The sequence below is a fragment of the Bos taurus genome, chromosome 7 (assembly GCF_002263795.3).
Source record: "Bos taurus isolate L1 Dominette 01449 registration number 42190680 breed Hereford chromosome 7, ARS-UCD2.0, whole genome shotgun sequence".
Taxonomy (NCBI): domain Eukaryota; kingdom Metazoa; phylum Chordata; class Mammalia; order Artiodactyla; family Bovidae; genus Bos; species Bos taurus.
This window is the reverse complement of record NC_037334.1, coordinates 43844418-43977306: the sequence shown is the minus strand read 5'-3', so window position 1 is coordinate 43977306 and position 132889 is coordinate 43844418. Positions and strand designations below refer to the sequence as shown.

General features: G+C 56.7%; 10 protein-coding genes, 2 long non-coding RNA genes and 2 other non-coding genes across 45 annotated transcripts in view; 9 read left to right on the top strand and 5 right to left on the bottom strand.

Moving 5' to 3' along the window:
- Positions 1 to 1049, top strand: part of UQCR11 (ubiquinol-cytochrome c reductase, complex III subunit XI) — a 2921-nt gene extending 1872 nt beyond the window's left edge. The window contains exons 2-3 of the mRNA NM_174215.2: positions 433 to 576; positions 903 to 1049. Coding sequence (NP_776640.1) covers positions 433 to 553 — 121 coding nt within the window. The 3' untranslated portion in view covers positions 554 to 576; positions 903 to 1049. The remainder of the gene's footprint in view (positions 1 to 432; positions 577 to 902) is intronic.
- Positions 1050 to 8370: 7321 nt separating this feature from the next.
- MBD3 (methyl-CpG binding domain protein 3) lies at positions 8371 to 17195 on the top strand. 3 transcript variants are annotated; one of them, XM_024994611.2, is made up of 7 exons: positions 8371 to 8730; positions 12852 to 13011; positions 13528 to 13665; positions 14504 to 14594; positions 14863 to 15040; positions 15673 to 15870; positions 15954 to 17169. In XM_024994611.2, the coding sequence occupies exons 1-6, from the start codon at positions 8621 to 8623 to the stop codon at positions 15863 to 15865; spliced, it is 870 nt and encodes a 289-aa protein (XP_024850379.1). In that variant the 5' UTR covers positions 8371 to 8620; the 3' UTR covers positions 15866 to 15870; positions 15954 to 17169. The 3 variants fall into 3 exon arrangements, with proteins under 3 accessions (XP_024850379.1, NP_001121977.1, XP_059744371.1); NM_001128505.2 differs by having other exon boundaries at positions 8570 to 8634; positions 15954 to 17195; XM_059888388.1 differs by lacking the exon at positions 8371 to 8730 and adding an exon at positions 9097 to 9631.
- On the bottom strand, positions 16275 to 21652 carry LOC112447412 (uncharacterized). The gene is made up of 2 exons (XR_003035604.2): positions 21576 to 21652; positions 16275 to 21177 (listed from the first exon to the last, which is right to left on the bottom strand). It is a non-coding gene; the product is annotated as an uncharacterized lncRNA (long non-coding RNA).
- A 371-nt stretch (positions 21653 to 22023) lies between these two features.
- Positions 22024 to 30475, top strand: MEX3D (mex-3 RNA binding family member D). The gene is made up of 2 exons (XM_059888741.1): positions 22024 to 22630; positions 28235 to 30475. The coding sequence occupies exons 1-2, from the start codon at positions 22024 to 22026 to the stop codon at positions 29602 to 29604; spliced, it is 1977 nt and encodes a 658-aa protein (XP_059744724.1). The 3' UTR covers positions 29605 to 30475.
- Positions 30476 to 37310: 6835 nt separating this feature from the next.
- On the top strand, positions 37311 to 42469 carry LOC132345743 (uncharacterized). The gene is made up of 2 exons (XR_009495251.1): positions 37311 to 37505; positions 42295 to 42469. It is a non-coding gene; the product is annotated as an uncharacterized lncRNA (long non-coding RNA).
- Positions 42458 to 46799, bottom strand: PLK5 (polo like kinase 5 (inactive)). Of its 3 annotated transcripts, XM_015472209.3 has the most exons (11): positions 46686 to 46799; positions 45968 to 46081; positions 45700 to 45816; positions 44933 to 45062; positions 44750 to 44837; positions 44556 to 44651; positions 43725 to 43923; positions 43468 to 43594; positions 43234 to 43310; positions 43011 to 43096; positions 42458 to 42773 (listed from the first exon to the last, which is right to left on the bottom strand). In XM_015472209.3, exons 1-11 carry the CDS (start codon positions 46797 to 46799, stop codon positions 42692 to 42694), a joined length of 1230 nt encoding a protein of 409 aa, XP_015327695.3. In that variant the 3' UTR covers positions 42458 to 42691. The 3 variants fall into 3 exon arrangements, with proteins under 3 accessions (XP_015327695.3, XP_024850924.2, XP_059744723.1); XM_024995156.2 differs by lacking the exon at positions 44556 to 44651; XM_059888740.1 differs by lacking the exons at positions 42458 to 42773; positions 43234 to 43310 and having other exon boundaries at positions 43010 to 43096.
- A 12120-nt stretch (positions 46800 to 58919) lies between these two features.
- ADAMTSL5 (ADAMTS like 5) lies at positions 58920 to 67296 on the top strand. 11 transcript variants are annotated; one of them, XM_024995150.2, is made up of 13 exons: positions 58920 to 58968; positions 59802 to 60122; positions 60390 to 60588; positions 60696 to 60787; positions 61020 to 61080; positions 61225 to 61333; positions 62666 to 62793; positions 63105 to 63216; positions 63547 to 63633; positions 63760 to 63923; positions 64132 to 64321; positions 64395 to 64466; positions 64814 to 67296. In XM_024995150.2, exons 2-13 carry the CDS (start codon positions 60067 to 60069, stop codon positions 65113 to 65115), a joined length of 1572 nt encoding a protein of 523 aa, XP_024850918.1. In that variant the 5' UTR covers positions 58920 to 58968; positions 59802 to 60066; the 3' UTR covers positions 65116 to 67296. The 11 variants fall into 11 exon arrangements, with proteins under 11 accessions (XP_024850918.1, XP_024850917.1, XP_024850915.1 ...); XM_024995149.2 differs by having other exon boundaries at positions 60516 to 60588; positions 63547 to 63923; XM_024995147.2 differs by having other exon boundaries at positions 60441 to 60588; positions 63547 to 63923.
- A 2489-nt stretch (positions 67297 to 69785) lies between these two features.
- On the top strand, positions 69786 to 69858 carry TRNAG-UCC (transfer RNA glycine (anticodon UCC)). Its single transcript has one exon. It is a non-coding gene; the product is annotated as a tRNA-Gly (tRNA).
- A 2782-nt stretch (positions 69859 to 72640) lies between these two features.
- TRNAG-UCC (transfer RNA glycine (anticodon UCC)) lies at positions 72641 to 72713 on the top strand. The gene has a single exon. It is a non-coding gene; the product is annotated as a tRNA-Gly (tRNA).
- Positions 72714 to 74425: 1712 nt separating this feature from the next.
- On the bottom strand, positions 74426 to 81336 carry REEP6 (receptor accessory protein 6). Of its 4 annotated transcripts, XM_059888198.1 has the most exons (7): positions 80936 to 81128; positions 79353 to 79462; positions 78513 to 78549; positions 77711 to 77804; positions 77482 to 77620; positions 77143 to 77311; positions 74426 to 76618 (listed from the first exon to the last, which is right to left on the bottom strand). In XM_059888198.1, exons 3-7 carry the CDS (start codon positions 78526 to 78528, stop codon positions 76578 to 76580), a joined length of 459 nt encoding a protein of 152 aa, XP_059744181.1. In that variant the 5' UTR covers positions 78529 to 78549; positions 79353 to 79462; positions 80936 to 81128; the 3' UTR covers positions 74426 to 76577. The 4 variants fall into 4 exon arrangements, with proteins under 4 accessions (XP_059744181.1, XP_059744182.1, XP_059744180.1 ...); XM_059888199.1 differs by lacking the exon at positions 79353 to 79462 and having other exon boundaries at positions 80936 to 80988; XM_059888197.1 differs by lacking the exons at positions 79353 to 79462; positions 80936 to 81128 and adding an exon at positions 79646 to 79737.
- A 200-nt stretch (positions 81337 to 81536) lies between these two features.
- PCSK4 (proprotein convertase subtilisin/kexin type 4) lies at positions 81537 to 88865 on the top strand. 12 transcript variants are annotated; one of them, XM_059888735.1, is made up of 16 exons: positions 82493 to 82830; positions 83047 to 83151; positions 84517 to 84609; positions 84684 to 84812; positions 84897 to 84973; positions 85070 to 85158; positions 85346 to 85518; positions 85612 to 85824; positions 86148 to 86248; positions 86327 to 86430; positions 86504 to 86621; positions 86912 to 87121; positions 87292 to 87416; positions 87491 to 87594; positions 87752 to 87825; positions 88020 to 88107. In XM_059888735.1, exons 1-15 carry the CDS (start codon positions 82597 to 82599, stop codon positions 87800 to 87802), a joined length of 1926 nt encoding a protein of 641 aa, XP_059744718.1. In that variant the 5' UTR covers positions 82493 to 82596; the 3' UTR covers positions 87803 to 87825; positions 88020 to 88107. The 12 variants fall into 12 exon arrangements, with proteins under 12 accessions (XP_059744716.1, XP_059744718.1, XP_059744719.1 ...); XM_059888736.1 differs by having other exon boundaries at positions 82494 to 82830; positions 87516 to 87594; XM_059888733.1 differs by lacking the exons at positions 82493 to 82830; positions 87491 to 87594 and adding an exon at positions 81537 to 81867 and having other exon boundaries at positions 87752 to 87874; positions 88020 to 88865.
- Positions 88866 to 94211: 5346 nt separating this feature from the next.
- C7H19orf25 (chromosome 7 C19orf25 homolog) lies at positions 94212 to 99222 on the top strand. 2 transcript variants are annotated; one of them, XM_024994054.2, is made up of 3 exons: positions 94212 to 94349; positions 94442 to 94580; positions 97793 to 99222. In XM_024994054.2, exons 2-3 carry the CDS (start codon positions 94451 to 94453, stop codon positions 98017 to 98019), a joined length of 357 nt encoding a protein of 118 aa, XP_024849822.1. In that variant the 5' UTR covers positions 94212 to 94349; positions 94442 to 94450; the 3' UTR covers positions 98020 to 99222. The 2 variants fall into 2 exon arrangements, with proteins under 2 accessions (XP_024849822.1, NP_001068848.1); NM_001075380.1 differs by having other exon boundaries at positions 94222 to 94580.
- Positions 99180 to 125457, bottom strand: APC2 (APC regulator of WNT signaling pathway 2). 3 transcript variants are annotated; one of them, XM_002689175.7, is made up of 15 exons: positions 125175 to 125457; positions 118390 to 118548; positions 118160 to 118250; positions 117886 to 118066; positions 116955 to 117063; positions 116715 to 116831; positions 116062 to 116139; positions 115808 to 115906; positions 114928 to 115318; positions 114041 to 114136; positions 111397 to 111536; positions 110977 to 111054; positions 110720 to 110836; positions 110214 to 110428; positions 99180 to 106261 (listed from the first exon to the last, which is right to left on the bottom strand). In XM_002689175.7, the coding sequence occupies exons 1-15, from the start codon at positions 125346 to 125348 to the stop codon at positions 101353 to 101355; spliced, it is 6954 nt and encodes a 2317-aa protein (XP_002689221.6). In that variant the 5' UTR covers positions 125349 to 125457; the 3' UTR covers positions 99180 to 101352. The 3 variants fall into 3 exon arrangements, with proteins under 3 accessions (XP_002689221.6, XP_005209384.4, XP_005209385.2); XM_005209327.5 differs by having other exon boundaries at positions 116715 to 116828; XM_005209328.5 differs by lacking the exon at positions 125175 to 125457 and adding an exon at positions 121463 to 121700.
- Positions 125458 to 129127: 3670 nt separating this feature from the next.
- RPS15 (ribosomal protein S15) lies at positions 129128 to 130813 on the bottom strand. The gene is made up of 4 exons (NM_001024541.2): positions 130791 to 130813; positions 130321 to 130406; positions 129354 to 129588; positions 129128 to 129272 (listed from the first exon to the last, which is right to left on the bottom strand). Exons 1-4 carry the CDS (start codon positions 130791 to 130793, stop codon positions 129159 to 129161), a joined length of 438 nt encoding a protein of 145 aa, NP_001019712.1. The 5' UTR covers positions 130794 to 130813; the 3' UTR covers positions 129128 to 129158.
- Between the last annotated feature and the right edge of the window lie 2076 nt (positions 130814 to 132889).

The window sequence follows — 132889 nt, the reverse complement described above, 5'->3', positions numbered from 1 at the left end:
GGTGTGGTAGTCTTGGAGCCCCTGCTGTGGCTCTGAACCCAGCGGAGTGCAGAGTGTGTGTGTCTCAGGGACGTGGCTTGCCATCTCTGTGCCATGGTCTCATCAGTAGGACAGGTCCCTGACAACTCTCACCTCAGTCCGTTGGCTGTCTCGGGGATGGACCTGCTGTAAACTGCATTCGTTAATGTGTCTACCTGCAAGCTTTTTCTATCCTTATGGTTATAAGCTTGGGCTTGGGCTTTTCTTAGCAGAATTCCTCAAATAAAACCTTAAGCAGATCTTGATATGAAAGCAGATGGGAATAGCCTTGCCTCGGGGTCATCAGCAGGATGTGTCCTGCCCACACTTGGGGCAGGGCCAGGTGCAAGGCAGACACCTGATGAACAGCTGTGTGGGAGGGGCGCTGAGGCCTGACCCCTGCTGTCCTTGTAGGGTCCCCACGGCGAGCCTGTGGGGCGCTGTGGGTGCCGTGGGGCTGGTATGGGCCACTGACTGGCGGCTGATTCTGGACTGGGTGCCCTACATCAACGGCAAGTTCAAGAAGGATGACTAGACTCACAACCTCAGGCCCCTCTGGTGAGTTTCAGCAGCAGTCAGTGGGGGTAGCCTGGGATCCCTGAGCGGCAGAACAGAACTGCCTGCAGGTCCAGGGCTGGGGCGGCAGGTGTGGGGGGGCTCACCTGAACAACCCTGCCTAAGGGCAGGGCCCTGCGCAAGCCTCCTGCCTGGTAGTACAGAGCTACAGATGGCAACCTGGGTCTATGGGGTGGGCGTGGCCCCTTGGGGCTCCATCCTGGAGCCTCAGCCTGCCTGGGTCTGGTCGGGGTGGAGGGATGACCATCTCACAGATGGGAAAGCGCCTGGCAGTGGCGTCTGCTCACCCTGCTCTGTCCCTCCTCCAGATGTCTGCTGTGCTGCCTCCTGCCATCTGCATCTGGAACTGCCCAGGCTCTCTGGATGGACTCTAGGAAGTCCCTGGCACGAGTTCATTTCCTCTTTTGGTGGAAATAACTTTTGTGTGTGGACACACAGCATTAAACCTCACTCTGAAACCTGCCCGCCTGCACGTGCTCATGCTGGGGTGTGGTGACCTGGGGATCCCTTCAGCGCCAGAACTGCACAGGTCTGGGGTTCCCAGGGGCTGGCAGACATGGTTTGATCATTTCAGATGTGTGGTGGGTGATACTTGCATGGTGTTTTTAATCTCTTGCTGCCTAAACATTACTCATGACTTGGTGCCTTAGGACAAATGTTACCTCACAGTGAGAGTTTGAGAGTGATCTGTCTGAGGGGTGCTGGCTGAGGGTCCCTCACGAAGTTGCAACAGAGGCATCGGCTTCATGGTGGGGGTGGGGGTGGGCAGGTGTTGGGGCTTCCGCAAGGCCCCCTCAGATGGCTACTCCCCATGTGGGCCTCTCAGGTGAGACTTGAGCCTCCTTACTATATGGTGGGCAAGGTTGGGGGAGTTGCCTTTTACAAGCCTCTCAGAAGTCTCAGGCCATCTCCTCCACATCTCATTCAGGGGGAGACTCTGTCTTGAAGGGAGGCACCTGAGAACCTATCTGTATAGGCACAGATACAAACATGAGCAGGTGCAGGAGGATGGACTGTTTAACACCTGCCAAGTCCCGGAGGAGGCTAGAAACATCCTCTCTGTGAAAACAGCCATCTCATGACTCTGCCTGCGCTGCCACCACAGAACAGAGGCCCAGCCGCCGAGGCTGCAGTGAACCTCTCCTGGTTCTGGAGGCTGCAGCCTGAGCTCACTTCTGGAGGCTTGGTTCCTGGTTCAGCCGCCTCCTCACCACGTCCTCATGTGGCCTTTCCTTGATCTGAGAGCGGGGAGCTCTCTGGGGACTCTGGACACACTGCCTCTAGGAGATCAGGGCTGCACCCTTTTGACTTCATTTAACCTTGACGGTGTTCTTGGGGGCCCGTCGGCAGATGCAGCCACACTGGGGGGTTGGGGTGTCAATACACACACACATTTCAGGGAGACATGCTGACACATACTTTGAGTCCAGAGCAGCTTCACACATTTTAACACAAGGAGTGGCGTGTGCTACATACTTTGTGCACCAGCCTTTTTCACCTACTGTTTATTTCCTGGAGGCCAGGGCGCTTCAGAAGGAACCCAGCTTCATCATGAAAAAGTCTACAGATAATAACTGCTGGAGAGGTGTAGAGAAAAGGCAACCCTCCCATACTGACAGTGGGAATGTGAACTGGTTCAGCCATGGTGGAGAGTGGTTACGGAGGTTCCTTAAGAAACCAAAAGTGGAACTACCATGGGATCCTGCAGTCCCACTCCTGGGCATATATCTGGAAAAGATGAAAACACTCATTTGAAAAGATGCATGGATCCCAATGTTCACAGCAGCACTATTCACAATAGCCAAGACATGGAAGCAACCTACATGTCCATCAACAGATGAATGGGTAATGTGGTGTATATACAATGGGATATTATTCAGCCATTAAAAGGATGAAGTATTGCAGCAACGTGGATGGGCCTAGAGATTTTCATAAGTAAAATAAAACATAAAAATACAAATCTATAGTATTGCTTATATGTGGAATCTTTAAAAAATGATACAAAAAAACTTATTATGAAATAGGCTCACAGACATAGGAAACAAACTTTATGGTTACCAAAAGAGAAGGGCGGGAGGGAGGAATAAATTAAGAGTTTGGGATTAACATACACACACTGCTGCTGCTGCTGCTGCTGCTAAGTCGCTTCAGTCATGTCCAACTCTGCGACCCCATAGACGGCAGCCCACCAGGCTCCCCCGTCCCTGGGATTCTCCAGGCAAGAATACTGGAGTGGGTTGCCATTTCCTTCTGCAATGCATGAAAGTGAAGCTACTCAGTTGTGTCCAACTCCTAGCGACCCCATGGAGTGCAGCCTACCAGGCTCCTCCATCCATGGGATTTTCCAGGCAAGAGTACTGGAGTGGGGTGCCATTGCCTTCTTCAATACACACACTGCTATATATGAAAGAAACAAGGACCTACTGTATAGCACAGGGAACTACATTCAACACTTTATAATAAACCATAATGAAAAAGAATATATACGTGCATGTGTATAACTGAATCACTTTGCTATACACCGGAAACTACCACAACATTATAAATCAACTATACTTCAATTAAAACCCACACTGCATCCACAGTTTTTAAACAGCTGCCTGGTACCAACGTTTATTAATGAGTCTACTGCATGCACCCTCAGTTGCTTTTGTGGTGTCCCACTCTTTGTGATCCCAGGGGCTGTAGCCCACCAGGCTCCTTGTCCATGAGGATTTTCCAGACAATACTGGAGTGGGTTGCCATGCACTCCTCCAGGAGATCTTCCCAACCCAGGGATCAAACCTGCATCTCTTATGTCTCCTGCATTGGCAGGTGCGTTCTTTACCACTAGCGCCACCTAGGAAGCTCAACCAGTCTGCTGCTGCTAAGTTGCTTCAGTCCTGTCCGACTCTTTGAGACCCCATGGACTATACAGTCCGTGGAATTCTCCAGAATACTGGAGTGGGTAGCCTTTCCCTTCTCCAGGGGATCTTCCCAACCCAGGGATCGAACCCAGGTCTCCCACATTGCAGGCAGATTCTTTACCAGCTGAGCCACAAGAGAAGCCCAAGAATACGGGAGTGGGTAGCCTATCCCTTCTCCAAAGGATCTTCCTGACCCAGGAATCAAACCGGGATCTCCTGATTGCAGATGGATTCTTTACCAACTGAGCTGTGAGGGAAGAGTGAGACATTCTGTTCCTGTCATCTACCATTATAACTATCTGTGGAGTGATGTGATTTCAGACATCACCTAAATCTCTGTATTTAATAGATATCACTTGAGTACCTATAAGTGATGGATTATGAGACAAGTTACACTTCATTTTTTTTTAACAATTTCTAACTCGCAGGTGTGGACAGTCCCATAGGCCCCATCAAAGCCTGAGACAAAAGGAAATGTGAATGTGCCATACATGAGTTTTTATGTATTTTCATGATGGTTAATAGTTTTAATGAAAATATCAGAGTTTCCTCCTGTGAAAGCCAAAAAAGTAAAATTCTAATAAATGCAGGTTTGGATTAAGTACAACATTTAGGCTAACTTTTTCAACCACTTTAATATTCCAGGAGAGGAAAATAAACCATCAAAAACTATATAAAAACATATAAAGGGCATATCTTCCTCATTTTGTCTCAGACTTTAAAATAGCACTGTTCAATCTGTATTTAAAATTTTGACATTTTGTATATAAACATTTCCTACAATTCAATAACAACAGAAACAATCCAATTGAAAAATAGGCAGAAGTCCTAAATAGGTATTTCTCCAAAGATGGCCAATAAGCACATGAAAAGATGTTCAACATCACTAATTATTAGAGAAATGAAAATCACAACAATAGTGAGGTACCACTTCACACCAGTCAGAATGGCCATCATTAGAAAACTCTACAGCTAATAAATGCTGGAGAGGGTGTGGAAACAGGAACCCTCCTATGCTGTTGGTGGGACTGTAAATGGGTGCAGCCACTATGGAAAACAGTATGGAGGTTCCTTATAAAACCAAAAATAGGGACTTCCCTGGTGGTCCAGTGGTTAGGACTCTTGTGTTTTCACTACCAAGTGCCCAGATCTGATCCTTGGTTGGGGATCTAAAATCCCCAAGCCCATGGTGTGGCCAAAAAAAAAAAAAGAGTTGTCATATGATCCAGTAATCCCACTCCTGGGCATATACCAAAAACTATAATTCGAAAAGATACATCCATCCTATGTTCAAAGCAGCACTATTTACAACAGCCAAGACATGGAAGCAACCTAGGTGTCCATCAGCAGAGGAATGGATAAAGAAGATGTGATACACACACACACATACACACATACACAAAGGAACATCAGCCATCAAAAAGAAATAATACCACTTGCAGCTACATGGATGCAACCAGAGATGAGCATAATAAGCAAAATAAGTCAGAAAGAGAAAGACAAATACCATATGATGTCACTTAATATGTGGAATCTAAAATATGACACAAAGGAACATATCTTTGAAACAGAAACAGACTCCAAGACATAGAGAACAGAACTGTGGTTGCCAGGGCGAGAGGGAGTGGGGAGGGAAGGACTGGGAGTTTTTGGGACAAGCAGACGCAAACTATTATATATAGGATGGATAAACAACAAGATCCTACTGTATAGCAGAGAGAACTCTATTCAACATCCCATGATAAACCATCATGGAAAAGAATATGAAAAAGAATATATCTACATATAACTGAGTGTGCAGTATAACTACATGTAACTGTGCTGTGCAGCATAAACACACTATAAATCAACTATACTTCAGTAAAAAATCTTGACATTTTGTTCATCAAGGATTTTTTCATTTTGAAATGTTAAAATAGTACATTAAGTGCCATTAATCTTGACGTTTTTGGTGCTCACTAAATTTTCTCCCTGAGGTGAGTGCCACGCATACCTTGTATCAGCTTGCAGGAACCCCTGGCTGGGGATGTCTGTAGTCATCATGACTGGGGGGTCCTCCTGGCATGAGTCAGGACAGTGGGGGCAGGGATGCTGCTCCATACCCCACAGTGCCTGGGACAGCCCCTCCATGGTAGCAGATGCAGGGGAGTGAGACCCTGCCTCTGAAAGGCTTTCCAAGGTCCTCATGTGGTTTAAGCCTCCTGGTTTGATTTCTACCTTTCACCTTGTGGAAATGGGCAGAAGAGGGTGTCTGCTCAGGGACTGGGCCAGTAGGCCAAGGCAAACAGAGTTTATTTCAGAGAGCCAGCGCCCACCCAACAGAAGAGTTGGCCAGCCCCTGTCCCTCTCATGCAGTGTTCCTGGCCTTTCCCCTCGGCATCTGCCACCAGCACCCTGGGTCAGCCACCCTCCTGATCAGGCCTCTGGGGCAGTCCCTCAAGGACAATCCCAGGGGCCTGGCTCAGGCCAAGTAGCACCCACAGGCCCACTATCTATGCTCTGGGGTCAGCTTCCCTGAGAGGCAAGAGACTGGCGGGGGCTGGTTCTTGATGTCAGATGCTGTGATCTGACACTACACACCTGTTGTGTGCGACTGGCAAAACCCACAGACTAACACTGGAAGGTGTGGAAAGATCAGAGCCTTTGTTCACTCCCGGTGGGAAACAGAAAGGGCACAGCCACAGTGAACAAGAGCCTGGCTGCTCCTCCAAAAATTAAACAAAGGGCCAGTAGGCACATGAAAAATGCTCAGCATGATCAATCATCAGAGAAACACCAATCAAAACCACAATGAGGTATCACCTCACCACTGTCCCAATGGCTATCATCAAAAAGTCTGCCAATAATAACATGCTGGTGAGGATGTGGAGAAAAGGGAACTCTACTGCCTTGTTGGTAGGGATGTAAATTGGTGCGGCCACTGTGGAGAACAGCAGGGAGGTTCCTCTGAAAACTAAAAATAGTACTACCATAAGATCCAGCAATTCCACTCCTGGGTATATATCAAAAAACAAAACAAAAATAAAAATAGTAATTCAAAAATATACAAGCACCCCAGTGTTCAGAGCAGCACTATTTACTGCTCTGGCTGTTTACAACAGCCAAGGCATGGAAACAACCTAAATGTCCATTGACAGATGAATGGATAATAAAGATGTGGTATATATGGATGTCTGTGTGTGTGTGTGTGTGTGTATCAATACAATGGAATACTACTCAGCCATAAAAAATAACAAAATTCAGTCAGATGAAGAAAGTAACTGTATGCTATCTCACATCGGAGGAATCTAAAAATACTAGCAAACTAGTGAATATAACTAAAAAGAAGAAAACTCACATATAGAGAGAGAGAACAAACTAGTGGTTGCCAGAGGGAGCAGGAGCAATATACAGGCAGGGGAGTGGGAGGTACAAACTGTTGGGTATAGATGTACCAACATCTATACCCAAAGATGTAAGGCTCAAAGATGTACTGCACAAAAGGGGAATACACCCGATATTTGGTAATAACTGCAAAAGCAAAGTAACCTTTGAAAACTGTATACAAATACAAAGTTTAAAACAATGTTTTGCCCTTCTCAAAAAATAAAAACAAAAAATTAAGAACACAGGATCACCAGATGACCTAGTAATTCCAGCTGATGTGCACCCAAGAGAAGTAAAAGCAGGGCTGGGGGCTCCTGCAGCAAGAAGGATGACAACTTTTTCCTTTAAGCATCTTCACCCGTGCTTTCACTGATTACAATGCACGTGTCTATCTTTGCAACTAAGATTTAAAAAAGAAAAACGAAGTCACACACGCTGGGAGAAAATACAACAGTGACCAGGACTGCCCTCCCTGCAAGGCCAGGGTCCTCGAGGCCTGGGTTTGGGCCTGAACTGCACACGAGCATCCAGTGCTGGAAACCAGCTTTGTAACGGGATGACCGCTCACCCATCAGGGTGCCTGCCCGGCCACTCTGCCCTTTGTTTGTAGGAGAACAGCCCAGTTACCCGCCTTGGGGAACCCAGAAGAGAAAGGTACGTAATGAATAAGTTGCACTTACCAGGGACTTTAAATAAACAAGTGGCACCTGTCCGCCGCGATCTTTGGGGTTCCGCCCAGGCACCGCCTCCAACCAGAGCAGGGACCGGGAGACCCAGGGCTGCACTTGCAGGGAGTTGAGGGCGTGCGGACCCAGCTGGTTGCCCTCGGGGGAGCCCAGACCCTTCCCACCCGCATCCTCCCATCCCCCAGGGGCCGGAAGCCCGGAAAAGCCTGACGGGAGGCCCAGCTCACCCCTGGCACTGACCATAGCTTCGGCCACTCACTCAGAAGTCTTTTCTGAAATACCTGCCCTGGACCGCCCCGGCTCAGCCCTGGGGGAGCAGCGGAGCCAGGGGAGCGCCCAGGGGAGTGTGAAGGGACATAAGAGGGACGGGAAATTTCCGAGGAAGGTCCTAGAGCCCACGGAAACAGAAGGCGGTGGACCAAGGAGGAGGCGGAAGAAGGGGCTGGCGCCTGGGTTCTGAGGTGTCATTAGAGCGTCGGGTGGGCCTTGGGGTGTGGAGGTGGGTGGTCACCTACAATGCGCCTAGACGTGCATGCCAATGACGAGACTAGGGGAGCAGCAGGATGGCAATCCGGCACTGGACTGGCATCCCGAAACCCCAGAGGGACCGCGGAGGAGGTTCGGGGAAAAGACCACTCAAGGAGGGCAGCGGAGACCCAGCGCTAAGAGGAACGCGTGGACCGCCCAAAGCGCACGCGCATAGCAGACAAGCCGCGCGCCGCCGCAGGCCCCGCCTCCAGGAAGCACGCTGATTGGCGCCGCCGTTAAGGGGGCGGGGCCGGAGGCCGCGGTCCGGGCGGGGCCTCCGCGGCGCCTGCGCAGCACGGGGCCCCGCGCGCGGGCGGGTGGGCGGAGCGGGCCCCCCGAGCGGGGGCTGGCGAGCGCGGGGAGGGGGCCGAGAGGGCGGCAAAGCCGGCGCGCGCCCGGCTGGGGGCGGAGGGTGGGGGCCTGCGGGCCGGAACAGCCGCGGCAAGTGGCGGCGGCAGCGGCGGAGGCAGCTAAGGCGGCGGCGAGCGGGGGTCCGGGCGGCAGCGGCGGCGCCGGCGGCGGGCCGAGGACCCGGGCGCGATGGAGCGGAAGAGGTGGGAGTGCCCGGCGCTCCCGCAGGGCTGGGAGAGGGAAGAAGTGCCCAGAAGGTCGGGGCTGTCGGCCGGCCACAGGGATGTCTTTTACTATAGGTGAATGAACGTGCCGGCCGGGCAGGGCCCCAACGGGCGCCTCCCAGCGGCCTCTGCGGCGGCCTGGGCTCCCGGACCGGGGCCGCGGCCTGGGCCCCGCGCGTGCGTTGTGCGTGCGTGCGTGCGTGCGTGCCGGCGTGCGGCGGGCGCTTTGCCCATTGCGCGTGCGTGCCCGGCTGGGCCGAGCCCGGTGCGCGTGCGTGCCCGGCGAGGCCCTGTCTCAGTGCGCTTGCGCTTCCCACGCGGCCGCATGGCCCTGGAACCGGTCCCGGGCGCGCGGAGGCTTTTGTTCGGCTGCCGCAGCGAAGCGGCCGGCTGGGCAAGGGGCACCCCGGCTCGAGCCAGATGCCGCTGGGAGGCGGGGGTGGGGGCTGGGGTGTCCCTTTGATCCGCGTGGGGCTCTCCCGGGCCAGGCGCAGCCTGGGCGGATGGGGAGCCAGGGTTTCCGGAAGCAGTATTGGTTCTGGGGAACTAGGGAAGGCTGCCTAGGGATGCAGGTTCCTGGCTCCTTACCAGGGCTACTGGGCTCCAGAGCTGCGTGTCTTTTAAGGTCCGCCCTTCTGTCCTTCGGACCGTGGGTAGTGGCCCTTGTAGTCCCCAGACCGGGGACGCGGTCTTTGTGAACCCCCCCATACCCAAACTGGAGGGAGACCTGCCCTTGGGCTGGGTGAGGTAGCACGGACCCACACCTCTGTGACACAATAAGAGGCTGGAACCCCAGCCTCAGACCGTCAACCACCTGCGGTTTGCTTTTCTGTTCCTTTTTTTTTTCTGATTGGTGAAGATGCTTTGTTTCTGAGCCGGCTTTGATGGCTCCCTCCCCTTTGCTTCAGGACCCTGGCGAAAGGGAGGCAGGCAGGCAGGACACCTGCCACGTGTTGAATGCCTGCCAGGTGGTGAGGTGTGTGCAGCAGGTCCAGGGCCTTTGCTAGCCGCCTTTTGGGAGGAGTGAGGGAAGTGAGCAGGAAAGGGATGGCAGTTCGCCCAGGACAAGCTCAGGTTCTCACGTCGGAAAAGCGCTGGTAGCCCTCCAGTGTACACTGTGATTGGCTGTAGTCTGGAAAGGTCAAGCAGGAGATAGTGGGGTTACAATCAGCATCTCTTAAGGGCATGTATGTATATTCCCCTTCATTGTATCTGACTGCATGGCTGGCTCTTTAGAAAACTTGAATCCTAGTTCTGTCCTCCTAGGTGCCTGAAGTGGCCTCTGGCTAAGAACCACGAGCCCTCATTTAATTCCAAGCACACTTGTGTACTTACTTCTTCCTTTTAGATCCAAAGACTGAGGCAGGTCTCTGTGCCTTTAATCCATTGTTAATTTAGTAGATGCCTCTGTAGCAACTGCTGACCATTCAGCTGGGAACAAGAACTGGGTCTCCTCTCCTGGGTGACAGCTGGTGCCCCAGTCATCAAGTGCCCCATTGCTTTCATAGTTACAGGTGGTGACATATGCAGAGATGCAGGGGTCTGTGAGGGGTGAATGACAGGGTGCCTAGCTGAGCTGGGGGTGGGTCAGCGAGGGTTTGTCTGAATAGGTGGTCTAGAGCTGAGCCGGGCCTTGGAGCCAGGAGGAGTGTCCAGGCGGTGGGAGGAGCCTGTGAGGAGGCTCAGGAGCTGAACCATGGCCAGAGTGGCTGAAAGGCCCCGTACTGCCATCATCTGAGGTCTCGTCCCCACCTGCTCCCTACCTGGGAGCCTCTCAGGGCCTCTGACAGTGGCACCCCACGCCAAGGCCCTGGTCCTGAGCACTGGGATCTGGTGGTAGGGAAAGCCTCCAGAGTGGGACTGGATAGCTCCCATGAGAGGTGAGGGCCTGAGACAGAATGGGGGTGTGGGGTCCAGTGCCTCTCCCAGGCCTCTGGTCTGGGTGATCTGCCTGGTCTCAGGAAGTGGGAGGTCCGGGGGCTGTGATAGGAAACCCTCAGTGTTCTCTGGGATATGGGTCCTTGGCCCTCTCAGCCCCCGATGTGGAGCCAGGTGCCGGGGCAGGAACATGTGGATTTCCCTGGTACTCTTCTTGCTGAGGGAAGGCAGCTGTCTGGACTGTTGAGTCGGACATAGCTGCCCTTGGATCCTAGCCTGGCCCCTGGGCACATGGAACCGTGGTGTCCTGGTCCACAGAGTGGTGGGGAGACAGTGTTCTTTGCAGGAGAAGTGGTGTCACCTCACATACTTGGGGAGGGATTATACACACACACCCGCCTCCAGCTTGGCAACTGGGCCCTGAGGACTGGGAGATGAGGATGAAGCAGCTGACTCCAGCTGTGGCTGTCATTTACAGTCCAGGCAGGAAGTTGAGGACTTGGCAGTTAGCGTCACTCTTTAGGGTGAGTGGAACACAGAGCACTTTTTGGAGCCCATTTTAAAGGTGGGAATACACTTAGGAAAGTAGGTGGTGCTCAGCAGGTCGGCCCCCTTCCCTGAACAGCAGGCTCGGCTTGGCTGGAACCAGCTGTGTCTTGCTCTTAAGACCTCACAAGACCTTACAAGCTCCCTTATAGGCCTGGGGTTGCTGCCCACTCCTTACCCCTCCCACAGCCCTGTGTCCATGCTGGGCACTGGCTCCCACCCCCACAATACCCCAGTGCTTCAGGGGGCCCTCCATCTGGCTTCTGGCTGTCCATCTGCTCCCCGGGGTGGCCCTTGTTCTGTAGAAAGGCCACTCTTGTTCTGTATGTCAGGTTTTACCAAATCTAGATTTTTGTTTCATTGGATAAAACACCTTGGACATCTTTATGTCCCAATACAAGTCTGCAAAAACTGTTTTTAAAAAGGATATATAGTTCATGTTTTGCACAATTCAGTTTTTAAAAGTGTCCAGCTCAGCAGTTTTTAGGACATTCACACACATGGTGCAGCCGTCACCACTATAGTTCTGGAATGTTCTTGTCACCCAGAAGAGACCCACATCCATTAGCTCTCCAGCTGCTGGCAGCCCCCACCTACTTGGCCTCACTTTCACTATTGTGAGAGCTTTACTGAGGTAGGAGCCATCTGTACTGTCACCTGTGTAAAGCATACAGGTCACACAGTGCACCTGTCACCATGGTCAGAGTTAGACCCTTCTGTTATTCCAAAAACAGCCCTAGACCTCAACTACCTCTGACCCATACCCCTGCTCCCCAGCCCTAGATCTGAAGCCTGGGTTTCTGTTTCCCTGGCCTTGTGTGAGCAGGACAGCAGTGGGTGGGGGCGAGGGCTTGTCGAGGTCCTGCCTCTGCCCATGAAGCTGGAGTCAGGACGTGAACTCTGTTCACGTCAGCCAGCACAGGGAGTAAGGGAAAAGTGGATCTTCCAGAAGAGTCCCCGGCAGCCTTGGAACTCTGGGGTGGGAGGTGTGGAGGGGAGAGCTGGCATTGCCCAGCTGATAGTCAGCATGGGTTCCATGCTGCCCGCTTTTGTTGCTGATCTGCAGTACTCAGGGACACCTGGAGGGGGCAGGTGTGCGCTGGCATGAGCTCAGACTAAAGGCCTTCAGGGGAGGTCTACAAAATGCAGCCCTCATCAGCCTCAGATGGAGAGTGACAGGGACAGAGAGCAACAAGATGTTCTGGATGGGTGCCAGGCCTGCTGGAGGCTTCATGTGTACAACTCACTAGTTCTTGGGATTTTCGTGGCTGAGTGAGGTTCCCTGGTCGAGGGACATCCAGGACATTTCCCTTGGCCAGTGTAAGTCAGCTTCCGTGAGTGACGAGGCATCTGTTTTTGTGGACGTGTGTCGTGGTTCCTCTTGGATACTTAGAGGTGGACTTGCTCTGTAACCATTAGAGGAACTGCTGGATTGTTTCTCAAAGTGGCCACACCGGTCTTTGTCCCCAGTGACCAGTCCTTACTGCTGGTGCAGGGTCCCATGCTGGTCATCTGCGGTGTGAGCTCTGAGAGGCCAGGCGAGGCGAGGCCTGGCCCCGTCCATGGGCTGTGCAGGTTGCAGAGCCTCATAGCCAGGGCTCAGGCTTCCTAACACATGGTCTGCTTCCGGAATGTTCCAAAAATGTCAGCCAGGCTCCCAGGGCTGGCCCCATCCTGCCATAGGCGGGGGCGTTTGTCCCTGCTCTTGGCCTTGGCATCTGCTGTGCTGGGGGAGTGGGTACCTGGCCTCCGCTGACCCTCTGTGTCCGCAGCCCAAGCGGGAAGAAGTTCCGAAGCAAGCCTCAGCTGGCACGCTACCTGGGCGGCTCCATGGACTTGAGCACCTTTGACTTCCGCACGGGCAAGATGCTAATGAGCAAGGTGAACAAGGGCCGGCAGCGGGTGCGCTACGACTCCCCAAGCCAGGTCAAGGTGAGCCCGTGGGAGCTGCTGCTGGGGGCGGGAGGGAGGGACTCACCCCCCCCACCATCCCCCACCCCCCATCCTGGAGTTAGATGCCTGGCTGCTCCTTGGGGGAGACTCGGCGGCTATGGAAAAGCAGAAGGAAGATCGGGACCTGCCCGTCACCTGCCCAGGAGAGGCCCAGCTGCGGTCTGTGCTTGGGCACCTGGCGCCTGTAGTGTCTACAAGTCTCCAATAAACAAGTGTTCAGGGACTTTGTCCCCTGCCCTGATTGCAGGACAGAGGTGGCTAAGGGCACCTGGCCCATGCTCTGCAGAGGACGGGGCCACGAGGCAGGAGGGGGCAGGTGTGTGTCCACAGCCCCTGGCCAAGCTCACCGAGGGCAGCACATCAGCCCAGGCCTGGGCATAGCACTGCCTCTGGTCCAGGGGTGCTGGGGTGTGCTGGGGACCCTGAAGCCCTGGAGCACAGCTTCCTCACTGACAGGGATGCACTCTGAGGACCTGCCCCATCCCGTCTCCACAGGGCAAGCCTGACCTGAACACGGCCCTCCCGGTCAGGCAAACAGCATCCATCTTTAAGCAGCCAGTGACCAAGATCACCAACCACCCCAGCAACAAGGTGAAGAGCGACCCCCAGAAGGCTGTGGAGCAGCCCCGGCAGGTGAGCCCACACACACACCTTGATTGCTTGCGGTGGCAGGCCTGGCTCTGGGTCAGGTGGGCTCTGGAGTTCAGTCCACTCTTCAGAGCCCAGTTGGTGGGCCCAGGGCCCCCAGCACTGTGATCAGGAGCCGTCATCCTGGAGTGCAGTCCCACGGGAAGCAGTCTCCCCACCCCCCCCACCCACACACACAAGGGGCCGCCTGGGCCGCCACTGTCACGAGCAGGTCAATGATGTTTCACATATGCAGTGTTGTGAACTGTTTTCCAAAAACCAAGACTTACCACGTTTTCACATGTGTTTACAAACACCCAGTAGATAGCTGGGTGTGGGGGTACTGGCCCGGGTCGGGAGGCCATGGCTGGCACAGGAGGGACACTTGGGAGACCCGCAGGGCAGGGATCCCACTATGGGCTGTGCCCTCGGTGCCATGTGGGCTGCAGCTGTCCGGTTAACAGGTCAGAAACCTCTGTGTTCCCACTCTCCCATTTAGGTCTTTACCCCTTAGACACCCTTCCCGGGTCTCAAGGTAAAGCCTGAGGGTGCAAGCTCACTGTATGCCCAGGGCCTCAGGCCCGGGCTCAGCTCAGGTGGAGACTGGGCCTCCTGACCCCCAACCCCGGGGTGAAGGGACCACAGACCATCCAGCAGCAAGTCAGATGTCTGGGGTGTTTATCCTGCTGGAAACGGGGTTGGGGTTTCTCTGCCCTGGGGTGCAAACAGCCCCATCAAGTGTGGGGTTAGAGGTCAGGCTGAGACCCCAGCCCAGCCCCCGTGTTGCCTGCTGTGGGGGCGAGTGGCCTGGGAATCCCCTCGCCTGATATGTGTCTGGTGGCAGCTTTTCTGGGAGAAGAAGCTGAGCGGCCTGAATGCCTTTGACATCGCAGAGGAGCTGGTGAAGACCATGGACCTCCCCAAGGGTCTGCAAGGTGACCTGCCACAGGGGGAGCAAGGGGACAGAGGAGGGACAAGGCTCTGGGTCCCCCAGCCTGGGGCCAGCCAGGGTGCACTTGACCCTCGGGACGGGACAGTCACTGGTCCTGAGAAGCCTTGGGGGTCTGGTTTCCCTGCTGTCGCTGCGAGGGCAGCTCGTGCTCCTGTGTCACCACGGGCTGCCCACCCGCAGAGAGAGGTTCAGGACGAACCTGTAGAAGGGCTGAGGGGACAAGGCTGGTGACCGTCCCCCATGCCCAGCAGGAGTGGGTCCTGGCTGCACAGACGAGACACTGCTGTCGGCCATCGCCAGCGCCCTGCACACCAGCACCACGCCCATCACCGGGCAGCTCTCAGCCGCTGTGGAGAAGAACCCTGGGGTGTGGCTCAACACGGCCCAGCCGCTCTGCAAGGCCTTTATGGTGACTGATGAGGACATCAGGTAGTTGCCCCTTGCTCCTCCCTCCCCACAGGCTATGTGCTCCAGAGAGGCCAGGTCTCTTGGCCATGCAGCAGCTTCTCTGTGCTGGGCTCTGAGCCCCTCAAGGGGCTCTGGATGGGGGGTGCACAGAAGACTGCAAGGCAGAGCAGCCACACCTGGCTGGAGTGCTGGGGGTTGGCGAGAGGGGAGCCCCATGAGAGGTGAGGACCCCTGCTTAGACCACACACACACAGGCCTCACATGGAGGGAATGGGCAGGAGGTGACAGAAGTGATAGGTCAAGACAACTGTGTAAGAGTCTGGGCGACGTTTAAAGCACCACTTGGAGAAATAGAGTCAGCAAGGTGGGGACCACGTGGGACTGTGGCCTTGGTCCTGCCTGCAGGGGGCACTCTTGGCCATCAGTGTGGGGGCACCAAGGATGGGTTGGTGATGGTAGGAAGTCTCGTCCACATAGAGGGGGCAGGCGTGGAGGAGGCAGGGAGGGCCCAGGGGTCGTGGGCCCAGGTTGACAGTGGCCCTCTTGGCAGAGCTGGTTTGGGGAGGGGCAGCAGCAAACGCAGGTGGGACAGCGTGGGGCTGGGGTCTGTCTGAGACTGGGAAACCCTGGCCACTGGGTCCCTGTGTCCCCAGGAAGCAGGAAGAGCTGGTGCAGCAAGTCCGCAAGCGGCTGGAGGAGGCGCTGATGGCCGACATGCTGGCTCACGTGGAGGAGCTGGCCCGGGACGGTGAGGCACCATTGGACAGGGTGGGCGCTGACGACGAGGAGGACGAGGACGAGGAGGAGGAGGAGCCCGACCAGGACCCAGAGATGGAGCACGTCTAGAGCAGGTGCCACCAGGCCTGGCCTTTTGTGCCTGCGGCAGCAGTTCTGGGCTGACCAGGCACTCACGCCACCCAATCTATTTCTGCAGGGGCCCCGCCTGCCAGCCCGCCCACATGGGGCCACCTCAGACTCGGCCCTCACCCTGCCCTGGTGTGCCCCCTCCCCTGGGCCGCAGGAGCTTGGCTGAAGGACAGCCCCTCGCCTGACGGACCCCCCACATCTGCTTCTCTGAAGGGCCCAGCCCGTCCACAGGAGGCCCCCTGCTCAGGTGGTTGCTCCATGCTGCACTCAGGCCAGCCTGGTCCCCACGGCCACTGCCCTGAGCTCCTCACACAGGACAACTGCCACCAGGCTGCCTGCGAGGCTCCCCAGGACTGGAGAAATGTGTGTGGAACAGTCTCGCCTCTGACTTGTGCCCTTGAGGGGTGATGTCCCAGGCTACATGTCAGCGCTCCCAGAAGCAGTACAGGATGGCTCCCCAGGCCCACCAGCCGGGCGCAGCGCACCCACAATAAACTCACGGTCCCCCAGGGGCCAAACGTCTCCGTTGCTGCGAACCTTGTGTTGGCCACACACGGACGGGAACTCGGGCCTCGGCACCTGAAGATCTCGCTGTCTCCGACTTGGCCTAGCCTGATGGTCAGCACCATGGACGGAGAACTAACTGCTCACAGCCAGACTCAGGCCAGGCTCCAGGGTAGCGCCACCCTTGGGCCTGGGTCTCACCAGGTGCATTTCCTGCTGGCCTGGGCAGCGGCCTCCACAGAACAAGGCGAGCAGAGTCGCATTGCCCCAGTCCCAGCAGCCCAAGGGCCTGGGCGAAGGGAGACCCTGCTGCCTGAGTGGATCCCGGCCAGCACCCTCGCTGCAGCCCATCCATCAGCCTGGAGGCTTGAGCCATGGCCAGTGTGGCCTGTGAATGCCAGACCTGTCCCATGCCTGCCGCACCTGCAGCCACGACTGTCAGGAGAGGCCCGGGTCACTGCCTCGTTTGTCCGGACTCCCTGGGCTGTGGTGGCCTGCTGGCGGGGTGGTAGTGGCCTTGGGACCCTCCAGGGGCCGGGTCACACTGCCGGCTCCCTCTTGAGGACACCAGCCCGGGAGGCTGGCTGACCCCGTCCTCCCAAGTTCAGTCAAAGCACAAAGCCTTGAGGACTGGGCACTGCCCCGTGCAGGCTGCAGTACCACTGCCCAGGTAGCCACAGGCCCCAGGAAAGCCCCTCCGCTGCAACCCTGAGGGGAGGAGCTAGGAGGCTGAGGGAGGCTTCTGTGGGTGGCATCGAATAAAGCGTGTCAGGCAAGTATGGCTAGGGCTTTGTGTCAGTCCAAATCCGGGGGTTTTGTGTCCGTGTGCTGGGAGCCTCCCTCAAATTCATCGTCTCCCGGGGCCAGAAAGTGAGAATGATGCTGGGTGGCTTCCCTGTGGCCCTTAGCGGGGTCTCCTGAGGATCAGGCCCCAGCAGTGTGAGCGAGAGCGCTGGTCCCACCCACCCCACTCCAGCAGCCCCTCCACCCCTGGTGGAGTGGTCATGGCTGGCTTTTCTCCTGATCCAAAGCCAGGCTCAGGAGCCGGGAGAACCCTGGCTCCTCCACTGCCCAGCCACCTAGCCTGGACCCTCAGAGCTTCTGTCTGAATCCACAACTGGTCAGGGCTTTGGTGGCCTGGGCCCTCCTCACTCCTACTCTGTGGCTCTTATAGGCATGGGCAGGGCCGGTCCCACCAGAGACTCCAGGGGACCACTGGCTCCTGCCTTTTTCAGCTCCTAGAGGTGCCGCATCCCCAGTTTGTGGCCCCTCCCTCCCTCCATCCTCACAGCAGGGCAGCATCTCCTGCCTCCTCTTATAAGGACCTTGTGTTGACACGGACCCCCCAGGGAATCCAGGGTCATCCCCATCTCAGGGGCGTTAGCTTAATTCCTCCTGCGAAGTTTTCTCTACCCTGTGAGGTGATGTGTCCACAGGCCCCAGGGTGACTCTGGGGGACGTTACCCTGAAGATAAGTTTTCTGTTCAGTGGAGGCAGCTCCTACCTGGCCATGTGGCCAGGCCCCTGCAACCTCAGCTTCCCCCAGCTCACTGTAGCCTCTTGGGCCTTGTCGCTGCTGTCCCTTCAGGGGATAAAGAGTTGTTACAGAAGCCCTGGAACCTATCATTTCAGGATCCCCCAGGTTCATGGGCCGGGGGTGACGGGACAGTGATGCCTGGCAACAGGGACTTTCTGGTCAGAGGAAGCAGCGGGACTCCCACCAGTCACATGTGGCCATGGATATAGAAATCAGTGACAACTTAGGCACTGCATTCCTCAGCTGCCCTGACCACATGGGGCTGGGGGCCATGACTGGACAGAGTAACAGAGAACATCACACTGTCCAGAACAAGGATGCTGATCCTCGGTGGGGTTGGAGGGATCAGGGGATGACACCCACTGTATAAGATCAGGTGAGGCTTCTCAAAAAGTGACTGCCAGGGCTTTCCTGATTGCTCGTGGTAAAGATTTCCTCTGCCAGTGCGTGAGACATGGGTTTGATCCCTGATCCAGGAAGATGCCACATGTCCCAGCAACTAAGCTCCTGTGTCAGAACTGATGCTGGCGTGTTCTGGAGCCCATGCTCCACTCTGCAACTAGAGAAAAGCCTTTGTAGCAATGAAAAGCCACCATGGCCATAAATAATTTTTTTTAAAAAATGATGGCCAAAGTGTCTATCCACTGGTGAATACAAAAATCCAGCTCCTCCAGACACAGGAGCATCACTTGGCCACAAAAAGCAGAGAAGCCCTGACACTTGCTACCATGGGTGTGTATGGGCCCTGAGAACATGCTGGTCAGTGAGAAGCCAGACTTAACCACGCCATGATGTTAATTTTAGGGGTCAACTTGACCAGGCTGAGGGGCACCCAGATAGCTGGTTCCCTAAATCTGTGAGCAGGACCTTGTGTGGAAATAGGATCTTTGCAGACGTCACTATTAAGATGAGGTCACATAGTAGAGTGACTCTGAACCCAATGCCTGGTGCCCTTATAAAAAATCAGGACATAGCTACACAGGGAGATGAACACCTTGCGATTCAGTGGTGGAGGCTGGACAGATGGTGCCACAGAAAACTACTCCAGGGAGTAGAGGAGAGGTGACTCCAGGCATAAAGTGGGTAGGGCCAGGAATGCCACTCCATACCCCACAGCAGCCCCCCATTCCCTGAGGATGTTGTTGGTTAGTTGTTCAGTCATGTTCAACTCTTTGCGACCCCATAGACTGTAGCCCCCCAGGATGCTCTGTCCATGCAATTTCCCAGGCAAAAATAATGGGGTGAAAAAAAAATAATGGGGTGGGTTGCTATCTCCTCCAGGAGATCTTCCCCACCCACAGATAGAACCCACATCTCCTGCATTGGCAGGTGGGATTCTTTAACTCTGAGCCATCAAGAAAGACCCAGCCACAAATGTCCACAGTGCCAAGGGGAGTACCCTGCCCAGGGGTCCAGGACTGCCATTTCATCTGTAGCTTCCCCCAACCCCCATCCACCTTTCTGTCCATCCCTCCCTTCGTCTTATTTCTGGTATATTTCAAAGGAGACACCACCCCCTGCCCCTAAATACTTCAGCATGAAAATCACTAAAGAGATTGGTGGTTTGCAGTTCTAAAAGGACTTTTATTTTTTATTAAAAGGACTTTTAAATCACATCACCACAGGGCCATCGTGAACAAATCCACATGTACATACAACAGGTCATTGTTCAGGTGTCTCCAACTGCATGTTGAAATCAAGGCCCCAGAGTCCCCGTTCCCCCTTCTCTCTCCATTCTTGTCCATTTCTTGCCTGACAGCCTTCTTTTAAAATCATAGTCTGCTTCTGATGATCGGTTCCCCTCACACCCTGATCAGTGGCCTCGATTAAACCCCTCAGATGATCATCCAGCCCCACATAACTCACCTTCCTAGCGCAGCACCTGTTTCTTCATTTACTTACTCCCTTTTTTTGCTGGAGTGCATCCTGCAGTATATTAAGCTAATCTGTGACGATCTGCCGGCCTGAAACATCTTGATTTCTCCTCGCTTTTGATATGGACCTTGGGGTCAGCCATCACTTCTCCTAGGAAGCTTGGCTTTCTTCCTGATCCTTTGGAATGTGACCTGAAAGCCCTTAGTGGTCCCAGGACACCTAAGTCCCTGAACAAGTTGTGGGGTCCTAGCTGTTTGGAGGCTCTGGCTCCACTATCCCATTATTTCCTGGACAACTTCCATCCATTTTCCTTTCCTTTATTTTCTCTTCCCCCACCTTTTGTCTCTTTGGTTGACTTTCTGGGAGAGTTCCTGCTGATGTTGAACTCCTGCTACTGTGCTGTTAACTCTCACCAGTCCGAGCTTGTCTGAAGAACACGTGTGTGCATGCATGACCACCCACAGGGGTGCACCCAGGACAAGACACTCTGGCCTGTTCCCCATCTGTTACCAGTAAGGGCTGGATACCACTCTTTGCCCCAGCTCAAACACTGTCTCCTCCATTCCTGGCCTCTCCTCTCCCCACCCAAGCCCCTTTCTCAGCATCCAACATGCCACCCTGGGTGGGGTTCCAGGAAGGGGAAAGGATGAGCAGGCACCATGGCCCCTCCCCACACCGTGCCCCCAGGGGGACTTGAGGCTGGCCAGGTGGGCCAGGGCAGGTCCCCCTGTGCTCTGAACACCAGCTACAGCCAGCAGAACTTTGGGTGAGGAGACAGGACAAAGCCTGTGGCTGGAACAGAGGGGGCATGGGAGGGAGTGCCGGGGTCACACACTGAATGCTTCCTGGGAGCCCAGCAGTTCTGTAGCTCCAGTGCCTGCCTCCAGGAGCCCAGTCCTAGTGGGGAGGGGACACACATAAGTCAGGATGAAGTAATCAATACTTGAGAGCATTCAAACACAGAAAAGGAAAAAAGTTCCTCTCAGATCCTGAGAGAGAAACTGGGTGGAATGCAGCCTGGGGTCGGGAAAGGCATGAGGAGGAGGCAAGGAGTTGAGGGCTTCAAGGGCAGGGGGCACCTGCCAGGAGAGACAAGAGTCCACGAAGAGAAGAGACTAGGTGAAGGACCATCTAGTCATGGGAGCAGCTATGGCTGAGGGACTCCACAGAATTCGGGGCAGGAACCCAAGCCCGGTGAGGATGGCAGCAGACCCAAGGGAAAGACCAGTGTTGGGCAAAGGGGCAGGCCGTCCCCTCTCGCACCCAAAGAGCACATGCAACTGTCCTGAGGTTCCGCGGCATCCAGCCAGGGACTGGGGCCAAGGTCCCCTTGGCGACTCGGCGGGCCAATCCTCCTTCCAGCCCATCTATTTACCTGTAAAGGGAAACCGGAAGGCTCTTTCGCCCCAAAGGCAAAAAGAAGGCCCCGAAGGGCCGCTGGAGGCCACTAGGACAGGATGGCTTTAGGCGTGGGCACACGGGGCCGCTCTCGGGAATTTTACCCAGCGACGCTCACGTCCGAGGGCTCTGGCCTGTGGAAACCAGCCCAAGCCCGGAAACACCACCACTTAGGGGATGTGGGTGCCCGTGACCTCCCGGGGGTGCCCAGAGGCCAGGTGTGCACGGGGACCGCGGAGAGGAAGGGGACTTGAGTACAGAGCCCGGCAGGGGCGCTAGGGGTCTCGGAGTGGGGAGCCCGGGACTCCGCGCAGAGGCGAGGTTGGGGCCGGACGCCCTCGCGCACCCTGCGCCCGGGCCGCCGCGGGCACCTACCTGCGGCCGCGGCCGCACGTGCCAGGGCGCCCGGCCCGCCCGAGCGCCCGCGGCAGCGGTGTCCACGCCACGTGACCGCCCCGCCCGCCCCGCGCGTGCGCCCTGCCCGGCGCCCCATTGTTGGCGGTGGCCGCGTCACGGGGGCGGGGCCGGGGCGGGGCGGCCGGCGGCCCGAGGGAGGCGGCGGGAGGGCGGAGGGAAGGAGCGTCCGCGCCGCCGCCGCCGCCGCCGCCGCCGACTAGCCGCCGCCGCCGAGAAGCAAGCAGAGCCGCGCCGCGCCGCCGCCGCCCGCGCCCGAGCAGCCCCGCCGCCGCCCCGCCCCGCTGCTGGATGCCGGCGGCCGGCGGCCGAGCTCCCAGAGGCGGAGGGCGGCGGCGCGGGCGGCGGCGGCGGCGGGGGCGGCCGGCGGCCGGGAGGCGGGAGCGCGGGCCCGAGCGCTAGCGCCGCCATGCCTAGCTCCACCGGACAGCCCGACGGCGGCGGGGGCGCGCGCGGCAGCGGACCCGGGGCGCCGGTCTGTGGGGACCCTAGCCCGGGTCCCCCGCCGCCGCCGCCGCCGCCGCCCCCGCCCGAGGGCGCCGATGAGGCCGCGCCCGCGCCCCGGCCGCCGCCCGAGCCCGACGACGCGGCCGCCGCGCTGCGCCTGGCCTTGGACCAGCTCTCGGGTCTGGGGCTGGGGGGCGCGGGCGACCAGGACGAGGAGGGGGCGACCGCGGGCGGCGGAGACGGAGCGGGTGCAGCGACTGGGGGCGCAGACGGCGGGGCCGCGGCGGAGCCGGCGCCCCCCGACGGGCCTGAGACGGGGGCGCCCGGGGTGGCCGTGGCCCCCGGCCCGCTGCCGCTGCTGGAGCCGGACGTGAGCCCCCCGCCGCCGCCTCGGCCGTCGCCGCCCGACGTGTTCGCAGGCTTCGCGCCCCACCCCGCGGCGCTGGGCCCCCCGACGCTGCTGGCCGAGCAGATGAGCGTGATCGGCAGCCGCAAGAAGAGCGTGAACATGACCGAGTGCGTGCCCGTGCCCAGCTCCGAGCACGTCGCCGAGATCGTGGGTCGCCAGGGTGAGTGGCCGCCGTCGGGGGCGCCGCCCCAGGGGTTCCTGCGCGACTCGCCCCCAGAGGGGCCGCCCAGCCCAGCCCACGGCTGGACACCAGACCCCGGCCACGCCCCGCGTGGGCTCGGGCCTCGGTGGCCGCCTGTGCGCCTTTGTCCTGCCGCTGGCCGCGGGAGAAAGTTGGGCGCGGCCCGCGCTCCTCCCCTCGGCGCTCCGGCCCCGCTGCCGCCTTTGTCTGGGCGCCTCCAGCCTGGAGAGCGCCCTGCGTGCAGCTCACTGCCTGGGCCCTGGGCTCCCGGAGGTTCCATCCCAGGGATAAGGAGGTTGGGCCGGGCAGTGCCCTCTCCACACCCAGAAATGGCCCGGGGCGGTTCGCTCGCGTGTGAGGGGGGCTAGGGGCCAGGGCATTCTGGCAGGGTCAGGAGAGAGATTTGGTGGCACAAAGAGGGTACACCTTAAGACTTGCCAGCCTGGGCACCCTGCTGGGGTGAGGGGGAGCAGGACAGGGTGAGCGAATATCCCTCCCGCTGTCAGCCCCGTCAGGGATCTAGGGTGTGCACAAGGACCCCCTGTGAAAGCCACTTGGGGGGATCCAGCCCGACAGCCCTTCTCTGGCCAGGGTGTGGGGGTCCCGAAGCGGCATTGTCGGAGGTCTTTGCAGCCGCCCCATTGTTCTCTTTGTTAGAGAGCCAGGCTGGGTGACATCAGGCCGGCGGCCGCTCATTGGCCCTGGAGCTGCGGGGCGGGCGGGCCGGAGGTGGTGGGCAGTGCCCGGCCCAGCACACACCCACCCACCCTGTTAGCTGCTTGCCCACCAGCCTCAACTTTCTCTTGCCCACACCTCTGGGCTCCGGCCTCTCTGTTGGTCAGCCAGGTTCTAGAACTTGGGGTGGGGCCTGGGCGGAGCTTGAGATGGGGCTGGGGGACCCTGCCTCTGGGACCTCGGTCACGGGAGCTAGAGAAAGGTGTGGGGGGCTTGAATTGCAAGATGACCTGTCACCCTAACTGCCATGGGCAGAGGACCACAGGGATACCTCAACACCACCCTCTACTAGTTCCAGGTGGGTGGGGCCTTGGGGCCAGCAAGCCTGCTGCCTCGGCCACAGGTACATTCAGTCATTCATTTGTCCATCCTTCATGTGGACACAAGGAGGGCCAGGTGTGGTGCTAGGTCGGGGGACTGCCATAAGGGGGTCCTTGGCTATGGGCAAGCACCAAGAGACCCCAATTGAACACTTCCCCTCCCTGCCTTGTCCCCTCCCAGCGCTGTCCCCTCCCTGCCCTGTCCCCGGTAACCGCACTGGGACCTGGAAGAAGACAGCTGCCCCACACCAAATGTTCAGAAGCCCGTTGGGGGCAGATGTGGAGACTGAGGCCGGGGATGCCACCCAAGGTCACTAGGCTGGTGGATGGTGGAGCATGAGGGCAAGCCCCCTGTGGATGCACGTGGCAGCACCTGGGGGTGTGGGCAGTAGGCAGAGGGCCCCAAGCCCTGGTCTCGTCTGAGCCATCTGGTGGCTGAGTCGTCAGGCTCCGCCCTGTCTCTTACTTGTGCCTCTGGTACCCGTTTACCAGGTGTCCGCCTGGGTTCCCACTGATGGCAGGCAGCAAGGCAGGGACCCCCAGAGCTCTCCCCACATCTAGGGTGGTTCCTCTCTGTGACGGGGGTTGGGGGAGAGCACCTCAATGGAGGTTTTTGTAAAAATTCTCAAGCAAGATGCTGGTTCTCCACCCAGTCCCAGCCGGCACACAGTTGCCGTCCCATAATTAGTCAGGTGCAGGGCCTCGGGGGTGGAGCACACGTGCCAGGACAGGTCAGCAGCTTCAGCAGCCCTTGCTCCCCACTCTTGAAGTATCTGTGGCTCCCATCTTCCCTCACCAGTCCTCAGGCACAGCCTGGAAGACACACTATGCCCTTCTTCCAGTCACAGTCCCCCACCCCTCCCCATCTACCCTGTGGGTCCCTGAACATGGAGCCTGTCCCTTTTTCCTGCTCTGCTGGCCCAAGTGCAGGGGTCGTGGCCTGCCCTGAACTTACTCTTCTGTCTGACCCCTGGTCTAAGGCCACCCCTTCCCTGGAGTTCATGGAGGGGGTGTGCATCTGTCCAGCCTCCTCTGGCAACCAGAGCCACAAACCTGGGCTCTCCCTTTCCTGGACAACCCCATGTTGCTCCGTGAGCCTCAGTCTCCTCCCCACTAGGTCTATGCAACTTCTGGGCAAGGGGTAGGGACCATGACCCCTGTGGTGCTCCCTGGTCCCTGAGGCTGAGAGGCCTGAGGGACTGAGAGGACCACTGAGTGGGGGCCTCAGCCTGCCCCACGGTATCCCCTAGAGAGGACCTGTCACCTCCAGGCCAGGAGGGTAAAGCGGCTGAGGTGGAAGTGCAGCCATAGCCAGCTGGTAGGGCTGGAATTTGCACTCTAGTCTCTCAGACTCTTTTTGCACTGCGGGGGAGAAAAGGTGAGCTGGGAGAGAACTGGCTCCAGGGTTGGGTGTGTCAGGAGCTGACCCCTTTCCACAAACAAGAAAGTGGAAACTCAGAAGGACCAGTTTGGGGGGTGTCACCCCAGCCCGTAAGTGGGCAGGGCTGGCACACATCTGCTACCATTGACCTTGGCCCTGTTCCTTCCGAGACCCGCCCCCGTCCACCCCAGTGCCCTCCTGCCTGGCTCCCCTTGCCAGAGTTTGCAGTGTGGCCATGACTGGGGTGTTGGGGTTGGGTCTTCAGCACCAAGCCTGGCCTGCAGCACACTAGGTCACGGTCAGGAACAAGTGACCTGCCAGCCACCTAGTGTCCCCTTCATTGTCCCTCAGTGAGAGGGACCTCTGCTTGGTATTCTCTGCCTGTGTGTGGCCCCATCCCTGTGGGATGATCCTAGGGTGATGGGGGGCCATGCCTTGAAATTCTTATCTACCCACCCAGAGTGGGGAGTATAGGAAGAGAGCCAGGCCCAGGTTGGGGGTCGCAGCCTTCCCTGCTTGCACAATGGCTCCCTATTTCACATGGGAGCCAGCTTTGTCCCCAGACATCCGACTGTGACTCAGCCTTGCTCTGGGACAGCACCCCACTGGGTTGTCCCAGCACCCGCCTGCTTGTGGAACGCTGTCCCCACTGTCCCCTTAGCCAGGAGCGCTCCCCCAGCACGCAGCCTTCTTCCCAGGGTGGTGCCCTTGGCTCCCCCACGTGACCTTGAGGTTCCCTGGATAAGTGTGGTCTATGGTCACCTGCATGAGCTCCCTTGGGGCCTGGTTCCTTGAATGCCTAGTGCACTCAGTGCAGGGGTGGCCTGGATCCTGGTCCAGGCTCATGTGAGCAGCAGGAAGCAGGACTGCCTGCAACTAGGCTGCCTGTGGGGACCCGAGGCCCTGCCTCTCTGAGGGCAGGTCCGGCAGCTATGGGGCCCGCTGGGGCCGGGGGAAGTCACCTGCCCTCCCCGGTTCTCTGAGTTGGAATCCTGGTAGGGGCAGGGCCCAGGAATCTGCATTTCTTCTGTACCCACCAATTGGCAGTAGCCCCCAGGGTCACTCCTGGAGCCCCAGTTTCCTGTCTTGTGCAGTTCCATGCCCCCAAGCTCTGCCACCTCTAGGGGTCTTAGTGGTGGGGGGGGCAGTGACTATCACAGCTGAAGTGGGGGTGGTGAGCAGGGTTCTGTTTGGCCACTGAGGGCTCCACCTGAGGCTGCTCTCAGGTCAGGGCAGGATGGGGTCCCGTGAACAGAAAGCTGCAGGGTTCCACCCGCTTTGAGGCTCCCCCATGAGGGCAGGTTCCAGTCCCTGGCCCATCAGATCCTGCCCCAAACCTGTGAGTCTGGGTCTGTTTCTGCTCTCTTTTGACAGATGAGGAAATTGAGGCATGGAACGGTCCCTCAGATGCCCAGAGTATCCCCAGTGCACCAGCCTTACATCACAGTCCCCCAGTCTCAGAGAGTTCAGAAAGTTAGACATAAGGTCTGAGAAGTGTGTACTGGGGCCTGGTCCAGTATAGTCAGGGTGGGCTTCCCTGGAGGAAGGCATGCCAGGCTCTGATGTCATGCAAAGAAGGAAGAGGATATGAAAGTAAAGTTGCAGATGGGAAAGGTTAGGTGCGAGGGGACTGCAGGAGAGGCCCTTCCCAGCAGCCAAGTAGGGAGGAGACCAGGGCAGGCATGGACGCAGCCACAGGTCGGGGGGGCCTTTGGAGTTGCCAGAAAGGCGGGGCAGCCACCAAGGGGAGGACCCCGGGTGGGCATGGAGGAAATGGCCAGGGACCAAGAGGTGAGGCTGAGAGATGGCAGACCCCTGCTCACCTGCCCTGCTTTTATTCAGCTATGGGTGAGGGGCACCTGCCTGGGACCCAGGCTCCATCACTCTGACTTCATCAGCACAGAAGGCTTGCTGGCTAACTTTGTATCTTTTCTTGTTGAGAACTTAGCCACACTGTTAACTCCACTCAGAGCCGCCTGCCTGCCACAGGGAAACAGTATTCCTGTGTCCTCCTGGCTTCCCAGTGCTTAGAGGGTGGGGGGACTCCCAGTCTCCTGGGCCCCAGTTCAAAATGTCTCAGAAGGCCCTGGGGTGGGGGTGGGGTGTCAGGGGCCTGGTGAAACCACACCTGGCATTTAGGTTTCTCATGTGTACCTTCCCCTTAGCCCTGGAAGGGCTGCCAGATGCTGGGTGAGGTGCCAAGTCAAGGACCCTGCATGACTGACCCTCTCCTCAACAGATGTCCCGGCCCTTGTTTGCAGGGTCAACCCTCAGACTGCGGCCCAGGGTCACCTGGGCAGCAGTGATGAACCCCCAAGGCATGTCCCCAGCTTCCCCTCAGTGTCTGGGACCACTGGGGGGCCTGTGGAGGTGTTTTGACCTGGGGCACAGGATCTGCTGTTGGGGGAGGGTCATGTGATGAGAAGTTCCCACCGCCCAGGCCTCGGGTTCCCCTCCAGGCAGTCTGGGAGTTGGTGTCAAAGAGTCTGCGTTAGTGTCCTCTGTCCGGTACAGTGGACCAAATGGCTTGAAACTAGAACTGAATGCTCACAGTTCTGCAGGGTGGGAATCTGAAATCGGGGTGTTGGCGGGGGACATGCTCCTTCCAGAGGTTCCAGTGGAGGGTCTTCTCCAGCCTCCGGGCTTCCAGTGGTGCTCACGAGCTTTGGCGTCCTGGGGCTTGTGGCCACCTCCCTCCAGCCCTGGGCTCCGTCTTCACATGACTGTAATCTCAGGGACACTCTGTGTCCCTCCCTCCATCCTTGGGCCTCAGTGTCCCCTCTGGTCCTACAAACCCCTGCTGCATAGCAGGGGGATTGTCAAAAAGGCAAAGAGAGGCCCTGTTGTAGGTTGAAAGGTGTCCCCCCAAATCCATGTCCACCTGGAATGTCAGAATGTGACCTTACCGGGCAAGAGTCTTGGCAGATGTAGTTAGAATGTGGTCATGATGGGTTGGGGTGGCCCTGAATCCAGTGACCAGTGTCTCTATAGAAGAGGAAGGACATGTAGAGTGGCAGTCTGATGTTACAGCTGGAAGGTGGGGGCACCCACCCAGGTCACCAGCTGTCCCATGCAGCTGCGGCCCTGGAGGGGCTGTCCTGAGGAGGGGTCCCCGCCCTCACCATGTCTCCCCCTCCCCCACCCCAGGGTGCAAGATAAAGGCTCTGCGAGCCAAGACGAATACGTACATCAAGACTCCGGTGCGAGGGGAGGAGCCGGTCTTTATCGTGACCGGCCGCAAGGAGGACGTGGAGATGGCCAAGCGTGAGATCCTGTCGGCCGCCGAGCACTTCTCCGTGATCCGGGCCACGCGGAGCAAGGCGGGCGGGCTGCCGGGTACCGCACAGGGCCCACCCAACCTACCCGGACAGACCACGATTCAGGTGCGCGTGCCCTACCGCGTGGTGGGGCTGGTGGTAGGGCCCAAGGGCGCCACCATCAAGCGCATCCAGCAACGGACGCATACATACATCGTGACGCCTGGGCGCGACAAGGAGCCGGTGTTTGCCGTGACGGGCATGCCCGAGAACGTGGACCGGGCACGCGAGGAGATCGAGGCCCATATCACACTGCGCACGGGGGCCTTCACCGACGCCAGCCCTGACAGCGACTTCCACTCCAACGGCACAGATGTCTGCTTGGACCTGCTCGGGGCGGCCGCAGGCCTCTGGGCTAAGGCCCCCAACCCGGGCCGCCGGCCCCCAGCGCCCACAGCCAGCCTCCGTGGGGACACTGCGCTGGGCGCTCCGGGAGGTCCTGAGTCCTTCTACGCGGCCAGCCGTGGGGGGCCGCCGGTGCCTGTGCAGGTACCGGACGCCGGCCCCGCCAGCCCCTACAGCACTTCTGGCAATGGGGGCTTCACCTTCGGCGGGGACGGTCCTGGGGCCCCCACGGGGCCACCCGCCCTCGAGGACTGCGACTTTGGCTTCGACTTCCTGGCGCTGGACCTGACCGTGCCCACCGCGGCCACCATCTGGGCGCCTTTCGAGCGGGCCACCCCGCTGCCGGCCTTCGGTGGCTGCTCAGCGGTCAATGGGGCCCCCGCCCCGCCAGCCCCGGGTGCCCGACGCAGCAGCGGGACCGGCACACCACGCCACTCGCCCACGCTGCCCGAGCCCGGTGGCCTGGGCCTGGAGCTCCCGCTGGCCCGCCGGCCTACACCAGACCCAGTGGGCGCCCTGCCCTGGCGGCCCCCACAGGGTTCCCTGACGTCCTTCTCAAGCAGCGCCAGCTTCTCCACAGCCACCTCGCTGCCCAGCAGCTCCTCGGCCTCCTCGTGCTCGGCGCTGGACTCCAGCGCCCCCGAGAACGGTCGTAAGCCCCCAGCGGCCCCAGCGCCTGCGGCCCTGGCGCGGGAGTGCGTAGTGTGTGCTGAGGGTGAGGTGATGGCCGCGCTGGTGCCCTGCGGCCACAACCTCTTCTGCATGGACTGCGCCGTCCGCATCTGCGGCAAGAGCGAGCCGGAGTGCCCGGCCTGCCGCACACCCGCCACCCAGGCCATTCATATCTTTTCCTAGCTGGGCCCCTGGTGCGCCCGCGGTCCCACCCCCACCCCCGGGGCCATCAGTGGGCGCAGGGTGGGTGCACAGGGCCTGGAGGGGAGGAAGCGGGCGGGGCGGCGGCCAGTGTTTACAGACGAGCTTTAACTCTTCCGGTCCCAGGCGTGGAGACGACGCGGCCAAGCGGCACCTCAGTTCTTAACAAATGACAGTATTGAGTCGACAGGTTAAAATAAACCAGAGAGAAAAGGCCTGCTTGCCTGCTTGCACTTTTTATTTAAGACACTCCCTACCCCCTATCCCCCGCCCCAGCCCCCAGCCCAAGGTGATCTTTTTAAGAAGAAAAAACACGATTTTTACAACTCTGGGTTGTACTTCTTTTGTATGTAGCGGATATCAATTTGACAGTGTTTGTTTTCCCATGGTCTCAACCTCTGTAGCAACTTCCAGGAGGAGGATGGCTCCCTTTGGGGGGATCATATGGTTACCCTGTAGTATGTAAGCCGCGCGCAGGCCGGAGGGGGGTGGGGGGGAGGGGGCGAGGGGCGTCCGGAACTTTCTAACTTTTTTTTAATTATTAATCCCTTTCTGCTGTGGTTTCTTTTGACAGTTTTTAATTTTTGTTGTTGTTTTTTTAAAAAAAAAAAACCTTTTACTTTTTACCTCTTGTGTATATGTAGGGAATTTATAGGGAAATATGTACTTTATGGAATAAATTTTAAGACTAAAATATATTTTATTTTAAATAAAGTAACGGACCTTTAATCTTACACAGCTAAATTACTGATTATATATTTGCTGAGCTGACCTAAGGGTTCAGAAAATTGTATCAAGAGTTTTATTTTTTGACTTCAAAGCCTTCTTAATAAAGTCTTTTTACTACATGTGAGACCTTGGCCTGGTGTGGGGTGTGGGTGGGCATGGGGGAGGGATTGGGATAGGGGCTCAGTTCCAGCCCCACCCACCTAGTCTTCCAGGTCAAAGCGTTAGGGCTCAGGATATCCTGCTTCTAGGCTTTTCCACAAGCCAGGTGCTGTTGGCATCTTATTGGGGTTCTACAGAGAGGTGGTCCAGCCAGGTCTTCTTATTCTCAGGACCCCACATCCTAGGGGACAACCAACCATGGGGACAGCTGTGAGCTATGTGGGGGAGTGGTGATATTGGTTGCTTCCTGGGGCACCTGCCTGCTGCCATGACACTCCCATGGCCAGCAGGATGACATTGTATAGAGGAGGGGCAGGTCTTCCTCCCAGGAGGGGTCCTGAGGTCTCCTGGGCCCAAGGAACATCTGAGTGATAAGCCTCAGGTGTTGTCCCCCAGGCATCTAGTTGGGAGCAGAGAACTCTGGGGTGTGGGGCTGCCAGACATGGTTCTTTAGGACTGGGACTGGCCCAGAGGCAAGAACTCGGGGGTCACAGATTGGACTGTGGGCTGCTGACAGGGGCCAGCAGAGCTCCAGAGATGGGAGGAAGCTGAGTGGAGTGAGTTGAGGATGGGATGTGCTGACAGGGAGGGGCCCAGGACTGCTCCAGGGACAAGCAAGCCCAGGGGCCAGGTGACCACAGGCTGCTGGCTCTGGAAACAGGCACTGAGGGACCCGGAGAACACAGCCCGCTAGGGAAACTAGGAAGACAGAGCAGAGCAGCCTGGAGGGCTTTCAGGAGAAGGCCAAGAGTTTGGGATAACAGGAGCATTTGAAGGGGCAACAGGGACAGAGAGGAAGCAGCCAGAGATGGAGAGGACATGCCCAAGAGCAAATGGAGGTCACCTCGGACCCTCTGGTTGAGAGTAGTCACCCCAGACTGTGGAACCCAGTTGGGTCTCAGGACAGACCCTGTGCACCCAGGGTTCCAGTCTAGTCCTGCTGGAATGTCCCCATCTGTAAATGGGGAAACACCTAGGTCCACACTCCCAGCACTGGTGAGGCTCCAGCCTTGGAGTGCATTGGTACATGGCCCCCAAAAGATACAGCCCTGGAACCTATGGGTGGGAACTTACAGACCGGGCTTTGCAGCTATAGTCAAGAATCTTGAGATCATCCTGCATCAGGGTGACCCTGTAAGACAGTGTCCTTATAAAAGAGCAGGAGTCACAGACGTGCGGGCAGAAGCTGTGTGACCCTGGAGGCGTCTCTGTCCATGGGATTCTCCAGGCAAGAATACTGGAGTGGGTTGCCATTTCCTCCTCCAGGGGATCTTCCCAACCCAGGGATTGAACCTGTGTCTCCTGTGTCTCCTGCATCACAGATGGATTCTTTACCCTCTGAGCTATCAGAAAAACCTTCATCTGTGTTAGGGTGGCCCTAAATCTAATGTCTTTGTAAGAGACACAGCAGGATCACAGACATGTGGGGAGAAGTTATGTGACACTGGAGGCGAGACTGGGGTTGATGCAGCCACAAGCCCAGGATGCCTGGAGTCCCCAGAAGCTGGAAGAGGCAGGAAGGACCACCCACCACCTGCCCTGGAGTCTTCAGAGGAATCACGGTCCTGCCACACCTTGATCCCTGACTTCTGGCCTCCAGAACAGGAAGAACATATACCTATTGTCTTAACCCGCCCACTTTAAGGTAATTTTTTAAAGCCGCTCTGGGAAACTGATATGGTAGGTGGGCTAGACTGAGGGTTGACTGGATGGCATAGTCAGGTGCAGATAGCATGGCAAAGACTTGGAGGTGATGAGATCCCAGGACACATCCAGGGAACACAGAATGGCTGCTCAGAGGGACAGGTGAGAATAATGGGGAGATGAGTTGAAAAGGTGGATTGGAGCCAGGCCTTGGAATTTCTCCTTTAATCTCTCCCACCTGTGTCAGGACTTTTATTGGGTCCCCATTTTTGCCAAGGTCTTCCTCACCCTTGGACCTTCCCCTTTACAAAAAGAAAGACACACCAGCCCATACTGAACTCTGGCCAAGAGAATTCAAATGTAAATAGCCCCAGGTGGCTGGAGGTTCCTCTGTGGGCCACATCTCTCTGGAACGTTCCAGTTCAGGATTGTCCCATAGGGCATCTTGTTATGATGGGACTGTTGTAGACCTGTACTGACCTGTACAGGAGCCATCAGCCACATGGGTGACCCAGCATCTGAAATGTGACTTGTGCAACCAAGAGATTGAATCTTAAATGTTGTTTGGCTTTACTTTAAATTGAGATAGCATCTAGGGAAGCTGTTTACCATGTAGACTCTTTTAAAGCAGAGAAACAGGAAGGCCAGTGTGCCCAGAGATTGTGGTGAGAGTAACAGGGAGTGGAGGTCCTGAACAGAGTGGCCTGAAGGTGACAAAGCCACGGGGGAGGGAAAACCTGTGGGCTGCTGTGGTCGGCAGCATAATGATCCCAAAGACATCACCTCCTGATCCCAGGGCCTGTGGACATGTCGCCTCATGTGGCAGAGGGGACTCTGCAGGTGGGGTTAAGGCCCCTGAGATGCGGACAACCCTGGATTCCCCAGGGGGAGCCCAGTGTCATCACAGGGTCCTTATAAGAGGGAGGGGGAGGGTCAGAGGCAGAGAGACGGGAGATTTGCACTGTTGGCTGTGAGGATGGAGGGAGGGGCCGCAAGCCAGGGATGCGGTGCCTCTAGAAGCTGGAAAAGTGGGGAGCCAGTGTTCCCCGGGAGCCTCCAGAGGGGACAGCCCTGCCCACGTGTGAATCTGAGGACTTTTGCCCTCCAGGACTGTTAGGGAGAATAAATTTGTGTTGCTTTAAGCCCCCACATGTGTGGTGCTTCGTTTCAATATGGGAAACTCACACAGCTGTGTTAAAAGCTGCCCCAGCACCTTGGAGAAATGGCTGATTCTATGCCCTGTGCAGGGAAACTACAAAATGAGCCTAGACATCTTGCGGTGCCAGAAAGTAAGGACATCCTCAAAACACCCCATGAGAATGAGGGCATGTCCAAGAGACACCGAAGCCAGAGGCCAGAGCTGAAATAATGCATCCTAGAAGACAGAGGACACCCAGTGAACTTGAATTTCTAATACACAGTGGATCATGCTTTTAGTCAAAATCTGTCTCCAATATTGCCTGGGACACCCCTCTACCTGATGATCATTCGGTTATTTACCTGAAATTCAGATTTAACAGAACATATTATGTTTTTATTTGCTTCATTGGTAACTCTATGAGGCATGGAGGGGGATGAGAAGCCACTGATTTGCAGGGAGACACATATTTGCTGGAGAGGTCCCTCCTGTGGTTCCTAAATTCCACCCTGACTTTAAAGGTGCAGAGCAGCCTAACAGGATGTGGACAACATATTAAAAAGCAGAGACCTCACGTTGTTAACAAAGGTCTGTAGAGTCAACACTATGGTTTGGCCACTTGATGTGAAGAGCCAGCTCATTGGAAAAGACCCTGATGCTGGGAAAGATTGAGGACAGGAGGAGTAGGGGGCAGCAGAGGATAAGATGGTTGGATGGCATCACCACTCAACTGGACATGAATTTGAGCAAACTCAGGGAGATAGCCGGGGACAGTGGAGCCTGGTGTGCTGCAGTCCATGGGTTCCGAGAGGCTGGGACAAGACTTATGGACTGAACAACACCAGGATGTGGGGTGGGGACTGGCAGGTTCGTGAACCTGGAGCAGAATTAATTCCACACACATTTATGGATATGGACTGAGCGCCTTGATCCTTGCTATTCCAGGAGCGGGTTTGCTCCGGGGCGGAAGCTGGAGGAAGCCAGAAAGCCCCAAGTACTTTTGCTGCTACTAACCCCTTGCGCCATCCCCAGCCGGGCCCCTCCAGCGGCCGGGAGGGACCAGAACTGCCCGTCCTCTGTCGCCACCGTGTGGCCGAAGCCGCGCATGACACTCTGCCCGATACAGCCGCAGAGCCCGCTCCTTATTATTTATGTAAAGTGGGCGTAACTGCCCTTAGCCCAGGCCTGTGGGCTCCTCAGGACATAAGCCGGTCCCCTTCCACAGCCCACAATCCATCGCTCAGCAACTCAGCGCTGGCACGCGGTGGGCCCTCCCTAAACGTTTGCTGACTGAATACACGACAGGGACCGCTCCCTGCTACCCAAATGAAACTGAGGGTTTTTTCTTTAGCCTAACCAGATCCCTAACCGCCTGACCTCCTGAGGTCCTGAGACACTGCGCACATTTAAATACACACCTGAGTGGGAGAGGAGGTGACACAAACGCTGGAAGCCACCTGGTTTACACCATCTGACCGTTGGGAATTTACCCTGGTGTCCAGTGTGAGTAGGGCTTAGAGTTTATTTTTCTAGATAATTAATGTAAGTTCTCCCCCTAGGCACTGTGGTCATTTGGGGTCTGGATCATGGATCATCCTCTGAGGGGCATCCTGGACACTACGGGGGTTGACCAGCATCCCTGCCCACCCCCCATTCGATGTCAGGAGCCCCCCTTTCCCAGTTCTGACGATGAAAATGTTCTAAAGTCTCCCCTGGTGGCAGGAACCTCCCCTCCTCCAGTGAGAACTGTTCATCCCATTTCTCGGGGATTGGACCAAATTGGCCCTGAACAGGCTGTGTCCCGGAATCTCCCCACATACCCACCCACATGGAGGGTTCCGCTTGCAGAGTTGGAACATCTGATTTTCGTTTATTTCAAGCAACCCTTAAGATGGATTCATGTCCCAGCTAAAATGACTTATGCTTGACTCGTAGAACTTTTTAGTGTTGGAAACATCACATGTAAATCCAAGCAGAGAGGGTCAATCCAAAGGACCCAGCTTCAGCAAATAACCAATTCTCAAATTCCCCAGCAATTCTTGGCTGTTTCTCTCCAATTGCCCCACCCTCACCAGGCTCTGTAGCAAACTGCATTTGTCCACAAAGCCAGAATGCTTACTGAGTAACACACGTAGCCACAATGTCACCATCAGAACTTAAAATTGTTAACAATAACTTTAAAAAAAAAAAAAGTTAAGACATGTAGGATCTAGTTACCTGACCAGGGATCAAACCTGGGCCCCCTCCATTGGAAGTGCAGAGTCTTAGTCACTGGATCACCAGGGGAGTCCTCATGGTAAGGCTGATTTCTTAACAGTAACTCTCTGGGCAGCATTTCCGTTTCCTCGAGTGTATTGTTATTGTTTACAAGTCAGTTGGTTTCAATCTACATCAGGCGCATATTCCCTGGAGATCTGGCTCTCATGTCTTGTTCACGTACTCTAACCAGTGGTTCCCAACACAGATCCTCAGTGTGGATGAGGAGGTTTAAAAAATATCAAAGCCTGAGTCCCCATAATTAGTCTGGGTGCCATGTGGGAAGCAGGATTTTTTTTTTCAATTGTAGTAAACATAACAAAATTTACCACTTTGACGTGTACATTGAGTATATTCACAATTTGGCCCATCCATCACCCCTGTCTCATTCCAGCATATTCTCATCACTCCAAAAAGAAATCCCACCTCCATTAGCAGTCACTCCCCACCCCCAGCCCCTGACAACCAGGATCTGTGTCTATGGATCGGCCTGTTCTGGACATCTGCCATCAGTGGAATCACACCCTGTGTGTCTTCGTGTGTCTGCTTCCCTCACTGAGCATTGTGTTCTCAAGTTTCATCCACAGTGTAGGGAGGGTCAGGGCTTCTCTCCTCTTATGATTGAAGAATACTCTAGTGTATATATGGACCACCTTTTGTTATCCATTCATCCTTGAGGAATGAATTTTTAAATTGTTTTTATGTTAAAAATTTAAAGAAAAATCTTTGGCTGTGCTAGGTCTTCATTGCTGAGTACTGGCTTCAGTAGTTGAGGCACACAGGTTTAGTTGCATAGAGAGCTAGGAATAAAATTGCTGAATTATTTGGTAGTCCTATGTTTAATTTATTGAGGAACCAAGGAACACAGTTTTTCAGTTTTATTTTTAATTTTCATCGAGGTATGCTGGCATGTGGGACCATAGTTCCCAGATCAGGGATCAAACCTGCACCCCTGCAATGGAAGCGAGGAGTCTCAACCACTGCACTGCCAGGGAAGTCCAAAACAGAGTTTTTAATTGAAATTTTTATTGAGATTATTGTAGATTCCCCTGGAGTTTTAAGAAATAATGCTTATCCCTTATACACTCTGTCCAGTCTCCCGCAAAGTTTGCGTTTGCAAAACGACAGTCGGTACCTCAACCAGGATACATTTATATCTAAATCAGATTTCCAAGTTCCTCAGTTTTTCTTGCGTTTGTGTATGTGTGTGTATTTAGTTATCTACAGTTGTATTAGTAGGGTAGGTACATGTATACACCACCACAGTGGCCCATTTCCCTAACCTTGGCAACCACTCAAATGTCCTCCATTTCAAAAAGGATATCATTTAAAAAGTGCTATATAAACATAATCTTACAGTATATGAGACTGTGACATTGTTTTTGTTTTTGTTTTTTGCTCAGCATGATTCCCCTGAGTCATCAGAATTTTTTAAACTCTTCAGTGAGGCAGTCTGATATGATTCAGGTTGACCTACTTACAGCTGTTCTGCTAGCAACGCATGTGCATCAGTTTTCTCATCTGTTAAATGGGGAGGGGGAAAGCACTCAGGTGAACTTTGAGAATTAGAGTAGATGGGGAACCAGGTGCCCGCAGTCAGGACCTGGAGCCAGAGAGGCTTTGTGATGGCACACCAGGTTGCCATGGCACCAACCAACGTGCCTGCCCGGGATGCTCCAGCCCTGGTCCCGCCTCACTTGCTGGTGATTGGAGGAGGCATCGTGACACATGCTCCCACAGACCAATGAAGAGGTAGGTAGTCCAGAGGCTGGGTTCTACCGACGCTTTAGATTGGGGGAAAAGGGTAGAATTGAGTGAAGCCAAATTTTCCCTCACTTTTCAGGCTTAAATAGGCTTTCCGTGGTTTCTTTAAAAAAAAAAAAAAAGGCCTGGTCATCCCTGGAATGAATTCATTTCCATTTCATGAAGCTCCAGCCCGTTGTAAATGCCCCAAAAGGTGAGGCTAATAATTCTTCTAATAATTTTATTTCTTAAGACACACAGTTAACCTCTCTGAAGAAGATTCCAGAAATTTTCAGTATGAGGGTGGTGTGGGCACTTTGCCATCTCTCGAAGTTCTCATACCTAGAAATAAGAATCGGCCTGGGAGGTTATGAAATTAATATATTCCGTGGTTGGTTTATTTTTAATAAACCACCATTGTAGGCTCAGGGTGTGGGCGATTCTCACAGATTGTTGCTGTTCTTACGCCCACAAACAGATGGAAATAAATACTCTAGGTAGGTCATTTTGCAAGATGCACAGTTAAATGGACTGTGGATGTTTTGCCTCCCCTCCACTCCCAGAAACAAATGTTCCGGGCAGAAAAGGGGCTGGGTTCTTTTCATGCTTTGGCATGTGTATTAGTTAGCTATTGCTGGGTAATGCATCACCCCCAAACTGAGTGACTTGAAACATCCGTTTATACATTAGAGTATTAGCCAGGAAAAAGAGTGATGTTCTGACACACTGCAGTGTGGATGGACCTTGAAAATACCATGCTCGGGACTTCCCTGGAGGTCCAGTGGTTAAGACTGTGGGTTTGCACTGTAGAGGGAATGGGTTCCATCCCTGGTCTGGGAACTAAGATCCCACATGCTATGCAGCAAGGCCAAATAAATAAATATTTTTTTAATTAAAAAAAAAAAGAATATGATACTCGGTGAGAGAAGCCAAACACAAAAGGCCACACAGCATGTGATTCTGTTGATGGGAAATGTCCAGAACAGAAAATGGGAAGTGTGGATCTCCAGGCAGATCCACAGGCACAGAGAGTGGGTTCTTGGTTGTCAGGGGCTGTGGAAGTGGAGGGGGTGAGGAGTGACTGCTGATGAGGACAGGTGTTCTTCTGGAGTGATGGACTGTTCTGGAACTAGACAGGGGTGGTAACTGTACAACAGTGTGAATGCACTCAGTGCCATGGAGCTTTACCCTTTAAAATGGTGAATTTCATGTTATGTTACCTCAGTAGTAATAATAGTAGCAAAGTAAAAAAAAAAAAACAAAACACAATCCACACACGGTTTGTGTACTTTTCTGCTCACACCCCATTCCTCCGTGTTCTCCAGGGAGTCCAAGGAGATTCTAAACTCTCCCTCTTTTATGCAGAACAGTTTCTCTTCCCAGGTCTGACCACACTCAGGCCTGTGACCTCCCCTGATGGACCCCCAGCCCCTTCGTTCCCTCTCTTCACTCCGTTCTTCCACAAAATCACCAGCTGGGTCTTTCCACCCAGAGGCAGGAATGCACCGAGTCACAGTGTTGAGAAAAAGAGCAACACCGATGGTTTAATTTTTTCCATAGCAACATACTGAAAGTCACTCAGTCCTGTCTGACTCTTCAAGACCCCATGGACTATACAGTCCGTGGAATTCTCCAGGCCAGAATACTGGAGTGGGTAGCCATTCCCTTCTCCAGGGGATCTTCCCAACCCAGGGACTGAACTCAGGTCTTCCACATTGTGGGCAGAGTCTTTACCAGCTGAGCCACCAGGGAAGCCACAGAAGCATAAGTGCCTGAAAATGGATAGAAAGATCCAGAGAACCTTGCTGGGGCCTCCTCCCCAGGAAGGAAGAGGACCAGAGATGAGAGGCATCAGCCCTGGGGATTTAGCTTCATATGTCAAGTTGCAATTTGGAAACTGATAGCAGGTGACTTTTTGCGACCCAGTGGATTGTAGCCCGCCAGGTTCCTCTGTGGAGAAGGCAATGGCACCCCACTCCAGTACTCTTGCCTGGAAAATCCCATGGATGGAGGAGCCTGGTAGGCTGCAGTCCATGGGGTCGCTAAGAGTTGGACACGACTAAGCGACTTCACTTTCACTTTTCAGTTTCATGCATTGGAGAAGGAAATGGCAACCCACTCCAGTGTTCTTGCCTGGAGAATCCCAGGGACAGGGGAGCCTGGTGGGCTGCTGTCTATGGGGTCGCACAGAGTTGGACATGACTGAAGCGACTTAGCAGCAACAGCAGCAGCAGGTGCCAAATGTCTTGCCCTGGTGTGACAGAGGTCACCATTTTCCCAGCCTCCCCATCCGTGTCTTGCCTGCCCATCCGTTAAGCAGTGTTCCATACTTGAGAGTTTTGGTCATGGCAGAACCCCACTCTGGTAAGGATTTCTGTGTTGGTGAAAATCTGGCCCATCTATCTGTGTCACAGAGAGCGGTGGGCTCAAATCATGCCGGGTTTGGGTGCCCGCTTGCCAAAGTTCCTCAAATGCCCCAAAGAGAGGCAGATGGGGCAGGCTGCAGAGTCAAGTTTCCTTTAATGAAAAAAGAACAAATCCAGACACAAGTCTGGGTTGAACAGTCATGTCTAGAGGTGAGGCGAGGCCCCCGCACCCCTTGCACACTCCCTATGCTGCCCCCGAGTACGTCACTCAGTGGGGAAAGGAGGGCAACGGGAGCAGAAATGGACCCTGGGTCCTGGGTCCATCAACATGCAGAGGTCTACTCTGACCCTCGGGATCGCTAGATGCTCTGTAGCATGAGGATGGCATGCTGAAGGTGCTGGTGGGTGCCTGGGGCACAGCCATGGCCCCAGAGGATGCCCAGCGGGTAGGAGGTGCCAGGCTGGCCCAGTTCCCAGACTGTGAGCAGCAGCTCCTCACCACCCCTGCTCAGCACGAGTTGTTCCTGATCTCCGCTGCTGCTGCTGATCTGCCAATGTGGGGAGAACCTGGGGTGGAAGGGAGAAGGGGCCCTGGCCTTTGGAGGGCAAGTGGACAGGAGACTGAGGGCGCCCTGACCTGAGTTTCAGTGGCTGCCCCACCCATGGGGACTCCAGGCCAGGAGCCAGGGCTCTACCGTGTAGACAGGGAGACCAAGGCTCAGATAGGACCCCCTGCCCATAAGCACCCAGTGAGACCTCCTACTCAAGCCTGTGTCCTGGGGAACAGCAGCTCCTCACTGCTGTTCAACTCCTCTAGTTCCCTCACTGGGAACTGCCAGCTCTCCCTGCCGCTGGGCATGGCCATTTGAAGCCAATCCTGCCCTCTGAGATCCAGCCCAGGTCAGGGCACTCTGGTCTAAACAGAGATGGGGTTTTCACTATAAAATAAAATCATACAAATTTTTCTAAGATGATAGTAAGGATTGTATACTACTGCGTTGGAAGTCTGTTTTAAGAGCGGCTACAATTTCTCAGAGATTGCCAGAATCGCTCAGGATAACCTACAACTGATTCTGCAATGAGATGACATTTTGCCAGCTGCTACCGGTGACCACATGGGACCATGATCCCCAGTGACATTCTGCCATCATTTGAACACATTTTATTTCCAGTTTTATGCTTGGGAGTCATAAGTCTCAGTTCCTGGTTCCACCAGGAGCCAACTGCTTCCTAGGGCTTTCTCCCAAAAGCATGCAACACACCAGGCCCATTTGAGGGGGCCCCTTGATCCCCTGCACCATCCCATCGCTGAAGAGCAGCAGCACCACCTGCTTGGACACCAGGAAGCACAGCAGCCCTGGGGAACAGCAGGGCGCCCAGGAGTCTGGGCTCATTCCTCAGGGTAAACATCTGCAGCTTTTCCAAGTGGGGCGCATAGCTTACCTGGTTGTTGTTGGGGGGGCACAGGGCGGTGACCATGGAGTCAGGGGCTCCATTCTGGGCAGCTCACACCCGAGGACACCTGCTCCTGTAGATCCTTGGACCATGATTTGAAACCAGCTCTACAGGGTCCAAGCCCTCTCTGTCCATCCAGTCCCAACCCTGGCCCTAAACTCCAGACCCATGGCGCCTCAGACTTGGCTGTCCATGCTGAGACCCTGATGGGTCCCCACATCTGCCCTCTTGCCACCTTCCCTTCTTGCCTGGTGGCTGCTCCATCCCCCCCACCACAAACCTGCAAACTACACCCAGATTGCAGCCCTTGCCTACCCCTCCACAGCCACCACCCCAGCCCAAGTCACCACCATTGTCCACCCAGCTAATCCAGCCACCTCCCTGCTGGTCTCCTGTTAATAAAAGTACAAGTCAGACTTCTCCTTCCTGCCCCCAACCCCAGCAGTCACCTGTGAGGCTCTGTGACTTCATGTCTGCCTCCATGCCACTCCTCAAACCCACCGCACTGGATCCCATCTTGGGGGCTCTGCACATGCTGTTCTCTTTGCCTCTCATGCTGTTCCCGACAGGCCCTTTCTCATCCTTCCTGTCTCACCTGAGCATCACTTCCCCAGAAACCCCCTCCCTCCACAACCACTCTGTGGATTTGCCTCCACGCCTCCCCCCGAGTCTGTCATCTCATCTGCTTTATTTTCTTCAGAAAACTGCCACCAAAATCAACTTAGTGATTCATTTATTTAGCATTGTTCTCCCCCAGCAGGCAGTAAGCACCTGTAGGTATGCACAGTAGGTATTTATTAAATACTTGAGTGAATGAAGAAAGGTGAAGGCAGGGAGGGCTTGGCCCCACAGCGGGTAGGAACTCCATGACTTTTCCCCCTGGGGGGTGCAGGGCCATGTGGGTGCTATCCCGAACCAAGACCCTGTTCCTACCGTCTGACAGTTGGTAGCCAAAGCCATACTTGCTATAATAGTCCACCCACTTGGGGGCCCAGAAAACAGGCTGCTGCTCTCCTGGGGGGTCCTGCATGGCTGGGCACAAGGAGGAAGTGACATGATGGGGGGTTCCTGGAGGGGCCTGGTGGAGGCACAGGAGATGGGGAGAAAGGTCCAGGGCATAGAAAACCAACTCTTGAGGCTTCCTAGAGGTCCAGTGGTTAAGATTCTGTGTTTCCACTGCAGGGGGAGCCAGTTCAATCCCTGATAGGGAGAACTAAGATCCTGCATAACGCATGGTGTGGACGAAAAACAAAGACAACCCAAGCAACTCTTGCCTTGAGGGGAGAGGACTGGGGGACCCTGGGGTCACAGCCGCTTTTAGCAATGAATAAATCTGAAACGCGTGTAAGGTCCAAAACACTGCAGGGCTTTGCTTTATTTCATTAAGCATTTTTTTTTTTTTTTTGCATTAAAAATAAAATAGCTCAAGCCCATGTGGCAGCCCGGATGGAATCCTTGGAAGAGGAAAAAGGCGGGAATGGGGAGCCTAGGGAAATCCAGCAGCCCAGGGGGTGGCCGGGGAAGCCGGAAGTCTGTCTTCTGGGCTTCTCAGCAAATCTCACGTCATCTTGTGCCGCCCCTACCTGGGGGGCCCGAATCCAGGTAGAGCTGCAGGTTCCTGATGGCTGCCTCTACCCCCTGCCTTGGACTCCCCTCGGGTCCTGGGGAGACAGATCTCTGTTGAGGGGCACAGGATATGGAGGACAACCCCACCCCCAGCTTCCACATCCAGAAAAGTCCCATGTTCAACCCAGGAATCCAGACACTGTCCACACTTTACAGGTGGGGAAACTGAGGCCAGGAGAAGGGCTGTGATGCTAGCAAGGCACAATCCTCACCCCCCACTTCGCAACCCTCACCCCTGCCCACAGTTCCTGTCTAGGATGGAGCATGCTCACCCGCCGGGGCACTCTGGAGGGTCCCCTGGGCCAGCAGCTGGATGGGGACCTCGGGGGCACAGAGCCCCACTCTCCAACAGGGAGTCCTGGGGAGGGAGCAACAGATGTTGGGAATTGGTGGTGGGCTCTGGCCTCCCCATGGAGACCTCGTGACTTCCCGTGCCCAGCCAGCTGTGAGGACGCCCTCTGCATTCCCCACTACCTCCCTGCTCCCGGCCCTCACCTCACTGCCCCACTCCATGGAGTCAGGGTCTGAACCATCTTCTCCAGGACCTGAGGCCTCCTGAGAAGCCAAGGGGCCTGCAGGGGGCACAAGGATTTGGGGGTGGGGGCAAAGCCTGGCCCCACATGGAGAGCATCTGCCGTGGAGATGGTTTCAGAGCAGGAAGGGGATATGACAGGTGTGTGAGATGCAGGGCAGGGAGGAGCAGGTGACGGGGGAAGGAGAGGTACTCACAGGGCGCCCGGCACTGGGGCAGTAGCAGCCGGCCCACCTTTCGGAAAAGTCTGCCCAGAGGCTGGGGGATGGCGAAGATGGGTGGGCTGTGGCAGCAGTGGGGTGGCAGCCGGTCCGGGGTGAAGCCCTTTAGAGTGGGGAGCTGGAGGTCAGCAGGCTGCTCCTGAGTACCTGTGCTACCTGGGGGTCCTGACCCTCACCTGGGGCTGCTTAGACACCCCATAGAGGGGCCGCCCTGTCCCCCAGACACTCCACACCTGAGTGAAAAAGTCATCCTGCAGCAGGTGGTCCAGGCTGGGCCGCTCGGCCGGGTTGGGGGCCAGCAGGCGGGCGATGAGGCGGCGCGCGTTGGCAGACAGGTGTGCAGGCTCGGGGTAGCGGCCATCTCGGATGTTCTGGTACATCTCCGACAGGGGAGCCGCCACGAAAGGAGGGACGCCAGTCAGCACCATGTACCTGGCCGGGTCGGAGGCAGGAAGCAGGGCAGAATAGATCCTGCTTGGATCTATTCTGGGCATCCAGGGTTGGTTCACACCTACCTATGCACCCCTACCCTCAATCCCTGACACCATTCCTGCTTCACACTCATTTTCTCACACCCGCCCTGCATCCACTCTCACCTAGTCATTCTTGTCTGCACAGAAGACACCAGCATCTGTTTGTACACCTGCCTGCACCTGGGTTACACCTGGACACCTGCATAGACCTTTCCAGTTTTAATTTATGCTTGCTCGCACCTGTTCCAATCCTGCATATACCTCATGTTGGTACAAATGTCCTGATCTGCCTGTGTACCTAACACCTGCACACACCTGTCCACACCTCTGGGCATGTTCAAACCCGTCCTCTGCTGTACATACACCCTCCTGTATCCCTATTCATACCTGTAGGCTCAAGTGATGGCAGGTGCCTGCTCCTGCCTGCCCCCCAGCTGCATACACTGAGGTTCTATGTTTGCTCATACCTGCCTGTCCCCACACTCAACCTCCTCCGTATATGCTTACACCTGTCCTTACCTGCCGGTGCCTGTCCCCACCTGGGCATTCCTGCCCCACTTCCCCAGGCCTGGGGCTCCCAGGGCGACTCACATGATGCAGCCCAGAGCCCAGATGTCCGACTGGCAGGAATGTCCGTTTCTGGACACTACCTCTGGAGCCAGGAAGTTTGGGGTCCCGCAGAGCACTCTGGGGGCATAACGGGGGCTCAGGAAGACTGGGGGCCCCCACACCAGACCAGGCCCACCTGCACCCACCCAGAGAGCCGGCTCAGAGCTTGCAGTCACCTGTGGCAGCGGCCCCCTGGCCCTATCTTGGTGGCCAGCCCCAGGTCTCCGATCTTCACCTCCATGTTCTTGTTCAGGAAGAAGTTACCTTGTGGAAGGGGACGCAGCCGGCAGTGAGGAAGGAGCGTGGCTTCAGTGGAAGCCCCGCCCTCACCCCGCCCCGAAGCGCCGCCCCGGCCGTACTGAGCTTCAGGTCCCGGTGGACGATGCGCCGCTGGTGCAGGTAGCTCAGGCCGCTGACCAGGCCTCGAAGATAGTAGCGCACCTCGGGCTCCGTCAGCGTCTGCCGTGCCTGCAGCACGTGGGCCAGCGACTGCAGGGGCCCGACAGGTGCCACACCACCGTCGAGGAGACACAGGTGAGTTCCAGGGGCCCAAGAAGGCAAAGGAAAATTCAGCTGGGCCCAGGTGAACGTGGCTGATTGTGGCATGGGCATTGGTGAGCTCTGAGCCCGAGGATGAGCACAGGAGTTCAGTGGACAGAGGGGCCACAATGAGCTTGTAGACCAGAGATGAACACAAGGTGGGTACACGCTGGGCACAGGTGAGCTTAGGTGTATTTAAGTGGGCTGAGTTCAAGGGATCTGTCAAGGTGCAGCTAAGTTCAGTTGGGTCCAGGAACGGGCATTCCCGCCAATCAGACATCTGGGCTCTGGGCTGCACCATGGAGTGGCCCTGGGAGCCCTGAACCTGGGGAAGGGGGCAGGGCTGCCCAGTTGGAGACAGGTGTGGGCAAGTGGGGCCTGGCTGAGTACAGGAGAAGCACAGATGGGCTAAGATGTGCCTAGGTGGGTCAAGAGAGCCTTTGGGTGGGCAGAGGTGCACAGGTGGGCCTGGTGTGGTCTCAGGTTAAAACAGGTAAGGAGAGACAGACAAGGGTGGGGGGACACAGATGAGCTCAGCAGACACGGGTGGGAGGGGACATGCCTCCCTCTCACTCCGCCCCCGCACCTGGCGACTGCAGTATTCCAACACCATGTATACGTGGTCCCGGTCAGCGAAGTGGGCGTGGAAGGCCACGATATTGCGATGTCGCAGGCGGCTGTGCAGAGCGATCTCGCGTTCCACCTGCAGGCAGGGCACCATGTGTATACACCCGGTAGGCACCCACACCCGAGGCATTCATGCCCCACAGGCGAGCTCCACACCCCAGGCCAGGGACCTCTCTGGGGACCCGCTTCGGTTCTGGGGCTCCTGGGCACTGACGCGCAGAGAGTACCTTGCAGCGGGCGTGTAGCCGCGCAGCCCCGCCCCCTCCGCGAGGCACCACTTTGAGCGCGAACACAGCGCTGGTGGACATGTCGGTCAGCTTGTAGCAGCGGCTGAAGGCGCCCTGCAGGGCAGGAGAGTCAAGCTGGGTGCATACAGGTGTGAGGACAGATGGCCAGGCCTCCTCACACACACACACAGCTCACACCTTCCTACCTGGATCCCCAAAGCAACACAACACAGATGAACACGAAGGCACACAGATACATCACAGACGCCTCCATACCTGGACACGCTGAGTCCACAGAACCCCAACACAGTACCCAGACACACGCTACAACGCCCGCACACAGAAAGCACAGACCTATGACAAACGCAGACACACACGCACAGGGACAACAAAACAGAGTCTGAGTCCGCACCAAGGCTCAAAAACACACAACACACCCATACCCTGGACATAACCCACGACACAGCACTGCACGCCCAACACCGGTTCCCGCCACACAACGCGCGCCGCACAGCGAGTACATCGCAGACCCGGGCATCCACCCACGCCAGCCCCGCGCCAGCCTCCAAACTCCCGCAGACACGCGGACACGCAGAGACAAAAGCCAGGGCACACACTGGCTCATCTGCGGGTCGAGATCTCGCTTGCGCTCCGCCGGGCTGGGACCCCCGCTCCGCCCGGCCCCCTTGCCGCGGACTTGGAGTGCTGGAGTCCCCACCTTGCCGATCAGCTTCCCGCGCCTGTACACGCGCCCCGAGCTTGGGTCGCGCAGGAAGACGGAGACCAGCGGGCAGCAACTGCGCCGCCGCCGCCGCCGCGGCCGGTGATCCATCCCTCCCTGGGGGCCTTGGCTGGCGCACTGGCGCAGCCTCCGGCGCGACCACCGCGCACAGCGCTGCTCCAGGGGCCGCGCGCTACTGGGGCGCCTCTTATTGGCCGAGGGGGGAGGGGTGGAGTCCAGACGCTCCGGGCGGCCGGTACGGGAGGGGGCGGGCGCGTGGGGGCTTGTGGGCATGCGGGGACGCCGGGCTGGCGGGAGTTCCAGGGACCAGAGCGGCGCTGGCATCCTGCACGTAAACCCCGCGCCAGTCGCGCGCGCTCGGCTCGCTGGCTTCTCCAATCCTGCGCCTTCCGCCAAGCTGTGAATTGTCCACGCGCCCATTTCTCTGAGCAGGAAACTGAAGTCAGAAGGTTTGTCTCATTCTCTCGAGGCCTCAAAAGGAAGGGTGGGTGGGAATGAGTGCTTAGCGGGGCTCCCCTCAAGGTACACTTGAGGTTCGAGTCTAGTCGTCCTGAATACACTCATGGGACTGCTGCAGATAGGTAGGTCCCTGGGGCCTGCCTGTATGACAATGTGAAGCTTGATCATCTTGGCCCTGGGGAGCCACAGCAGGGTTCAGAGGAAGAGAGAGGAAGGGGAAGAAGCCTAATATCTCTGGGACTGGGGCTGGTGGGGAGGGCAGTGCAGCCCAGAGGGGCACTGCTAGGAAGCTGCTGTGCATAATGGACACTAGGCATGAGGAGCAGGATTTGGGGACTAAAGGAGAGGCACTAGGGTTGGTGACTACTGGCTCTGGCTTGGGCAGCCATGGAGAGGCAAGCGGATAGAGGACAAGAGGGCAGGCTTGAGCCCCGTGGAACTATGGTGGCACCTCTGAGCTGTGCCTCATACTTTCGCTGTCTCAAGTCACCCTTTCACTGATCCTGAGACCCGGGTACTGGCCTTGTCCCCATTTCACAGATGAACACACTGAGGCCCAGGGAGGTAAACTCACTTCTCCAGCCAGGAAGGGGCAATGCTGGGTTTGAATCCAGGCAGCTGCCTCCAGATGCTTCAGAATTAATACCCATACGTTACATAACACAATGAATGGGGAGGGGTTAGGAGGGCTCTGTTTGGCTGGAATTAGGCCTTGGAATTTTCCAGAGACCAGATTTCAGAGTCCAGCCCAGCCAAGCCACCAGGGATAGAAAGCACCTTCTGTGTAGTCAGATGTCCACCTGGCATGTCAAATGGGGGTGCCCAGGGCATGGGGAACTCTAAGGGTGCCTCAGTGCATTTGATGGGAGCCAGCCTCTGGCACCTTTCCAGGGGGGCTGGCCTCAGTGCCAGGGTCAAGGATTCCAGGCCAGTGCGGGGCGGGGGAGGGGGTGGGGCCCAGCTGACTGGGGCTGGGGAGCCCGAGTCCCCTGCTAATGAGAATCAGGTGCAGTGTGACCGGAGGAGGGCAGGTGGGGGGCCCGTGGGTCTGAGCTGTCACATCACTGTTGCCCTGGAATCTGCATGGGCAGGCAGGAATCCAGGTTCCTCTCAGGGTCACACCTCTGCCACCTGCTAATTCAGGTATTTGTCCAGCACTTACTAGTGTGTGAAGCTTGTGCTGGGCTCTGTGTGCCCAAGACAGACCTGCCTAGCCCTCAGGAATATGTGGACAGGAGATCACCCAGACTTAACCAAAGTCAGGGGTCTGAGCCAGTTCTGGAGGCCAGTGTCAGAAACCCAGACCCCTTCCAGACAGTGGCTCATCCCGGAGACTGGGGCTGTTCTTAGCCCCATGTTACAGATGAGGAAACCGAGGCTTAGGAAGGCATATGGGAGCCAGTCACCGGACTGTGGCCGTGCTCAGCCTGGAGTGCAGGTTGGGGGATCCGGAGCCCCTGACCCCCCAGTACTACCCCCTGGCTCCTTCTCTGGTGGCCCCAGGAGCACAGGAAGAGCTCTCACACTGGGGCAGGAAGCTGAGCCCATTGGACCCCTAGAAGCCTCCTTGGGAAAAGAAATCCCAAGTTCTTGGCCCGGCGCCTCCCAGCAGGGCTGTCAGCTGACACCCTCTGCAGACAGCAACTCTGCCCCAGTCGCCCGGCAGCCTGCTGTTTTCCTGGCTAAGCCTCCTCCACCAGACTAGAGAGACTTTCCATCCTCAGCCTGCACCCCCTTGAGCAGGGATGCCCTCCCTCAGCACTCTAGAGTGGAAAACTTTATCATAAAAGGAAAAACTTAGATGCTCATAGCAGCCATATTCACACAGCCAAAAAGTGGAAATAGCGTGGGTGTCCATCAAAAGGTGATGGATAAATAAAACATGCTCCAAGCCCACAGGGGAATATTATTCAGCCTTAAAAAGGAAAGAAATCCTGACGCTTGATACAATATGGGTGATCTTTGCGGACAAGATGCTCAGTGAAAGAAGCCAGACCCAGAAGGACACATGCTTTCTGATTCCACTCATAGAAGGTCCCTAGAGGAGTCAGAGCCACAGAGAGAGGAAGTAGATGGTGGGGCCAGGGGGTGGGGGAGGAGACGGGGAGTCAGCATTTCATGGGGTCACAGTTTCCATTTGGGAAGATGAGAAGTTCTGGAGATGATGGTGGGGCTGGTTACACAACAGTCTGAATGTGTTTAATGCCACTGAGCTGTGCTCTCAAAAATGGTGACAATGGTGAATTTTGCGTGATGTATATTTTGCCACAATCAAAAGTGAAAACCATATTAGATACCACACCCCAAGAAGCCCTCAGCCTTAGGGGTTAAGACCCACATTTTACTGATGAGCAAACTGAAGCCTCATGTGTGTGGCAAGCTAAGAATTGTAGTTTTGCAAAGGGGCCAGTGTTGGGGTAGGGGGCTCAGTGGGGCAGCCTGACCCTCCCATGCTAACACCTGCCTGGGGCTCAGGAGGCTGAGGAGCTGTGGGCTGGGGCCCCAGGCTGGCCACACAGCCCCCTGAGCCCCCTCGCTCCAGGCCACAGGCTTGGTTTGTCTCCAGTCTGTTCTTTCTCTGACCTGAGATAACTCCCCAGACTCAGCAGATTTCCTGGGAGAAGCACCACAGAGCCTTGCTCAAAATATAATACCTGCCGCAGGTGGAGGGGCTGGCTGCTGAGACAGCACTGGGGCTGGGCTAGGGAGGCCTTCCTTGGAGGGTGGGCTGGGTCGGCTTTGGGGTCCACAGTGGTGTGACTCATTCCTTCCAGAACCAGAGCGGGAGCAGGTGGACAGGCATAGGCATAACTCAGCCCGGCTCATAGGTCCCTCTCTAGCCTCTGGTCTCCTGGACTTTGAAGTGCAGTGGACTCCCTTCTTCCTGCTTGTCTGTACTTGGGAGCCCTCAGCCAGACCTTGCAGGTCTCCAGGGACAGTCCCCATGAGCAGAGCAGGCAGGAGGGGACCCCATGACTGCAGTGCCTGCTGCCTTGAGACTGGCCCAGCTGGCAGGGGTGATGGGGGCTAGCTGCCATGTCCCCTGAGTTTCCACAGGAACAGACCTCATCCTTGTCTCTCCCAGATTCCCAAAGACCACTGTCATTGGCTCCTTCTAGAAGCTCTGTCCTCTCACATCCTCCAGACACGTCTCTGTAGGCTTTTCTCCCATCATTCTCACCCCATCTTTCTGGTTCTCCTTTGAGGCCCCTATTTGTTCTCCTAGAGCCTGGGGCTCAGTTCAGAGGCCCCCATACCCCTTGTCTACTCCCTCTTTCTGGCCTGGTCCAGGCCAGCAGGAGACTCACATGGGCAGCTTGTCTCTCCTCCCCTGTCTCAGTCTGGCCTCTCCCAAAAGCAGAGCCTGAAGCAAGGGTTTAGTGCAATGAGTTGATTTGAAGAGCAGGAGCGATGGGCCCAGGAGGATGAGTCAGGGCAGGACTTGGAAGCCACTATGGGCCCTTGAGGAAAGGGGTAGATGGTTCCCCAGAGCTGCCTGTCCACGGGGAGGATGGGGAGTGTGTGGACCCCTGGCCTCAGCCCCTCATTAGCTGGGGCCTCCACCCTGGATGCTCATTGTCTGTACGTGCAACTTGGAATGTCTCCCACACGTGGTCTGACTGCAGCTTGGAGAGTGATGAAGTATTGCTGGGACAGGAAGGGTGTGGGGTGGGAGTCTCTGAGGGGCTCACTGCCTACCCCAGAGCAAAGCAGAGCCTGGACTCAGTCACTCCAACCTCTCCCCTTTGACCTGTGACACTAAGATACATGTCCGCACCCAGAGTGGGGGAGTGGACAGAGTCAGAGAGGGGATATCCAGAGGAGGAGATGGAGCTGAAGACACCAGTGGGTGCTCCCTGTCGTGATGCTCAGGACCAGCCAAGGCCCTGGGTCAGGAGCAGTAAGGATAGCCACAGCCAGGGCAGGGGACACAATATGTCTGGGCCATCTGAAGCTCACAGAACCAGATGCTGGCTGAGAGTTGGACTCAGAGGACAGTCCAGCCTCTTCCTGACAATAAGAAGTCTTCTAGAACTAAATTGGATCACATCTAAAAGCCTGCTAGTGGGCCTCCATGGCTCTCCCACACACCCACACACACACCCTGGTCCAGTCACGCTGGCCTCTCTGTCGGTCTGAGATCCCACACCAAGCTCATCCCACCTCAGCGCCTTCGCACACACCATTCTCTCAGCCTAAAGCTCTCCCTGCCCCCTGGTCTTCATCCAGTAACTCCTTCTCATCTTCTGAGTTCCAAGCAAGGGCCCCCCCACACCCCAAGAGCCCTGTTGTGGTTCCCACACAACCTGAAATCATGCTGTTTCCTTTGTGGTTTGCTGGGTTTTCCCCCAAGGACCAGGGGCTCCGGTAGAAACATGTTGTGGTTTTCCTTGCTGTGTTCCCTGCAGGTGCTGACCCTCTCCCTGGGGAGGCCTTGGGCAAGTTCAGACCTTCCCCCGAGCTGCCCCGACCCCACCTGCTGGGTGGGCACCCTCAGGGTCCCAAATACGTGCTGCTCACCCCGGGCGTAGGCCCTTCCCACCATGTCCTCAGCTGGATGCCGTCTCAACCTCTGTTCAGGGACATTGATCAACTCCGGCTGCAAGCAGAGTGCTGTGTGAGCATCAGAAGCAGCCAAATTTCCACAAGAATAATTCATATTTTATCTGCTTGGGCCTTTTGAGCAATTATGAAAGAAACAGCTCAGTGTCATGTGGGCTCCTGGATGTGATCCTCGAACAGAAAAAAGAAATTAGTTGGAAAAAAACATAGAAGGAATCCAAATAACATTTGGAGTTTAGTCAGTCGTTATAGTAATTACTAATATTATTAATTAGAAATGGTGATATTCCAATGTCACTTCCTCAGACATCACAATAGTCATTGTTTCCTGTGGCTGTTGTAATGAGTTACAAACTTTTTGGCTTAAGAAAGCACACATGGGGCTTCCCTGGTGGCTCAGTGGTGAAGAATCCACCTGCCAATGCAGGAGACATGGGTTCGGTCTCTGGTCCGGGAAGATCCCACATACCACAGAGCGACAGGGCGCTATGGGGCCCAGTGCATCACAACTGTTAAGCCTGTGCTCCAGAGCCTGGGACTGCAACTGGTGAAGCCTGAGGGTCCTGCAGCCTGTGCTCTGCAATGAGAGAAGCCCACACACCACAACTAGAGAGAAGCTCCCATTCGCCACAATTAGAGAAAAGCCTGAGCAGCAAGGAAGACCAGCACAGCCATGATAAATAAATAAAAATAAAAGAAAGCACACATATATTATCTCATGTCCTGGAGCTCAGGCATGGGCAGGGCTGGTCCCTCTGGAGGCTGTCGGGGAACACTAGGTCCCCCCTTTTCCAGCTTCTAAAGGCACCACATCCCTGGCTTGTGGCCCCTCCCTCCATCCTCACAGCCAGCAGCACAGCATCTCCCATCTCTCTGCCTCTGAGCCTCTCCCTCCTTCTTATAAGGACCCTGTGATGCCACTGGGCCCTCCAGGGAATCCAAGGTCATCCCCATCTCAGGGGCATTAATCCCACCTGCAGGGTCCCCTCTGCCCTGTTACATGATCACAGGCCCCAGCACCAGGATGTGGACATCCTAAGGGGTGGGGTGGGGATTATACTACTGATGACAAAGGATAGACAGAACTGATAGTAATATTTTTGTAACTTTCTGTAAATCTAAAATTATTCCAAAATAAAATTTCTCTTTAGGGACTTCCCTGGCAGTCCAGTGCTTAGGACTCTGTGCTTTCACTGCAGGGGGTGCAGGTTCAATCCCTGGTCAGGTTAGTAAGACCCCATAATTGGCATAGTGTGGCCAAAATTTTTTTAAAGTTCTCTTTAAAAAATAATTAAAAGGTGACAAGAAATTAAAACCTCAAAGGCAGTGAGTAACTCAGAGTCACCTCTAACCTCCACCCCCAGATCATCGTGGGTGACCATGAGGGTTTACTCCTGTCCCCTTCCTATCTGAGTTAAGGCTAACATAGATACTTCTATATAACTGCCATTGGATCCTGCATAACTTTTCTAACTTTCTTACCTAATGCTTCTTGCTGTTTCTGTGTAACTTTCCCATGCTCCTAGCCCCCAGGCGCTGTGAGGCCCCTGTCCCCCACCTCCCCGGCTTCCTGTTCACCCCATTACACAGGCCTCCTCAGTGGGCCTGGTCCTCACCCGGCTTCTCTGGCCCCTCGGCCTTTGCACGTGCTGTTCTGCCAGCCAGGAGCACCCTCTCTCTCACACCCTCCTCTGTTCAGTTCCTCCTCATTCTCCAGGTCCTGCCTCCAGCATCCCCTGGCTCAAGAGTGTCCCCCCACCCCACTGCCTCAAAAGGAGCTCAGGAAGAACTCCCCTGGTGGTCCAGTGATTAAGAATCCAGGCTTCTTATATGACTCAGGGAGCTCAACCCTGTGCTCTGGGACAACGCAGAGGAGTGGGAAGGGGTAGGAAGGGGTGGGAGGGAGGTTCAAGAGGAAGGGGACATATGTATACTATGTGATTCATGTTGATGTATGGCTGAAACAAACACAATATTGTAAAGCAATTATCCTTCAATTAAAATAAAATAATTAAATTAAACAAACAATGAATCTAGGCTTCCACTGCAGGGGGCCTGGGTTCTGAGAACTAAGATCCCGCTTGCCTTGCTGTGCAGCCAAAAATTAAATTAGGGACTTCCCCGGTGGCACAGTGGATAAGAATCCACCTGCCAATGCAGGGGACAAGGGTTTGACCCCTGGTCTGAGAAGATTTCTCATGCCTCAGAGCACCTGATCCCACATGCCACAACTACTGAAGCCTGAGCGCCTGTGCTCTGCAAAAAGAGAAGCTAGTGTAACGAGCGGAGAAGGCAATGGCACCCCACTCCAGTACTCTCGCCTGGAAAATCCCATGGATGGAGGAGGAGCCTGATAGGCTGCAGTCCATGGGGTCGCTAAGAGTTGGACACGACTGAGCGACTTCACTTTCCCTTTTCACCTTCATGCATTGGAGAAGGAAATGGCAACCCACTCCAGTATTCTTGCCTGGAGAATCCCAGGGACAGGGGAGCCTGGTGGGCTGCCGTCTATGGGGTCGCACAGAGTCGGACACGACTGAAGTGACTTAGCAGCAGCAGCAGCAGTGTAACGAGAAGCCTATACACCGCAACTGGAAAGTAGCCCCCACTCTCCCCAACTAGAGAAAGCCCATGTGCAGCAACAAAGACCCGCTGCAGCCAAAAATAAATAAAGCAGTGTGTACATGTCAAGAAAATAGTTTGTGTTAAAAAAAAAAGAAAAAATTAAAAAAGGAGCTCAGGACACCCATTCAGATATGAGTGTGAAGTCATCCCTCGCCCTCCAAGTCTTGCTGTGTGTGACTGTTCCCCTCTGCTCCCCAGAGTCCTGACCCATGAGGTGGGGTGAGGATTTCTCTCATGGGGGCCGTGGGGGATGTCACATCAGATATGGAGGCCTTCAAGGCAGTGGTGACCTGTAGATGTGAACTACTCCATCACAGGGTCAGTGACCTAAGAAACAGGACTCATCTGGGGAGTGAAGGTGATAGAAAAGATGCTGTTCTCTATTAGTGGGGACCCCTTGATGAGAAGTCACAGAAACTCAAAACTGCTCAAGTGAAACATAATGGATGGCTTCAGGTGTGGCTTTATTCAGGGACTCAAACAACTGTCTCAGAAGTCCAGCCCTTTCTGCTTCTGGCCTCTGTTGGCATCTCTCTAGGACAGAGAAGCAGTACCATCCCAGCTCACATGGGCCACCCTTGCCATGGTGGGGCCCAAATCCTGCTCCACTCATGGCCAGGAACAGCTGGGCAGCTTCAGAGACCCAAGTTCTGGGGCGGGATGACAGGACCCCTCCCACCTAATCTACACAGGAGGCTGGAGGGTCCTGTGGACCACGTGGCCAGGCCTGAGGGATCACGGGAGGCTGCAGAGTGTTGGGGACGGAGTTTGGGAAGTTCAAGCTTGTGAGGCCACAGAGGGAGCCTGGCTGATCCACATCCGTCAGGACCCATGTTGACTGGGCCTGATCCTGTCCAAGCCCAGCTTCAAGGATGGGGTTCAGGGTAGAGTTCAGTGTTGGGAGACCCCGTAACCCCTGGGCCTAGGTCTGGGCCAGTGCATGAGTTGGGGGTAGTGAGATGCCACCGCACCTGGAGCCGCCAAACCTCAAACCCACACCTCCCCTGCAGCAGGTGTTGTGAGTTGAGCTCAGCCTTCCCCTCCGGGAATCAGCTGAACCCAGCTGAGTTTCATCCCGGCTGGGGATGCGAGGCTGGAAACCTGGGGGGCAGCAAAGGCTGGGGGGCATGGGCAGGCACATGACTCCACACCTTCACCCCAGTCATATCTCGCCAGCCCTCAAGCGCTTATGTCCTCATGCCAGGCACAGACTTACTGTATACGCTCCCTGGAGGACCCAGTAAGCGCTGTGTGTTGTCCTTGCAGGACACAGGGCTGCTGTATGCTCTTTCTACAGGACTCAGTGTCTGCTGTATACATTCACTGCAGAATACAATGCCTGCCATAGACACTGTACTCAGTGCCTGCTGTGTGCACTCCTTGCAGTGTGCAATGACTTTTTTTTTTTTTGCAATGACTTTTGTATACATTTTTTTTGCAGGCTACATGGACTGTTGCATACACTCCTTGGGATGTTCTGCTGCTGCTGCTGCTAAGTCGCTTCAGTCGTGTCCGACTGTGCGATCCCATAGACGGCAGCCCACCAGGCTCCCCTGTCCCTGGGATTCTCCAGGCAAGAACACTGGAGTGGGTTGCCATTTCCTTCTCCAATGCATGGAAGTGAAAAGTGAAAGTGAAGTCACTCAGTCGTGTCCAAGTCTTTGAGACCCCATGGACTGCAGCCCACCAGGCTCCTCCATCCATGGGATTTTCCAGGCAAGAGTACTGGAGTGGGGTGCCATCGCCTTCTCCGTTGGGACATTCAGTGTCTACTAAATGCATTCCTTGCAGGTTGCAGTATCTACTGTATATGCTCCCTGCAGGACAAAGGGCCTACTGGATGCGTGTCTCTAGGATGCAGTGACTGCTGTGTATATCCCCTCCAAAGCCTAATGCCTGCTGTATATGCTCCCTGCAGAACACAGTGCCTGCTGTATGCACTCTGCTGGGCACAATGCTTGGAATATGCAGTCCTCGAAGCCTTCTGTATACCTTCCAGCAGGCACACTGTCTCCACCCCCTGGGGCTTGGGGCCTGAGGCACATGGTAGAGGAATGAGTTTGTCCACTTGGTGGCACTCCTGGTCAAGCCTGATTTCTTTCTGACATGGCCCAGGCCCCAGGTCCCAGCTTTGCACACAGTAGGTGCTCTGCAGAGGGCACCTGTCCTCACCACCACCCCCCTCCTCCTGCCACCCTCTCGAGCCCTGACCCACCAGGCTCAGCCTTGTCAAGGTCACTGCCTCCATCGATGCTGATCCACCAGCCACTGGTCCAGCTCCATCCTTAGCTCACTCACACAGGTTACTCCCGCCTCCTAGACGCCCATTCTCTGAAGACCTCAGGGGACCCCAGTCTTCGTTCTGTCCACACACACACCCCATGACCTCATCCACCACTCTCACCACCACTGTGTGCAGTGGATGCCCACGTGTCCATCTCTGGCCAGATGTGGCCCCTGGACTCCCAGCCTCTCCGTGCCTTATGCCTAGATCCATCCCCAGCTGACCTCTGAACTTGCCACCCCCATCCCTCAGGGAAGAGGGCCCCTCCCTGGCTGCTCATGCCAGGCTCCTGCCTGCCTCCTCCCATCCAGTCCTCCTGGGATCTGTCACACAGCCTGCAGACTACTCCCAGACTGCTGGGAACCATCCAGTGCTGTCCCTTCCCCCACCCCAGCCCTTGTCCCCACCATGCCTGCCGCTGCCTCCCCACTGCTTTCTGGAGCCCCCTCCTGCCCCCAGAATGCCAGAGACAGGTGTTCCCAAACCAGAGCGCCCCCCACCTCCCATGGCTGCCACCCCCCTAACCCTAACCCCTCTCTGACCACACCTCCACCCCAACCCTGGCTATTTGTTCCAACCACACCAACTTCCCTATGGTATCTTATTCTCTATTCCAGACTCAGGACCTTTGCATATGCTGTTCCAGGTGCCCTTCTGCCACCTCCCTGTGGCAATCACCTTCTAGGGAAGGGCCTTCTTGACCCCCAACCCCATCTGCAGTGAGCTTGGGCTATTTTTTCAGAGCCTCTAGGTCAGAAGGTGGCCTTACACCCTTCTAGGGGATGCCTACCTCACTAGCCTAATTGGTGGGGTTGTTTCCAGGTGCAGCAGCACATGTGTGTGATCAGTCTTCAGTCATGTCTGACTCTTGTTGACTCCATGGACTGTAGCCCTCCAGACTCTTCTGTCAATGGGATTCTCCAGCCAAGAATACTAGAGTGGGTTCGCCATGCCCTCCTCCAGGGAATCTTCCCAACCCAGGGATCCAACCAGAGTCTCCTGTATTGCAGGCAGATTCTTTACCGCTGAACCACGCAGGAAGCCCTCAGTGGCACACAGTAAGTGCTCAATAAGTTCTGGACAAATAAATGGCATTGGACAGCCCTGTTTTGAGCTGCTCCAGGCTGGAGAACAGAGCGGGACCTGCAATGCGCCCTCCCTGTGGTCTGGGCTGGGAGACCCCACAGCGGGCTCCCCGGAGAAGGCGGCACTCAAGCTGAGCCCGGGCCGAGCCCATGAAGAAGAAGGGCCGTCCTCCCTTCGCCCACTTGGTGACCCAGTATCCTCAAGCCGCTCGCCAGGGGGCATCCCGGGGCGACGGGGAGGAGCCAGGGGGAGGGGGTGAGTGGAGGGCGCCTGCGGCGTCCCTGTCAGGGCGGGAGATGAAGGGTACGCAGATGCTAAACCAGGAAAGGGTGGGATGGTGGGGAGCCCTGGGGTAACCCTGTCCTTGCCGGTCGGCACAAAATATCGCGGTGGAGACAGGTCCCGGCGGGCCCCATTGCTTGGCTGGGGAACCTGAGGTCGAGGAGGGCGCGGCCGCAGCCACATGAGAAGGGGACCTCCTCAACCAGGGCTAGCGTCGAAGCCACGGCTCGCCGCCCGAGGCCGTGCAAAGAGGGCGGGAGGCGGGGTGGGGCGCGTCCTCTGGTGACAGCAGCGCCCGGGAATGCGCCAGGCTGGGAAGGGGCTCTCCGCCCCCCACGCCCGGCCCCTGGGGCCGAGCTTCTCCCCAGTGCTCTGGGGCCCTGCGCTGGGGGTGGTCGGGACCTGGGGCGGGAACCCAGCAACCGCAACCCCGAGTGACCTTGAGGGAGGGGTAGGGAGAGTGATTTGGGGAGGGGTAGTGGCCGCGAAAAGGAACCTTCGGGGCCACGCGATCTGGGCGTCGGTGGAGACAGGGCAGCACCCTCCAGGAGCCACAGCAGGGCGCTCTCGGTGTGCGCACATTCCCTGGCCCTGAGCGCTGCGCCCGGAATAGCAGCCCCGAGGTGGGGGTCAGTTCCCGCGTGGCTCCCCTTCCCTGGGCTTCCCAAGGTCACCGGGACCCGGACGGTCGGACACCAGGCCGCAGTCCCGGGGCGGGGGGCGGGGCGCCGCTCGTGCAGGGCAGTCCCCTGCCGCAGATCCGTGCCCAGGCGCGCTACGGCCGCGCGGGGGCGCACGGCGCCACCGCCCCTCCGGACCCCGGCCGGGGCGCGCCCTGGGAGGCCGGGTGGGAGGGGCCGAGCCCGGCTCCCCCCGCCCCTCCTCACGGGCCCCGCCGCTTCCGCTCGCCCAGGGGCCGCCCGGGGAGCCAGGACGAGCCGCCTGGGCTCTGCGTAGCCGGTAAGTCCCTCTTTCTATCCCCCCACTATCGCGGCCAGCGTCTTCTCCCCAACCCAAAGCTGGGTTGAGGGGTGAGGCAACCATCCATAGGGTGGGAGGAAGCCCATCCCCACTTCCTCCTGGGGAAACTGAGGCCCGGAGGCGTGGCCGCCCTGAGATTGTACCCACCGTGCGGCTCCTCGGGTAGGGAACCCTGGAGAGTGGGAACGGTGGTCCTTCTGGCCCCTCATGTTGCATCACCTAGACACCCCCCACCTCAACAAGCCAGTGCTAAATAGGGAGCAGTTGTCAGAAGGGCCAGCCCCCTTCCCTCCGTCTGCTCCCCAGCCGGGTCTTTTTCCTGCTGCCTAAGCCAGCCAGGGCTGGCGTTTAGAGATGCAGCGAGTCACACGGCTCTGATCAGACGGGGTCCCACCCCGGGGTTGCCCCCCACCCACCCAGTTCCTCAGTGTTTCTGAGCCAGGAGAATAGGATAACCAGAGAAACAGGGACTCGGGGGGTCTAGTGAGCCGGCCTGCCCCCACTCAGCGCCAGGACCTCCAGGCTGCAGGCCTCCAACGTCCTGTGTGACCTCTGGGCACTGCTGGCTGCCGGGTGCCATGGCCCTGGCCCGAGAAAGGACTCACTAGGTGGCTGCTTCCCTCCCCCTTCCTCATCCAGTGCTGTGGTCACGTGGAGGGTGGGGATGACAAGTGACTCCATCCTTCCCTGACAAATGAGGAAACTGAGACCCAAGGAGGCAAAGTCTCTCTGCCACCCCCTCCCCTACTCCCACACAGCTGCCTCCCTCTTCCCTCCATCATCCTTACTGGTGGCCCCTTTCCCTCTTGCAGGCGGCTTGGGGGCTCCATCCCACACTCTCCGCACATAGGCCATGAGGCACCCACTGGACCAGGGCCAGGTCACTCCTCCCTGCCCCTCACCCCATCCAGGAGCTCCCTGCTGTCCCACATCTGGGAGCTGAGGGAACCCTGGAGGCTGAAGGCCTGCCTGTGAGGGGGTGCCTCTGCCAGGCACCAGCCCCAGCTCCCACCAGCCACACCCTCTGCAAGGTCTCATAGAATACTGGACAGAACCCAGCTGGTCCCCATTGCACAGATGGGGAAACTGAGGCCAGAGAAAGAGGAGCACCTGGCCCCTTGCCATACCAGAAGGTAGGCGCAAAGATGGTGGGGAGAGTGGGGAAGGACCTAGGACCCTAGAGAGACCCGTGCACATCCCTGGAATGAATGATTCCTTCCATGATGAGACACTAAATAAGCACCTACTGTGTGCATCATGACAGTAAACAACCAATAATAATAATTTTTACATTTTCCTTCTCCATACCAGGCTCTGTGCCTCCCATTTTTCTCACCTAATCTGACGGAGCCCTTAAAACTTTCCTATTAGGTGGGCTGTATTATGACTTCATTTTTCAGAGATGAGAAGGGAAATTCAGAGAGGTTGAGTTACTATCTGAAATCACACAGCCAGTCGGGACAGAGCTGGGGTTCAACCCCTGGCTTGCTGGCACCCCCACTGCCGTGCACCCTCTGCCCCCCTAGACCCCGCTCCCTCTGGAACCTCTTGCTCCTGCTGTGGACCTTCCTGAATTGTGGTTTGGGGGGCAACGCTCAGGTAAAAGGGGACATAGGCCCGGGGGCAGCAGGGATGGGGACCTGGCTGCGGCATGGGGTTAGCCAGCCTCCCCTCCAGGCTGACTGTGACTCTCTCTCCCCAAGTAGGGTCCGGGTGAGTGGACGCCATGGGGTTCCTGGAGTCGCTGTTCCAGCTCTTGCGGGCGAGGGCTCTCAGTGCGCAGCCGGAGATGTATCCGGTGAGGAGGCTGCCCAGTAGAATGGGAGGGGGTCCCTGCCCCTCCTCTCCTGCCAGCCCAGCCCAGCCCCTGGCCGCACCCTTGGCCTGCCCACACATGCTGTGACTTTTAATCCCACTGATCCAGCTGGAATGTGGGTGGGGTTGGCAAGGGTAGACTGATGGGCAGGCTGATTTTGGGGAAGGGGTTCCCAGAGGTGCTGACAACAGTCTGGCCCCCTTGCTCCTCATAGGTTTCCAAGGGAAGAGCTGTGCTGGGGGGACACCCATGAGTACCGCCTCTGCCAGCAGCCCGTATGTTCTACCCCACCCATCTCTTAAACTCAGTTCTCCCAGAAGCCCTCCTGCTTCCCTGCTCAAGCCCCCAAATATGCTTAGCACCATACCAGGTGCTCTTGGGGCTGTCCCAGCCTCTGCTGCACCCATCTCTGTCCCCAGGACTGTCCTCCAGGGGCCATGCCCTTTCGAGACCTCCAATGTGCCCTCTACAATGGCCACCCTGTCCTAGGCACCCAGAAGACCTACCAGTGGGTGCCCTTCTATGGTGGTGAGTAGCCCAGCCTCCTGTTAGTCCAGAGGAAACAACTCAAAACTGGCCAGGAAAAGTTGGCTTCTAAAAAGGAAGAGGAACTTGGAGGGTTGCAAGAAGGGGGCATTAGCACTGGGGCTTTGAAGGATATGTAGGAGTTGGTGAAGTGAAGCAGAGAAAGCATGTGGAGTTGTGAAGCAGGGGCAGGAGGAGGAAGGGTCTATCCTGCATAGGGTTGAACACCAAGCTGAGGATTTACTGGGAGTTGTATCCAGAGGCCAAGAGTTCTCAAACTTATACCAGTAGCAGGAAATGTTGTTGAGCTGAAAATAGCGAGTTATATAACTGTGTGCCCAGGGCAGCGTGCCTCCAGATTTAAGGGAAACAGGCAGCTTCAGACGCCACGGTGGGGGTAGACACAGATAAGAAAATCCTGGAATGGAGAAAGTTCCAACCGTCAACTCATGTTTTTTTTTTTTTTTCCTTCACCCTAAGAATTGGAGGAAATTTGCCATGATCTCACTCCCACAGAGGCCCGCCAGGGCCAGCTTAGGCTCTATTCCAGCAGGGTCTGCCAGCCAGCCTCAGGAAGTTGGGAGATGGAGGGAGTTTGAGTGGGGGTGGGGTGAGGGAGCAGGAATCAGGGCTGTGAGCCTGTGGGTGTGATCAGACTATCCATTGTGCCCCGCTGCCAGGCAGAGGGGGAAACAGAGTCCCAAGGAGGGACAGCAACATATTCAGGATATGCAGGGCTCAGCACTGAACAAATACTTTTTATTGAGCACCTGCCGGGTGTAGGGTCCAACTGCTGAGTAAGTTCTGCCCACCACTCTACCCAGAGCCTAGAACATTGTCTGGGAAATGTGCTTGATGACTGTTTGTGGAATGAACATATGAAAGAATGAGTGAAGAATAGGTAATGACGTTAATATTGTGTGTGCATGCTCAGTCGTGTCCAACTCTTTGCAACTCCATGGACTGTAGCCCGCCAGGTTCCTCTGTCCATGGAATTTTCCAGGCAAGAATACTGGAGTGGGTTGCCATTTCCTTCTCCGGATGACGTTAATAATGGGTCCCTAGTATTAAGACTTAACATGAATGAATGAATGAATGAACGAACGAATGAATACATTCTGGCCCAGTATACGAGTCTGGGACAATCCCAGGGAACGGGAAGCAGAAATGCCTAAGGTCCAGTCCATGCTCTGCCTCAGCCTCCATGTGTGGCTTTGGCTGAATCTCTGAGCCTCATATGCCCAAGGGAATGGCTGCCTGGGGAAGACTGGCAAGGAGGGAGCTGGAATTCAAATATAAATCCCCCCACATTCCACCGACTTCTCCCATCCCCAGCACCCAACCACTGCGACCTCAACTGCCTAGCGGTGGGGCACGACTTCTATCACAGCTTCGGTCGCGTACTGGACGGTACCCCCTGCAGTCCGGGCGCCCAAGATCTCTGTGTGGCTGGCCGCTGCCTTGTGAGGATTCCAGGCCCCGCCCCGCCCCCTAAACTCCACCCCGCCTCTTCCCTCCATACCTCGCCCCCAAACCCCATTTATTTAGTTCCTGGTCCTGCTCTCTTCCCTAGGCCCCGCCCCTTATCAAGTCCACGCCCTCCCCTGTCCCATCTATCACTAGACTCCATCCCCAGCCTCCTCCCACGAGGACCTGCCCCCAAGGTTGCATCCTTTTAGGTCTTGATTCGGCCCTCTTCCAGGGTCCCGCCCCTTCGTTGGCCTAGGCGGGCGGGGACCGTCTGACGGCGCGCGTGTCCACCCCACCCCTTTAGAGTGCCGGCTGTGACGGTTTGCTGGGCTCCGACGCCCGCGAAGACCGCTGCGGCCGCTGCGGCGGCGCCAACGACTCGTGCCTCTTCGTGCAGCGCGTGTTCCGCGACGCCGGTGACCGTCTGCCCCGTCCTCGAGTTCTCCCAGAGCCCTTTAAGATGTCCGCGCTGATTGGACAGTCTCCGGGCCAGCCCCCCCCCTCGTCATTCTGATTGGTCTTTGCCAGATTATCCCGCCCTTCCCTGAACAGACGTGGGTTTAACTCTTTTGCTGCCTCACTTAAAAGGTGGTAATAATCGTTAACTCCAATCCATCGATCAGTACTGGTCTTCGGAGGACCAGAGCCTTGGCTAATCTCCTTACCGCAGCATCTCACTTAATCCTCAAACCAGCCTTCAAATACACCCTAGCTGCTCCCCAACACCTTCCTTCCCTCCCGCCCAGGTGCCTTCGCTGGGTACTGGAACGTGACCCTGATCCCCGAGGGCGCCAGACACATCCGCGCCGCCCACCGGAGCCGGAACCACCTGGGTATCGCAGGGTCCGAGGGAGGAGGCGCCCCGCTGGCCGCCCGAATCCCCCGGGGAGGGAGATGGCAGGGTCGGGGAGATGGGCAAGGCCATTTCCAGGGAGCCCGGGCTGACCCTTCCCTTGCAGCGCTGATGGGGGGCGACGGGCGCTACGTGCTCAACGGGAACTGGGCGGTCAGCCCGGCCGGGACCTACGAGGCAGCGGGCACCCGCGTGGTCTACACCCGCGCCACAGGGCCGGAGGAGACGCTGCGCGCCGCCGGGCCCACCTCCCAAGATCTGCTCTTGCAGGTGGGGGCGGGCCTGAGAGGGTAGCTGGGCGTTGGGGTGGGGTCAAAGAATCTGGGAAGGGAGCAGGGGTCAGAGGGGGAAGGCTGGGGACTACCGGTCAGAGGGAGGAGGCAGGGTAGAGTGTGCGTGGCGGGGAGTGGCCGGCCACTCCCCGGTCCGAGGCAGTGCCCTAGTGTGTAACACTCTCCCCGCCCCGCCTCCGCCCCAGGTCCTCCTGCAGGAGCCCAACCCAGGCATTGAATTCGAGTTCTGGCTCCCTCGGGAGCGCTATGGCCCCTTCCAGGCGCAGGCTCAGGTCTTGGGCTGGTCCCCGCGGCAGCCTCAGCCTCGAGAGGTAGAACCTCAGCCCCTTGAGTCCCCCACTGTCATCCCTCCACGGACCCCGATACCCACTCCAGGTGAGCTGGGGACAGCCTGGGTGGGGGGCCAGCAGGGGCAAGGCCCGCACCCCTGACCGCACTGCCCCTGCAGAGCCCTGTCCACCCTGCCCTGACACCCGCGGTCGTGCCCACCGGTTACTCCACTATTGCGGCAGTGACTTCGGTGAGAGGTCCCTGACCCCATCCCTCACCTGGCCCCCAATTGACCTGAACTTGACCCCTGTCTTGCTGACCTGTAACTCTGGTCCAACTTTACCCTTCACTCCTTGACCTGACTACAACTTGACCCGTTGTGACCCTAATTTTGACTCCCTGATCTGATCCTTTGCCCTAATCTGACTCCTGACCCCTCATTGATCCCTAAGCTGATCTTGACCCCAGGCCACAGCTGACCACAGTCCCCAAGAGCCTCCATTGCCCCACCTGACCCCCAGTTCTGTCGTCTTGCAATGGGTGCATGGTTGGGACCCAGACCCTGTCCAGCAGGGCTCAGCATGGTCCCACCCACAGTGTTCCGGGCCCGTGTGCTGGGCCGCGTCCGCCAGGCTCAGGAGACTCGCTATGAGGTGCATGTGCAGCTCATCTACAAGAATCGCTCTCCACTTCGGGCCCTGGAGTACGTGTGGGCGCCAAGCCGCTGCCCTTGCCCCCCGCTGGCCCTCCATCGGGACTACTTGCTGGCTGCGCGGCGCCTCATCAGCCCTGATGGCACCCAGGACCGGCTGCTGCTCCCCCATGCTGGCTACGCTCGGCTCTGGAGCCCTGCCGAGGACAGCCGAGTGCGCCTGGCTGCCCGGCACTGCCCTCTCTGAGCCCCCGGACTAGACCTTGGCCACACATGGGTGACTAGTCTTAAAGTCAGCATATGTCTCCTCTTGCCATAGTTTCCAGGGAGCTAGGCACTGTTTGTCTTCCACCTGCAGCTCTATGACTCTCCCATCATCACACTCAGACACCTCTACATTCAGAGCCGCTCTCACTAGCAGGCCCACACGGGTGGGGACTCACTGAACAGACTTTTAATTCTGGTTTCCTCTCTCACCTTGGCTGCCAGGAAACCCATAGCTGTTCTACACTCAGAGACTTTGTGTCTGCTTTCATTCCCCTTGCTTCACACTCATGTGCTCAGAGACATTGTCACACACAAGCCTGGTCCCAGGAAAACATGCCTAAAGAGATGTTGTAATGGTTTTCCCTCTTGTCCTGCCTACCAGAAAGTTCATCACTGTTTAACCCCCGACACTCTCTCCTTTCACGCTGCTACTTACACATGTACTCTCACATTTTCAGAGACACTGTCACAAACAGGCATGACCCCCAGAAAACATGCCTACCCAGGCACTGTAACATACCAATGTCCCCTTTTGCCCTTGCCACCAGGAAGTTCACAGATAATCTTAACAGCTTCAGCAATTTGAGCGTGGGGTGGGCTTTCCTCCAGGCAACCCTGCTGTTCATCCCTTTTTTATTCCTATTTAATTTTTACAAGAGCTGTTTAAAAAAAAACAAAAAACAAAAAACAAGCCCAATTACACACACTTGGCCGCAGACACTTTGGAATGCGCTGGTAATGAGATCTACAGTCATGCTCCCTGCTCACCCCCACCACCCCCCCCACCAACCCCTGTGTGCACATGTGATCATGTGCCCTTTGTCCCTCCTGGTCCAGCCTCCAACTCTCTCCAACATGACTGATCCTGGGAGCATTGTGATGACAGGAAATAGATGATATGGGAAGGTGGGGGTTTCTTAGGTCCCAACCCCATCCCCATGCCCCTTGGGGCCACACATTCATCTCAGGCCATTTCGAGGGGGGGACCCCTCCAGCAGAGTAGGCAGGTCAGTGCCCCACCTTCAGCCTGTGCCCTGTCCTGGTGTTCTGGATGTGGTCTCCTCATAGCTTCTAGAGCCAGGAGGGTAGGCCTAGGTCATGTGGATTGGAAGTGTCTGCGGGGTACCAGCAAACCTCTCCTGCCTCTCCACCCTGAGTGGGGTGGCTCATGCCATCATTTGAGACAACCTGCTCATCTGTACTGTCTGTGGTTGTTTTCCTCTGGGCCGCAGGATGGTGGGAGTGTTCAAGGGGTGCAGGACATGCAGGTCTCAGTGGACTCAACCCTTGACCTTGTGGGTGACTCCGGTCAAGCCCTGCAGCTCTCTGGGCCTCAGTTTCCCCATCTGTGAGTACTCTTTCAGCCCCACTCAGCCCTGACCATGGGAAGCACACCCTTCGGGACTCCTGCCCTACCCCTTCGGTTCACTCGTGCGTTCCTCCAAAGACTATTTATTGAGCGCCTACTGTACGCCTGGGACCAGCAGCGCCTGGGGCAGCCCAGGCCTGGCCCAGTCTTCTGCAAAAAGTGATGAAGCCGGAGGATCTCAGGACCGCCCCCTCCCGCGAGGCCGAGCTGGTCGCAGCTCTGGAGGGAGGCGTGTGGCCCGCGCGCCCCCTGGTGGCAGGACGGGGAAGAAGGGATTCCGCGCTCCGGGTGTTACCTGCAGTCCCCAAGGGACCCCGAAAGGCCCAGATGGGCCCCTCTGCCTCACTACAGTGCGGGGATGGATCGGGGAAGTTGAGTCTCCGGCTTCCTCCGCCCCGGAGCTTTGTGGAATAGCGCTGCCATCTACTCACCAGCTATCTGGACCGGTTGGCCAGGGCGAGGCGCCTGCCCCGGGGTGGATTGGGGGTGGGGGGAGAAAGACGCCAGTGCGGGGTTCACTATCAGACAGCATGGCCTGTGACCCCACCAGCCGCGACTTCCAGCAGCCGCTCCTTCAGGCGGCAACATTGTTTCCGGAAACGACCATGTAACCAGGGATCGATGGAGCCATTTAAAGACAGAACACATTGCAATTTTAGATACTCGAATTCAGCAACGTAGTTGAGGTCCAAACTAGCATTAGCACTTGCCCAGCAAAAGTTCCACACCGCTTTGACACTTTCTTTTTAAACATGAATAAAAAGGCCAGGTGGTTACATGCAACAAAGGAAATGAGTGACTCAAGATCTGTTTCTTTGTGTCTTTACCATCCTCGGGTTTATTATTGACTGTCCACTTGGGTTAGCCACTGGATCGCTGCCCGGAGGGACCACAGGTGATTACAGACGGAAACTCCCTCTCCAGGGAGGCATGCACAACTGAGTCCACTCAAGCCTCCCGCCCTGGGAATTCTTCAAATGGACTTCCTGCAGGAGGCAATGTTTATTAAAGGATGAAAACTGGAGAAGGAAATGACAACCCACTCCAGTATTCTTGCCTGGGAAATCCCAGGGACAGAGGAGCTGGGCGGGCTACAGTGCAAGGGGTCACAGTCAGACACGACTTAATGACTAAACAATAACAACTCCTTGGTCTTTGGTTCTGTGTAACTTAAAGCTAAGTTCTTGGGACTTCAACTTCCTAGAAATATTTTGAGGTTAATACTGGAGCCAGCTGGACTTCATCTAGCAGATTTGAGATAAATAAGGAGCTATGACAGGGCTTCCCAGGTGGTGCTAATGGTAAAGAATCTGCCTGCAAATGCAGGAGACTTAAGAGATGCAGGTTCTATCCCTGGGTTGGGAAGATCCGCTGGAGAAGGAAATGGCACCGCACCCCAGTATTCTTGCCTGAAAAATTCCATGAGCAGAGGAGCCTGGTGGGTTACAGTTCAGAGGGCCACAAAGAGTTGGACACGACTGAGCACACAAAGAATGGAAACAGGAAGTTTGGAACTTGCGTTCCTGTTAAAACTGTAGTAATCACAACAGCTAATTCATCCTCCCCACAAAAGATTGTATTCAGCAGTCTTGCAGCATGCCAGCTGTGGGGAGCCGGGTGAGATGCTTTTCTTACTGTTTTGAATTCTCTGCAGAGATCACCCCTCTGTTGGCTGAGCTTCTCTCTCACTGACCCTGTACCATCTGGCTGGCCCACAGGAGAACACATATCCAGTTGAGGGGCTGCCCCAAACCCCCGAACTGTCTCACACCCAGAGGGTTAGTCGAGGGCATGGGGGTTAGGATGGTATGACCACCTGGGTAAACAGTTTGGCTGTTTCTGCTATAGTTGAAGTAATGCTCGTGTACAAAGTTGAATTATCATGTTCGTGTCCTACCCTCTAGCATCTGTGAACAGGACCTTTGGGGAAAGGGTCTTTGCAATGTAATTGAGGGTCTCAAAGGAGTACCTGGGTGAAGCCTAAATCCAATGACCAAGCACCTTGAGGAGGCACAGAAAGAGAAGATACCCATGTGAAGACAGTGGCAGAGATCCGAGGGAGGTGGCCACAAGCCCAGGGATGCCTGGGGACTCCCAGAAGCTGGAAGAGGGAGGAAGGACCCTCTGCTGGGGCATCCAGAGGGAGCACAGGCCAGTGACACCTTGATCTTGGACTTCCAGCCTCCAGATGGTGAAAGGGAGAATTCTGGTTGTCCCAAGCTGCCTCACTTGTGGTAATTGGTGGCAGCAGCCCCTGAGACTCAGAAGTTCACCCCACACCCTGCAGTCTCTGACAGATAAGAGAGTCGCTAGCTCCACTCACCAAAGGCTGCTTCTAGAATGTTCTGAGCAGCTGTCGTCGCAATAGCCCGGACTGGAAACAACTCTAATGCCCATCAGCAGGGGACCAGATCATTCTCTGGCCTTCCTGCAAAATGACATGCTCTCCTCTCCAATGACAAAGAATGACACCCAGGTCACTTCCGCAGCAGCGGGGTGAGTCCGAGTCAGACAGGAGGGGACAGAAGATATCATGGACATGATGCAAGTGACCTTCAATGACAGAGGGGACCAAGGCAGGGTGGGGGCTCCCTGGGTGGGAAGTGACTGGGTGGGGCTGGTCCTGTTGTGTTATTTGCCCCCAAGTTGCTGGTTACACTTTTCCGTACATTTAAATTAAAAACAAGTCTGAAGAGCTAAATAAATATCAGTGCTTCCACCTGGGAGACAGGTGTGTGTATCCGCTCACCTGTACTCCCAGATGAGCTAATGGGTGGTGGCGGAGGCAAGGCCCAGAGACAAACTTCAAGGGGCACGGGGGGCAGGGCAAGGCCAGGTGCAGAGTGAGCCAAGGCCCTGTCTCCTGCCCCAGACCCAGGCCACACCACCAACATCAAACACCTGGGCCAGTGATAAGCAGATGATAAGATCCGCAACCCTAGAGCCAACATGGACTTCTCAGTAGGGTGGGGGGTTCATTAATAATTAGCCTTCATCCCTTCCTCCCAACAAATCCAACACCCTCTAGTAAAAGCCAAAGTCCTCACCCACACCTTCCAGGGACCTGCATGGCCCCCCTGCCAGACCCACTTCCTGTCTTGCCCTGGCACTTGCGGTTCCAGGCACATGGGTCTCTCTGCTCTCCCTCTAACCTGCCAGGCATGGTCCTACCTCAGGGCCTTTGCACACCCCCCGTGCCTGGCCCAGTCCCGCCACCCTGTTCATAAAACTTATGCCCTCACTTTCTTCATGTCTCTACTCAAAAGTCACTTCCAGGGACTTCTCTGATGGTCCAGTGGTGAAGACTCTGCGCTTCCACTGCAGGGGGCACAGGTTCAATCCCTGGTCAGGGAACTAAGCTCCCACATGCTGCATTGCATGGCCATACACACACACACACACACAAAAAATCACTGCCATAGAGAGGCATTTTTCCAACGCTTCCAGCTCCTGCCCTCAGCTCCCTAGCTCCTCACTGCATATTCTCCCATGACACTCTTCTCTTTCTGACCTGTTATGCATTTATCCTGTCAACTGTGACCTCCCCAAATTCTCAGGAGCAGGGGTTTTAGTTTCTCTGGGTCGTTAATCTATCCTAGGCTCCTGGAGCAAGGCCGGGCGTACGTTCAGTGTTTGCTGAGAGGTTGACTGAATGAAATGGACCTACCGCTCACTGGCGGCACTCATGCAGTACCTCCTCCTCCTGCCTTGCTGGAGTTCTCAAGGATGAGGACTCAGGGCTGCCCGGTTGGGGGCTGTGCAGAACTGCCTCATTTTCGTGAAAACTGTCTGTGGTGGAGAAGCTACCACCAGCTGGAGGCAGACTGGGCCGACAAGGGGGAAGAGGGAGGATGTGTCCCGGGATTGCAGGGAACTTCCTTGGCGGTGTATCAGTTAGAGAAAACCAGAACACCCTCCCTCTCCCAGCCATTCAAGTTCAGGTCCTTGGAAGCACAGCCTGAATCAGAAGGTGGGGGGTGGGGGAAGCTGAGCGATGTGGTGGTTTCAGGGGAGCCCCTGAAGCAGGTACCCCACCTTGAATCAACCCCACCAGGAGCCCAGGGGCCCATGTTTTGTGCCCCCACAGCTGTTGGTCACTGACTCCAGCCCACTCCCAAGAAGGGGGCTGTAACCTCGAGGGCATCTCCAGGGAGATACCTGCTGTCATCCAAAGACAAATCTACTGCCAAGGGGGCAGGTTTCATCCCTGGTCGGGGAACTGAGATCCCACAAGCCTTGCAGCATGGCCAAACAAATATCTCCAGACATGGCCCAATGGGGACAGGAACATCCCCATGTTCCCGGGACAGGAACATCCCCAGTTGGGAACCACTGAGCTGCTCCTGGAGCCACCGCCCTATTGGGGTCCCTGGTTTCTCCTCCTAAACCTCCTCTTGCACCAGAAGTGTGACCGACCAGAATCAGGGGTGCGCAGAGCTCTAGTGAGGGGCAGACTGTGATGGACACCATGGTCCTTCCAGCTGTGGCTGCAGCCGCCTTGTGGGAGATCACCAGGGAAGCCCCTTGCAATCCCGGGACACATCATCCCTCTCCCACCTTATAGGCCCAGTCTGTCCCCAGCTGGTTGTGGCTTGTCCATCACAGACAGTTTTCATGAAAAGGAGACAATATCTGCTCCAGGGGCTCCCCTGAGGCCACTGCCTCACTCAGCTCCCCTCACCTCCTACCTTCCGACTTAGGCTGTGCTTCCAGGAAATGTGAACTTTAACAAGTGGGAGAGGGAGGGTGTCCTGGCTTTCTCTCTTGTTGGATTGGATTTGCTACTTTTTGCTCATATGTTTTTGCACCTATATCCACACGACAGGCAGGCACATCACCTTCCTTACCTGTCCTGTCTCTGCCTGTTTTTATGATCAGGGTGGTGCTGGCCTCACAGAGGAAACCAAAGGCAGGTTGTAGGAGGTCCTGTCCCTGCTTACCCAGCTCCTGCCCCCCAATTTCCTAGGAGGCCAGGCGGACATCCACGGCCAGCCTCCCGGCCTCTCTGGTGAAGGTCGCCTGGTGGCAGCTGGTCCCATCACTTCATGGCAAATAGAAGAGGAAAAAGTGGAATCACTGACAAATTTTATTTTCTTGGGCTCCAAAATCACTGCGGATGGTGGCTGCAGCCATGATATTAAAAGATGCTTGCTCCTTAGAAGGAAACCCACGATAAAACTAGACAGTATATTAAAAAGTAGACATCACTTTGCCAGCAAAGGTCTATACAGTCAAAGCTATGGTTTTCCCAGTAGTCATGTACGGATGTGAGAGTTGGACCATAAAGAAGGTTGAGCGCCAAAAACTGGATGCTTTCACAATTGTGGTGCTGCAGACTATTGAGTCCCTTGGACTGCAAGAAGATCCAACCAGTCATTTCTAAAGGAAATCAACCCGAATATTCATTGGAAAAACTGATGCTGAAGCTACAATACTTTGGCCGCCTGATGCAAACAGCTGACTCACTGGAAAAGACCCTGATGCTGGGGAAGATTGAAGGCAGGAGGAGAAGGGGGCATCAGAGGAAGAGATGATTAGACAGCATCACTGACTCAATGGACGAGTTTGAGCAAACTCCAGGAGATGGTGAAGGACAGGGAAGCCTTATATGCTGCAGTCCATGGGGTCACAAAGAGTTGGACACAACTTAGTCACTGAACAGGGCTTCCCTGGTGGCTCAGATGGTAAAGAATCCAACTGCAGTGTGGGGAGACCTGGGTTCAGTCCCTGGATTGGGAAGATCCCCTGGAGAAGGGAATGGCTACCCACTTCAGTATACTGTCCTAGAGAATTCCATGGACAGAGGAGCCTGGCAGGCTACAGTCCATGGGGGTCACAAAGAGTTGGACATGACTAAGCCATTTTCACTTCACTAGCCACTGAACAACTGCACGCCTGGCCCTACTGCAGAGGTGCCTGCAAGGGGCGCTGGCTGGAGTGAATGGCCACTACTTCCCCAGTGACCAGCAGGTTCCAGGCACATGGGTCTCTCTGCTCTCCCTCTAACCTGCCAGGCATGGTCCTACCTCAGGGCCTTTGCACACCCCCCGTGCCTGGCCCAGTCCCGCCACCCTGTTCATAAAACTTATGCCCTCACTTTCTTCATGTCTCTACTCAAAAGTCACTTCCAGGGACTTCTCTGATGGTCCAGTGGTGAAGACTCTGCGCTTCCACTGCAGGGGGCACAGGTTCAATCCCTGGTCAGGGAACTAAGCTCCCACATGCTGCATTGCATGGCCATACACACACACACACACACAAAATCACTGCCATAGAGAGGCATTTTTCCAACGCTTCCAGCTCCTGCCCTCAGCTCCCTAGCTCCTCACTGCATATTCTCCCATGACACTCTTCTCTTTCTGACCTGTTATGCATTTATCCTGTCAACTGTGACCTCCCCAAATTCTCAGGAGCAGGGGTTTTAGTTTCTCTGGGTCGTTAATCTATCCTAGGCTCCTGGAGCAAGGCCGGGCGTACGTTCAGTGTTTGCTGAGAGGTTGACTGAATGAAATGGACCTACCGCTCACTGGCGGCACTCATGCAGTACCTCCTCCTCCTGCCTTGCTGGAGTTCTCAAGGATGAGGACTCAGGGCTGCCCGGTTGGGGGCTGTGCAGAACTGCCTCATTTTCGTGAAAACTGTCTGTGGTGGAGAAGCTACCACCAGCTGGAGGCAGACTGGGCCGACAAGGGGGAAGAGGGAGGATGTGTCCCGGGATTGCAGGGAACTTCCTTGGCGGTGTATCAGTTAGAGAAAACCAGAACACCCTCCCTCTCCCAGCCATTCAAGTTCAGGTCCTTGGAAGCACAGCCTGAATCAGAAGGTGGGGGGTGGGGGAAGCTGAGCGATGTGGTGGTTTCAGGGGAGCCCCTGAAGCAGGTACCCCACCTTGAATCAACCCCACCAGGAGCCCAGGGGCCCATGTTTTGTGCCCCCACAGCTGTTGGTCACTGACTCCAGCCCACTCCCAAGAAGGGGGCTGTAACCTCGAGGGCATCTCCAGGGAGATACCTGCTGTCATCCAAAGACAAATCTACTGCCAAGGGGGCAGGTTTCATCCCTGGTCGGGGAACTGAGATCCCACAAGCCTTGCAGCATGGCCAAACAAATATCTCCAGACATGGCCCAATGGGGACAGGAACATCCCCATGTTCCCGGGACAGGAACATCCCCAGTTGGGAACCACTGAGCTGCTCCTGGAGCCACCGCCCTATTGGGGTCCCTGGTTTCTCCTCCTAAACCTCCTCTTGCACCAGAAGTGTGACCGACCAGAATCAGGGGTGCGCAGAGCTCTAGTGAGGGGCAGACTGTGATGGACACCATGGTCCTTCCAGCTGTGGCTGCAGCCGCCTTGTGGGAGATCACCAGGGAAGCCCCTTGCAATCCCGGGACACATCATCCCTCTCCCACCTTATAGGCCCAGTCTGTCCCCAGCTGGTTGTGGCTTGTCCATCACAGACAGTTTTCATGAAAAGGAGACAATATCTGCTCCAGGGGCTCCCCTGAGGCCACTGCCTCACTCAGCTCCCCTCACCTCCTACCTTCCGACTTAGGCTGTGCTTCCAGGAAATGTGAACTTTAACAAGTGGGAGAGGGAGGGTGTCCTGGCTTTCTCTCTTGTTGGATTGGATTTGCTACTTTTTGCTCATATGTTTTTGCACCTATATCCACACGACAGGCAGGCACATCACCTTCCTTACCTGTCCTGTCTCTGCCTGTTTTTATGATCAGGGTGGTGCTGGCCTCACAGAGGAAACCAAAGGCAGGTTGTAGGAGGTCCTGTCCCTGCTTACCCAGCTCCTGCCCCCCAATTTCCTAGGAGGCCAGGCGGACATCCACGGCCAGCCTCCCGGCCTCTCTGGTGAAGGTCGCCTGGTGGCAGCTGGTCCCATCACTTCATGGCAAATAGAAGAGGAAAAAGTGGAATCACTGACAAATTTTATTTTCTTGGGCTCCAAAATCACTGCGGATGGTGGCTGCAGCCATGATATTAAAAGATGCTTGCTCCTTAGAAGGAAACCCACGATAAAACTAGACAGTATATTAAAAAGTAGACATCACTTTGCCAGCAAAGGTCTATACAGTCAAAGCTATGGTTTTCCCAGTAGTCATGTACGGATGTGAGAGTTGGACCATAAAGAAGGTTGAGCGCCAAAAACTGGATGCTTTCACAATTGTGGTGCTGCAGACTATTGAGTCCCTTGGACTGCAAGAAGATCCAACCAGTCATTTCTAAAGGAAATCAACCCGAATATTCATTGGAAAAACTGATGCTGAAGCTACAATACTTTGGCCGCCTGATGCAAACAGCTGACTCACTGGAAAAGACCCTGATGCTGGGGAAGATTGAAGGCAGGAGGAGAAGGGGGCATCAGAGGAAGAGATGATTAGACAGCATCACTGACTCAATGGACGAGTTTGAGCAAACTCCAGGAGATGGTGAAGGACAGGGAAGCCTTATATGCTGCAGTCCATGGGGTCACAAAGAGTTGGACACAACTTAGTCACTGAACAGGGCTTCCCTGGTGGCTCAGATGGTAAAGAATCCAACTGCAGTGTGGGGAGACCTGGGTTCAGTCCCTGGATTGGGAAGATCCCCTGGAGAAGGGAATGGCTACCCACTTCAGTATACTGTCCTAGAGAATTCCATGGACAGAGGAGCCTGGCAGGCTACAGTCCATGGGGGTCACAAAGAGTTGGACATGACTAAGCCATTTTCACTTCACTAGCCACTGAACAACTGCACGCCTGGCCCTACTGCAGAGGTGCCTGCAAGGGGCGCTGGCTGGAGTGAATGGCCACTACTTCCCCAGTGACCAGCAGGGTGGTGGATCCTACCCAGCTCTCTTAGCTCCTGGGCAAGAAAAATCTCAGGTGTGCTTTCAACAGGGGACAGAGCGCCAGGTGCCAGCAGATGTGCTGGGTTTAGCCACCCCTGCCTTCTCAGCCTCTTTCTCCTCCTACTTTGATCTCTTTCTATAGGCTCCTCCTGGGTTCCCTCCCAAATAAAGAGCTTGAACTCAGATTCTTGTGAGGTGGGACTTTGCTTTTAGCTGGCTCCTCTGGAAGAGTTTTCAAAGAAGGGGGCTTCCTTGGCTTCCACTGCAGGGAGCATGGGTTCAATTCCTGGTTAGGGAACAAAGATCCCCCATGCTGCCTGATGTGGCCAAAAAAGAAGGGGATTGTGGTGAAGAGGCCTGAGAGCTCCTGAAGAAGGGGAGAGAGAAAGCTTAAGGACATGGGCTCAGAGTCCATCTTGGCCACTTGGTGAGACCTCCATTCTGAGCCTTGGTCTTCTCATCTGTAAAGTGGGGCTGGCCCAGCACCCGCCCCCAGGAAGCCCCTCCCCAGAGCCAGAAGACAGACAGGGGAGATGAGGCTGGTCCAGAGAGCTTTACTGAGCCCTCCCTAGCAGGCCAGGTGCTTCATCCGCCAGCAGTGCTGCAGGCAGCGGAGCCTGTGTCTGTAGTCAGGCCAGCTATAGGTGACCTCGGTGGTGCACTCTGAGCTGTACTCTGGGGAGGACTCAGGCTGGCAGGAAGCAGGGAGCTCTGGCACCGAGGTGCTGCTGGTGGCCTTTGTCATGGGCCGTTTCTGGTGCCGTCTGCTGGACTTGGGGGCGGAGGCATCCAGCCCATTGGGCGTATTGTTGGGGGGCTGCGTGGGGGTGGTGGTGCCACTGGGAGACTGCCCGAGGGCGGGGCCCTGGCTGGAGGTGGTGCTGGGCCAATGTGTGGGGCCCGAGGGCCCCTGGGAAGGGCCTGAGGAAGTGGTAGAGGGCCGGGCGCGCTGCTGCCTGGGGGCCTGGGGCTGGCTGGAAGAGTTGGCTCGAGATCGGAGCCCACCCCGGGGCTTGCCAGGCAGCTGCGTGCTGGCAGCTGTGGTGGCAGCCACGGCCTGAGGCTGGGCTTGGCCCAGGCTGGTAGAACTCCTGAGGACGGACTTGGCAGGGAGCGAGGGGCTGGTGGTGGGCTCTGCTGGTGAGTCAGTGGAGGACTGCGCAGACGACTTGTGCTGTGGCACATCCTCCGTCTCACGGTCCGGCGTGTCTGCGTTCGGGCTGGCTGGGGGCTTTACTTGGCCTTCTGAAGCTGGTTCACGCTTACTTTCCCTGCTGTGGAGAGAGCACGCCAGGGGTAAGTGAGGTGGGTCTGCCTGTGCTGAGAGCCCAAGGGCCTGGAGGCCATGCTCAGTCAGTAATACCTGAGCTCAGGCCACTGACGACCAGCATGCGGCCCACCTGAGGGACCGGCAGCCAGCCCTGGCTGGGATAGAGGCAGGTGAAGGCACTCACACACATGCATGTGCACTCACACACGTCTAGGACGCCCCCCTTCCAGGGGTGGGTGCTTACATACAGTCGACTCCGAGGGCAGTGAGGGGCCCACTGCTGTGGCTGCCGGGGTGATGAGAGCCCGGCTGCGGGCCAAGGCCTGCAGGACTGGTTCCCGAGAGCATGGGAGAGAGAGGCGGACAGTGAGATGGGGAGGAGGAGTGCTCGTCAGAGGCAGCAGGGATGCCAGATGGAGGCCAGTCAGAGTCAGGAGGACAGGAGGCAGGAGTGAAGTTGAGTCGGGCGGGGGAAGCCAAGAGACAGAGATCAGACATATGGACACCACTCGCCCTGCATGCACGCACCGTCCTTCGTCATTCCGGCTGCCACGTCCAGGGCCCGCCCGCTGATGTCGCTCACGATGCTGTCCACGGCCTCGTGATGCTTTAGAAACAGAGGACGTATGATGCGATGGTACAGCATATGAGCTCCGTTCCAGGGGCCGGGAGCCATGCAGAACAACAGGAAGGCGCACTATAGGCAGAGGTCAGGAGTCACACTGGGCCTCCTCCATCAGACACCCTTAGGGATGGGCCTGGCCTCCCCCATCAGACACTCTTAGTGATGGACCTGGCTTCCCCCATCAGACACCCCTTTGGGTACCCGCTCCCAAGATAGAGTGGTGTTTCCCGGGTGGTACCAACCTTGCCCGCGTAGTAGAAAGGGAACCAGGACAGGAGTAGATCGCTGAAGAATTCGGCTAGCCCGAACAGGCCGTACACCACCCAGTATGTGAGCCACACAGTGTCGTCCTCTTTGCTTGGGCTCTCGATAGCTTTGATCCTGGGAGAGGCATGGCAGGGTCAGAGGCTGCCCAGAGAGTGCCTCGGCGCGCCACACCCCGCCCCCAGCCCTGCCCCAGCAGGCACTCACGAAGCATATGCGGGGTATGCAAAGCCGATGAGACTGCACAGCAGAGGAGCCCCGTACCCGAACAGAAGATACAGGCTTAGCAGAGTGGCGGCTCCTGCAGACAGAAGGCAGTAGGCGTGGGCTTCGCCTGCTGAGCCTTGACCCCAGCGTCCCCTGGGCCTGGCCCATGCACTCTGCACCATCTCTCCTCCTAGAAGCCTCACAGCCCCTGTAGCACCTGGGTACCCCCATCATGGCTCTGAACCCTGACTCTTGTGTCTGTAATACCCTAATATGTCCATCTCCCCCACAGGACTGCCAGCTCGCCAAGGGCAGGTGGGCACCTCAGGATTGGTCTGTACCAAGTACCTGCCCAGTGTTTATTGAATGAATATGGGATCTCTGCAATTGTAACTATCTCACTCCAGGCCCTATAGGAGTGGCTGAGCCGAAGGGGCTAGAATTTGAATAGAAGTCATGGGAGAAGACAGATTCTTTATCCTCTGAGTCACCAAGGAATTCTATGGATAGAGGAGCCTGGTGGGTTACAGTCCAGGGGGTTGCAGAGTTAGGACTAAGCGACTAACACTTTCTACTCTCAGTGGGAGAAGAGGCTTCCCAGGTGGCGCAGGTGATAAAGAACCCACCTGACAATGCATATGTAAGAGACATGGGTTTGATCCTTGGGTCAATAGGAACCCACTCCAGTATTCTTGCTTGGGAAATCCCATGGACAGAGCAGCATGGTGGGCTACAGTCCATGGGGTCACAAAGACTGAGACACGACTAAGCAATTAAACAAAAATAACAATGGGAGAAGAACCTGAAAATGAGGCCATTCTGTTGTTAATACTTGATTCCTGGAGAGCGGAGAAAGGCAACAGAGTTTGTAACTTTGATCTTAGTCAAGGGTCTCTTCCCCTTGCTACTGCTGACTCCTGGGGGATCTTGGGCACTGTGGGGCAGGGAGAAGCATCCTTGCCCCCGCTGCTTGATGGTAGGAGCACCCCGAGTCGTGACCACCCGATGTCCCCAGATACTGTCCAGTGTCCCTGGGGGGCAACAGGACCCCCCCCCCCCCCGCCATGAGAGCCTTTGTCTTCGTGGCAGGATGCAAAGCATCATTCAGAGTCCCTCAGATGGAGAACTCTCACCCACTATGAGACCCCTAGTGAGTGTCTCTTGCTTGGAGCCTCAGTTTCCCCATCTGTCAATGGGGCAGTAGTGGCCCAGTCTCTGAGGGTTGGTGTGGGGGTAACTAAATAAGATAGAAGAGGGGACCCCTCCCTACACAGTGAGCCCCTATGGTGGTCCAAACACACTCCGAGCAATGAGGGTTCAGAGGACATTGTGGGGCGGGGGGTGGGAACCACAAGTGTTAGCCACTCTGAAATCAGAATGGTTGCTGTTGCATTTATTAAGCTCTTGTATGCAGGGCTCTATCCTCCCCCTGTTCTATCTCATTCAACAGCCAGGATGAAACAGAAGCTGGCGGGCAGAGGGTGGGGCCGTGGGGGTGAGGCTCACACTAGGTCACTTGGGGAGCCTCTGATTTCTGGGAGCACTTACAACCCCTCCCCCACCTCCAGGCTGTTATCTGCAGAGAGAAACAGAGGCCACCAGTGGACCAGAGGGCAGAGTTCCCTTCCCCCTCCACCCCCACCTGTGTTAGCCTTTATCCCTGGGGTCTGGCGTCAGGAGAGGAATGGAGGAATCCCTGGCTGGCCCGAGGCAGCCTGCTCACTGCTTCCTCTGGGTTTCCTCCTCTGGTAGCTGGGAGGGGAAGAGGGTTTAGACAATCTCAGGCAAGTGGGGCCTGAGGGTTTCTACATCTGGGAAAGGGGGTTGGGGAGTGGCACTCCTTCCCTGGAGATTGCTAGTTGGGGAGCAGTAGCTCTCCCAGGGCCCCCCTTCCCTCAATCCGGATTTCTGCAGCCTCAGCAACAGGAAGATGACCTGGGGCATGGGCGGGGGTGATCCCCGAGATCAGCAGCAGATGGAGTGGGGGGGTGCTCCAGACAGGGCAGATTGCAGGGGCAGCCTCCCATGCAGCCCCTACTGCTCTGGGCCGTTTTTCTGCCCTGTGACCCCCAGACTCCTCAGCAGGCCTCTCCCAACGGGCCCCTCCCCAGTGCTCTATGACCTAAATTCCCCACCCACTGGTGACAGGGATGTGGAAAGCCAGGCAGGGGATAAAGGGCTTGCTCCCAGGGGAGGTCCCTGGCTGACCGGACACGGGTTGGGCACCAGCAACCTGGAGGGACAGGTTTGGATTCTTCCTTGGGCTGCCTGGCATTACAATCCCCCAGCTGATGCGGAAACAGGAGGAAAGCAGACTCTCGGGATCTGTACACAGGTGCTTAAAACACATTGGCACGTCCTCACCCAGAGCCGCACCCCAGTGTCCGAACTAACTGTCCCGAGACTCATTCTAGGCGGGCTTCTTGGAAGAGGTGGCAGAAGGGGGTTGGGTCAGAAGCACCAAAAAATAGGGGCGGTACTTAAAGGGACTGGACAGTTTCAGAGAATGGCAGAGGCCACCCAAGGTCACTGAGGAGGAAAGGCAGGGGAGGGACTGTAATGGAAGTGACAATCAGGGGTGACTGGACTCCCTCTCCATGGGCCCCAGCCAACGTTTCTGCAAGCCCACCGCAGCAAACAATCCAGCTCAGGGTAGGGCAGAGTGAGAGGGCAGGCCAAGGGGTAGAGCTTGGGGTGGGGTGATTCTAGCAGGAAAACCTCGGGAGGGGAGGTGGGAGTGACGCTTCCCCTCCTGGTCTGGAGCATCCCCTGGGAAAACGGGAAGATCTCTACACTTGCTTCCAGGCTACAGTCCATCTGGGAAGAGGGTGGCGAGACTGGCAGGGCATTGCTACCTACCTGCCCTCTCCTCCCCCGGGACCAGAAGAACAACCGGAAGAACCGGACTTCTGCCTGGAGGGCACCCAGGGCCAGGAGGGAGGAGGGGGCAAAGGACGGCTGCAGGGCCAAGAGGGGGTTGGTCCTCGACTGAGGTCGCACGGCGGGGTCGAGAAGAGACTGCGGCCAGAACCAAGGTCCTGGTCCACGACCCCTCCCCAGGATCTCGGTCTCCTCGCTGGTCTGTGGGAGCGCCCCGCCGCCTGAGTTGGAACCCGCAGCAGGGGCGGCAGGAAGGGAGAGGTCCGAGGCCCCGATAGCCCAGGGCTTCACTGTGCCTGTCGGCAAAATGGGCGGCACTCCCAAGCACTGCCCTCGACGGCTCACCCGTGGCCAAGTACCGCTTGTCGACACCTGTCTTGGCTTCGAGTGCCCCTAGCGCTTCGGTGGCCAAATTCCTCTGTTCCAGAAAGCGCTCGAAGCGCTGGCGCAGGCCGTCCATGGCACTTGGGCGCCCGGGACTGGCAGCTTGAACTCGACCGTCTCCCCGCGCACCGGCTAGACTGCTTGCGCGCCGCCTTCCTTCGGCGCGAACCGCACCGCTCAACTCCCGGACGGGTCTCCGCCCCCGGGCTGGTTTCCGCCTCCTGCCCTCCGCTCTGGCCAATGGGAGGGCAGGGCGGACAAAGGAGGTGGGGCCTGCCCCGTCTCCTCCGCCGCATTGCCCTCTGGAGGGCCGCGGCAGCCGCAGCCGCGACTTTGGAGGAAGGGGGCGGGGCACGGTGACTGAGGACACCGATTGGCTGAGCTGGAGGGGGACGTAGCTGATTGGAGGGGTGGGGTCATGGCCGGGGGATTATTGGCTGAGCGGTTGTGGGTGGAGCTGGGGCGGAGAGAAGAGTGCTGGGGAGGCGGAGCTGGTGGGCGGGGCTGGAGAAAGTTCAGCGCTGACTGGAGAAACAAAAAGATATTTATTAGGGAAAACAGAGGGGAAGTGGGGCCGAACATAAAGGAGGAGGGACAGAATCGGAAAAGCGGTGCTTCAGTTCAGTTCAGTCGCTCAGTCGTGTCCGACTCTGCGACCCCATGGACTGCAGCACGCCAGGCCTCCTTGTCCATCACCAACTCCCGGAGCTTACTCAAACTCATGTCCATCGAGTCGGTGATGCCATCCAACCATCTCATCCTCTGTCATGCCCTTCTCCTGCCTTCAATCTTTTCCAGCATCAGGGGCTTTTCCAATAAGCCAGTTCTTTGCATCAGGTGGCCAAAGTATTGGAGTTTCAGCTTCAACATCAGTCCTTTCAATGAATACTCAGGTCTGATTTCCTTTAGGATTGACTGGTTTGATCTCCTTGAAGTCTAAGGGAGTCTTCTCCAACACCACAGTTCAAAAGCATCAATTCTTTGGCGCTCAGCTTTCTTTATAGTCCAACTCTCACATCCACACATGACTACTGGAAAAACCATAGCTTTGACTAGATGGACCTTTGTCAGCAAAGTAATGTCTCTTTTTTAATATGCTGTCTAGGTTGGTCATAGCTTTTCTTCCAAGGAGGAAGCGTCTTTTAATTTCATGATTGCAGTCACCATCTGCACTGATTTTGGAGCCCAAGAACACGGGGCTAAATATAGGAGGCGGGGTTTATTCAAAAGCGCAATTCTGGTTGGATTAGGAAGGAGGCAAGGCTTATTCTAGGGGTAGGGGTGTATATGAAGTGGGCGGGGCCAATATGGGGCGGGGTCAATTATAGCAACAGTGAACTCGCTCCTCTAGGTCAGAAGAATTGCGGGTCTTTGTACAAATGGGGAGACTGAAGCTCCAGAGGGTTTGAGTCTACAGAAGACCGGTCTGAGCATGTGTTTCCCCCACACTTCTATTAGAGCTTTGCGCCCTTCCAGTGGGGGAGCCGCAAGGCTCCCTGGGAGTTGAAGCTTTTCAGGGGTTGCTATGGCGCCGGGGGCTGGGCGGGCGCTTGGGCCTTCTTGGCGGTTTGGCCAGGAGGAGGGGCTTTCTGAGGCCCCGCCCCGGCCCCGCCCCCGCCGCCATGCGGCCCGCCCGTACTGCGCTCTGTCTGCGCCTGACCTTGGCCCTGGGCCTGGCGCTCGTTGGCCCCATGGCTGTGGGGTGGGCCTCGGCCCGGGCCCCCATCTATGTCAGCAGCTGGGCAGTGCGGGTGTCCCAGGGTTACCAGGAGGTCGATCGCCTGGCGCGCAAATTCGGCTTTGTCAACTTTGGGCAGGTGGGCGGGACCCAGATTGACGGGAGGAGGCGGGAAGATGTAAGAAGGGGACCCAGATCTCTGCAGATGGGAGGGGGGCCCCTTGTTCCCCATATATCAAGGACCCCCAGCTCACCCCTGCCTTGTCTAACTTCAGATTCTGGGGCCCCCAGAGGCCACCTGGTTGGGGGAAGATGTAAGAAGGGGACTGGCCCCGGCCTGAGAAGAGCTCCATCAGGGGAACCAGGTCTCAGCCATGCTCCCCTTCATTCCCAGATTTTCCCTGACGGGCAGTATTTCCATCTGCGGCACCGGGGCGTGGTCCAGCAGTCCCTGACCCCGCACTGGGGCCACCGCCTGCGCCTAAAGAAAGACCCTAAGGTGAGCCTGGCCTTCCCTCAAAGTTTTCTGCCACCTCCTATTATCCTTGTAATTGTAATGAGTGGCTGTGTGACCTTGGGCAAGTCACCAGCTCTCTCTGAGTCTTGGTATCAATTTGGCTCCCTAGTCTACAGTGGGGAGCCAGATGGGGAAGATCTGTGGAGAGCAACAGATAACGTGTGAGTGCAGCACTCATCCCAGGGCCTGATGCCCTGTCAGCATTTCTTGTCACCCCCCTTCTCTCCTGCATCTCACCCAGAAAGATCAAGGTCCCCAGGTATAAAGAGGCCGGCCTAGGGGACTGATTCACAAGAGTCAGCCTGAAACCCGCCAGGAGCACTGGTACCAAGAGAAGAGGCTGGTTGGAGATGTGGTCTTGATAGAGGCCAGGTCTGGCTGATGGGTTGGGTGTGGGGGGCAGAGAAAAATTCAGGGGCAGCTTCCATGTCTGGAGCTAAGCAAATGGGCAGAAGATGGACCTGATTGCTGAGATAGAGGTGGGAGGGGGAACATGAGCCAGTTTGGGCAGAGGTTGGGAGTAGAACAAGGAAAAGGGGGAAAGGGTAAAGGTCTGAAGAAGAGTGGCCCGAGGCAGGCAGAAGGGCATGTGCAAAGGCCCTGGGTGCAGCAGCCACTGTGGTTGCAGCAGAGGAAGGCTGGTGGGGGCCAGACAGGCAGGGGGCCTCTTGGGCTTCAGAGAGGGTGGGGCAGGAGGGCTCATAGACAGTGATGCTGCAGAATGCCTAGAATGAGTTGCAGAGAGGTGGCGGGGAGGGGGCAGCTAGATGACCAGGCAGGAGGTGGGTATGGCCATACAGGTGTGTCCTGCACCTGGAAGAGTGTGGTCGAGAGAAGTGGACGCTGCAAGGGGAGATGGACGTGTCTTGGGGAGAGGGATTCTAGAATGTGGACAGAGGCAGAGTGAGCCACAGTGGCCCTGGGCAGCAGCTACCACATGTGTGGGGGTCCCTTGGGGATGGGTGCTCTGAGGATTTCAGCGTCCTCCCAAGGCAGAGCCTCAGGCACATGGGAACCTCCTAGAGCAGCCCCAGCAAATACAGGGTCCCTGGCTCCATCCTGTATCACATGGGTCCCTGGACAAGTAGGTGACAGCCCAGATACACAGCCTCCTAACCCTCAGCCCCCACACACGTCTGTCCCCCCACCCCGGCAGACCCAGTAAGAGGCCCGCCCAGACCCTGGAATCAGATTTTGGCCTCTTGGCCAAGAATCTGCAGAAGCGCTAAGAGGCAGGGCCCTCTAAAGCATCCTGGTGTGAGGACAGGAAGGTGGGAGTTGGGCAGGCTGCTCGCAGGTCCAGCCCCTCTCACAGTGTGGTCTCCTCTGCCCCCCACCCACCACCAGGTGCAGTGGTTCCAACAGCAGACAGTGCAGAGGCGGGTGAAGCGCTCCCTGGTGGTGCCCACAGACCCCTGGTTCTCCAAGCAGTGGTACATGGTGAGCTGGCTGGGCCGGGCAGCGGGGCCTGGCCATCTCAGAGCCCTCCTGACCCTGGCCCCCGCCTTGCACAGAACAATGAGATGCAGTCAGACCTGAACATCCTGCAGGTCTGGAGCCAGGGGCTGTCGGGCCAGGGTGTCGTGGTCTCTGTCCTGGATGACGGCATCGAGAAAGACCACCCAGACCTCTGGGCCAACTACGTGAGCCTGCAGGGATGGGGTGGGGGCTGCCTCAGGTCTTCCAGCTGGTGGCAGCCCCCTCATGTCTCCACCTACCTCCCCCAGGATCCCCTGGCCAGCTATGACTTCAATGACTACGACCCAGACCCCCAGCCTCGATACACACCCAGTGATGAGAACCGGTAAGCCTGGCATCCCCAGGGGTGTGGGGGCAGCCCCTGGTTCCCTACGAGGAGCCAGGAGGATGTGATGGGCTCCTGTCTCTGCCCTGGTGCCAGGCACGGGACCCGCTGTGCCGGGGAAGTGGCGGCAATGGCAAACAACAGGTTCTGTGGTGCGGGCGTCGCCTACAACACCCGCATTGGAGGTACTCAGACTAGGGGTGGGGAGCCTCCCAGCCTCACGCCCTTGCTGCTGAACGGTGGTGCCAGGGTGCCAGGCCCAGGGTGGAGGAGAACTGAGCACCCCCCATCGTCGACGCCTTCACCCCCAGGCGGGGAGAGCACGGGGCACAGGCAGGGTGTCCAGCGAGGCTGCAGCTGCTGCCCATGCAGGTGTGCGCATGCTGGATGGCACCATCACCGACGTGATTGAGGCCCAGTCGCTGAGCCTGCAGCCACAGCACATCCACATCTACAGCGCCAGCTGGGGCCCTGAGGATGACGGCCGCACGGTGGACGGCCCAGGCATCCTCACCCGAGAAGCCTTCAGGCGTGGAGTGACCAAGGTGAGTGGGTACAAGTCATGGCGGGTCTGGGGCCTACATGTGAGGCTCCCGCCCCACCCCAACTCCCACTTCTGTGCTGGTCCCTTCCTGCAGGGCCGAGGCGGGCTGGGCACCCTTTTCATCTGGGCATCAGGCAATGGCGGCCTGCACTATGACAACTGTAACTGCGACGGCTACACCAACAGCATCCACACGCTCTCAGTGGGCAGCACCACCCAGCAGGGCCATGTGCCCTGGTACAGTGAGGCCTGCGCCTCCACACTCACCACCACCTACAGCAGCGGTGTAGCCACGGACCCCCAGATCGTGAGTGCTCCCCCGCCCCCTGCACCTTCCCACGGCCAGACTCCCAAGGCCTCCTGCCTCTGCCTGCCCCACCCAGCCGCCTGTCTCTCACCTTCCCTCCTGTCCCCCAACTGGCCTCCTCCCAGGGCTGCCCCGTTGGCACTTGACACAGAGTGGGGTCCCAGACCATGGGTTGGCACCCCTTCACGCACCCTCCTGTCTACTCAGTGCCCCAGCCCTGCTGTTGTGCTCTGTGGTGCCTCTTTCTTGAAGCCCTTGGGGCTTTTGAAGCAGGGTGGGGTTTCTATGGGCACTGGTCCCAAACCCTTGTCTGTGACCCCCAGGTCACCACAGACCTGCACCACCAGTGCACGGACAAGCACACGGGGACCTCGGCCTCTGCCCCGCTGGCTGCGGGCATGATCGCTCTGGCTCTGGAGGCCAAGTAGGTGACGGTGGGGTCCCACCAGCCACCTGCGCCCCACAGCGTGGCCCTGGCTCACCCACCCTCGCCCACTCGCAGCCCGCTCTTGACATGGAGGGACATGCAGCATTTGGTGGTCCGGGCGTCCAGGCCCGCGCAGCTGCAGGCGGAGGACTGGAGGACAAACGGCGCTGGGCGCCGAGGTGCGGCAGGGCCGGGCGGGGGGCGGGGCCGCCGCAAGCACAGGGCCGTGAACGCCGGCCCCTCCCCCTGCAGTGAGCCACCACTATGGCTACGGGCTGCTGGACGCTGCGCTGCTGGTGGGCCTGGCTCGCTCCTGGCTGCCCACGCAGCCCCAGAAGAAATGTGTCATTCATATCGTGCACACCCGCACGTGAGCGCGCCCCTCTGCCCGCAGGACGCCTGCATCCAACTCAGCCCTTATGCCCACCTCCCCACAGCTCTTCTCCCTCCTGCCATCTTGCCTATCCCTCCCTCCCCCTACCTGCCACCTCCCCCAGCCCTCCTCCACCTGCTTCTGTACCTGCCTTCTCCCTCCACCTCCCATTGCTACCTGGGGAGTGGACACAGGGAGGCTTGCCCTGAGGTCTCAGTTTACCCATCTGAACAAGGAAAAGGTAGGCTTCAGGATCTGAGCCCAAACTCTGCCTGGCCCCCCACCAGCAGGCCAGCAGGAGAGGCCCTGGCCCCCATCCCCATCCTGCCGGTCATGCACGTGAGGAAGAATGTGTCGGCCTGCGCCGGCCACGCCAACTCCATCCGTTCGCTGGAGCACGTGCAGGTGCAGCTGTCCCTGTCCTACAGCCGCCGTGGGGACCTGGAGATCTCCCTCACCAGCCCCATGGGCACCCGCTCCACCCTCGTGGCCATCAGGTGCAGGGGCAGAGGCCAGCCCTAGGTGCAAACTCTCCCTCCTTCCTGGGTGCCCCTATGGGGAGGAGCCTGAGCACCCCCAGGTCAGGCAGGCTGGACCCCAGCCCTGTCCACATTGGCCATGCTGGTCAGGACTCTGGTTATGAACCCCTCTCACCTGTCTGTCTCAGACCCTTTGACGTCAGCAGCCAAGGCTACAACAACTGGATCTTCATGTCCACCCACTTCTGGGACGAAGACCCGCGGGGCTTGTGGATCCTGGGCCTGGAGAACAAGGGCTACTATTTCAACACAGGTGAGGTCCGGCCGGGTGCTGGCTGGGGCTCCACCCCTACCCACCTTGCAGACTGGAGCCCAGGGCCTCTTTAGCTGCCCCCCCTCCCCCACCTTACAGGGCTCCCACTGGTCTCCTGGGAGAGACTGAGCAGGCGGAACTGGCACTCAGTAGGTGCTCACTTACCAGCATACACCAGGTGTCTGGTTCCCAGCCCACAGAGGGTATTGGGCAACTCTGCACTGTCTGTGTCCAGGATGGGATGTGGGTGGCAGGGCGGGGGGCCCGGAATGGCATGACCAGGCTGCTGACAGCCTCTCCCGCTCCGCCCCGTACCCACCACGACCCCTGCCCAGGGACGCTGTACCGCTACACGCTGCTGCTCTACGGGACGGCTGAGGACATGACAGCGCGGCCCTCGGGCCCCCAGGTGACCAGCAACGCGTGTGTGCAGAGGGACACAGAGGGGCTGTGCCAGGGTGAGTGCCCGGCGTGGCATGGCCCATTTGCAGGGAGGTGGCAGCAGGGGCAGTGTGCGTGTGCGGCCTGGGGTGGAGGGGCGGGCAGGCCGGGGTGGCAGGTCTCAGCCTCACAGCCCCATGGACGTGTCTGTCCCTCATGCAGAGTGCCACAGCCCCGCCTACATCCTGGGCCACCTTTGCCTCGCCTACTGCCCGCCAAGGTACTTCAACCACACCCAGCAGGCGGTGACCGCTGGACCCGGGCACTCAGCTGTGCCTGCCATGCGGGTCTGCTCCAGCTGCCACTCATCCTGTTACACCTGCCGAGGCAGCTCCCCGCTGGACTGCACTGCCTGCCCTCCACAGTCCATGCTGGACGAGCAGCAGGGCTCCTGCTCGGGCCTCCACCCCGCTGAGGGCCATTCCCACTCCACGGCGACTGCCTGTCCCTACCCCCATGGCCCAGCCCAGGCCGTGGTACTGTCCCTGCTGGCCATGGCATTTGGGACACCCCCTCCTCTGCCATGTTCTCCTCACGGGCTGCCTGCTGCCATGGATGGGACCCCCTAGGACAGGGGGCCACTCCAGTTGCCACTCCAGAGCCCGCAGCAGGCTGGAACCCAGAGCCAGCTGACAAGGACAGCCAGCATGCACCTTGCTCAAGCCCTGGTGGGCACCCCCATCCTCCTGTCCAGACTGGCGCCCCATAGGAACCTGCCCCGGGAAGGTCCTGGCAGCCTCGGAGGCACAGGCCAGGGGTGGCCACGTGGGATCCTGCACCCCGGACTTGGCAAGTCAAGGTCAAAGAGAGAGAGAGAAGTCTCATTGCATAGTTTGGGTGGTGTGGGTTGGGGGGGCGGGAACCAGGCGGGGGGCCGATACCCCGATATCCCTTCCCTGTCCCAGAGTGGAGGGAGGGAGAGGTGGAGCAGACGACACGGTCCAGAGTCTCCTCTCGGGCACCTCATCCTCTGACTGTGCAGAATTTGCAAATAAAGGTTGAATAGAAGGTGGAAGTCTGTGGGGTCCTTAGAGCACCACTCTCTTCCCCACGGTGCGATTGCTGTTGGGGGTGGGGGTGTCCCATGCATACCATGTCTATCCCTGGAGAAAGGGTCGGGGTCAGTGGAGTCCAGAGCCCATGTCCTGGGGGGTGGGGGCTGGTGGGCTCCTGAATGACAGCTGTGGCAAAGCCTCTGAGTGCCCTGGAAGTGTCCTGGCCTGCTCTTACTGCTCTCCCATCCTTTTTTAATTTAATTTTGGCTGCACTGGGTCTTCATTGCTCCACACAGGCTTTCTCTAGTTGCAGTGCGTGGGCTTCTCGTTGTGGTGGCTTCTCTTGCTGTGGAGCACAGGCTTTAGGTGCTCGGGCTTCAGTAGTTGTGGCACATGGGGTTAGTTGCTCCATGGCATGTGTGATCTTCCCGGACCAGGGATTGAACCTGTGTCCCCTGCACTGCAAAGCAGACTCTTAACCACTGGACCACCAGGGAAGTCCCACCTTTGCCACCCTTATGCATGAGTTTCTCTTTAAGGCCGAGAACTAACAGAAGTGTTATCCACAAATGACAATTGCAGATCTACCCACATGGCCTGTCTACTGGCTTCCAATAATTGCACTTTTCTCTGTTTTTCTGAGGTCCTTGGGAGGCTGAGGGAATCATGAACTGGAGATACAATGCTCTCACTCCCCCAGGCTTCCACTTCCCCATCTGGAAAGTGGGTTCTCCACTTCTCTGGAACTGAAGGAGGATCCCAAAGTGCAGGGAGGGTGGGGCTGGGGTAGGGAGGGCATGGATGGAGCTATTGAGAGTCCTTCCTCTGTCCTCACACACATCTATGGGGTGGAGACACATTCCTCATTGCTTCTGATTTTCAGAGCTGGGAGGCAGTTTCTACAAGGAAGTGGAGGCTGTCCTGGTTGGTTGTGCCTTGACCACAGGCTTCACTTGAACTCCATGGAGTCAGTCCTGGTTTGTTGCAGGAGCCCCAGAGATACTCCTCCCCAGGGACCCTGGGCACCTGCTGAGCCACTAGGCTCAGGTTGGGCAGCCTCAAGCTGGAAAGTAATGGGAATGAGGTCAAGGGCTGAAGCTGGACCCACTGGAAGCAAGAGCAGCAGCCAGCTGCCCTCCGAGTGCAGTCCCAGCCACGCCCCTAGAGTCCCACCCAGTTCAGCCCCTGCTTCCAGAGTTAGCTCCAGGCTGTGAATCCAGAGCCATCTGGCCTCCCTCTCAGAGCCTCAGTGACCACACTTGTGCAACAGCATTAAACCTGGCACCTACCTCACCAAATACTCTCCAGGATCCAAAGAAGTAGTTTTCTGGCCTGACACATGGTAAGTGCCCAAATCATGCCAGTTTGGGGCAGCCACTTTGGGAAATAGTTCCACAGACAAACATGGAGTTACTGAAGAATTCAGCGATTCCAATCCTAGGCACATGCCCAAGAAAACTAAAGACACATTCACACAAACAACTATGCTAGGAAGTTCACAGCAGTATGATTCACAGCAGTCAAAATGCGGAAGCAGCCTGAATGTCCACTAACGTGGGTGAATGAATAAATGCAGGGTGGTCTCTCCACACCCGGGAGCGTCACACAGCCATGAAAAGGAGAGGAGCACTGACACTCCCAACAACTGCAGATGAACTTCAAGAACACAATGCTCAGTGAGAGAAGCAGGACATAAAAGAACACAGGGTGTGTGATCCCGCTGATGTGAACCGTCCACTGTCTATATATTCCCAAAACAATGACTTGTACACTTTAAACAGACTTTATGGTATTGTAGGCTTCCCTGGTGGCTCAGATGGTAAAGAATCTGGTCACAATGAGGGAGACCCGGGTTCAATCCCTGGGTCCAGAAGATCCCCTTGAATAGGAAATGGCAACCCACTCCAGTATCCTTGCCTGGAGAATTCCGTGGACAGAGGAGCCTGGTAGGCTACAGTCCATGGGACCGCAGAGTCTGATAGACTGAGTGACTAATACTACTACTCGTGGTATGTAAATTGCTTTTTTTTTTTTTTTTGACTGTGCCAGGGCAGCTTGTGGGATGTAGGATCTTAGTTCCCCACCTTGGACTGAATCCAAACCCTCGGTAGTGAGAACAAGGAATCCTAACCACTGGTAGGTGGTGGTGGTGGTTTAGCCGTTAAGTCTTCTCCAACTCTTTGAGACCCCAAGGACAGTAGCCCACCAAACTCCTCTGTCCATGGGATTTCCCAGGCAAGAATACTGGAGTTCCTTGCTATTTCCTTCTCCAGGGGATCTTCCTGACCCAAGGATCGAACCTGAGTCTCTTGCACTTCTGGTGGTCTCCTGCATTGCTGGCAGATTCTTTACCACTGAGCCACCAGGGAAGCCCTAACTTACTTTCTATAAAGTTGCTTAAACAGAGAAAAACCTCCCTGGTCTGAGCAGGTCTTCCCACCCTACTTAAGAGGGGCAAAGCCAAAGATCAGTCCCCTCCTAAGGGGAGGGGGTTTTAGAGACTGGAGAGGCAACCATGAGGTGGATTTGGGAGAGCCCAGATGCGAATGCTACACCCCTGGTTACCTCAGTGGGACTGGCACAACTGGCATTTACTGAGTGCTCCCTGTGTGCCCGTCACCTGGTGTGTTCCCATGACAGCCACGTAGGTTGGAGGTCATGTCCCCATTTTGCAGAAAACTTGGCCTCAAATGCCTTGTTCAGTCCAGTTCAGTTGCTCAGTCCTGTCCAAGTCTTTGTGACCCCATGGACTACAGCACACCAGGCTTCCCTGTCCATCACCGACTTCTGGCACTTGCTCAAATTCATGTCCATCAAGTCAGTGATGCCATCCTATCATCTCATCCTCTGTCATCCCCTTCTCCTACTTTCAATCTTTTTTCAGCATCAGGGGCTTTTCCAGTGAGTCAGTTTGTTGCATCAGGTGGCCAAAGTATTGGAGTTTCAGCTTCAGCATCTGCCCTTCCAATGAATATTAAGGACTGATTTCCTTTAGGATTGACTGGTTTGACCTCCTTGAAGTCCAAGGGACTCTCAGGAGTCTTCTCCAACACCACAGTTCAAAAACATCAATTCTTTGGTGCTCAGCTTTCTTTATAGTCCAACTCTCACATCCACACATGACTACTGGAAAAACCATAGCTTTGACTAAATGGACCTTTGTCAGCAAAGTAATGTCTCTGCTTTTTAATATGCTGTCTACGTTGGTCATAGTTTTACTTCGAAGGAGCAAGTGTCTTTTAATTTCATGGCTGCAGTCACCATCTGCAGTGATTTTGGAGCCCCCAAAATAAAGTCTCTCACTGTTTACATTGTTTCCTCCATCTATTTGCCATGAATTGATGGGACCAGATGTCATGATCTTCATTTTCTGAATGTTGAGTTTTAAGCCAACTTTTTCACTCTTCTCTTTCACTTTCATCAAGAGGCTCTTTTGTTCTTCGCTTTCTGCCATAAAGGTGGTTTCATCTGTGTATCTGAGGTTATTGATATTTCTCCTGGCAATCTTGATCCCAGCTTGTGCTTCATCCAGCTTGGCATTTAGTATGATGTACTCTGCTGCATATAGGTTAAATAAGCAGTGTGACAATATACAGCCTTGACGTACTCCTTTCCCAATTTGGAACCAGCCTGTTGTTCCATGACTGATTCTAACTGTTACTTCTTGACCTGCATACAGATTTCTCATGAGGTAGGTAAGGTGGTCTGGTATTTCCATCTCTGTAAGAATGTTCCACAGTTTGTTGTAATCCACACAAAGGCTTTGGCGTAGTCAATAAAGCAGAAGTAGATGTTTTTCTGGAAGTCACTTGCTTTTTTGATGATCCAACGGATGTTGGCAATTTGATCTCTAGTTCCTCTGCCTTTTCTATATCCAGCTTGAACATCTGGAAGTTCACGGTTTATGTACTGTTAACCTGTACTGTTGAAGACTGGCTTGGAGGATGCTTTGTTAGGCAGTGAGAGAAGCCAGCATTGGACCAGATGCCCACCCTTTGTGCTTCTAGGCCCTGCGCGAGGAGGCTGATGTCGCTTCCTTCCTCATTATTTAACTTATATGCAGAGTACATCATGAGAAATGCTGGGCTGGAAGAAGCACAAGCTGGAATCAAGACTGCCAGGAGAAATATCAATAACCTCAAACATGCAGATGACACCATCCTTATGGCAGAAAGTGAAGAGGAACTCAAAAGCCTCTTGATGAAAGTGAAAGAGGAGAGTGAAAAAGTTGGCTTAAAGCTCAACATTCAGAAAACTAAGATCATGGCATCTGGTCCCGTCACTTCATGAGAAATACATGGGGAAACAGTGGAAACTGTCAGATTTTATTTTGGGGGGCTCCAAAATCACTGCAGATGGTGACTGCAGCCATGAAATTAAAAGATGCTTACTCTTTGGAAGGAAAGTTATGACCAACCTAGATAGCATATTCAAAAGCAGAGAAATTACTTTGCCAACAAAGGTCCATCTAGTCAAGGCTATGGTTTTTCCAGTGGTCATGTATGGATGTGAGTTGGACTGTGAAGAAAGCTGAGCACTGAAGAATTGATGCTTTTGAACTGTGGTGTTGGAGAAGACTCTTGAGAGTCACTTGGAGTGCAAGGAGATCCGACCAGTCCATTCTAAAGGAAATCAGTCCTGAATATTCATTGGAAGGGCAGATGCTGAAGCTGAAACTCCAATATTTTGGCCACCTCATTAGAAGAGTTGACTCATTGGAAAAGACTCTGATGCTGGGAGGGATTGGGGGCAGGAGGAGAAGGGGACGACAGAGGATGAGATGGCTGAATGGCATCACCGACTCGATGGACATGAGTTTGGGTGAACTCCGGGAGTTGGTGGACAGGGAGGCCTGGCGTGCTGCAATTCATGGGGTCGCAAAGAGTCGGACACGACTGAGCGACTGAACTGAACTGAACCCCACTTCAACTAGCTCAGTCTTGTCCAACTCTTTACGACCTAATGGACTATACAGTCCATGGAATTCTTAATACTGGAGTATTAAGATCCCTTCGCCAGGGGATCTTCCCAACCCAGGGATCAAACCCAGGTTTCCTGCGTTGCAGGTGGATTCTTTACCAGCTGAGCCAAAAGGGAAGCCCAAGAATACTGGAGTGGGTAGCCTATCCCTTCTCCAGGGGATCTTCCCGACCCAGGAATAGAACTGGGGTCTTCAGCATTACAGCTGGATTCTTTACCAACTGAGCTATCAGAGAAGCCCCACACATTCTGGTCCAGTGGTACCGAAACTCTCTCGGGCGTGGCCCCTTTAAAGGGGGGTTGGCTTCGCGGCGGGCGGGAACCCGAGAAGGCCGGAAGTGCGCATCACGTGCCTATAGGGCGGGCCCGCAGGCCGACCGGAAGCGGAAGTGGCCTCTCGGCAGCTGTGGCGGCTGAGTACCCGCGGCCAGGTGGATCTTCTGCTGGAAACTTGTCTTGAGTGGAGCCGGACACTGAAGCCCCAGACCGCGTGCTGTTCCGCCTTGGGAGGATCGAGGCAGGGCCGGCTTCCCCGGGAGCGGGGCTCCGGAGCGTGTGTGGGAGTTTGCCGGGCGGCAGGAACTGCGCGGTCAACGCTCTTTTCTGCAGCCTGCAGGAATGGGCTCCAAGGCCAAGAAGCGCGTGGTGCTGCCCACCCGCCCGGCGCCCCCCACGGTAGAGCAGATCCTGGAGGACGTGCGGGGGGCGCCCGCCGAGGACCCCGTCTTCACTGCACTGGCCCGGGAAGGTAGGGGAAGCCCAGGTCGTGCAGGGGAGGGGCGCTCCGGAGACCCCAGCGAGAAGGGAAGCACCTGGCTGCTTTTGAGACGAACTGGCAGAGTTAAATGGTCAGGACAGAGACTGTCTGGCCCTACAGTACCCAAAATACTTAGGTCTGGCCTTTTGCAGAGAAAGAGTGTCCACCCTTTGCTCAGAAGATAAACGGAGAACATTGACTGCAGGGTCCGACATACAGTTGTAGTCTGAATATTGTGTTCTCTATGAGTTTCGTTTATTCGTTCAACTTTATTGAGAACCTCTTATGGGCCAGGTTCTATTCTAATCACTGAGGTGGTGAGGTAGATCTGAACGTTGAAAGTCCCTGAGACTTCCCTGTCCGTCCAATGCTTAGGACTCTGCGATTCCACTTCAGGGGGCATGGGTTCAATCCCCGGTCGGGGAACTAAGATCTACATACCACGTGGCACAGCCAAGAAAAGGGGGAAAAAAAAAAAGATGAAAGTGCCTGTCCTCAGGCCATTCTAATGGGTAGAGAGGATCAGTATAAGGCTTGTGGGATGTCAGAAGGTGAGAAACACGTTGGGACTTTTTTGGGGGGTTCGTCTTTGTGTCTTTTTGTTTTTTTTAAATTAAAGTATAGTTGGCTTACAGTGTTAATTTCTGTTTTATAGCAGAGTTACTCAGTTACACATACTCATTCTTTTCCATTATAGTTTATCACAGGATATTGAAAATCCTGTGCTATACAGCAGGACCTTGTTGTTTATCCATCCTGTATATAATAGTTTGCATATGGTTATCCAAAACTCCCAGTCATTCTTTCCACCATCCCGCTTCCCCTTTGTGTTTGTTGTTCAGCCGCTCAGTCGTGTCTTTGTGACCTCATGGACTGCAGAACGCCAAGCTTCCCTGCCCTTCACCATCTCCTGTCCTTCACCATCTCCCGGAGTTTGCTTAAACTCATGTCGATTGAGTTTCTAATGCCATCCAACCATCTGATCCTCTGTTGCCCCTTTCTCCTCTTGCCCAAAATCTTGCCCCAGCATTAGAGTCTTTTCCAGTGAGTCAGCTCTTTGCCTCAGGTGACCAAAGTGTTGGAGGTTCAGCATCAGTCCTTCCAGTATATATTCAGGGTTGATTTCCTTGCTGTCCCTCCCCCTTGGCAACCACAAGTCTTTTCTCTATGTCCGACCCTGTTTCTGTTTCATAGATAAGTTCATTTGCATTATATTTTAGATTCCACAGATAAGTGATATCATACAGTATTTGTCTTTTTCTGACTTCATTTAGTATGGTAATCTCTAGTTGCATCCATGTTGCTGCAAGTGACAATATTTTTGTGCTTTTTCACTGCTGAGTAGTAATCCATTGTGTATATATACACCATATCCTTTTCTTTTCTTACCGTACCTTTTTTATTCCTCTTTATCCATTTATCTGTCGATGGACATTTAGCTTGCTTCCATATCTTGGCTGTTGTAACTAGTGCTGCCTTGAACATTGGGGTGCATGTGTTTTTTTGAATTATGGTTTCATCTGGATATATTTGCACAGGAATGAGATTGCTGAATCATATGGTACCTCTGTTTTTAGTTTTTTGAAGAACTTCTGTGCTGTTTTCACAGTGGCTGCAGTAGCTTATATTCCCACCAACAGTGTAGGAGTGTTCACTGTTCTCTACACTCTCTCCAGCATTTGTTATTTGTAGAGTTTTTTTTTTTTGTTTTAATATTTATTTATTTGGCTGTGCCAGGTCTTTGTTGTGTCATGCAAACTCTTAATTGCAGCATGTGGGATCTAGTTCCCTGACCAGGGTTTGAACCTTGGCCTCCTGCATTAGGAGCATGGCGTTTTAGCCAGTGGACTACCAGGGAAGTCCTTATTTGTACAGTTTTTAATGATGGCCATACTGACCTGTAGGAGGTGGTACCTCATTGTAGTTTTGATTTGCTTTTCTCTGATAATTAGCAATGCTGAGCATTTTTTCATGTGATTCTTGACCATCTGTAATGTCTTCTCTGGAGAAATGTCTATGTAGATCTTTGGCCCATTTTTCAACCGGGTTTTGTTTGTTGATATTGTGTTGTATGAGCTGTTTGCATATTTTGGAAATCAAGCCCTGGTCAGTCACATCATTTGCAGTTATTTTCTCCCAGTCTATAGGCTCTTGGTTTCCTTTGCTGGGCAAAAGCTTGTGAGTTTGATTAGGTCCTATTTGTTTATTTTTGCTTCTATTTCTGTTGCCTTGGGAGACTGACCTAAGAAAGCATAGGTAAGATCCATGTCACAGGATGTTACACCTATGGTCTCCTCTAGTTTTATGGTGTCATGTCTTATATTTAAGCCTTTAAGCCATTCTGGGTTTATTTTTGTGTAGGGTATGAGAGAGTGTTCTAATTTCATTGACTTACATGTGGCTGTGGGACAATTTGTTTTTAAATTAAGTAACAGTAAAAATTCTGTTCTTTGCTGCACATGGCCACATTTTACAGGCTCAGGAGACCCTTGTTGCTGCTGCGCTGAGGGGCTCAGCTGGGGACGTTTCTGTTGCCTAGAACGTTGTGTTGGATGGGGCCGCCTGAGGAACCACAGCACCTATTTATCCATAGCCTGCAGCTGGGTCTTTCGCGGCTGCTTGAGCCCCAGCTTAAGGGTCACAGGCCTAGGTCCCCAGCACTTGGAGGTTGGGGCCATGAGGCATGGCCAGTCCTGGGGCCATTCAGGGAGCAGGGGGCTGCCCCTGCCGGCCTGTGTCTGCCTCTGTGTGCACCTGCACTGTCTGGCCTTTCCCACCTTGGTGTCAGGCAGGTGATAAAGTGATCTGTAATCAAATGCAGAGCTTCTGGCCAGTTTGTGGACAAGGGGACCAGGCAGAGCAAGGAGGACCTTGATGTGTGTCCATGTGACCCTGGAGCCTGTGCCTTTTCCGCCCTGACTCCCCTCTTCTCCTGTACCCTTTAGGAAGTGTGGTCACTGGGAAGTGTGCATCCTGTCCTCTTCCCATCCCCCTGAGTGCTCAGAGTGCTGGTGAGAGCCATTCTGCTCCGTGATCAGGGTCAGAGTTCTTTCCAGGAGCCAGGGCCCACCCTTTGGAGGGACTGTGGTTCAGTGGAGTCCAGCCTTTCCTGTGACCTGTCCCCTCCAGTCCATTGTTTTCTCTGGAGGGTAAACTGAGTCCTCTGGTTAACGGGCAGTGATGCTGCCGTGTCCTATCCATAGACCCCCTGGGCCCCTCTGGGAGAACCGAGGATGCCGAAGCCCAGCGAGAGCAGCTCTACTTCCAGAGCCGGATCTATGTGGCTATGAACCAGCGGCTGCAGCAGGCGGGTGCCCAGTTGGAGCAGAAGCGTGCAGACCTGCAGCAGGCGGGCGAGGAACTGGAGCGGGACATCAGCCAGGTGGGCCACGTGGCTCTGCCCAGCACTGCAGCCGCCTCCTTGGGATAACCTGGCCCACTGGAACCTCGGGTCCTCCACTCAGCATCTGGCCTGGCACACCTCACCTGACATCTGGCCCCTGGGTCCCAGAAGCAGATTTCTGGCTCTCTGTTCTGCGGCCTAGGCAAGCCCTGGCACCCAGAGACTCCAGGGCTCACAGCTTGTCCAGTCGATGTGGGGCCTCACTGTGCATAGACCCCTCCCTGAGGATGGGATCTGGGTTGTGCACAGGCCCCTTGCCCTGAGGAGCACAGACTGGACTTCCTTCGAGGCTCGGGGGCCCAGGGCCGTCAATCCGTCCTCCCCTCCCTTCCTCTGGCAACCCTGTTTCACTGACCAATCAGACTGAGCTGGTGGGACCCACCCTTCTGGTTCTGCCATCTCCATGTGAATTGGTGGGGGCCCAGAGGTTCCAGAAGAGTGTGTGTGTTCAGTGTCCTCCCCAGCCCATGGTGGCTCTGGTTGTGTGAGGAGCAGTGGCCCTCAGGGTGAGTGCCACCTCTCTGGGCCCCTGGCACCCCATCTTGGGCCTGGGCGCTCCCCCAGGGCAGGCTCTCGTCTGTCTGTCACCTGTGGGATGCAGTCACATGGGGGTACCGTGAGAGGACGTGGCAGGCAGTCCCTGCCCCAGCTCTCACCCAGTGTCCTCCCTCCTTCCACCTTCACCTGCAGACAGGTGGGTAGTGGGCCAGGTGAGGACCGTGAAAAGGGCTCTCACCCTAAAAAACCAGTCCCGTGAAGACCAGAGCAGCAGAGGTGATGAGGCCACTGAGTACCTTCGACGACAGTCCCCCCATGGGCCCCTCCTTTTCAGGGTCCCAAAAGTTCAGGGCAGCGCTGGGACCCCGCACAGCAGACAAAGGAGACCTCACATATCCCAGGAGAAAAAGGTGTCTGCTTCACGCTTAGAGACCCTAAAACTGGAAACTTGGGGGCCCAGGTGTTGAGAAAGTGTGGATGCGGCGCCAGAAGAAGCAGTGGACACTGAGCAGCCTCCTCATCCAAGGGAGGGCACTCTTGCACACAACAAACCCTGTGTCAACCTCGAGTACACTTGGTTTTGGGGAGCGAGGCTATGCAGGCAGCACATGGACTCGGATGGAAGGTCTGCAAAGCCCCCTCCTGACCCCCACCCTGCCTCACCCCTCTGGAGACTAAGGTGCAGCCAGTTGGAGCGCGATTCAACAGCTGTTTATTAAAGGTGCAGTGAGACGCCTGGCTCTGCGGCCTCCTTCCGCCAGGTGATGGCTTTACAGGTGGGGGCTTTACAGGTGGGGGCTGTACGTATTTACAGGTGTCCTGTGGCACCTGGGATGGAGACGGCGGGGAGGGAACAAGCCAAGACAACCAGGCTCAGGCTGCGGCAGCGTGGTGAGGTAGTGCCCCAAAGTCAGCACCCAGCTCGCAGTGTCCATCTGCTCCGGGCCGAGGTCTGGCCTGGGTGCCCTGTGTCTCTCGGGTCAGGGCTTCACAGGAGTGTTTGCGGTCCTTGGACTTTGTTCCTCCAAGCTCTGGCCTCAGGCTGATTGTCCAGCGGTGGCCAGCACTGCCTCCTCCAGGAAGCCACTCTAATCAGGACCTCGGGCTCCCACCAGCCCAGCGGCTGTGTGGACCGCTGCTGTGATAGATGGAGGTGGCAGGGTGGGCGCTGGATAGGATGGGATGGCTCGGGCCCTGCCCCTGCCTGTGGAGAGAATGGCAAGGGGCAGCCAACCGGGAGGGTCCTCTGCCCCGTCATGGCAGCCGACCTGCTGAACCCAGAGGTAGCTCCCCACGGCCCACGTGGGGAAGCAGGCACACAGCTGCCAGAGCACAGCCTGGGACTCAGTACGGGGGCTTCCACTCCAGGCCCCCACAGCTTGGCAAGCTGGCAGCATTTCTCCATTTCCAGGGGTGGCTCGCCTGTGATGATGGGGTGCAACATTCTGCAGCCCCCACATTTGAGAAGGAGCTCAGAAGGCCACTCCCCCCTTCTGGCTGCTGATAGGATGGGAGCAGCCGTTTGCAGAGGTGTCTTATCCGCCCTGGAGAGGGGCCTTAGGGTCAGCAGTGGCTGTTCTAGCGCTTGCTCAGTCCCCATCGCTTTCCCAGGCTCGCTCTCCCCAGGAGGAGTACGTGGTGCAGCCTTTCCTGCGTCCTTCTTCCGAACCCTGGCCTGCGGGACGCGATGTCGCAGCGTGTGTATCTTAAGGAGCGGCAGCACAGCGTCCGAGGGGGGCAGAGGCAGGGCTCCTTCAGCACGTCCTCTCCACCTGGCTCTGCTCCCCTCCTCCCAGAGAAGAGACAGGAACCGGCACACTTCCCGGCCCCCAGAGCAGCTCGGCAGGGCGGTGTGACTGCAGATCCTTAGGGCGGCTGAGAGCAGAGCCGGGCTCCTCAGGGAAGTGGGATCGGCTGTTCGGGCAGGTGTGCTGGCCCCTGGGAGGAGGCCACGCCCCACGGAGCCCGCAGATCCAAAGAACAGGAGACTCGGTGAAAAGGCAAAGACCTGGGACCAGGCAGGCGCCCGCGGGGACCACTTCCCGCAGAGCGCAATCCAGGTCCCGTAGTCCAGGCCTGGCTACCGGGCGGTGGCTAGGCCCCGGCCTCCCCTCCGTTTCTCGCTCTCCTCAGCCACGGCGCTCCCGGCACGCCTGCCTCTCCTGGTTCCTTACGAAGGCTGCGGGGACGCCCTGTGTACCCAGCTCCCCCGACCAGTTTTGGGGTGCTCCAGGCTCCCTGCGCGTGTCTGTCTGGGGTTGGGGCGGCCTTTCTGTCTGGCACAGCACGCCCCTCTCGCACGCCCCCAGCTGAGGCCGAGACCGCAAACAAACCAGCTAAGCCATAGTTAACCAATTACCCGGCCCTGCCCGTAATTACAGGCTTTCTCTTGCGCATGCGCAGCCGCCGCCCTCGGCTGGCAGGCTCCTGCTGCCGCCACCCTCCCAGCCCCTTCCCCACCTCGGCGGGCACTGTCATTCCCGCCCCCTCCTCCCCATGCGTTCCCCAGAGGAGAGGGGAGCAAGTGTGGTGCTAATGCAGGGCCCGGCAGGGCGAGGAACCCAGAAGGGCACCGCTGAGGACGGCCCTAGCCAGGAGGATGGTCTCCGCGCGGGCGCCAGGGCTTCGTGGGCGCCCCCTTGCGGTGACGCGCGCTCCAGCTCGTAGCTCACTTTCCTCCCGAAGCCGCCTCGGCTCAAAAGCAAGCGTCTACGCGGGAGTGCGAGGCCCGTGTGGGCAGGGGTGAGGCTCGGAGGGCGGGGCCCTGGGTTTGGGGGTGGCAGGCGGGTCCTGGGACCACCCTAGGGGCAGCCAGACGGTCCTGGGCCAGGAGAAGATGTTCTGGAAGTCCAGTCCCGGCCACTATTCCAGGAGGCTGGTGGGGACCGGGGTGGGGGCCTTCTCCACGGTGGAGTCAGCGGTGGCCGCCACCATGGGGCTGGGCACGTAGTTGAAAGGGGGGACACGGGCGGAGCGGCTGGGGGAGCCGTGCCGGCTGGCGGGGACGAAGGGGATGGGTGCGGGCGCCTTGGAGGGCGGCCCGTCCACGTCGCTGCCAAGAAGGGAGGTGGGGCCGCCGGCCGTGGCCTCGGGGGGCGCCCTGCTCTCCATGCTCGGGGACGTGCTGGAGTTGGTCTTCGCAGCCGCGAAGTCTTCAGTCTGGACCACGGCGTCGCTGGTCTTGCGCTGTGGTGGGCCGGCTGGGCCGTCCTCCGGCGGGGAGCCCAGCAGCGGCAGGGCGCGGGCGGGCAGCGTGCTCCGCAGGATGTGCGGGACGTCCTCGTCCCGGATGCGGCGCCACGTGGTGCCCGGCGCGGCCACCCTGGGCAGCGGCCCGGCCTCCCCTGCGCTGCTGCGGCGGGTGGCATCCGCCGCAGGTTCGGGGATGGTGGCATCCGGTCTGCGGGCCACGCTGATGTGAGGCAGGGAGGCGTAGCGCTTGACCGTCTCGGGCCCGGCGGCCGGCGTGCGGACGGGCAGGCGGGACGGGCTCTCGGAGCTGGTGCGCCGAGGTTGCCGCTCGCTGGGGCGGGGCCGGGCCGTGTGGGCCCGCTGCGGGGCCGGGGCCTGCCGGGAGCCTGCCCGCAGCTCATCACAGCGCGAGGAGCAGAGGAAGACAGCGGGTAGTGCTGGCCGGCCGCGGCAGGGCGAGGCAGCCTGGGTGGTCGGGTTGGTGGCTTCGGGTGCGGACAGTTCCGAGCGTCGGCGCCGCATCAGGCCCGGCGACTCCTTGATAAAGGTCAGCTGCCGCCGGAAACCCGAGCGGTCGGAGGATTCGCTGCCGCTGGAGCGGGCGGAGGCCACGCGCACCAGGCCCAGGCGGCCCCCTCGGGCTGCAGAGCCGCCTTCTGCGCCCACCCGGCCCCTGGGGCCTGGCTCCGGGGCTGCCCTAGCCAAGGGCGGCGGCCCCCGCCTGGCAGGCCTCTGCATGAAGGGGATCCTCACGGGTGACTTCTGCGTCTTGTGCTGCTTGGCCAGCAGGGCCCTTGCTGGAGTCTTGGGCACTGGGGAGGCCCTGGGGCCGGGCAGGGGCCCTGCAGGCTGGGCAGCAGGGGGTGACCTCCTGGGCAGAGGCTGGGAGGCCGGTGAGGTCTGAGAGGAACTTGACGATGGGGTCTTGGCAAGGCGGGCTGGTGGTGTGGCACTTCTCTGCGGGGGGCTGAGTGTTGCCAGCTCTGAGATCTTGCCAGGCCGGTGCAGGCTCCTAGACCGCTGCTGCCCTGGGTTGGGGGCTTTGGTGGGGGCTGCCGGCTGCACGGGGCTGAGCGCTCCCATCTTTCTTGCCACAATGCGGGAACCAGGGGCACCTCTGGGCTGTGCCCGGGTGGCCGGGGTGGGCATGTAGATCACTGTATGTCCCCGGAGCACCGCCGGCACCCCATTTGGGGCCTTCTGAGTGCCACGCGGCTTCTCCGGCCCGCTGCTGCGCTGGGTGAGGGCCCCTTCTGGTTTCTCTGGCCGCAGGGCACCACCCGCTTGGCGCTCTGCCCTTGGCCGACACCCCTTCCTATGCACAGTGGGCTGCAGGGTGGAACCCACAGACTGCCCTGTTGCAAAGGACAGAACAGAATCAGACTCTGAGGAGGCCTCACGTGCAGCCGCCGCTGCGGCCTGGTGCAGCCATGTGGCAACAGAGTTGGCACCCTCCTGGATGGCACGCCACTCGATGCTGTCCAGGTCTGAGGCATGGTCTGAGCTGGCCGCCTCCTCACCGCGCTCCCGGGGCCCTTCTGCTGCACGCGCCTTTGGCTGGGCCTCTCGGGGTGGGCGGCGCCTTGGGCCGGACACCTGGGGCTGGCGCCTGGGCAAGGCTGAGCCTATGCAACGCCGGAGCAGCTCTGCCTCAGCCCGAGGGCTGGGGCAGCCATCCTTCCTGCCCCCAGGGACCAGGTCCTTGGTGAGCCCTGGCTTGTGGACCCGGGGCCGACTGGCCATGCACTCGGAGGGCTCAGGTTCGCTGAGGGAGCTGGCGGAGGAGCTCAGGGAGTAGCACGGTGGTGTCTCATCTGCAATGAGGCTGGGCTGGGCCCGGGCAGGCGGTGCCGCCTTGGGTGCAGCCTTGGGCACAGCCTGCACCTCCTTCCTGGCACCAGTCGGGCGCTCCCTCTTGACCGCCCGGGGGATCGCAGATGCCCGCCGTGGGGGTGCTGCTGCCACTGCTGTGGCCGGCTCCTCATCCGAGTCATTGCCATAGAAACAATACACAGCCTCCTCGGTGGGCGTTGTGAGGCAGAGAGACTGCAGAGCCCCATCCCCGTGCTCCTGGCCTGGGCGGGAGCTGTCAGTGTCCCTGCAGGTGCTCGGGGGCCGCCGGAGGGGCAGCTCCAGCCCTGCCCTGCCACTGCCAGCCCCCCGGGGCTGCTCTGTGCTCCGGCCCATGCCCCCGACCCTGTGCCGCTGCCCAGCAGACTGCCTAGTGGAGGCAGCACGACCCACGGGCTTCTTCCCATCCAAACGCCCACCATCCTTGGGGGGTCCCTGCAGGGTCTCGTCGCTGAGGGAAGCGGTGCTGGAGAAGTTGACTGGAGTGCCCTCAGCCGAGTCAGTGCAGGAGTCGTCCTCACGGGCCGGGGCAGGCACCAGCATGTAGACTGGCACGGGCAGCGTGCGGCAGCCAGGCACCAGTGCTGAGGCCACCTTTCGGAGCCGGGCAGGCACGGCCCCACCCAGGCACTCACGCAGCAGCTCCAGCTCCTGGTCGGTGGACGCCGGCCCTTCCAGACAGCCACTGGCCTCATCCCGTCGGCGGTGCCCTGGGCCTCCGCCTCCCCCACTGCCGCGCTCTGGGCAGGCAGGGGGCAGCAGCCGCAGCTCCACGTCTTTCTGCACATAGAGCTCATGCAGGGCCAGTGCGCTGAGGCTGGAGGCACACGAGAAGTTCTCGTCGGGCTTCTCCACAGTGAAACGCACGCTGCCTGCGTCCAGCTCGGAGGGCAGCCGGCAGCGCTCCCGGCAGTCGGCGATGTCCAGGAAGCGCTTCACGTAACTCTCCCACTGCAGGCTGAACTGGGTGGCTTCCCGCTCGCCCGGTGGTGCTGGGGCCAGCGGTGGTGTCTTGCTGCGGCTCGGAGGCATGGTTTGCCCGGGGCTATCAGGCAGCTCACTGGGGCTGACCGTGCCACTGCCCAGCCCGCTGCATGGGTCACTGGGGATGGAGCTGGCAATGGATGGGCTCTCGAAGCTGCCCAGTGAACTGACTGAGCTGCAGCGGCTCAGCACCAGCGGTGTCTCCTGCACGCAGTTCTCAGAGGAGCTGGACGGCGTGGCATCCTCCACCCCCAGGCCCCGACCCCTCTGGGGCGCTGGGATGGCCATGGGCAGGGAGGCGGCCCCTGGGCCCCGCCAGGCCCCATCCAGCTCTGTTTCACCAGGGCCAGACTCCTCCAGCCCCTCCAGGGATGAGTCGCTCTCATCTAGGTCCCCAGCCTCACTGGGCCCCGGGCGGCCAGCTGAGGACAGTGAGGACAGCGAGCTGCAGCGGGACAGGCAGAGGGGTGCCTTCTCAACCACTAGCTTCTCAGGCACACTGCTCAGGCCTTCTGTGGACAGCCAGGCCTGTTTCCGGGCCCCAGGGGCCAGGGACCCCGCACCCGCCCTAGTGGTGCCCTCCAGCAGCGGCACGTGCTGGTAGGTGGGCGACAACTTGATGGTACGCACGTGGGCATCTGTGGCCTTGGCATCCCGGGCCTCAGGCTCAGCCTGGCCTCCAGGCAGGTTGAGGTCAAGCCGGCTGGGCCGCGCCTGACCACGTGGGGGCCCCTCTCGGTGCTCGGCCAGAGCAGCCAGCGAGCAGGGCCGAGAGTGTTCGCGAGGACAGTGCCCATCACTGGTGCTACCGCTGTTGAGACTGTCATTGGAAAGGCTGGCGTGGGCTGCCTTGAGCCGCAGCAGTGGGTGAGCCCGGCTGCTGCCTGCTTCCCGCCGCCCCCCCTCAGGCCCCCTGCAAGGTGAGCAGGATTGGGCACGGCCTTCTCGTGGGGCCTCCTGGCCAGGGTCCCCGGAGCTGAGGCTGAAGCTGTCGTCAGATGAGGTGTGCAGGGCCGAGATGTCCTCTACCAGCCTGTCGATGCGTGCCACCGCCAGCGCCAGCTTGGCCTTGGCCCTAGCTGCCACGGCTGCCTCTCCACCGGCCTCCTTCTCCACCTCCAGGCCTCCTCGGCGGGTGGGCGGGGCTCGGGCCAGCGCCTGGCCTTGCAGGAAGGGGCTGCCCAGGAAGAGGGAGAGCACTGCGGGGCTGGCGGGCTCTGCGGCAGTGGCGGCAGCAGCCAGGGAGGGCGCATCGTCGTCGTCAAAACAGCCCGAGTCAGAGGCGTAGTCCTGGGCCAGGCCGTCCAGGTGGCGCAGGGGCGGGAGGGGCTTCTTGCAGGCGGTCTCGGCCTCCGGCAGGCCCTGCTTCTCCAGGTGGTCAAGTGCCTGAGCCAGGTGCCGTGTGTCCAGCTCGGCCTCCAGCGCCCGCTGCTTGCGCACGTACAGGCTGGGCGCGCAGGAGCCCGGGGAGACCGCGGTGGCCGCTGGCTGGTACTTGGCAGGCCGGTGAGCCAGCAGGTTGCGCAGCGCGGCGGCGCTGCCCATGGCGATCATTTTGTGCTTGGAGTGCACCAGGTTCCGCAGCATGCCCACGGCGCCCAGGTCCCACAGCAGCTCCTGGTCGCGGGGGCTGCGGGCCGACAGGTTCCAGAGCGTGCCGCACGCGTTGCTCACTATGGTCAGGCTGTGCGACGTCAGGTGCTGCAGCAGCGTCTGCAGGCAATTGTGGTCTCGCAGCACCTGCCTGCGGGAGGCGGGGCGGAGCGCATCAGGCCCCGCCCAACCTGGACACCGCCCACCACCCTCCGCGGCCGGATGGGGAAAATCCAAACAGAAGATGCCCAGGTAACTTTGAATTTCAAAAACAGGGCTAAATTCATAGTGTAAGTGTATCCCAAACATTGGATGGGATGTACTTGTGCCAAAGCTTTTACTAGTATCAAACTATTAAACAGTACATAGAAAAGAAATGCAAAAAAAGCAAAATGGCTGTCTGGGGAGGCCTTACAAATAGCTGTGAAAAGAAGAGAAGCGAAAAGCAAAGGAGAAAAGGAAAGATATAAACGTCTGAATTCAGAGTTCCAAAGAATAGCAAGAAGAGATAAGAAAGCCTTCTTCAGCGATCAATGCAAAGAAATAGAGGAAAACAACAGAATGGGAAAGACTAGGGATCTCTTCAAGAAAATCAGAGATACCAAAGGAACATTTCATGCAAAGATGAGCTCGATAAAGAACAGAAATGGTATGGACCTAACAGAAGCAGAAGATATTAAGAAGAGACGACAAGAATACACAGAAGAACTGTACAAAAAAGATCTTCACGACCCAGATAATCACGATGGTGTGATCACTGACCTAGAGCCAGACATCCTGGAATGTGAAGTCAAGTGGGCCTTAGAAAGCATCACTACGAACAAAGCTAGTGGAGGTGATGGAATTCCAGTTGAGCTATTCCAAATCCTGAAAGATGATGCTGTGAAAGTGCTGCACTCAATATGCCAGCAAATTTGGAAAACTCAGCAGTGGCCACAGGACTGGAAAAGGTCAGTTTTCATTCCAATCCCAAAGAAAGGCAATGCCAAAGAATGCTCAAACTACTGCACAATTGCACTCATCTCACACACTAGTAAAGTAATGCTCAAAATTCTCCAAGCCAGGCTTCAGCAATATGTGGACCGGTGAACTTCCTGATGTTCAAGCTGGTTTTAGAAAAGGCAGAGGAACCAGAGATCAAATTGCCAACATCCGCTGGATCATGGAAAAAGCAAGAGAGTTCCAGAAAAACATCTATTTCTGCTTTATTGACTATGCCAAAGCCTTTGACTGTGTGGATCAATATAAACTGTGGAAAATTCTGAAAGAGATGGGAATACCAGACCACCTGATCTGCCTCTTGAGAAATTTGTATGCATGTCAAGAAGCAACAGTTAGAATTGGACATGGAACAACAGTCTGGTTCCAAATACGAAAAGGAGTACGTCAAGGCTGTATATTGTCACCCTGTTTATTTAACTTATATGCAGACTACATCATGAGAAACGCTGGACTGGAAGAAACACAAGCTGGAGTCAAGATTGCCGGGAGAAATACCAATAACCTCAGATATGCAGATGACACCATCCTTGTGGCAGAAAGTGAAGAGGAACTAAAAAGCCTCTTGATGAAAGTGAAAGAGGAGAGTGAAAAAGTTGGCTTAAAGCTCAACATTCAGAAAACTAAGATCATGGCATCCGGTCCCATCATTTCATGGGAAATAGATGGGGAAACAGTGTCAGACTTTATTTTTTGGGCTCCAAAATCACTACAGATGGTAACTGCAGCCATGAAATTAAAAGACGCTTACTCCTTGGAAGAAAAGTTATGACCAACCTTGACAGCATATTCAAAAGCAGAGACATTACTTTGCCAACAAAGGTCCGTCTAGTCAAGGCTATGGTTTTTCCAGTGGTCATGTATGGATGTGAGAGTTGGACTGTGAAGAAGGCTGAGCGCCAAAGAATTGATGCTTTTAAACTGTGGTGTTAGAGAAGACTCTTGAGAGTCCCTTGGACTGCAAGGAGATCCAACAGTTCATTCTGAAGGAGATCAGCCCTGGGATTTCTTTGGAAGGAATGATGCTAAAGCTGAAACTCCAGTACTTTGGCCACCTCATGCGAAGAGTTGACTCATTGGAAAAGACTGTGATGCTGGGAGGGATTGGGAGCAGGAGGAGAAGGGGATGACAGAGGATGAGATGGCTGGATGGCATTACTGACTCGATGGACCTGAGTCTGAGTGAACTCTGGGAGTTGGTGATGGACAGGGAGGCCTGGCGTGCTGCGATTCACGGGGTCACAAAGAGTCCGACAAGACTCAGCGACTGATCTGATCTGATTAAACTATTAATTCATTAATAATACTCATTTAAAATGAAATTTAGTTAACTCATTTTATTAAAATTTTTATTCTATAATGGAGTATAATTGACTTACAATGTTGTTAGTTTTAGACGTACAGCAAAGTGGTTCTGTTATACCTTTGTACATTCTTTCTTGGATTCTTTTCGCATCTACTAGATTGAGTAGAATTCACTGTGCTATACAGTAGGTCCTTGTTATTTTACATATAGTAGTGTGTAGTATATTTCATTATATACCTATGCTAGAGGTTTTTGTTTCTATTTATTATAGCATTAGTAGTAGATGAAATGTTTTATTTTGCTTGATAAGACTTTTTTTTCTGTCCACTCCATGACTTGTAAGATCTTATTTCCCCCACCAGGGATGACTGAACCTGGGCCCTTGGTAATGAAAGCACACCAGGGAATTCTCTACTGGGGTAAGATCATTAGCACAAGTATATCCCATGTAATTGGAGATGTGAATGGCAACCCACTCCAGTATTCTTGCCTGGAAAACTCCATGGACAGAGGAGCCTGGAGGTCTATACTCCATGGGGTTGCAAAGAGTCAGACACAGCTGAGCGACTAACACACTTACTTATCCCATGTAATATTTGGGATATACTGAAAATAGTATTGGGGGCTTCCCAGGTGGCGCTAGTGGTAAGGAATCCACCTGCCAATATGGGAGAGGTGGATTCAACCTCTGGATTGGGAGCCTGGACAAAGAAATGGCAATGCACTCCAGTATTCTTGCCTGGGAAATCCCATGGACTGTAACCCACCAGGCTCCTCTGTCCATGGGGTCCTAGAGGGTGAGACACAACTAAGTGACTAAGCACACACACACACACACACAGATAGTATTAAAAGGAAACAAATCTAAGTGTTGTTTCTTAATGTTTTAACTAATAAAATCTTCAGCACAGGTATATCCCATGCAATATTTGGGATATACTGAGACATATACTTTTTAAAAGTTATGTACTTTCATACATCAGAAGCATTACTTATTAGTAATATTAATAAGTGATATTAATAAATAATAAGTTTTTATTGCTGTTTAGAAAATGATGCATTTTTATTTTAATAAATTCATTTAAAATTCAGTATAAGTATCCAATATGTTACATAGTAGGAAATAAATATGCTAATGAAGAATAGGTATTGTTTTACTTAATATTAATGAATATTTTAATAAAGAGCAAGTATTTATTATTAATGTTATTTAGAAAATTATGTATATTTTTACTGAGTTAATTTAAAATTTAGTACAAGTATATCACATGCAGAGTTTGGGATATACTTTTAAAAGTTATCTCTGTTCACATATTGAAGTATTGCTTATTGTTAATGTTACCTAGTAAGTTACTTATTACATAGTGAATAACATTTTAATAAATAACAAGTATTATTATTATTACTTGAATATTATGTTTATTTCTACAAAACTAGTTTAAAATGTAGTACAAGTATATCCCATGCAGTATTGGGGATGTATTTATACTAAAAATAGCACCTGGGGGTCATCTAGATGACTCATTGGCAGGAGAAGGCAAGGCTCCCCCGGGAGTTTACTGCAGAGGGGGAGCTGCCAGCCCCACCCCCGTACCCCCACTCCCTCCCCCACCTCTTTACCCCCAGCCCTGCTCCAGTGCCCCTTACACCTCCTTCCTCCACCCCACAGCACCCCCTCTCCTTCCCCCTGCCACTTCTTTCCCCAAGCCCCACCCCAGTGCCCCCCACACCTCATTCCTCTGACCCCAGCATTCCCTACTCCCTTCCCTCCCATCCCCTTCCCCTGCCCCCAGCTGACCTGTAGTCCTCGCGGGTGGCGATGAGGCTGGACACATTGCGCAGGATGCCACCACCGCTCTCAATGATGGCTAGCGAGTTGCTCTGGCACTTGTAAGTCAGTGTGCTTACCAGGAAGCCCAGGGCACCATCCACCTGGCAGATGGCCGCCTTGTTCTCCGTGCTGTGCGCCGAGAGGTTCCACAGGGCGCTAAGCACGCTCTTCAGGGTGGACTCCTGGGTGCGGGGCAGGAGTGGCAGGGGGTCAACAATGTGGGGGGGATGACACATCCTACTCACCAGGCCCTCTCCCCGGAGGCACCCACATAAGGTACCCAGATGCATTTTCAAATTTAACTAACAAGTAATGGAATCAGCCATGACAGGTTCTCTGAGCGGCAATGTTGGAAGCCCCAGGTGTGGGCCCATTACCAAGCAGTGGGTTGTCTGACTTGGTTTCCCCCTAGGTGGAGGGGCCTCCTGACTGCCCTGGCTGCCCCGCCCCTCAGCCACCCACCCGATGCCCACCTTGGTGGCTCGCAGGACGCACTGCATCAGGGCAGTCATGCTGCCCACTTCCCTCAGCACCTTCTTGCTGTTGATGTCGGCCCTCCAGGACAGGTTGCGCAGGATGCTAGACACAACCTGGGGGCGGGGCAGGGCAGGCAGGGTGGGCCTGGGCCAGGCTCCCACCCTTAAGGCCTGAAGCAGCTGGCACACGGCAAAGCCCAGGGGATGCCCTCCACCTTCCCCCGCCCCCCAGTGTTCCCACAGCCTCCTGATACCTGGTGCAGCTCCTCACTCTCAGATGCCAGCTGGGCCACAATGGCCTCCATGCAGCCCCGGCGGGCGCACAGTGCAGCCTGTGGGGGGCACAGGGAAGTCATGCCATATAGGGAGGACAGGTGGGGCGAGTGTTAAGCAAGCACTTGCAATGTGCTGGAGCTTGAACCCCACCCCCATCTTCACCACCATGGAGGGAGGGGAGCAGTCATTTCATTGCTCAGATGAGCCTGAGGCTCAGGCAGATGCAAACACTGGCCTCCCCCCAGCCCTCCATCCACAGCCCAGAGGCCCCCCAGTCCACAGGGCAGAATGGCCAAGAGGACGCTGGTCGAGGGAGAAGCTGGGCCACAGTCTCCCCGCCTGTCCCACAGCTCAGCGCTGCTCCGGGCCGGGTGAGGCCGACCCACCCACCCAGGCACCTTGTTGGCAACGTCCCCGAAGGTGAGGTTGGTGAGGGTCATGCCAGCGTATCGGCGCAGGGCCAGGTTGAGAGGGTCCCGGGTCATCTTGTGCATCTCATGGTCAACCTGCAGTAACTCCGCCACTGCCTGCAGCCCACCTGTAGGGGGACCCGGGAGCGCAAGGGTGGTCGGATGCCCCCAGCCATCCCGCCTCACAGGTCATTCGACTATACACCCTCCCTTCTGTTCCACCCCCAATCTGCTCTCCTTAAACCTACTTTTGAAGCCCGACTCTGAGGACACCTCCTCCAGATGGCTGGCTGGCAGGCTGGGCCTTCCCCCAGTGCCCTGTGCCTCCACGCCTGCTTCCTTTCCACCCTCAGTTTCCAGTCACACTTGGTCCAACTGCAGAGCCTTTGCATGCACTATTCCCTCTGCCCAGGTGCTCTTCCCCACTGTCCACCCAGTTTCCTGGGTCCCCTTCTGTTCAAGAGTCACTTCCTCAGGGAAGGCCCCCAAATTCCCAAACAAGAAGCCTCAAAACCATTAGACGGAGAACCACTGAGGGCAGGGCGGAAGGCTGTGCCCCGCCACGTCCCCAGGACGGACCAGATGGCATATGCTCAGGAGCCGTTGCTGATGGCCCACACACACAATCTTCTGTTCACTAGGACACAGGGTTCTCATGAATGTGGAGGGTGATGGTCAAAAGGTGCAGGAACCCAGACACACACGGCCCTTCCCCTCGCTCAGCAATGGGATCCTTCTCAGGGCTGTGAAGCGTTTTTGCTCATGAGCACACCAGTGGGGGCCACCCTGGGGAGCGGCTTGGCAACACAAACCCACAAGCTTCCAAAGTGACCCTTTGTATGTGTGTACACAGCAGAATGAGTCACGATACCCAGAAGATGGACAAAACCCAAGTGCCCATCACCAGATGATGGATAAACACAATATGGTCCCTCCACACCCGGGAGCATCACTCAGCCCTGAAAAGGAGAGAAGCCCTGACACTCACTACCACGTGGATGGACCCTGAGAACATGCTGCTGAGTGAGAGAAGTGGACACAGAAGGACACACAGGATGTGATTCCACTTATGGGAAACATCTAGAACAGGCCAATCCACACACACACAGGGTGGGCTCTTGGTTGCCAGGGGCTAGCGCTGGGGGAGAGGGAGTGAGAGGTTAATGGGGACAGAGTTTCAGTTTGAGAAAATATGATTTAAAATGGTTAGAATGGTGGGAGGTGGGAGGGAGGTTCAAGAGGGAGGGGACATACATATATATATATACACACACACACCTATGACTGATTCATACATGGCAGTATATGGCAGAAACCAACAATACTGTAAAACAATTATCCTTCCATAAAAATAATTGTTTAAAAAATGGTTAAAACAGTAAATTTTATGTTATATATAATTTACTACAATTTGAAAAAAATGTTGAGATACATAATTCAAAGTTAAGGAGGGTATCCAAAGCCTTTTTGCTTCTTAAAAATCCACTCCCAGGAACTCATATATACATATAGTGGAATATTACTCAGCCACAAAAAAAGAACAAAATATTGCCATTTGCAGCAACATGAATGCAACTGGAGATTTTCTGTGAAAGACAACAAAAGCCATATGATGTTACTTATGTGGAATCTAAAATATGACACAAATGAACCTATCTCCCAAACAGACTCACAGACACAGAGAATAGACTTGTGGTTGCTGACGGGGAAGGACGGAGTGGGGGGCTGGGGTTAGCAGATGTACGCTATTATGTGCAGGATGGATGCACAACGAGGTCCTACTCTATGGCACAGAGAACTATATTCAATACCCTGTGATAAGCCATAATGGAAAAGAATAAAAATATATATATATATAGCTGAATCAATTTACACCTGAAACCAACACATTATAAATCAACTATACTCCTATAACAAATATTTACCATACTATAAATTAAAACGGAGAAATCTTATAACCCCAGAAAGCACAGCCCAGGGGTCCTCAGAGTTGTTATGTGCCTGTTAAATTGCACTGAACACACCATGCCCACAAGAGGGGAAAAGGCAAATCATATCTTAACTTCATCAACACAGGTGACCTTTCAGGCCTCCTGGAGGGCCTCCACAGACCCCCTCCCCCAGGGGTCTGTGGAACAGCCAAGAGAGGAAAGCCTCAAGAGCTATGCGCTCTTGTAAAGTGGCCACTGCTCCAGATGCCCCCCGCCCTGCCCTAGAAAGGCTGCGCCCAGCTGCTCCCCCGCCCCTCACCCCACGATGTCGGACCATGTGAGACCTTAGGGAACTTCTGAGTGCTCCGACCACCTGCCAGGTGAGAAGTATGTGCCTTATTTTGTATTAATTAGAGTAAAACAGAGCAGACGAATGTCATTTGCACCCTTGGTATTTCTGTTTCCAACATTTCAACTGACCTTCGTTAGGAAAAAGATGTAATATTCCCAAACCTAAAATTTCACAGGGTCGCCCTGCCCTGACTACTGGTAGGTTCAATTCACCTCAGCTCCTGACTTTCCCTGCCCTGCCCCCATTGTCTGAGTCCCAGAACCACTAGGGCCCAGAGCCTGCCCTGCACTGGAGGAGGCCTGGAGACCTTGGACCAGATCAGAGGCGGGGGTTGATGAGGGACACTCACCCAGCTCATTCATAGCTCGGCGGTATTCCTCGTCAAAGGACAGCTTCATCACGGCGCAGGTGGCCTGACAGATCTGTGGCTCGATGGGCACCGGCGCTGTGGGCACGAGGACCATGGTCAGAGCCCTCCCACTCCCGGAGATGTGACCTGGTGGGTCCCCGCCCCTCCCTGTGGTCTGCACTCTGCAGGCCTGCCAAAACCACAGAGTTTTTGAAAGTGCTGTGCGCTGGGCTTGTGGGAGTCACTCCTGGAGCAGAGGGGCCTCCTTTACAGAACCTCTAAAGTGAACAAGGAGCGACCTGCCTCACTCAGCCTGGTGCTCAGCATCGGATATTAACTTTGCAATCAGCCACAAAAGCTGCTGCTGCTGCTGCTGCTAAGTTGCTTCAGTCGTGTCCGACTCTACGCGACCCCATAGACGGTAGCCCACCAGGCTCCCCTGTCCCTGGGATTCTCTAGGCAAGACACTGGAGTGGGTTGCCATTTCCTTCTCCAATGCATGAAAGTGAAAAGTGAAAGTGAAGTCGCTCAGTCGTGTCCGACTCTTAGCGCTGACCCCATGGACAGCAGCCCGCCAGGCTCCTCCATCCATGGGATTTTCCAGGCAAGACTACTGGAGTGGGGTGCCATTGCCTTCTCCGCCACCAAAGCTAGGAATCTCAAACTCCGCACTCACGTTTGGAGGGTTGCCTACAATCCATGGTTTCTTGAACATCTATCCCGCGGCCTGGGTTGTTCCTGGTTGTCCCTTCGCCAGTCTATCTTCCCAGGTTCCCATGAGACCTCAGCCAGCACCAGGCACAAAGCAGGTGCCCAGGAGAAGCCAGAGGCCCCTGACACCCCAGGGTGCTGCCCTGCCCCTCGGGGAGCCCAGGATGCACACTCACCAGCACCAGTGCCGCTGCCCTCAGGCCCGCCATCCCGGGCCTGCAGCCAGTCCCAACAGGTCTCGCAGTAGGCGCGGATCTGCTCCAGCACGTGTAACACGCGCATCTCCTTGCGTGCTAGCCCCTGGTCGGGCTGAGAGAAGACGATATTGTGCAGCGCTGCGTTGGCACGCATGCGCGCGTCCTTGGCTCCCGGAGCCCCGGGGGTCCCGTTGCGACCCCCGGCCCCGGCCTCAGTGCCGTGCAGGATCTGCAGCAGCAGCGGCAGACAGCCTGAGCGGCGCATGGCCACGCAGCTTTCGGGTGAGCTGGACATGGCGAGCAGCGTCCGCGCCGTGTCCTCCTGGTCCCGCGTTGCCAGCATGGACAGGAGCCAGAAGACCACCTCCACCTGCGAGAGGCAGGAGATGTCAGGGTGGGGAGGCTGCACTTCCCAGCCAGGGACAGTCCCCCAGCTTCTGGGGACTCCCCTTAAACAAGGGAGTCCCATCATGTTAGCCCTCGCTCACCCTAATACCCTCACCCTGCATCCTCCCAGAGAACAGCACACACATACATGCTACTGCAGAGACGCCCCCAGTCCGTGAGGGCCAAAGGCCCACCCCACCGGTATCACGGGTACTCTTAAGTCTAGCATGCCCTCCAAATTTACAGGACAGGTAGCCACACCTACGCCAGGCTCCAGACTACAACCCAGCCTCACCAAGCACTCCACCTCAGGGCGATCCTCCCACACCTGGATAAGCTTTATAGCCGCCTGGAGAGGAAGGGCCTTCAAATGCAGTAGGGGTGCAGGACCCACTTCACTATGTATCCCAACCAAGCCACCGCCATCCCTCCACCTCGCCTGTGAGCATCCCCCGACCTGGACTCCCCTCACCTTACTGTTGCCTGGCTGAGGGGCACCATCCTCAGGGTGCGTGGGGACCTCATTCTCAGCGTCCTCGTCCATGGGCATCGACTTCACTGCCAGCAAGGCCTGTGGGAGAGCGCCAGGCCTGTAGTTTCCGCCCAGGGGCACCATACAAAGCTCTCAGGCTGCCATGACAAAGTAGTGGGGGCAGGGTCTTGGGGGTCCCCTTAATGCCTTGGCAGTCGTCATCCACTAGGGCCCTAGCTCCGCCCCCCTGGTACCTGGGGCTCGGTCTGCTGCACTCGGTCCTGCGCGGACAGCAGTTCCTTGTCGATCTGCTCCAGACGGGAAGCACGGATCTGAGTGGGAGAAAATGCATGCTGTGGAAATCCTGACCCGTCCCGACTCCGCCCACGTCCCAATATGGCCCCACCCTCAGCTCAAATCGGCCCCACCCACTGTCATAGCCCCACCCTGGGCTCTGACCCTGGGCTTCTTCCTTAATGTGGCCCTCCCACTCTAAACCCCACCCAGTTACTTGTCTCCACTCACTTCCTGGCCCCACCCTTAACCCCCGGACTCTGGACCCGCTCAAAACTTAGACCCCTGGCTGCCCACCAGGCACACTCAACTTTCTGACTTGGTCCCGCCATTTGACTGGCAACGCCCAAGTCTTGTTCAGACTCAGTTCCTCGCACTGTCGGCCCCGTCCCCATCGCCCGGGGACTCTGCCTTCTGTGCTGGGTCCGGCCTAAGCCCCCTCTGGCTTTGTTCACAACCCGCTCTAGCTGTGGCTCTGCCACCTGCGACAGGCCCCACCCACAGGAGCCTCTGCTCTCTGATTCGCCCTCAGGCATATAACCCCGCCCTCTAACCCAGACTCCTCCCACAAGATCTGCGCTCTAATTCGCCCACTGCCCCGCCCGCGCCGTACCTGCGCCCGCTGCACCATCTCGTCCGAGGTGCCGAAGCGCTCCTCCATCAGCGAGCGGATGTGTTGGGCCTCGAATTCCAGCTGCTGCCGGATCAGATCCATCTGCATTGAGAACTGCTGGGAGGAGCGGACGGGCCCCGGTGAGGGGGCTCCCGGGAGAGGGAGAGGCCTCCACCTCCGCTCTATGCCTCCCGCCATAGGCGGGGCCCTGTCGACCCCGGGGCAACCCAGGGAGCTCACCGTCTCCACGTGCGGGAGTTCATCCAAGCGCTTAGATAGCCCCTGCAACTGCGAGTAATACCAGAGCTTCTCCTTTTCCTCCTTCTCAATCTCATTCAACAGGAAACACCTGGGGAAGGGCAGGTTGGTGGGCACGGGCTCTCAGGGCGGGAGCCGAGGCTTATGTGCTGTCTACCCTGATATTAATGATCACTTCTTGGGTGTCATGTTAAAAAAGTCAGTGTGGCAAAATCTCAGCGTCCATAGCACTCCCGGGACTGGGGTGGGGATGGGGTGCAGAAATTAATTGAAAGTTAAAAAGGCAACTCATTTGTAGACTGTAATCCTCGGAGAAAGGCTCTGAGGAGGTTAACACCTCTCCAATACTGGATAATCACCTTCTAGCCTACACAGGGTAAACTTGAGGCTCAGACTTCTTCATGACTTGTGCGGAGACACTGTTATTCCCATTCTACAGGGCAGAAGTCTGAGGCTAGCAGGGGCTAGGGTTCCTGCCTGAGGTCAGACAGCAAAGCATAGAGTTAACTCCAGCTTGCTCCAGAGCTGTTCTACCTGACCCTACACGACCCAGCTGAGCTAGGCACCCAGACCCTGCCTCCTCCTGGCCTCAGGCCCAGGTTTCTTGGGCAGCAGCCCTTTCTCCATAAAGATTGCCTTGAGTCCCCCTGGCTCCAGGCCTGACTCTGAGCCCTGGCACCGGACACAGCCCTGTCCTTGGCAATGCCTGTGTGTCCGGGACCCCTGGGGACGTCTCCCAGGAGTCTTCCCCTCAGCAGGAACACCCCCCTCCTCTTTGTCCTCCGGTTGAGGTCAGTTGGGCCAGGGAAGGGGGCTGAGGTACCAGCCCCCCTGGGGACAGTGGGTGGGGTGGGGTGGGGTGGGGGCAGGGCAGGAGGGCTCACAAGGTGGGTGGAGATCCCCCCCATCTCACCGTTCCCGGTCCAGTTCCTCTAGGAGCCGAATGGTGGCCCGGCTCAGCTCCCCAAAATTCTCCTTGGAGGGCCCAGAGCTGTGCACCGGGCTTCCCTCAGGGGTCCTGGTAGTGGGTTCAGGGGCCAGAGCTGGGGGCTGGAACTTGAGGTTATACAGGCTGGTGATGTCCATCTGCAGGGCTTGGTGGGCATGGAGAGAGAGGTGAAAATAAGTACCTCTCCCTTCCTCCCCTCCCTGCAGTATTCAGAGGAAGTCCCAGGTCAGTGCCTCACCTTTCAGCTGTTCCAGCACCTCAGTCTGCCCGGAGGACACCAACACACGGGCCTCCTGCTCTAGCTTGCCCTGTAAGTGCTGCAGGACCGCCTGAAAATGGAGGCAGGAAAGACAGTGGTCGGTGAGGCCTGGGAGCTCCAGGTCTGGCCATCTGTTAGATGCCCTCGTCCTGCCCACCCATGCCTTGTTTGTCCCTGCGCTGAAGGCCTCGCCTCGCCTCGCCTCACACCTTCATTCCCGACGTCTCTGTCTCCAGCTTGGACAGGTGGCTTGAATTATCCCGAAGCTCCTGCCGCAGGTGACTGTTCTCGGCCTTCAAGGCCTCCACCTGCCGCACCAGCTGCTCATAGGCTGCCACTGAGCTCGTCATCTTCAGCGCCTGTAGTGCCTGGGGCCACGGGAGAGAGGGATCATCTAAGGGTCTGGGGAGGGTGCAGCCTCTGACCTAGGTTCTGGCCCTCCCACCCAGCCCTGGGTGGGTCTCAGGCAGGGTGGCTGGATGTTGCAGGCAGGATGGTGCTGGCCCAGGGAGTCTGGGGGACAGACGACTTGGCAGATGGAGTGACAGACACAAGCAGGCCGGGACAACAGGAGACAGAGGGACAGAGCCATTGAACAGGTTTTCAGACAGACAGCCAAAGTGACCAATAGACAAGACACACAGACAGATGCTGGCCCTCACTGTGGGGGCTTCTGGACACACAAACGGACAGCCAGCTAGACAGACAGATAGCCTGACAATTTAATTTTATTATTATTATTAATTTTTGGCCACATCCATGACACGTGGGACCTTAGTTTCTCAACTGGGGATTGAACCCACACCCCCTGCATTCAAGGCCATATGTCTCAACCCCTGGACCACCGAGGTAGTCCCCAATCTGACAATTTAAACTTGCAGGTGGGCTTTCCAGCCCAGTGCCACCAGGCTCACAGACACACAGACAGAGACAGACAGACAGACAGATGATAAACCAAGACCTTCTCCTGAATGAGCACAACTGCCCAGAGGCTGGGTGGACAGACTGCCAGCTGGTCCAGATGATGGACAATAAGAATGCCATGAAGGTTCTAAGAAAGTGGTGGACAAGCTGATGGTGGAGCCCTGGCAACTGTACAGTTAGAGAGACCCAGAACCATGGGGGTCACCTAGGGGTCTGGAACTTGGACACCTGCAGCCCCCACACCCATTCAAGCAGCAGTTGGATCCAGAGTACCTCCCTGCTGGGCCCGGTGCCCCTCCGGTCAGCCCTCTGCTAGCCCCTCTGGCCCCCGGGGCCTCCTGCCCCATCCCCAGCACATGGCCACCAGTGCTTGCTTCTTTGTGTGTCTGGCTGTCCTTCCTCACTTGGCCCAACCTCCTCCGTCTGTCCAGCTGGCCAGTGCCTCCTCCCTCGGCTTGGCCCTCCTGACGGTGCAATCCCACCACCAGCCCCCTTCCCTCTTTGTTCCCTTCCCATCAGCCCATGCCCCCTCCCTCCGCCTTTGTCTGAGGCACACCAATGGCAGCCCATCTCCTCTGCCACCTCCTCCCTAGGAGCCCCTTCCCCAAGTCAATCAGTCAGCCACCCCTGCCCACGGCAGGGGGGGCCACGCACCTGCCCCCTCCCCTCCCCCTCTCCCACCTGGCCGCACCCATTCATTCGCTTTTTCACTCATTCTCCTCTCTCTCCCTCACCAAGGAGACCCCCTCACCCTAGGGATCCCAAGGGCACAGCTGAGCCTGGAGTAGCGGTGCAGGGGCTTGGCCCCAGGCATGACATGGAGTCAGTCCTTTCTAATCATTCAGAGGATCTACTGCATGCCTGGCCCTGTCATCTGACACCTTGTCACAGTCCTGAGCCTAGAGTCTCAGTGACCACCCTTAGACTGTTCCCAGAGAGAGAAGCTGAGCCAAGGGGGATATACCAGGCATGCATGGAACTCAGACACTGCCCTGCAAGTGCTCACAAGTCCAGGCAGTGCTGGAGGTATACCAGCCCCGCCCTCTTTGCAGGCCTCAGTTTGCACATCTGACAAATGGGGAGAACTCGATCTGCCAGGCCTGTCTTGTGGGAGATTAGACGGCCAGGTGGGATGGCTGTCATGGAGCAAACCACAAGTGACAGGCAGACAGGACAGTCCTACAGGAGACAGCATGCCAGGTGGGGGAGACTGGTGCCCGAAGACCACAGCCTCCCCTTCCACCGAAGTACTGATCCTGCCTATGACTCAGCCAGGGGTCCCAGCTGGGCATCAGGATGGACTGGAGTTGCAGTGAGACCCCTGGGGTCCAGCGGGGGCCCTGTGTCCTGGCAGAGACCACCACACGTGCCCACCCAGGGGGGAGCAGTAGTCCCAGGCATAATCCTCCCATTCCCCAAACCCAGGCCCTGCCTGCAGCCCCCTCCCCAGGCTGCCCTCATGAGCTTTTCTGGAATGGCCCAGTGGAACTTCAGACCTTTCACCCCCCTCACACTCAGTAGTTACTGCTGTGTCCCCATCAGACTGAACTTGGCAGCTGGGCCACCCCCCGGGCTCCCCCCTCTCATCCCAACCTGGGTCTCTAACCCCACACTCCCATCACCCACCTCAAGCTCTGCCCTGGAGGGACCCTCTCAGGGCAGCCTCACCAGCCCCTTCCTAGCCTCCCACGATCCACTTTTCACACAGTCAGAGGGAACTTGGAAAATCACAAGCTGGACTCCATTTCTCCCCTGCGCCAATGCCTCCAGGGCTCCCCGGGGCCTTCAGCATAAGCTGTGACTCCTTCACAGAGGCCCCACGTCACTGCCACTGGCAGCTCTTTCTCCCCCCACCCCAGGCCTTGACACATGCAGTTCTCCTGCCCAGACTACCTCTCCTGACTCCTGCCATCCCTCACAGTGCAGCCTCCTCCTGGAAGCCCTCCTGCCTGCCCTTCATCCCAGGCTGCCTCGAGGAACTGCATCAGACATCTCCATCACCAATAAGAAAGGACCTACAGCTGGGGGGTTGTCTGAATGAGCAGCAAGGGGCCGCATTTCCTCTGATTCAGCTGACACCCAGAGGGACGCAGCAGCATCCCCCTAGGCACACTGGCCAGCCCGCAGGCTCTGGGAGGCCTGGGTGTTGAAACCTGTGGGTGGGTGTTTGCATGGGACCAGCTGCAGCGACGCAGACGTCCAGCTCCCTGGGACACAGTTTCTCCTCCGGCTCCACCCTGAAGAAATGGAGTCTCCACATTGTGTATTTACAGGCAAGGCAGAGAGAAAAGGATGGAGACTCCTGGCGAGGCGAAGGCTGCCCTCCCTGCCCTCCACCCAAGGAAGGCGTCCGCTTACTCTATTTCATTGGGGTTGGGCTGGCTGCGGTGCAGTGCTGTGAGCTTGGGTCTTCCTCCCTCCGCGCAGCTACGCCAGCCCCTCCCAAGCTCCCAGTCTTCCAGGGCTGGGGCGGCCGCGGGGCCCAGGCTCCAGGGCTCCGGGATTTCGGCGGGTCTGGCAGGGGGCTCCAGGGCGGACAAAGCCCGGTCTGGGCCTCGACAGGCGGCGCCGCCTCTCAGGGCGCTGGGCGAGACCACCGCGAGCGGGGGAGGATGCGGGACGGATGCAGGCGCGGCGGCCAATGACGGCTCGGGAAGATGGCTGGTGCCATGGCAACAGCCAATGGCGGCCCGGGGCGGGGACCGCCTCTGGCTGCGGGGCGTCGGGCCTTCGCTAGGGTTCAGGGGGTGTGTGTATGTGTGTGGGTGAACCCCTCTAAGGAAAGGGAACGCCCCAATGACCATGACCTCTTGTCCTCCACTCCATTTCGGGGCGAAATGGCCTCTTAGAACCTGCTCTTAGAAGTGGCTGAATCTGAAGAATCTGAGAGTAAAGCATCCAGTCCTGGGTGTTACATCAGAATCTCAGGGTGGAGGGAGGGCAGCCCAGGGACGGTGGGGCAGGAAGCCCTTCCCCACGGATCAAGCCTGGCCTTGTTCCGATGGGTCAGGGCAGGCCAGAGCTGGGACACAGCTGGAGGGCCTCGAGGGTCCTGACTAGCATAGGGAGGTGAGCTGGGGGATGGGCAGGCATGCACCTGGGACCCTGCATTTCTCCCCGCTTCCTTGGCAGAGTGTGTCAGCGCCTCCGTGACTCCATATCCCTCCCCACATTCCTCTATCCCTGGCTTTCTCTGAATCTCTCTGACTCTGTCCCAGGTGGAATCCACAATTCAGCCTTGCATAAGGGAAGCCGGAGGAGGGGTAGGTCTGGGGTCCCCAAAGTACCCATCCCCAGCTGTATCAGATCCTCAATGAGTCCCTGGGGGCCACTTGAGGGTTTGACACCCAGAAGCCGAATCTGTAGCTGCGGCTCAGGCTGCCTGGTGCCCAAAGCTATGAAGGAAGCACTAGGGCCACAAGACACAGCTTCAGGACCTGCCTCCGTCTTCTCCTGGCTGGGAGACCAGAGCAAACAATCATTCACCTGGAGACCCTCCCATTTCTCTCTGTAAAATGGGAAGGTGGCTGCAGCCCTTGCAAGGGCTGGTGCGAGGAAGGCCAGGACAGGAGGGGCAGCCAAGGACAAAAGGACCACGTTGTTTCCTGTTGGGTGAGTTGCAGGAGGCCCCGTGTGCCCCATCCTGGGACGACAGTGCTGAGGGCCCTGAGAGGACACAGACCTTGACTGTCCCAGAGCCTCTAGAGCTGGACATTGCTGTCCCCAGCCTACAGGGCTCAGAAGGGGGTGCAGCAGGCAGAAGAAGTCCTTCCAGAGGCTGGGAAGGCTGCACTGAGAAGAGGACATGGGTGCTGGGTCCCTTCAGAATGAATCAGAATTGGGCATGGGATCAAGGAAGGGAAAAGCCTTCCAGGCTGAGGAAACAGCAGGTCTGATGCCTGGAACTAGGGAAAATCAGAGCCCACTCGAGGCATACAGGCTTCTGGTGGGGCCACAGAGGACAGAGGGTGGTGGGGCTGGACCAGGAAAATGATGAGGCCTTTAGAGCAAGGGCAGTCCCCATAGAGGAGTCCTGGGGCTGAGTGGGGGTGGGGAGAGAACAGAGCCCAGGGCCTCGGCTTCAGCTCCACCTTGACTCCCCTGTACAACCTTGGGCACGTCTCTCTCTGGCCTCAGTTTCTCACTTTGTTCACTGGGAGGTGGGTTGGAGAATCACTGCCCCCACTCCCATGGGATGAAGTCTTAGCTCCCCCACCCAGTTTCAAATAGCACTGTCCTTAACCAGAACATTAGAGCTGGCAGGGACTTGGAGGGTCCAGTGACTAGTCCTATCTTCATACACGGGGCAAACTGAGGCTCAGGGCAGGGAGCAGGTTGCCTAAATTCATGCAGGAGTCCCAGTAGATCCTCCCTGGGCATTTCTCACCACTCTGGGTGTGTCTTTGACCTGGAAGGCTAGAGCACATGAGGGCTAGATTGTTGTTGTTCAGTTACTAAGTCATGTCTGCCTCTTTGCGACCCCATGGACTGCAGCACACCAGACTTCCCTGTCCTTCATTGTCTCCTGGAGTTTGTTCAAACTCATGTCCATTGACTCAGTGATGCCCTCCAGCCATCTCATCCTCTGCCTCCCCCTTTTCATTTTGCCATCAAACTTCCAAAGCATCAGGGTCTTTGCCAGTGAGTCAGCTCTTTGCATCAGGTGGCCGATGTATTGAGGGCTGAGACCCCAAGGCAAAATGCCCTTGTCCCCAAGCCTCTGGAACATCATGTCTCTGACATCGCCCAAGACTTGACCCTGTAAATCTCTGAGGCACAGCCAGAATGTGGCATCACTGGAAATTCTATAACCACAAGAGCCTTCGTAACCCTCAGAGGCTCCCAGAACCCCAGGCTCAGTCTTGGGAGGTGCTGAGAAGCAGTGCCCAGGTCTGAGGGGGGTCCCCTCCCAGTCTCCATCCCTGCTATCATCTGCACCTCCTAGTGCACAGGGCTGTCTTCTCCCCACCCCCACCCCAGCACTTGGTCCGTTCACTCTTGGGCCTTCTGAGCTTGACCTCGAGCATCTCTGCCCCCTTGATTCTCTGCCCTCCCCTACTGAGCCTCAGCTGTGTCAGGGGCTGGAGACGGAACCAGAAGTGGCCCCTGACTCGGAGCTGGATCATGGGGGCATGGGAACAGGAAGACACCAGATGGTCATGAGACCACAGAGATGGGCTCAGGCTGGGTGACTGAACAGGGCCCTGACAGGTGAGGAGAAAATGCCACTGGAGGTGGGAGAGGGGTGGAGCCGGCCGGGCCAGGCCGCGTCCCCGAATCCCAGTCGCCTGACCGCGGTTCTGGGCCTCAGTTTCCCGGGAGTGGAGGGGCCGGGCGCGCGGCCCGTCAGCACCATGGATAGCTCCCGCCGGCCTCCTGGCTGTGTCACATGCGGGCGTATCCGCTCCGGGCTCAGGCTCCAGCCCAGCTCTAGGCATGACCTTGGGGGCTCCCCGCTGCATCCCCCAGCCTCAGTTTCCTCCTAAGGAGGGAATGATGGCTCCAGGATTCGGATGTCAGAGGTAGCAAAGCGCTCGGGCCCGGTGGGATGGACATTAGTATTAACATCAGCGTGGGTGATGTTAGTCATACGCTTGGCGTCCAGAGGGGGAAACTGAGGCCTGGAAAGGCACGGAGCGTGGCATGTCCCTCTACCCGCCTGTGCTTGACGAGCTTCGGCACAGCTCGCCCCCGCCGCAGCCTCCCTCTCCCTCCAGTCTCCTGGTCCGCTCGATGAGGAGGGGTCTGGAGGGAGTCTTTCTTAGAGGCTTTAGGCTGGGCACGAGTGACCGCGCTTGCGCAAACCCGGGAGTCGGGGGAGGTTGACTGCGGCGCGGGGGAGGGGCTTCTAGCCCTGCGAACGACCTGAGGCGGTTTCCCTGGCAACGGTCTCCACAGCGATCGCGCAAGACCCCAGACCCGCGGAGATTCACTGCGCGTGCCCCGGTGCCTCCTGATGCCACGACCACAGTCCTCGCGGTCCTCACTGCATTCCCGGCTGCGGCTCTACGCGCCCCAGCCGCGCCAACGGCCAGACCCCACCCGTTAGACCTGGATCCCCGCGGCCTACCTGGTCCCCAAAGAAGACCGAGTGCAGCAGGCTCAGCAGCCCCAGGAGCCCCATGGAGCTGTGGCCACCTCCACCAGCCCGCGCCCCACCCCTCGACTGCTGGGGGTGGGGTGGGAGGAGCGGACCAGGGCGTCTGCGCCTGCGCGGAGCAAGGGGCGGAGCGGGGTCACACATCCAGGCAGGCGGGGGTCTCTAAAGCCGAGGGGGCTAAAGAGGGGAGGCCTGGAGGACTCGCGCAGGCGGCGGGGGTCTCGAGGGCTGAGGACTTGGGAGGGGTGGTGTGAGATCCGGAGGGAGGGAGGTGGGGGCGGGGACCAGCGTGAGCGGAGGAGGGGGGAGGGGCGGGGGTCCAACGGGGTTGGGGAACCCTAGAGGTCGGGAGGGGCTCCGGGGGGGCGAGTGGGAGGAGGAGCTCTCGCGGGAGCTGCGGAGGAAGTCCGGCGTTGGGAAGTGGGCCGGGGGTAGGAGTGGTCTCACGGATGGAGATCTCGTACCGGGCCGCGCGTTCCGTTCATTAGTCATTCAACAAACATTGGCTGCGAGCTCTGAGTTGGACGCTGGGCACGGGCCGGGGCGGGGTGGGGAACTGGTGTGACGACACCACTAGTAAACAAGGTTTCAGTAATTTACCAAATACTTATTAAGCACCTACTGTGTGCTAGGCCCTGTGCATGAAACAAAACAGTGAAAACCCGTCTGTGGGAAGCTGACATTGGGTGGAGAGGGGCCGACAGTCAACAAGAGAACATGTTCGTAGAGGAGGGTGCCGAGGAGGAAACAGCCCGGGAGCTGAGGGGCTGCTAGAAAGTGCACTTGAGTGGAGACCCGAAGGGTAAGCATCCGGGCAGGTGGAACAGCCAAAACAAAGAGGGAGCTGGAGCTGAGGGGGTTGAGGGGGAGGGGCGAGTGAGGCCGCGCAAGCCCCCAGGGCAATGGTCAGAGCAGGAACGCGCCCCTGCCCGCGGCTCATAGGCGCCCTCTGGTGTCTTCAGGGAAAACGGCCGTGAGTGGCGCTGGGAGACGGAGGACTGCGGGGGGTACCAGATAAGTGGAAGCTGGGGAAGGATGGTGGAGAAGGGAGGATGGTGAGGGTGGTGGAGGGGACGTTATCGCGAGCTCTGTTAAGTTTTGGGAAGTAGAGAACAATCGGTCCTAGTGTACTCCTGGAAGTAGAGTAAGGGGCGCTGCTGTGGCCAGGATGCTGAGGGCTGGCCTCATTAAGCAGGTGCTGGGAATCTGCAGGAAGGGCGTCGGGCGGAGAGCGGAGCCCGGGGGAAGGCTGGGAGAGGGGAGCTAGTCAGGAGAGGATGAGGAGCAGCGGGGAGGAGGGACTTCATGGACCACGGAGGACCCTAGGCATTCTTCTGGAACCTGGGGAGGTTCCAGGAGGATGATACGCATTTAGGTTGACGGCCAGGGTAGTAGCAGTGGGGCGCTGGGGAAGCAGTTCTGAAGGCAGCTGACTCTGACCGACAGGGAGCCGAGGGTCGAGCAACGGAACCGCCTTTGAGATGGTGCAGATGGCCCGCAGGGTTGGGGGTACAGAACCAATAGGATATGTTCAGGAGACGGGACAAACCACGAGCGTGGCGTGGCCTGAGCCAGCGGACCGGAGAGAGGCCATCCGAGTCTACAAGGACTCCTGCCCCGCCCCTTGGACCTCCAAAAGTTCTCCCGGAGTAGGGCGCCACCTGGCTGCTGCTGCGCGCACCATTAGCTGCGTAGGAAAAGGTGTTCCCCTTGCGGTATTAATCTGCATTGTCCCCTAATCACACGTGTAGTTTATTTACAAAGCCAGATGGCAATGCTTGCCCACCCCGACACCACACCCATCACCACTTCTACCAGGGCCTCTTCACCCAGCAGGGTGGAGGGCCTCACAGTCTTGGTACCCGCATTTTGCACCTGCAGGGGCCTGGAGGCTCCAAAACTGTACTTGTACAAGTTCAGGGTCAAACAACTCCTTTCCAAAAAGGGGCAAATTTGCTCTAAGGTACCCCTCTATATGGGGCTTCCCTGTAGCTCAGTCGGTAAAAAATCTGCCTGTAGTGCAGGAGACCCAGGTTCAATCCCAGGGTTGGGAGGAGCCCCTGGAGAAGGAAATGGCAATCCACTCTAGTATCCTTGCCTGGAAAATCTCATGGACAGAGGAGCCTGGTGGGCTGCGGTCCATGGGGTCCCAAAAAGTTGGGCCCAACTAAGTGACTTAGTTACCCCTCTATATACACTTTGAATTCAATGTGAAAAACATGCTTACTTCAGCACATGTGTTTTTCTGAATTACGGAAACCCCCAAAATAGACAATCGAGGGTATAGCAAACGCTCACCCACTCCTGCCCTCCCTCTTGAATTGTGGGGCCAGGCAGGCAGTTCCTGGTCTGAAGTGAACTTGGCCCATATAGCCCAATAAGCAGACAGTTAACAATCTCACCTGACACCCAAGCCTCACATGATGGGCACAAGTTTCTAGTTGGTCCCTTTGAAGCCTGACTGGGTGCAGGGGGCCATCCAGAGTGTTCTACCCCATGAACCAGTGGGCAGCCTCACTGCTCCTCACTACAACCACCCAGGTGTCTGTTCCCCTCACCCTTCCCTCCAGCCAACTTTAGGTCAGGCCCACTGGTCCCCACTCAGCCAGCAGGAGCTTGGGTGGGATGGGGGCATGGACTGGACGTCCAGCAGCATTTTGACATTGCTTACTTCTATCAGCCTTGTTCCTTCCAGGTTGCCCCTTTCCCTAGCAGGTTATAGGAGCACCCTGTCAATCAGGGACACTACTAGACAAACTGCAGACAGCCTAGTCTCAGTGCTGTCACACTGTCTCCGGCCTTCTCCGTGATAGGTTATAAACAGTGACCCGTGCTTTCTGTTCAACTAAACTCCAGATCAAGATATCAACAGTATGGGGACTTCTGTGGCAGTCATGTGGTTGAGTCCACATTCCCACTGCAAGGAGAGCAGGTTAGATCCCTGGTTGGGGAACTAGGCTCGCACAATGCTGTGCCAACCCCACCCCCAGACATTAACGGTAAGAACAAATTATGTTAAAACAGAGATCAATGAGCTCAGAGCAGTGGCCACTGTGGGGAGAGGAAGGCACCTGTGTGCTCTATCTCCACACCCAGACTCCGGCCATCGCTCACATACCAAACCCAAGCACACCTGGATGTCTCAAGGCCACCTCAGTATCTGCAAGACACACCCCTGTGTTCACCTTCCACCAGCTCTGGCTCCAGCCTGGGAATCCTGTCCACGTTCTCCCCCATCCTGCCAGTTGCAGACCCCTTAGGGCCTTACTGCTCCCTGGACAGTTACCCACCCTGTCTATTCACCGATGTACCTGCCATCTTTGCCATCGTGAAGGAAGTAACACCTGACAGGAACACTTTAGGGAACATGGTAGATGGGGGTGATCCCACCCACACAACACCCCAGGAAGCTCAATGCAAGGGTTGGGCCCTGGAGTTACTTTGGAAGATCTTTAGAAGCTGATCAGGAGCACAAGGGAAGCCAAGAAGAGGGACAGACATGGGCAGCATGGTTGATTGCCCAGGGCACTGAAGAACCGTGGGCAAGGTGTGAGAAGCTGGAGCAGGGGGGAGGGAGGTCAGGTTACTGTTCGCAGGTGGGCCCACTGCGGCAACTCGGGAAGAGGGGCTCCAAAAGGGGAAATGCTGCTTTCAGTCCAGGAGTGGCTGAGGCATAAGGAAGGGCAGAACAGGTCCCTGGACATCCCAGGACTTGTCACAGAACCCAGTATGCTTGATCTCTAGCCTCAACCTACCTGAGACCGGATGTGTCTACAGTAGGAAAGCCCAGGTCACATTCTGCCTGGCTCTGGCCCGTTTTTCACCTTAGCCTCCAGATTTTATGATCATGCCCAGCCCCATTCCTGGGAGCCTTGATGGGTCACAGCACCCACGGGAAGTAAAAACAGGTCGCACTCAGGACTAGAGAAATCTCTGCTTTTATTGGCCAGCAGGTTACTTGAGGGGGATGAAGCGGGAGGAATGGGTGGCCCCGATACCGGGCCGGCCATGCTTCACGGGCTTGTAAGTGATGGAGAACTCGCCTAGGTAGTGGCCGATCATCTCAGGCTGCAGAGGAAGGGTGGGGGATAGTCAGCGGAGGCACGGTGGCAGGGCCCCACCCCCGGGTCCAGCTCATCCCACACGCACCTTGATTTCCACCTGGTTGAAGGTCTTGCCGTTGTAGACGCCAACCATGCTGCCCACCATCTCGGGTAGAATGATCATGTCGCGCAGGTGCGTCTTCACCACCTCGGGCTTCTCCATGGGCGGCGCATCTTTCTTGGCCTTGCGCAGCCGCTTCAGCAGCGAGTGCTGCTTCCTCCGCAGGCCGCGGTTCAGCCGCCGTCGCTGGCGCGCGCTGTATAGCTGCATCAGTTGCTCACTGCGGGCGAGGGCACAGAGTGGGCGGTCTGAGCCCCAGCCCAGCCCCACAGCCCACCAGGAACACTCCTGCTTCACGAGGAGCTCCGAGCTCCTCATGAGAGCAACGTTCCCCGCCCGGCCAGGGCCCACACACAGTACCCGCTCCGAACGTTCGAGCGGGAGCTCTCCAGTTCGAGAATCCCCGCTCCGCTATCTACAAACGAGGAAGCCGAGCCGGGAAAACAGGTGACTCGGGGAGTTGCAAACTCGCGGACACCCTGCTCTGCTCTGCTAGCCTCAAGAAACGAGCAGTGGGGCCACCCTGAGAAGCCCCCGGCCGATGAGGACCCTATGTTGTGCCCCCTAGGAAGCCGGCCCCTCCGCCCCAGACCGCGCATACCTCTAAGAGAAAGGGCGTCCCTGGCGTCACGAGCCTCCCTTCCCATCCGGGGCCCGGGCTTCGCACCCACCCTACCCAGATGTTTCCAGCTCCGGCCAAACCTTAGAGCAAGGGTCGCCAAACTCCTGCCCACGTGCCAAATCCCAGTCGCGGCTGCCCTATCTTGTAAGGCTCGCGGTCTAGAGCGACCTTTACGTGTCCGAGTGGACGCCAAAACGTCCGAGAGAGACTCGTGGAAAGCCAGTTCAATCCTCAAGGACTCATTTTTATCCGACCGCAGGTCAGGCTGCAGCTCTCAGTCCACCCTGGGGACCCCTCCAGCCGCCAAACCCCTGCCCTGCCGCCACTTACTAGGACATGTCCAGTAGCTGGTCGAGGTCTACGCCGCGGTAGGTGAACTTGCGGAAGGTCCGCTTCTTCTTCTGTTCCACTTCCGCCTGCGCGGGCCGGGCCGGGGGTGAGCGAGTCCCCGAGATCCACCCCCAGTCCCCACGGCGAGGTCAATGGGCCCGCGGCTCCCGCCGAAAACCGCGCGGCGCTGCAGGTATGGGAGCCCGTGGGCACGCACCACCTCACACCCGGTCCAGGGCGGCTCGCGCGGCTACGGGGGCTCGGCTGGGACAAGCGGGCAGACACAGGCCTTCCCTGCCCCGAGTCATCCTGACAACCAGCAAGCCCGCCCCACACCCCCATATCCGGCAGTTCCAGAGGCCTGCAGGAGAGGGCCGCAGCCTCGCGGCTTGACCTCGGCCTCCGCTGTGGGCCAGAGCTCGGATGGTACCGGATGAACCCGGAACATACAAGGAGAACGTAACACTCACCATCTTGCCGATTCTTCAGAAAGGCTTTTTCGTTCTGCGCCAGCGCAGTTATCGCGGGGTCTCAATGCCCCGCCCCCGGCCTGCGCGCGCAGGCGCTTCCGCTTCCGCTTTCCCAACAGGACGCGCGCCGTCTGCTGTCCGGAGGTCAGAACTCCGTCTCCGGAGAATAAAAGAGCCCAGCAGCCATGACAAACCTGGACCTCGAATTAAAAAGCAGAGACAAAGATGTGTATAATCACAGCTATGGTTTTTCCAGAGTCATGTACGGATGTGCGAGTTGGACCATAAAGAAGGCTTACCGCCAGAGAATTGATGCTTTCGAATTGTGGTGCTAAAGAACACTCTTGAGAGTCCCTTGAACAGCAAGGAGATCAAACCAGTCAATCCTAAAGAAATCAACCCTGAATTGGAAGGACTGATGCTGAAGCTGAAACTCCAGTACTTTGGCTATCTGATGCGAAGAGCCCACTTCTTGGGAAAGCATCAGAATCCTGGGAAAGATTGCGGGCAGGAGAAGCGGGCAACAGAGGAGGAGATGATTGGATAGTACCATCAACTCGATGGACACGAATTTGAACAAACTCAGAAGACAGTGAAGGACAGGGAAGCCAGGCGTGCTGCAGTCTATGGGTTTGCAGAGTCGGACACGATTGAGTGACTGAACAACAGCTGCCCTCCACTGCTGGAACCCCCAGGCTGGAGCTGGCTGCCTAGTATATGGGAGCCCCTTCTTCAACTTGGGCACGTGACTCATCACTGCCCATTTTGAAAACTCATATTGTTGCTGCATAACCTCTATAATAAAACCCATGTTAAAAAGTGTTTACGGAGTGCCTGTTGGCAGGAGGCGCTGTCTGGGGTTCTGGCTGGCTCCATAGGGAGCACGGTCGAGGCATACCTGTAAGGGACAAGGTCATACAGATATCTGACCCAAGAGGGTGGGACACTGGCTTTGCACAGACGGTTAGAAATGGCATCCCTGATAAGGGCCTGCAAGCCTTTAACAGACAGAATTATATAAAGTAACAACTGTAACACTGCAGTGTTAGGTTTGCAACACATAGAGGGGTAATATAACAATACCAAGAACAGGACAAGAGACAAGAACTATATAGGGGTTCAGTTCAGTCGCTCAGTTGTGTCCGACTCTGTGACCCCATGAACCACAACACGCCAGGCATACTTTGTCAATATTCAGTGGAACAGTGTCCATCCGAAGGTGATTCTGGTACACTAAGATGTATGTGGTTCCATGATGTCAGCAATTCCACTCCTGGGTGCACACCCCAAGGAACTGAAAGCAGGGACTCAAGCAGATTTGCACATGCCTGTTCACAGCAGCATGATTGACAAGAGGTGGAAACAACTGGTGCCCATCCATGAATGATGGATAAACAATGTGGTTCGTTCACAGTGAAATATTATCCAGCCTTGAAAAGGAAGGATATTTTGACACCTGCTACAATGTGGATGGACCTGGAAGACATCAGTGTGAGAACCCAAACACTGGACAAATACTGCACTACTTCACTCAGAAGAGGTCCCTAGAGGACTCAAACCCATAGACAGAAAGTAGATCTTGGGGGGCTGGGGCTGGAGGAGGGTGAGTGAGATTTCAGTTTGGGAAGATGAGGAAGTTCTAGAGATTATGGTGGGGATGGCTGCACAACGTGACTGGGTGCTTAACGCCACCGAGCTGTGTGTACTTAGAAATGGTTAAAAACGACCAATCTTAAATTTTGTCACAATAAAAAGCAACCAAACAGGTGCATATGGTACTCTAAAAACCTCAAAAACTACAATGAAAAAAAAAATCATTGAAAGAATTAAAATATTACACTAGAAAATATTCGTTTAATGCAAAAGAAAGCAGTAGTCTGAGGACTAAAAGAGATGTGACATGTAGAAGGGACAGGACGAGGGGCATTTTGGGTCTAGGGGAGAAGGTGCCTTTCTCCCCGGCTCTCTGAGCTGGTCTGTTGGTTGGGGCAGGGCTTTCTGGCTATTTGAGTTCATTACATTATCTCCAGTCCAGCACACTGGAGCCATCCAGACATTTTCAAATCACTTTCCCCCTAAAATCTTGCTTGTGATTTTTC

What these genes read in the sequence shown, in the direction of transcription:
- MBD3 (XM_024994611.2), top strand. Translation starts at nt 8,621, where the DNA reads ATGGAGCGGAAGAGGTGGGAGTGCCCGGCGCTCCCGCAGGGCTGGGAG. An exon ending in CTGTGGAGCAGCCCCGGCAG is followed by an intron (nt 13,666 to 14,503) that starts GTGAGCCCACAC and finishes GTCTGGTGGCAG; the next exon opens with CTTTTCTGGGAGAAGAAGCT. An exon ending in CCTCCCCAAGGGTCTGCAAG is followed by an intron (nt 14,595 to 14,862) that starts GTGACCTGCCAC and finishes CATGCCCAGCAG; the next exon opens with GAGTGGGTCCTGGCTGCACA.
- MEX3D (XM_059888741.1), top strand. Translation starts at nt 22,024, where the DNA reads ATGCCTAGCTCCACCGGACAGCCCGACGGCGGCGGGGGCGCGCGCGGC. An exon ending in CGAGATCGTGGGTCGCCAGG is followed by an intron (nt 22,631 to 28,234) that starts GTGAGTGGCCGC and finishes CCCCCACCCCAG; the next exon opens with GGTGCAAGATAAAGGCTCTG.
- PLK5 (XM_015472209.3), bottom strand. Translation starts at nt 46,799, where the DNA reads ATGGATCACCGGCCGCGGCGGCGGCGGCGGCGCAGTTGCTGCCCGCTG. An exon ending in GCGGGAAGCTGATCGGCAAG is followed by an intron (nt 46,082 to 46,685) that starts GTGGGGACTCCA and finishes CCTGCCCTGCAG; the next exon opens with GGCGCCTTCAGCCGCTGCTA. An exon ending in CCATGGAGTGGGGCAGTGAG is followed by an intron (nt 43,097 to 43,233) that starts GTGAGGGCCGGG and finishes CTCCCTCCCCAG; the next exon opens with GACTCCCTGTTGGAGAGTGG.
- ADAMTSL5 (XM_024995145.2), top strand. Translation starts at nt 60,067, where the DNA reads ATGGGGAAACTGAGGCCAGAGAAAGAGGAGCACCTGGCCCCTTGCCAT. An exon ending in GTGTGGCTGGCCGCTGCCTT is followed by an intron (nt 62,794 to 63,104) that starts GTGAGGATTCCA and finishes CCACCCCTTTAG; the next exon opens with AGTGCCGGCTGTGACGGTTT. An exon ending in GACCCCGATACCCACTCCAG is followed by an intron (nt 64,322 to 64,394) that starts GTGAGCTGGGGA and finishes CTGCCCCTGCAG; the next exon opens with AGCCCTGTCCACCCTGCCCT.
- REEP6 (NM_001038135.2), bottom strand. Translation starts at nt 81,050, where the DNA reads ATGGACGGCCTGCGCCAGCGCTTCGAGCGCTTTCTGGAACAGAGGAAT. An exon ending in GCATACCCCGCATATGCTTC is followed by an intron (nt 77,621 to 77,710) that starts GTGAGTGCCTGC and finishes TGCCTCTCCCAG; the next exon opens with GATCAAAGCTATCGAGAGCC. An exon ending in CTTTCTACTACGCGGGCAAG is followed by an intron (nt 77,312 to 77,481) that starts GTTGGTACCACC and finishes CTCTGCCTATAG; the next exon opens with TGCGCCTTCCTGTTGTTCTG.
- PCSK4 (XM_059888728.1), top strand. Translation starts at nt 82,597, where the DNA reads ATGCGGCCCGCCCGTACTGCGCTCTGTCTGCGCCTGACCTTGGCCCTG. An exon ending in CTACAACACCCGCATTGGAG is followed by an intron (nt 85,159 to 85,345) that starts GTACTCAGACTA and finishes CTGCCCATGCAG; the next exon opens with GTGTGCGCATGCTGGATGGC. An exon ending in AAACGGCGCTGGGCGCCGAG is followed by an intron (nt 86,431 to 86,503) that starts GTGCGGCAGGGC and finishes CTCCCCCTGCAG; the next exon opens with TGAGCCACCACTATGGCTAC.
- C7H19orf25 (XM_024994054.2), top strand. Translation starts at nt 94,451, where the DNA reads ATGGGCTCCAAGGCCAAGAAGCGCGTGGTGCTGCCCACCCGCCCGGCG. An exon ending in CACTGCACTGGCCCGGGAAG is followed by an intron (nt 94,581 to 97,792) that starts GTAGGGGAAGCC and finishes TCCTATCCATAG; the next exon opens with ACCCCCTGGGCCCCTCTGGG.
- APC2 (XM_002689175.7), bottom strand. Translation starts at nt 125,348, where the DNA reads ATGTGTGACCCCGCTCCGCCCCTTGCTCCGCGCAGGCGCAGACGCCCT. An exon ending in GAGGAACTGGACCGGGAACG is followed by an intron (nt 117,064 to 117,885) that starts GTGAGATGGGGG and finishes GCCCTTCCCCAG; the next exon opens with GTGTTTCCTGTTGAATGAGA. An exon ending in TGCAGCAGACCGAGCCCCAG is followed by an intron (nt 115,907 to 116,061) that starts GTACCAGGGGGG and finishes GCTCTCCCACAG; the next exon opens with GCCTTGCTGGCAGTGAAGTC.
- RPS15 (NM_001024541.2), bottom strand. An exon ending in CAGCTACTGGACATGTCCTA is followed by an intron (nt 129,589 to 130,320) that starts GTAAGTGGCGGC and finishes CCTCGCCCGCAG; the next exon opens with TGAGCAACTGATGCAGCTAT. An exon ending in TCAACCAGGTGGAAATCAAG is followed by an intron (nt 129,273 to 129,353) that starts GTGCGTGTGGGA and finishes CTTCCTCTGCAG; the next exon opens with CCTGAGATGATCGGCCACTA.